The sequence below is a fragment of the Cupressus sempervirens genome, chromosome 4, assembly GCF_028749045.1.
Source record: "Cupressus sempervirens isolate cs-2001-9-10 chromosome 4, ASM2874904v1, whole genome shotgun sequence".
Lineage (NCBI taxonomy): Eukaryota > Viridiplantae > Streptophyta > Pinopsida > Cupressales > Cupressaceae > Cupressus > Cupressus sempervirens.
The window spans coordinates 424,854,484-424,998,662 of NC_143121.1; the positions used below are offsets into that span (position 1 = coordinate 424,854,484).

Here is a 144,179-nt window from a genome sequence, read left to right on the forward strand (position 1 = left end):
CTCGATGCTACGAGGTATTGGTAATCATAAGATCGTAGAAATTAGGGTTATGAACAAAAGGCAATTTAAATTGATTCTTGTATGATCATGAGTTTAGTGTTGATCAAAAAATATAAATAATTTCATCCACCAAGTTGGACGAAGGGGAGCTCCCAATTAATCAGGTAATAGGAATGGTACAGAGTGATAATTGAATACAGTTAACCTACACTTTCTACCTGATTTGGTAGATTAATAATAATAGGGGAAACAACTTTTTTATGATAGATTCAATCTTTTGGATCTCCTACAATCACTTTCATCATTCCCTAGGCCTAATAAATGTAACATAACACTCCATCATCACCAATTGATCCATATACTCAGTCAAATGGTTAATGGTCATCATTCCTGTCCTCTCAAAGATTGTTTGTTGGATAAGTGATCATCTCGCATTTAGATTTGTGTTGTAATAAGATCTTTTTCAGTTTTGTAGTAATTATTCTCTATAAAGTTGATTGTAGTAGTTGAATTCTATCTTAGGGTGGAAGCTATCTAAGTTATACTTACACTATAAAAGAAGATGTTGTACTCTTTCTTAGGGTGGGATCTTCTCTATTTCTCTGGTATTGCCTTGGCATGCCACTATAAATTTCCTCTTTGCCTCTTAATCATATGACATCCTATCTTATCTCCTTCAGTCACCAATGTATTGTGCAAGCTTTGTCTACCTCTCTTTGATGTACTGTGGATATCTATAATCTACATGTATGTATCTCTTTTGGCCTATGAATGATAAGAAGTGAAGCCCTTTCCTTATGTCACTCATTTGGTTGTCTAATCTCTATGTAGCTAATAGATTAAAGCAAGCCTGAATCCATATATCTTTGGATTGTCATTATAACTGTATTATGTATGTATGGGCAGAGATTGGTATGAACACCCTATTTTGGTGCATCACCTCTTTAGAATAGATTAGGTAGTTCCTTTCATGTATTCCTTCTCCCTTTTCTCTTCAAGAATAGTTTAAGTGCATCCTAATAGTAGAGGAAGCCGACCTTCTCTGGAGACTCAACCTCATAGTTCAAGTCCCATAGCTTGGAGGTTGTTTTCATGTTTCACAAGGTTTTCCTTAGGTAGAAATTTTGGACAAGGGTGCAAGCTTTTCTGACAATAGAGAATTCAAAAACCTTTCAATTTTTAGTGTTCAAAATTGTGAATCAAGGATAAAGAGCCTAAGCTCATTACATAATGACACATTCATAACATAACATAGGGCAGGAAGTTAAGGAGATGAGTCCTTTCGATCCCAATTCTAAAAAACTAGATCTAGAGAGATTAGTGACAACCAAACATGTAAGGAGAACTAATGCAAACTAGGTCTAGGAAGAATAAGGGAAAAGATATCCAAATCCTTGAAAACCCTAGATGATGTGAGAATATAGAGATAGAAATGAGTAGATATGCTAGAAAGAAAATGAAGTTAGAGAACACACCTTTAGAATCTAATTTTATGCTACTTGTACTTATCAGAATGAATGGAAATTGTCAAAATCTAAGAATGTAGGTGTGCAATGGACAAAACCCAAAATTCATTTGGTGATCTGTCAGGGATGAACTAGATGATCAGGTGTGGCCCATTCACTATTGATCAATTAGGTGCAACCTTGTCAACCATGATACAATGTGTATGATGTTGATTTTTTAGTTCTAAAGAAAGTCAGAAAGGGTGCTTAGGTCTGCAACTTGTTCATCAATTTGATATTTGTATCCTACAATAAAAGAAGGGTTTTTTTTATGGGGGGTTTCTCTTGGTCAAACTCTAGATTAGGATTTAACCTTGAATTGAAATAATCAAAATAGCATGAATGTAAAGTAAATGTATGGATCCACCTTATGATAGTCAAATCCCTTGAATCAAATGTAATATGATTGCTTGACCAATTGATTTAGATCAAGAAGATGAAGATGAATGGATGTAAAAGATGCAACAAAAGACCTTAAATGGATTGAAGAAGATCTTGAATATAAACTCCTTCAATTTCTTGAATGCTTGAATCATTGATCTATAATCGAGGAATGCTTGAATGAATGCTTGAAGATTTGATGGCTTGAAAACTTGAGTGCTTGAACTTGTGAATGCATGATGAAAAAATAAGGAAATGAAAGGGTTTATATAGAGCTTGAAATTGACTAACTCCTATAGGTTAACTTGCCTAAGAATTAATGCCCTAAAGGTATCTGATCACAAGACTTGAAGAAGGGACCCAGAATAGGTTCTAATCAAGGGCACATTGATAACCAAGTCCCAAAACCTCCAAGATCCCTTGAGGATCCCAAAATAGGTCTCAAATGCCTAGAATCAGGTACAGAGTCTAAGATATGGTTGTTATGATATGAAGAGAAGATTCCAAGTGGATGATGGGGGAGAGGGAGGACCTGGAAGAATAGATCTCACCTGAGCTTAATGCCATGGAAATATGAGGTTTAAAGATGATCTTTTAGGTTTTTCTTTAATGGGCATTTTACCTTCAAGTTTGGGCTCAACACTTACTAACATCAGTGCCTGCATCATCACTCATGATACCTCTTCTTGCTCTATTTGGACCTAGCGGTGGTTTTTTTCTCATATCTCAGGCATATAGACTCTATTTTTTGCAAGCAAGATATCATCATAAAGCTGGTTATGGGTATGTCATGATAATAAATATATTTTTTAGTTTTGATGATTTTTTGATACTTTTTTTGCTATCAAAGTTGAGATTTCTATTTTTCACTCTACAAGACATGTCTTGAGCATTTTATCTCTAACTTGGGAATTCTTTATATCATTGGAAAAATATGTCTATAGTTTTCCAATGATGCTGGTTGTTTTTCCAAATTCTTCTCTAGGTACATCCTATTTGATTTTTTTCTTTCACACATTCTGGTGGTTATCTTGGTTGTTTCAGGTTTGGAGATTGTTTTCATTTCTTCAGATGATTTATCTTAGGTTTTACTATCTATTATTTCAGCCTTATGTCTCTTATGATCTTTATAGACATCTATTGTATGTATTTTGTAATTGCACTAAGATAAGCTGCCACATATCTTCTATATTTTTATTTTAGTTGTTTTGCCTTGCTTTGCTTTTGCATTCAAGTAGTGTCATATAAGGATAGTCGTGCAAATTATTGTATTCTCAAGATTCACCATATCTTGTTCTTTATTGTACATGTACTTCTTTGATTAAGTGCCATGGGGTTGATGTTTTGCCTTTTTTTCTATCTACTTCTATCCATTAAGTTCTCCTTTGATGGAATAAGCCGCATGACATGTCCGAGATTGATCACCTCATTATATTATTATGTATTTATCTATGCATCATAATCGTGGTTCCTTGGTATGCAATTTTATTGGCCCACTTTTCCAGTTGCATTTGACCTCACCCTAATCTGCATTGGGGGGTTCTTTTGGTTCTTATGCTTCCTTGGTTTGATGGAGTGAGTTACGTATTCACTATTTATTCCTATGTACTAGGTAGATGTAGTGGTTGGGCAACTATGCATTTTGGTGAGATAGAACATTTACCATATAGACACTCTTATTTCCATTCCTACTTTGGATGCACACTTCTATGTTCAATTGATCAACTCTTCAGGCTTTGATGTTTCATGCCATATATATCTTTGAGTTTAGTTTTTTGCATTTGTGTGCCTCTTGATTTGAGTAGTGTTCTCTAAGGGCACTCATGTATATCATAGTATTCTCTGCCTAGTCAAGTTATATTTTAGTGGAAGCTCTTTGAATCAGGAGTTACTTTTCAATAGAGCTATGCAACTTCTACATGCTTCAGTGGTGTTCTTTGTGATCATATTTTTGAGCCTGTTTTTTTGAGACATTCTCTAGTTTGGAGGCCTTTTCAATCCTTTACTAGTTTAATCAGCTTTATTTTCCATCTCTTCTTGGACTATGCTTTTTCCCATTTGGTTTTATTTATTTCTTCTCTTTACAAAGATTTGGTTGTGCTTGGGTACCCTCATCATGTCTTTTTGTTGGAACCCAAATTTACTTTTGGTTGTAGCTTCTATTTTTTTAGCTACTCCCTAAGTTTATCATAAGGGGGAGTGTTAGAGTAATAAGGTTTTTTCTTATTTTATCTATTATATTAAGCTAAACTTTAGGCATATAATATTTAACTTTTATTAATTATTATCGTGTAACCTAGGTCAATTTTCTTTTAGAGTTTTGATCTCCTTTTATAAGAATTGATCTCTCTTTGTAATTAACATTTTTTAATTGAATACAAATTTATGTTTTTCACATCAAGAATGTCTCCTCTCTTATGGATCTATGAATTACAGCCCCCATAACATTTATCCTCTCTTTATGTGACAAGTGTTTGCATGCAACATTTTTTGGAGTTGTGCATTGAACTTTCCTCAATTTCAACAGAAACAATAACTTTATATTATAGGACATTCATTGTTTCATTTAGTTATCTTCTTTGAAGAAAAAGGTATGTTGGATTTATTGGAATCAAGTGATGGTTTTAGAAAAGAAAATGTAGCGGGGTGAATGTTTTGTAATAATTATTGTAAATATTGAAGTAGCATATGATTTTTGTACTACTTAATTGCATGCTTAGAAGATAAAAATGTGTTTTCTAAATCAAAATGGTTTATATGGTATTTGTATTTTGACTTTATGCAAAAACTAATAAATGAAGTAAAAGAATGTTTTGTTTTGTTTTATTTCTTTTAATTGAGTTACATTATTTCAATTTTTGTATCGAAATGAGATCTTACATTAAAAAGTTGCTGAAAATGTTGTAAGAAATTTAAGGATAGAGATATAAACATGAATCTTTTTTCTAAAAAAATTGAGTTAGTTGTTTATTTCTTTTTTTTATTCTTTATTAATCTAGGGAAATATTTTGTTAGATTATTTTATTTTAATATTGTTATCGGGATTCAATTGTGTAGTTTTTTGAGTCAAACACATTGACCCATATTCCATAAGTAGTAGTTCATAGAACCCATGTCTCATGAGAATGAATGGAACACTCAACACACATTGGGTGTAGGTGATGTTCATAGAGGTGAAACCCTAGAACTTCCTAGGAGGTCATCCATCCCATACAACTCCAATTTGAGTGCGCTTAATTATGGAGCTTCATCCATGGTTAAAACCACTCTCCTTGCAACTCCATTTGTAAAACCTTCACCAAGTGTTGTTCCTTATGAACCATTCATTAGAAACCCTTGTAAGCTCATCAATTGATAAGTAGAAGATATTTCCCACAACAAGTCAAATTTTGACATTGCTCTAAGGATTAACTATGCAATTTTTTTAGTCAAACTTATTGACCATTTTATCAGTAGTGGTTCACAAAATCCATCTCTTACGAGAATGAATGGAACATTGAACATACATTGGATCTAGGTGACGCATCGGGACTTCCTGGGAGATCATCCATCCCAATACTACTCTAGCTTGAGCACACTTAACTATTAAGTTCCATCCATGGTTAAACCCACTATGCTTGTAACCTCATTTGCAAAACCTTGACCAAGTGTTGTACCTTATGAACCATTCATTAGAAATCCCCTTAAGTTCGTCAATTGATAAGTAGGAAATATTTTCCATAGAAAGTCAAATTTTCATATTACTATCAGGATTCAACTCTATAGTTTTATCTTTTAACAATTCCATTTAATTTCAAGAGGCAAATATAATATATAAGACCAATTATTACTTGCAGTTTGATTTATAATTATTAGATTAGTCTTCTAAGATAAATTGAGATTTATATAATAATTTATTTAATTATATTATTCCCATATTTGTAGTAAGTTTAAATATTCTGAAATAAAAAAAGAGAATTAGCTAAAAATCCCTAGCATGCAACAACTTTCTAATGGGGGTAAATAATAAATTGGAAAGTAGTAACAAAAGAAAGAAGAAATACAATAAATAAAGGGAAACAAACAAATTCATGCCCCTCATAGGTTTCTCCCAATCTTGTGCAACATCATTTCATTTCATTATATTCATCAAGGTTTTCATCTTCATACATGCAAATAGTTAAATGAAGGTAATATTGTGAAGAAACCTTTTGATTTCTTAAGACAAAAAAACTTAAGGTCATTGTAGTAACCCCTAGGTTTAATGGGTTAGAATTAATCTCTCTAATATTGATGAATTGTTATGTTGTCTCAATTTAAACATTTGGGTTATTTAATCATGTATACAATTATTAACTAGGAATTTGACTTTATGGTGGGAATTCATCTTGATAGGTGCCCATCACTTAACTACATTAAAACTTGTGTAACGCCTCACTAAGCAACCCAAGAGGGTGATAAAAAAACAACTAAAGAATCATAACAATAACCTTTTTGTACAAATTCAAGTAGACTGAGAACTATATATACATTTACGAGAACATATTAGTTAATCCATTATGATTTCATTTACACAATATGAATTCAAAATTTAAATACAATAACATTTCATAGTTGTATTGATTGAAAACATAAAGAGTGTATAAATTGTATCCATAAACTATGTTAGGTTCTTAATACTGCTACTCGAGAAAAATATCTACAAAATGTCTATTAGATATAATGATAATGGAAAACATCTCATTAAACATAATAATTATTAGCATTATCATTATCTTAATTTTAAACACCAATTTCAAATGTTTATGTTTCTTTTTTGTTAAAGCATTAACATCATATATGTTGGAAAGAACAATTGGAACAATTTTTATGTTGTCATGGATGTCAAACCTATTGGTAAGACAGAGTGTCAAACCTACTGGAGAGACATTTTACTAGTAGTGTAGAAGCCATATCAGTTAATTGATGAAGAGGATTTGAAAAGAAGAGATCATGAGATGACCTAGTGAAAGGTTGAGCGGAGATGTGTTAAGTATCATAAAAAAAAGGGCACTTGATAAGTTAGTCCTTGACAAGATAATGTGTTGTTCAATTAATACATGAGGTAAAGAAGAAAGTTGGATGAAGCTACGATTTGAAACAAGCCCTAAGGATAAGCTTGACCAAGTATCAGTATTGCACAATCAATGAAGGAGCTAAAGCAAAAGATTAATGAACTTATGTGGAAGCCAAACAAATAGTTCAAGTTGGGTGCTCGTTATTGCCAAGAAAATATATGAGAAACCATAGTAATGATCAATCATAGTAATGGTCGAATGAGCATGTTGATGTTGAGTTAGAAAGTATAGTGATTTTTGAGCTACATAGTGATGACCAAGCTGGAGAACACAATGATTGTTGAGTGACAACAAAAGCTACAATTTGAGAAAGATTTGATTGTGAGGCTGATACATGGAATTTTGAATTAGTCAAAGCATTTGGAAGATAAGGATTGATGAGTTGGACTATTTAATGCATGAGGAGAGTTTATTATATGATCAAAGGTAAGGATTTGATCAAAAGTTTCTAGAAGAAGAAGGAGAACAAAAGGATGGAAAGATTGATGAATCTGACCTAAGATCAATGGTGATGTTTAAGCAACAAAAGTTTGAAATTACCTATTTAAGGAGGCATAAGGAATGAATTTCAAGATTGATTCATTGTTGATTGACGACCTTAAGGAGAAGTTGTGAAGACTAGAACAATAAAGGTGAAGAGTGAAGAGTTTATGAAGAGTGATTGCTTGAGGAGATATGATGCATATCGGTAATGGAGATGTCAATGGGGCCAAGTCAATGAACCAATAGATGAGCAAATGGAGATCTGAATTTGCAAAGTGATTTGTACTTTACAAATCAATTCTACTATTATATTCTAACCATTGTATCAATCTAAAATCCTTTAATCAAGGTTGACCTAATGGACATTTTGTAAACCCTTTAATCAAGGTGACATTCTAATGGAATATTCTTAAGTCCTCTAACAAAGCCACTCCTAACAAGGTGATTAAATCTTTTAATAGGGTCACATTTGACAATTTGTTGTATAATCTTTAACAAGGTTGGCTCTTAATTGAGCTCACTTCATAAGAGTGAAAAATTGGTAGCATGTTACTTGGTTGTTTTTTCTGAAATTGAGTTTTCACGTTAAATCCTAGTGTCAAAGTGTTATTTTCATGTGCTGATGTTATTGCTTTGCATGCTCTATTTAATAGTAGTTTATTTATTGGAAGTTGACACAATTAGAGACAAAGTTTAAGATAGTGCATAGAATATTAAATTGTTGATGATATGCTATAGAGACTGAGTGAGTATTTGTGATTGATTAATCTATTTTAAATGATTAAAAGTTGAATTGGAACATCTAGACATGAGGATAACTAATTCACCTCGCCCCCCTCTCACTTATTATAAATCATTATTGTAGACACTTAAAATTGTCCTAAACACTATATTATTTCATTTAATATTTCCATTGACATTATAATTAATTAATTATATTTGTCATATTCTTCTACTTATTTAATCAAATAGGTTCACTTCCCTAATGTATTCAAATTTAGTTTAAATGCATCTCCTCTAATGTGTTAAACTTATTTAACGCATAGTGCTCCATAAATCCCATTTTAAATAAATTTCAATTTATTTAATTCTCTCTACTTTACTAATCATATGATTAAGTTAAATCTTATTTAATTTAATCCTAAAACCTAGTCTACCACCCATCATTCTCATCCTTCTAAGTCTACCCACTAGTTAATCCCACTTAATTATCCTAAACAACTTTCTAAACACATCTTAGTCCCTAAGTATTTTCTCACACATGTGTGAGCAACCCAAGTTCCAAGAAAGCTTCCATTCTGACACGTGAGCAAATAAAATGGAAGCTTTTTTGGATTTGAGTTGCTCACACATGTGTGAGCAAATACTTAGGGACTAAGATGTGTTTAGGAATATTAAGTAGGATTAACCCGTGGGTAGACTTAGAAGGATGAGAGTGATGGATGGTAGAATGAGTTTTAGTATTTAACTTAATCATAGGATTAGTAAAGTGGAGGGAATTAAATAAATTGAAATTTATTTAAAAGGGGATTTATGGAGCACTATGCATTAAATAAATTTAACATATTAGAGGGGATGCATTTAAATTAAATTTGAATACATTAGGGAAGTGAACCTATTTAATTAAATAAATAGAAGAATATGATAAATATAATTAATTAATTATTAACAAATTATAATATTAAGGGAACTATTAAATAAATTAATATAGTGTTTAGAAAAAATTTAAGTGTCTACAATTATAACAATTTGTATCAGAGAATTGGTTATTGTTAGGAAAGTTTGTAGGACTCAAGCCAAAGATTAAGATGTACATGAGAGAGGTACCTATGCTGACCAAGGAGAACTTTCTAGTGTGGAAAAGACTGATAATATTGCACTTATCTAGTATTGGAGATTCCATATCCTATTACTTGGAAAATGAATACATTGAACTTCCTAGACCCATGATAGTTGAACAAATGAAAGATAATAGGAGCACAATCAAATGATGATTGAACTTTCAACAACCCTAAGTTATGTAGAATTTGATGATGTGAAGGAATGCACTACTATTAAGAAAATATGGGACAAGTTAAAAAACAATCATGGTAAAGATAAGAATGTGATTGGAGCTAAGTGGGTGTTCAGAAACAAGATGAATGAGAAAGGTGAAGCCACAAGAAAAAGGAAAGATTAGTGTGTAAAGGATGTGCACAAGAGGAAGGGGTTGGCTATGGTGAAACCTTTTTCCCTAATTGCAAGGTTGGAAGGAGTGAGGAATTATATTGCATATGTTGCTTACAAAGAATTCAAAGTGTACCAAAAGGATGTAAAATATGCATTTCTAACTAGAATTTCGGAGGAAGAAGTCTACATTGAACAACTTGAAGGATTTGTTGATCCAAACAAAAGGAATATGGTATGTAAGTTACACAAAGCTTTATATGGTTTGAAGTAAGACCCTAGAGCATGGTATGAAAGGTTACACAATTACTTGGTGAAATTTGGTTTCACAAGAACTAATGACAATAACAATTTGTATCTGAAAAGTGAAGCTAAACATAAGATACCGCTAGTTGAATTTTTTGTTGATGACATCATATTTGGAGGAAAATACTCATTGAGCAAGTCATTTTCTAATCAAATAAAAAAGGAATTTGAAATGTCAATGTTTAGATAGATTCGGTTCTTTTTTGGTTTGCAAGTTTATCAGATGAACAAATGTATTTTAATTACTCAATCAAAATATATTATTTAGAAATTTTGAAGACCTTTTAGTATAGAAGACTCAAGACTAGTTTGAACACCTATGGTGACTAACACAAATTATCAAAGAATGATAATTTTGTTGAGTGAATTAGACATTGTACTGGTCAATGATTGAGAAACTATAATATGGTGTACATAGAAGACCTAACATTGCATTAGTTGTTGGGATTGTCACTATATTCTCAACTAATCCTAGAGAGAATCATATGATGGTAGTAAAAAGGATATTGAGATACCTGAAAGGAACAAAAGACCATGGCCTATAGTACAAGAGTAGTGACAAATTTGAGTTGAAAGTTTACACAGATGTTGATTGGGCAGGAAATGTTGATGACAAAAAGAGCACAAGTGAAGGATCTCTCTTCTTGGGAAGAAGATTGATTTCACGGAGAGTCAAGAAGCATAATTGTATTTTAGAATCTACAACAGAGGTTGAATATGTTGTTGATGCAGTGAATTGTTCAAACATTGTATGGATCAAGAAAATATTGAAAGGCATGAAGGAAGAGATCATTGGGCCTGTTGTGATTATTGTGACAACATAAGTTCTATAAACATATAAATAATATTGTGATGTGTACAAAGGCTAAGAATATTGAGATCAAGTGTCATTACTTGAGAGAGCTAATACAAGACAAGGAAAATAGAATGGAATATGTAAACACAAAGGAAGAGTTAGCTAACATATTCACTAAGGCAATACCTAAGGATGCTTTTGAGTATCTAAGAGGTAAGGTAGGGGTCTTTCCCCTACCTGAAGAAACTAAGAAGATATTTTGCATTGCATCAATTGTTTGAATCAAAATATCATGAACATTGATGCAGGAGGTCACACTTTAGGAGTTTCCTAAAGTTGTGAAAAGGAAAAGAAAGGAACTGACCTATGAGTAGAAGCTACAAGGAGTTAATGTTGGGATGACATTATTATATCAGTTAGATTAGTGACATGACAATGTGTGTATGGTATGTCTTTAGCATGGTTGTCAAAGAGGAAGATGAGTATTATCAAGTTACCATAAAACATTGATCAGTTAATGAGGGAGATGAGCCTTATATACATAACGAGTGAGATTGCATGAGTTAGCATACAATATTGATAGATACAAGGAGGAAAAATATTTCTAGTAAGGTTAGAGACAATGGTTATTTTCAAGAGGTTTACAATTGTTATTTTGAGGTTGATACAGTGAAAGAATGTGTACTGAATTGATAAATAGAGTATCCTAAAAACTACGTGAATGAGAATCATAATGAAGCTAAGAAGAAGAACACAAACATAAAGGGAGTTAATAGTACATTATTGAATTTTTTGGATTGCATGGTCATTAGTGAAGTATGACATGTGTTGTCATCAATGCCAAAAAGGGAGATTGTTGGAAACTATAATTTGAACAATTATTATGTTGTGATTGATGTCAAACCTATTGGTAATACAAAGCGTCAAACCTACTAGAGAGACATTTTACTAACAGTGTAGAGTGCCATATCATTTGTCGATGAAGAGGATTTGAAAAGAAGAGATCATAAGATGACCTAGTGAAAGCTTGAGTTGAGATGTGTCAAGTATCATGGAAACACAATGGGCACTAGATCATGAAATATTGATCCTAAAACTCGGTGCAATGTTGATGCCATGTGAGAAAGTATAGTGATTTCTTAGCTACACAATAATGACTAGGCTGGAGAACATAGTGATTATTGAGTGACAAAAAAGTTTCAATTTGAGAAAGATTTGATTTTGAGGCTGACATAGATGGAATTTTGAATTTGGAAGATCAGGATTAATGAGTTGGCATATTTAATGCACAAAGAGAGTTTGTTATACGATCAAAGGGAAGGATTTGATCAGAATTTTCTAAAAGAAGAAGGATAACAAAAAGATGGAAGGATTTGATGAATATAACCTAATCCTAAGATCAACGGTGATGTTCAAGTGGCAAAGGATCAAAATTACCTATTTAAGGATGTATAAGAAATGAATTTCAAGGTTGGTTCATTGTTGATGGCAATCTTAAGGAGAAGCTATCAAGAGGATAACAATAGAAGGTGAAGTGTGAAGAGTTTGTTAAAAGTGATTGCTTAAGGAGATGCCAAACATATCAGGATTTGAGATGTCAATGGAGACCAGTCAATAAACTAGTAGATGTGCGAATGGAGATTCGAATTTGCAAAGTGAGTTCTACTTTATAGATCAAACCTAGTGTTACATTCTAACCATTGTATTAGTCCAAAATCTTTTAGTCAAGGTTGACCTAACAATCATTTTGTAAATCTTTTAATAAAGGTGACATTCTAATGGAATGCTCTAAAGTCCTCTAACAAGGCCTCTCCTTATAGGGTGATTAAATCTTTTAACAAGGTCACATTTAACAGTGTATTGTATAACCTTTAATGGGGTTGGCTCATAATCAAGCTCACTTCATAAGAGTGAAAAGTTGGTAGCATGTTACTTGGTGGGTTTTCCTAAAATTGGGTTTCTACATTAAATCCTAGTGTCAAAGTGTTATTTTCATATATGGATGTTATTATTTTGCATGCTATATTTTACACTAGTTTATTTATTAGCAATTAGCACATATAGAGACAAAGAGTTAAGATATTGCATAGAATGTTGAATTGTTGATGATATGCTATAGAGACCAAGTGGATATTTTGATTAACTAATCTATTTGAAGTGATTACATATTACACCTCATGGAGTAATCAATTACAACTTTAAATACAAGAGATCAATATTAAATTAAATGCTATAATGTACAAATGAATTTATCCATGCTACAAAAACTAATACATCTAGGTATCATGAACAATCCACTGAACCTCAATCAAGGAAGATCACAACCACTTGACCATGCAAAACCCTAAGGTGCACCCCACTGTGCTAAGGACATACACACAAGGCCACATAAATAAGAAAACTAAAACAAGGAAACAAGGATGTGACTAAACCTTAAAAGACAAAGGCAATATAAGAACTCACAAAAGAAGTGCAAGAACTACCAACTACCATAGGCAAAACACAAATTCCATGGAGGGGATTCTAGGATTCATGTAGAAAGAGTTGTTGAGATAATGGGTGTTGCACACATTGCATAATATTGTTATTTTATTATTTTATTTTATTATGTAATGTTGTACCTAGATGGACGTGCAACATGTAAAGATTCCCATGAAATATTCTTGATGAGTTGTATTGTAACATTGTGAAAATATTTCATGTAATTATTTAATATTGGGGAAAAGAATTAAATGCCCAATATTAAATGTGGGGTCAGTGGGTTAGGTAGCACATGGTTTTAGCACATAGTTTATGTAATACCACTTGGTGGTTTTGTGGGACTTGCTACTATATAAGCAGCCACAAGGGTAGTTGTTGTAGAGAGAGTGAGAGTGACAAGAAGAAGACAAAAGGCAAGAGTCGAGCAGGACAAGGCTTGACAGGTTAGCCAAGGGAGCATTTGTGAAGGTTGGAAGCATGGCATGGGATGTGTGGATTCATGCTTGTTCACATAGTTTGCTCGGTTGTGGCTATGGCCATGAAAGCTTCCATGGTTGTATGGCAATGGTTATTTTGCTAAATAATACATGGTGATGGATGCTTTTGGAGGCTGGATTTTTTCCCTCAATGAGGGTTTCCCAAGGTATATCTTATGTCACATTTTCTGGGTATGTCATCTATTCTCTTGCATGTGGATTTTAATTCCGTGTTTATTTCAGATTTATTATGGGTTATGTGGAAATGGTTATATTCTTTATTGCCAAGTTTCCTTACAAGTGGTATCAGAGCTATGGTTTTATTGTTTGTAACCCTAGATTGAGTCCATGGGAATGCATGAGAGGATAAAAGAAAGGGCAAGATATATGAATGATTTATTGCAGATCTAAGGGTTTTGGGTTTGTTGTTATGATGGGATGTTAAAAGATTTGGGCATGTGAAATTGTTGGACAAAAAGATTTTTTCAGATGTTTCATTTAAAATGAGGGTTTTGGGGGGTAGCTTGCAAAAATGACCTCCTGGGTCAAAACAGACCTCACCATTGGATCCGGGTCAACATTTTCATAAAATTTGATATATAATATGCCCTAGTTTGGCCATGTTCAGAGAAAATGAAAGAGCTTTTTGGTTTTAGCCCATGATGGCCGTCAAATTTAATCCCGTCGGAATTTTTGTCACTGAAAAAAATTAAAAATGGAAAATCGTACTGAAAATGGTAAAAAGACTGGCTTAGTAAAACGACCATAACTTTCTCTCAGAATATCGGATTTTAGAGTTCTTATAGGCGTTGGAAAGCTAATTCAGAGTACTACAACATGGTGTAGGTTTGGTTCTATGACTTTGAGATTTTGTTAGGTTTTAAGAGCCCTAAAGTCAGATGTTCTTTATTTTAAGCATGGATTAGGGCATAACTTGGGCATACGGAGTCGGATTTTGGACTTCGAGTAGTCAACGGAAAGCTCTTGGAGAGCTCTACACATTGGTTCAGATTTGGTGCAGGTTTGGCATGATTTATTTATTGATATATTGATCTGAACAGTTTATAGATATATTTTGGCTATGGTAACATTGTGAGTTTATGGCATTGGAGATTTAAGTTTTTTATGTCATTGTATACTCAGTTCATATTTCAGATTAGTCTCATGATGATATGGTTATTAGTGTTGGATTTGGATATGCATGATGACTTGTTGGGTCTACAAGTTGTGCAGTGTTGTAAGCAGGTTGCATTTATAGCTTGGTTATGGGTTGTCTTTGCCCATTGATCTTTCATTATTGATGCATATTCAGATTGGTGGCTTGGATTTGGGTTGTCTATGCCCTAAGTCACATGATTTACTATTTTCTTCATGTAGAAGGGATGAGATGTTGTTACCAGGTATATTCATGGTGGAGGATTGTGGTTGACTATTTTATGCTGACAAGTTGGACACTTTCAGAGCCAGATGTTCAGTTCATGGATGTGATCATGGTGCCATGGATTTTGGCATGACATGATTGGTTATACAGGTACATCCTTGATGTTCATTAGCTTGGATTTTCTGATTTGGTTATGGTGGTATATCTTCTTGGTTGAGGATCATGGTTATTTGGTTTCTTTTGAGGAGCTCATGATGTGCACTTTGAGTTCTTTGATGGTTGGATGCCTTGGTTGATTCTAATGGTTAGAGGATGGATTTTTTTTTTCATCATTATGTCATGGATAGCTTGGATACACGGTTTAGTGGGAGCTTGTGACAGTGATGGGGTGACAGTGCAGGATTAGTTCCTGGTTTGGTTTATATCTTCTTGGTTTGGAGAGGATGGATTTTATGATGCCATAGGTGACTTGGTACCACAGTTGAGTGGGAGTTGTTGGCATTGATATATTTATTGAGTGTTTGCAGATGTTGGAGGTTTGTCTTAGATCCTGTTGCTGCAGAAGCGTCTTTGAAATTTGCATGGTGCACTTGCTATCTTCATGGTGTGAAGATGGTTAGATCTTGAGGACTCATGGAGTTCTTGGTTATCTTCATGGTGTGTGGAGATGGTTGCATCTTGAGGACTCACAGGGTTCTTGGTAAAGGTGTGGTTTATGCTTTTATTTGGCACGTTATCCTTGGTGCGAGGATGGTTTCATTATTATGTCATGGTATACTCTTGATACACGTTTAGAGTTGTGACATGTTATGGTATGTTCATATGGAGCATGTTATCTCTTTAGTTGAGATGGTAAGATCATGTTGTCATGTTTATGTTCCTAAGGCCATGGTTGGAACTTTGACATTGATCTTGGTTTAGTTTCTTGGTATTGAGTACACTGATCATAAGCCGGATACTTCATGATATTGCTATGTTGCATTTGGAGTTGGCATGGATTGATTGGTTACAGGTGCTCATGGATACTTAGAGACGGTGGTGATGCTGTTAGAGAAGTATTTGTTGGGACAATTGATGGTTTCAGCAGGAAGTCCGAGGGGCAATCACCTGATATGGACTTGAGAGGAGATTGTTCTTAGATGAGTCTTGGTTGGAGACTTGGGTATCTTGATGAGCATTCTCATTCCCCACTCTTGATCTACTCGGCGGTTTGCTACTTGAGAGGTATAGCCCATTATTTTTCTCAGTTGCATTATACTTATGCTTGTCTTTCATGGATATGGATCTTGAGCTATGGTACATGAGTTAGTTCTGGAGGGTTCATTTGAGAGATGGTTTAGCATTGGTTATCTCCATGTGCATATGTTGTTATGCTGGTTGAGTTTGGGAGATGGTTTTATATTGGGCATTTTCCTTGGATTAGGAATGGTTATTCCTTGGTTTAGGAATGGTTTTATGAGTTTGATCTTCTTGTGAGAGGCTTACATCCATGATTAGTTATATGGTATGGTTTGGGTGTTGTTGAGGCTTCTTGTTGGGGTTTTATGGAGGAGATCATACTTGCACAGTTTACATCTTGAGGTGTGTGTAGAAGGACATGATACAGGTTATGATTTGCATGGTTTCTCTGGTCTTGGTTATCTTCTTCGATGTTCAGTTTTGCCTACATTGGATTTGAGATTGGTTAGAGATTGTGATCACTGGTTTGTGCTCATGTATGTCATGTGAGAGATGACATGGTTATTACTTTATCTCTTTACTCTGTTGGTTGTGGTGAACTTGGGAGAGCATTGGAGACTTGTTATGAGAGTTGTTCTTGCAGGATATCAATTTATGTATTGTGGATGTCCTTGATACTACATGGATTAACTTCTTTGAGATGTTGTGAGTGGATTGGTTATAGATTTGACAGTATCTTTTGCAGTGGGAGCTTCTTGGTATATATGTGGCACGTATTGCTCTTGAGGCTTGTGATTGCAGGTTGCAAATTGGATATGTCAGTGATATAAGATTCACTTGTTATACCTTTGAGGTATGGATAGTTGGATGGGTTTGGCACTTGCTGTGGGTGCTATTTTAGCTATGGATATTTTGACAACTACGGATACATGTGATTACCTTTGGATCAGGTTTTTTGTGCTTGGATTTCAGCTGGTATAGGATTTTATGATCTTCTAATGCGATAGGTTGGGTGGTTTTCTCTTTGGATGGCTTCTATGTATGTCCAGTGGTAGTGGCATAATAGGAGGTGAGATCATTCATGTTCGAGATGTTGGATACTTTGATTTTGTTGCGGGTACCAGGATGGAGCACTTAATGTATTTTGATCCATGATGGTGGATGTGCTGGGAGGGATTGTTCCCTTGTTCATTTATGTGGCTACGAATTGACCCTATGCAATATATACAACAAGTGGGAGATTGTTGAGATAATGGGTGTTGCACACATTGCATAATATTGTTATTTTATTATTTTATTTTATTATGTAATGTTGTACCTAGATGGACGTGCAACATGTAAAGATTCTCATGAAATATTCTTGATGAGTTGTATTGTAACATTGTGAAAATATTTCATGTAATTATTTAATATTGGGGAAAAGAATTAAATGCCCAATATTAAATGTGGGGTCAGTGGGTTAGGTAGCACATGGTTTTAGCACATAGTTTATGTAATACCACTTGGTGGTTTTGTGGGACTTGCTACTATATAAGCAGCCACAAGGGTAGTTGTTGTAGAGAGAGTGAGAGTGACAAGGAGAAGACAAAAGGCAAGAGTCGAGCAGGACAAGGCTTGACAGGTTAGCCAAGGGAGCATTTGTGAAGGTTGGAAGCATGGCATGGGATGTGTGGATTCATGCTTGTTCACATAGTTTGCTCGGTTGTGGCTATGGCCATGAAAGCTTCCATGGTTGTATGGCAATGGTTATTTTGCTGAATAATACATGGTGATGGATGCTTTTGGAGGCTGGATTTTTTCCCTCAATGAGGGTTTCCCAGGGTATATCTTGTGTCACATTTTCTGAGTATGTCATCTATTCTCTTGCATGTGGATTTTAATTCCGTGTTTATTTCAGATTTATTATGGGTTATGTGGAAATGGTTATATTCTTTATTGCCAAGTTTCCTTACAAGAGTGTCATCACATAACCCTCCCTCTTGAGTTACCTTGGACAATCTCTCCATATCTTGACCCCCAAGTGATAACTCATATAGAACCAAATAATCCCTTTTTGAGGATAAGGAAGTTTGATCATGTCAGCTCCAAACCTTGTGTACATGGACAAACATCATCTCATTCCCAACCTCATCCTATGCAAGCACTTAAGACATACGAGGCATCATTATTATCTTGTTTAATGTATCAAACCCAATATATTTATTAATTTATTACTTGATTACAACTCATCAATGGGTTACTTGGATGGTCACTTTAGGGCCCAAGTCCTTATTAAGACCTACTCTCCTCACAGTGTATCAAGATATCCCACCCTCTAGTGCTCAAAAAAATGTAACAAGAATATAAAAAAATCAAATAAACATGAAACAGATTATGTTTCCATAAAAAAAATTAGGATTAAATGAAACTCATTTATAGAAATATAAAAAAACCTCTCACATAAACAAGTCCTTAACCCTAATCAGGAAGCATATTTGAATGCAACTAACACAATAGGATCATAGTGCATATGAACCATAAAAACAATGCCATTTTGATCAAACATGCTCAATTGACTAATAAAATGAGGTGTATAGAACTCCCTAAGCCTCTAATAGGCTTCTAAGTACTAAAAATATCAAAAGCCTAATCTAGAAACAAAGCTAAATAACTATTTAGGAAAAGAATGCAATTGATTAAGCATTGAACACAATTGTTAAATACTGCAATGCAATTGATTGGCATAAATCAAAGAAAGCAACACAATTGATCATATGGAACTAAACCTCCAAATTGGGCATTAATTAGGCCCTAGAAGAAAAATGAGGCAAAAGCCAATTTGACTAGCCATCTAGGATTATAAAGGCATGATCAAACCGATGAAGCCACATGAAGTTGATGCCTACACAACTTAGCTGCATAAGGGAATAACATATATACAAAATATCCAACTAATACAATCATTAAAGATAAAATCATAGAATTTTATAAGTTTCATTAATGAGTAATACAACTTCATCTTTCTTCACATGAATACATGGAAAAGGTTGACTTAAATGTATAACATAAAGCATGTTAATATCCTAAACCAACATCACCAAAATTATGGATTAGTTCATGATAATATATCATAAGCATAAAACATAAACACCATGGAACATAGTCATTAAGAAATAATAAGTAATGATCCTTTAAAACATAAGTCTATCCATCACGTGCATAGATCATCAAATGACACATCATCATCCATTTGTGGAAAAACAAAGCATCATAAAGAGTCCATAACACACATCAAACCCCTAAAAGATACATGTACACGCAAAAATTTCACTTCTCTAAGTTCTTCTATCTAAGGGATCTCATGGATTGAGACCCTCAAACATTGACCAAGAGTTCCCTCATCCTGACATGCAAAATAATGCAAATAAAAGTAGAATAAGTATCAAATGAGCATAAGAAAGTAGCCCCTTGCAAGTACACCATGAAGTGGGAGATTTATAAGACAAGAGCAAGGATGTTAGTGTCCAAGAGCCAGTATGAGATGCTACAAAAAATGCAACTAAGCTACATGAAATGCAATAAATGTATGCTAACTAACAAGAAAATGAGAGTGAACTACAAGCCTTCTAACTAAACTAGATGTGTTATTCTAATGCATAAAATTAAACTATAATAATGCAACATGATATTAAGCTACTATGATATGCAAATATGAGAGTATTAGGCCACAAGATCTTCCAAAGCTCCAAGAGTCCCTACAAAAATTTGTAGCATAACAATAGTGCAAGAGGATTTGGGTCCAAGATTAGGAGAGGGCTCTCCCTTTTAAAGAAATTTGGATGGTGGAGATCATGAGACAAGAGAATCTAATCAAAGGTTGGGATTTGAATTTTGCATTATCCATGTGCACAATAATTTCCACCAATCACAAATAGTTGACTTTTGTGTCCCCGTGTGAGACAAAAAGATTTTTTCTTTTATTTTAAAGTAGGAAAATACTTTTATGTGTGCAACTTAGGATAAGAGATGAGTGGGGTCTTCTATTTAATTAAGGGGGGCATGTTCCTTTTAATTAAATAAGAATTTAGGATATGGTGGCCAAACTATAGGATAAAATTAAATAAATTGATTTTTGAAGATTTGATAAAAAAAAGAGTGATTTAATAATTTTAATACTGAGAAGGAGGCTAATAGTTTAGATGACCATTTTTAGGTGATTGCATTTTGCCCTCTTTCACTAATGTGTGATTGATCTTGGAACACCTTACATCAATTAATGAAGAAGCTAAGCAAGCGGCAAAGCAATCTGAATCTAAAGAACAAAGTGAAGAGAGAGATAGCAAATTTTGAATATACAATCTATTAGCGACAATACTGAATACTAGGAGAGTCAAAACCTGAGATGAGTGCTAATATGTCAAGAAAAGTAAGCAGATAGATAAGAGAAAATGGAAAGGTCAAGCATATGCTCCTGAGCAATAGATAGCTATAGCAGAAAAACAATTTGCAGTAATGATAGAATATTCATACCCTCATAGGATCAAAATCAAAATGAGGTAGAGGAGATACAAAAATGAGAAAAATATGATCAAATCAAGAAAAAGTAAAGTCCAAGATGATAGATAAGCGATTAAAACCATAGAGTGACCACAAAAAAGTGATGTGATGCCCCAGTTTGACTAGGTTTGACCAAGGAAGATAAACCATAAAAATTAGGTCAAAGCAAGAAGAAAGGTGAAATGAAATGAAATGGAATGAGCAATCAGTGTGGAAGAGAGTAGAGATGATGAAGGAATGAGGAAATTATGATGCCCCAATAAAGAGTAAGCTTCAAAAGGTCAATCAACTGGATAGAAGAAGGAATAAAAATTAAAATATGATTTTGACCTTTAAGATGAACTTGGATTTTGATTTCAATCCTGAAAATAGATATAAGACGTTGAAATTAGCTAGGGGTGCATTTTTGTGTAATTCCAAGGAGTTCAAAAAATAAATCAAATTAAAAGCAGCCCAAGGGGTCATTTTAAATTCATTTTGTCTTCTTGTGATTTTGATAGCTTTGACCATTTGTGAGAGAGAAGATGGTGCAAGGAGGTATTTTGATTGCATCTCATTGTTTTTTACATTGTCAATTACATAATCGACCTCCATAGTGGTGCCTCAGAAAGTTTTCAATTTTTGAGCATTTTGAGTCATGTTTTTTAGCATTTTAACAATTTTTTGTATGGTTTTATATCTTTATAGCAAAATTTTTTGCAATACTTTAGGAAGTATTGCACAGTAGTTCTAAGATTTATCATACTATTTTTATAAGATTTACAAAGTATTGCACAAGCACTAACCAAAGTATCGTACGAGACCTACCCAATAGTATGATACGATACCATGTAAAGTATCGCACGAAGAGATAGTATCACACACCTATCGAAGAAAGTATTGTATGATACATGGTGAGCTAATTTTGCATGTGTGAGCCAGATTTGTATTGTTCCTTTGTTTGAATGTTAGTTTTGTACTTGGATAGCAAAGTAGAGATGTGTATAGTTGTGTTTTGGTTTTCATCATGACATGGATTGACATATGGACTCATTTTTGTAGATGGTCTTTCTGATGTTGCATATCAAGGGCCCTGAGGTAGTGGGACTGAGATTGGCAGGCTAGCTAGATGAGGATCAATTGAGGATACTTAGGACCATGGGATTCAAATGGTTGTTACATTTGCCCCATATCCGAGAAAACCATGGCCTCTTGACTGTGCTAACAGAGAGGTGGCACGGTGAGCATCACGCATTTCTTTTTTCCACTAGAGAGATCACAATCACATTTGTGGATGTGTATCACATCTTGCGAGTACCTTGTCATGGGGATCCAATAATTGTAATAAATATGTCCATGTTTTCTCTGCATCATCTCTTGGTCATGAGTGTTGACATGAGCTTTATGTGTCACGGGTGTATTATGATTAGGCCCCTACAAATGGGAGTACAGTGTTACAAGCACATTTTAAGGATGTGACCATCCTTCATAAACACTTGACATAGGAGAGGTTGATATCTAAGTACGGACAACAATACCGAGTGATATGCATTGTATACTCCTTAGTTGCACAAATACTAGTCATAGACAAAAGCTAGAAGGGTTTCTCATGCAGATGGGAGAGGTTATTGATTGATCTGATAAGAAGGCCATGATAAATAGCATAAGGACCATCCATCCTAGCCGATATATGCTATGAGCTTCATGAGATTGTCTAATGGGAGGAAAACACATGGGCATGTGGGGAAGTATGGACATAGATTTGGGTGTGGGACCGCATAGTAGTGATTGATCCATAAGTATAGCCTTGAGAGAGGTCCTTCCCATTCATCTATAGATACTATGGCTTTATCTCTGAGCCACACAGCAAAGACATCACATATTATTGGTGGTTGTTCAATGAACTATCAGGTTTTGAGTGGCAACCCTACAAAGGATGTTAGGGCTGGTGGGAGGTAGGGGATGAGTTGGGATACATTTTCAAGAGTCAGCCATTGGTAGGCCACCTTGAAGGGATCATGGATTGGTTCGTCATCATGTGCGTGTGAAGGCAGTTTGAGTGATGACGAAGGGTCTCGAAAGAGACCACTACCTATGTCAGGTTCTATGGGAAGGAGGATTTGGGTTGGCCATCAATGTTGGACTGTGCCATGACTCTGTAGGAGAAACATGAGCTACATAGAGAGATGTGGGACTATCTCCTAGTAGTCCTAAATGGGAGAGTATCCCCTGACTATGCTCGAGTAATGAGGAGGCATAAGTTCCCTTAATTTATAATTCCTGATGCATAATCGAAGCATGCAGGGATAGGAGGTGATGATGGTGGTGACAAAGGAGGTGGAGGATTCAAATGGAGAGGAGGCAGAGGGAGAGAGTGGGCGAGTGGTTCAAGGGGTGTGTCCAGCAGTCAGATGCACTCATAGAGATGAGAAGAGATGGAGGTAGAGGAGGAGGAGAGACTAGTTTGATGGCCTCAAGTGGAGTGGCAGTTACCCAAGAAAGAGTAGAGATAGGCTCCACCTACCCTAATTGAAGGACGAGATGACACAACAGACCAATAGATCACGGAGTTGGAGGCAAAGCTTCAACAAGTGTGGTCCAAGATCAACAACTCATAAATGAGTGAGCACAGAGTGAGGAGATGAGGCAGGATCAAGACACAGCCAAATGAAAATTGGAGCATCATGGGGCAAGGGAAGCTTACCTCTAGCACAGGGATTACCCAAATACCCCAAGAGAGTAAGTTGGTCAAAGGGAGTAGTGCAACCCCTAGATAGGACAAAGGCACCATCACCACAGCCTACTCCCACACATGAGGGAGGCAGTCAGTCATAGGTCTAGGGGTAGATCTAGGTTTTAATGCTCTTGTGGCACATTTGATGTGTATTTTGAGATAATTATCCATATTTTGGATCCCATATTGTACATGTACTTGATTCATCATTATATATGAGATATTGGATTCAATTTATGGCATTGTGTACTTGTCTCCTTTCTGGGTCATGTTATGGATGTTTCATGTGTATTTCAACACTTGTCTTTATGTGATGTTGATATGAATGCTCATGTTTATGTATGTTCATCTTATATTTATACTAATGGATATATGTATATATCTCTTTCATATATGTTTTAGCTCTCATGTTATGATGTAGACTTGTGATTTGAAAATTTAGCAATTAGATAGAATAGATGTGATGATGAGATTAACTCCTTCTGATGACAAGAATCAAAGAAGCATTAAGTTGATATGACTGACAGAGTGCGAAAGACGTGATCAAGAGGAAGCGAGAAAAGGTGAATGCAGCTAGTTGATGTGTCCATGAAAGATAAATAGAGAGATATCTCAACATGCAATAGCAAAAGCTAAATTAGAGTGAGTCCTTAAATGCAAACTAGTATGAAAAGGTATGATTGCAAAGGACACATAAGTAGACTCTAATTTTCATCATCGAGCTTTATTAGGAACATTGGAAGATCATACAATCACCACTAGTATAACTATGAGGATATGAATATGATCTATATTAGATAGGTATGTCAGAACCCCACCTATGCATCAAAGACATTAGGTTAAAATGACTAGTGCAGTTAGGTTCCCTAAGTTTAGTATAGCAAGATTACACCTCTATCAAGGCATGAGCGTCAAGATAACCTCCAGTGCGATTTTGTGAAAACAAACAAGGATGATATGTTATAGATCCAAAATGTCAAGTATGACAAGCACGGATGCTTACGACACTTTAGGTCAACAAAGTATACCCAAAAGTAGAAAACAAGTAAAACATACCCCATGACCCCACTCCTCTAGTCCATGACATCTATGAGAGACTATTAGGGAGGGAATGCTCGACAAAGAAAACCATCATAGACAGCACACAAATAAAAATAAAGTCAACCAAATCTCAACAAGTTTAATGTTCAAGTGTGTGTATGTGTGTGTGTGTGTGTGTAGGTTACATGACTATTTCCTTAGGACTCAAATCTACCTATGAGAAATATCACATCATCCTAGATTGTATTTGAGGTCTCCAAAGAGTGTTGAGAAACACTCAATTTTGAGGGGAAGTGTTGAGAAAAAACTATTGAACAAGCTATCAAATAAACACCAATGCAATAAGAGACCATGATAAGCTATGCAATTTGTGCCCCCTAGACCTATACGAGGGTCAGTTTCAAGCTAGGCAAGGCAAAGTGAAGCGAATTAGCGTGAAGTAAGACCAATAGGCATAGGTGTGAGGGTCTCAAGTAGCATCTGTTTCTAGGTTTTAACCACTTGGCAGCATTTTTTTAGGACTTCTTTTTTTTTTTGGTATTTTTGAGATATTTTATTTTTTTGGTGATGCATCAAAGTGCCTATTGCTAGGTTTTCATTAAGATGATCATTTTTTCAGGAGATTTCCTACTTTTTAGGATTTTTTCAGAATCATATATATTTTTTTTTTTTTGGATTTTTTCAAAATCATAGAATATGTACAAATGGCTAAGCAATAGGAGCCTTAAGCATAGAACTTTTTTAGATGAAGAATATTGATAGACTTGGGGAGTTGTTCTCCCGCAGGTGTAGAATGTTGATAAGTGTCGGATCCAAATACAACAATGTTGATGTAGGGACCCAACCAATTAGGCTCAAACTTACCTTTTTGTTCTCTGTTTTACTGATTCTTTGAGTTTTCTCTAAGAACAAGGTCACCCACTTGAAATTCCCTTGGATGCACCTTCTTGTCGTAACTTGTAGACATCCTATTTTGGTAAGCTTGCACGTGATCAAAAGAAGCCTTTTGATGCTCATCTAAGATCTCAAGCTTGTGAATCCGCATAGCCCTATAGTCCTCATTGATGACAATTCGGGCAAAGAGACTCGTAAAGAGGTAATCTCAACTTCTAATGGGAGGACGACCTCAGAATCATAAACCAACACAAAGGGTGTATCCCCTGTGGGAGTGTGTATGGTGGTCCTATAGGCCTGTAGTGCAAGATTAATTTTTAGGTGCCAATCCCTTCCTAATTTGTGAACCATCATATCCAAAAATTTCAGCAATGTTTTATTTGAGGCCTTAGCTTGGCCATTCCCTTAGGGAGAGTAGATGGAGGGATTGTGTTTCTTGGTTTTGAACTTCTTGCAAAGTTTCTTAAATGGAGGAAGGAATGCCATAGCAAAAGATAATGTGATTCAGTATAAACAAGGCAACACGTTTACCTGTAGCAATACAAAGAAGAACAATTTCAACCTACTTAGTGGAATATTCAGTTGTTGTGATAATAAACTTGTGTCCACTAGATGAACTTGGATGAATTTTGGTGACCAAGTCAAAGTCCCATTGCTAGAAAGGACAGTTGTGTAATAGAGGGGATCAACTTACGCGTAGGAGTATGAATCAAGCTATTGTGCAATTGGCATTTCTTACAAGATTCAAAATATTGGACGACATCATCTTGCATAGTTGGCCAATAGTATCATGCCCTAAGTAATTTCTAAGCAAGTGTAATGTCATTAGAATCTGACCCACAAATGTCATCGTGAACTTTGGTTAATGCCTTTTCAAACTCGTCTATCTCTAGACACCTAAGAAGTGTTCCACCTAATCTCTTTCTATACAAATTACCAGTGACGAGGGTATAATGGGAAGCTTTACGAATGAGCTGACTCTTTTTCTTCCATGTAAGATTCTTGGGAATGATTTGGTCTCGTAGATAGGAGAAGATGGTGGAGTAACAGGAGGAATCATGACCAACAAAGGTACAAATGACTCTTTTGTTAGGGGAATCATAGGCAGGATGGCACAATTCTCCAACCAAGAACTCAAAGCAAGACTCATCCTCTTGTAATTGCAAGATAGATATCAAAGTTGCCATAACATATGCAGCCTTGTTTTTAGCTCTAGGGATTTGCTGGAATGTGACAAAGGTAAAGTAAGTCCTTAGAGAGTCTAACAATTTAATAGGATATCAATTTATTATCCTTTGTTTGATTCTCATTGTTAACTTAATTGATGATAAGTTAGGAATCTCCATTAATATGTAGCTCTGTTATTCTCTATTCAAGGGCTAGCTTAATCCCATTAGTGAGAGCTTCATATTCACTTATATTATTGGTACATGGGAATAGTATATCCATGAGCCATAACGAACAAAATTTCAGCACCAACTCCATTTTGAGTATACGACCCATGAAAAAACATCTTCTAGTTCCTTTCTACAACATCCATGATAGATGCATCAAGAAAATCAATCTAAATAGGAGCATTATCCAGGATTGGGAATTCAACAAGTTGATTAGTGATAGCTTTCCCTTTGTTAGCCTTATGTTCAATGTATTGAATGTCAATTTCTGAAAGAATCATCATCCATTGCGCTAGTCTTCCCATAAGTGCAGCCTTAAGAGATACTTCAAGAGATCAATTTTAGCAACAAGTTGCATGGTATGTGCAAGCATATAGTGGCAATTTTTTTGAGATGAAAACACCACGACAAGACAATCCTTCTCAATATTGTTTCAATTGATCTCATTAGCAACCAATGTACGACTAATGTAATATATAACTCTTTATTTCTCGTTCTCATCATGTTGTGCTAATAAAGATCCAAGATAATTCATAGTAATTGAGAGGTAAAGAATCAAAGGCTTCCCCTGAATTGGAGGCATGAGGATAGGTGGTTTTGCTAGATATTCTTTGATTTAGGTCAAGCTCTTTTCACACTCCTCATTCTGTACACATGCGGCCCCTTTATGCATATTTTTGTTAAATGGTTGGGATCTATTAGCTAATTGAGACATGAACCTCCTGATGGACTGAAGGCATCCATGCAGACTCCTTAGTTAACTAATATTTTAGGGAGGTGGCATTTCCATAATAGCTTGTACTTTTTCTAGATCGACCTTTATTGCTTTAGCTGATATTATATACCCAAGCAATTTTCCAGAAGTAACACCAAAAGAACACTTTTTGGATTTAGCCTAAGTTGAAACTGTTCCATATCGTCTAATATCATACCCCGGTTAGCTAGATGGGTGTTTCATTGTTTAGACTTTGCAAGGGTATCATCAACATAATCCTCCATGTTCTTATGCATCATATCATGAAAGATTGTAGTCATGGCTCTTTGAAATGTAGCACCTGCATTATTTAGACCAAAGGGCATGACATTCCAGCAAAATGCACCCCATGCACAAGTGAAAGGTGTTTTTCTCTTGGTCTTCAAGAGATATCCTAATATGATTGTATCCTAAGAAGGCATCCATTAGCGAATACATTTCATAGGTCGTAGTCATGTCTATTATCATATCAATGTTTGATAGCAAAAAATCATCCTTTGGGCATGCCTTGTTTAAATCCCTAAAATTTGTGCAAACACGAATGGACTTGTCATAATAGGCACTACATTACATATCCATTCTACATAGTCGATAGCTCTGATGAACTTAGCAATTTTTCTAGCTCAACTTTAACTAACAAGGCAACATGAGGGTGCATCTTTCTTAATTTTTGCTTGACAAGTTTAACCCCAAGAGTGATGGAAAGGTGATGCATAATGAGTTATGTATCGAAGCCAGCCATATAAGCATAGGTCCATGCAAAGTTGATCTTTTTTTTCCTTAAAGAATTGGGTGAATTGTCATCTTTATTCTGTTGATAAAGATTGAGTCAAATGTATAATCTTGGGAGATACCACAATACCCAAGTTAATAAGTTGTGTTGATTCTATCAAAACCAATGATCTATCTTGAAAATAGCTTGGAAGATTACCTAGAACCTAATTCTTGGGTGCCTCAAAGAGGTTTCCACCCTTGGATACGTCTTTATTTTTACTCATTTTTTGTTCAAACACTGCTACAAAGTGGTTTTCGCCATCTAAACTCTTATTTTTCATTTTTATTTTCATTTTATGTCTTTGGTACTTGATGTCTATCTTGGTCATGTTAATTATAGGTTCACTGGTGGAAGATACCATGGGTTCAATGGGATTCAGGTAGCATGTGATCTCCTAATCATTTTGAAATGAGGGTAGCTCAAGTCTTTGAGTTTGAATAGACTAATCTGTGAGATCAAGGTGCATAAGTGAAAGTGAAGGGGAGGCTTCAAGGTTATTGATGCGAGAGGAATCATCTCCAGTGACGAGAAAGGTCAAGCCTATAGCAAAGGCTCCAAAGGAATCCAGATCAAGATAAATCCTAGAGGAATCAATGTAATCCACCAAGACAAATTGTGAATTCAACTTGTCTAATTCTACAGGAGACTCACAAAATACATTAGGTTGAGTAACATAGGCATGTACCACATCTACACCCAATTCACAAGAGGTGTCAGAAAGGGATTCCCACTCGTATTCTTGAGAATCAATGCTTTGTTCTTAGGCCACAAGTTAGACAATATTTTTCCTAACTCTTTCTACATTAGGATTCTCAATGTTGGATTCATCCAATTTGGGTTGTCTGGAAGTACACACTTTAGCTGTGTAATTATTAGATAAAATATTCTCCCCAAAGAAGGGAAGTAGAAGGCGTAAAATGTTGAATATAGTCTTCAAACTCACTGGTCATAGCGATTTCTTTGTCAAAGTATGAAAAATCATCATCAATACCATACCCTAAGCCTGTAGTATCTCTTCTTTTCCATCCCTTGGTATGACTCATGGGTTCTATGAGAGAATTCTTGTTATCATTTAAAGGTCCTTGGCCATATTAACCCATTTTTCTAAGAAACTGGTAGCCTTTCCCATATTTATTGGGTAAAATAGGGGTAGCTAGTATGACTTCATCATCATTTCCTCTCTATAGATCATGTCTCTAACGACTTGATCTTCTTTTTCATCTTCTAAAGGAGTCAGAGATTGAACAAAGATGCCAAAGATAGTCATAGCCAACAAAGTAGGTTTCATTGTCTCTGATGGTTTTTTGTAGGAGCACAAAGAAATAGGTAATTTTGCAATGGATTCCAAAGTATACTCCCACATGCCAATAATCATCATTCTTAACTTCTTTTCACATTTTGTAAATGGTGGTCTAATGTCACTAGAAGGTCGGTTATGTGGCACTAGCGACTCTGCACTAGTAAGCAAATTGATAGGCATGGAATTGTCACATGGGATCACAATCTCTATACCACTGAATGGGAATTTTGTTACACTAATGGTATGTTGATGGTACCCTTTACATGTCATGAATTTATGCCCTATCCAACAAAATTTTATAATAGGCAAGTGGGATGTCTAATACTTGGAAAACCACATCTTTCTCTATGAGACCCACATAGATAGGAAGCACAGTTAGACCCTTGGAGGATCGTTCAACTTCATCATATGATTTTATGGTTCTTTTGTTTAGGATCGATTATAAATTTGAACATTCTCAATTGTTGGATTACAATAAAGGAAACAATATTTAACACTGCATCATTGTCTATTAGTAATCGTCAAAAGCAGGTGTGTTAGATTTGAACTTCAATGTGGGGAGCAATGTTGTGGGGATGACTCAATGATTTTTCATCCTCTTCAGAAAATGTGAGATAGGAAGGTGAGGAAATGTGGTTTTCCATAGCTTGGAATCTCTCAGTACCAATATTTGAAGGGACATTAGTTGTGCATAGAGCTATCTCTAGGATCTCTTTGTGTAAAGCAGACAACTCTAACAACTCAAAGATCTCTTTGACTCATGAGGTCATAACTAGATATAGCAGGTGAAGCCATTTGTTTGGAAGATGAGGCTTGCTTGGTCTCACTAGGTACCTTAAGAACAACCTTAGATTGCCCTTGAGTGACAGCATTCAAAGTCTCACCATGAGAGGAATCTGCCACCCTAAGAGAAATCGATGGTCTAGCAATATCAGAGCATTGAATGGAGTTGTGCATTCTTAAGACAACCATAGTTCGCTCATCAACAATGTCATAGTTGGGTTCTTCATCAAATTTAGATCCCATCGTATAAATGCTTTCACTTATCGGCTCGATCATGTTAATGACATTGTTTGTATTCACATAAGCATAGTTGATCTTGGCGTCATGATTTTTCTCCTTTCTCATACTTGGGGATAAGATCCTTAAAGGCCTTGTGATCCAAGTTCTTAGCTAAGCTATTTGTGAAAACCTTCCCTTCATCAATGAGGGCTTGTATGACATCTTTGAGTTTGAAACATTTCTCAGTATTGTGTCCCTTATTCTGATGGTAATTGCAAAATCGGTCATCTCTCCACCAATTGGGTTTCACGGGTGGGTCATAAGGTCAAGAGTTGTCAGGCAGTGTGATAAGCTTATCTACAAGCAAAGTTTTAAGACCACTTCATACGAGTCAACCACTGGGGTATAAGGGTGGTTAGGTTTAGAAGTTTTCTTAATCTGGTCAAAGGATTACATCGTTAAGGTATGTTGTTTCTTAGCAACATATATAGTGTTGAATAAGTGAAAGGTTGACTCCTTAGTCGTAGGAGTGTCTACAACTTCATCATTGACTATGTACATGATTTTTTTTCCATGGCTTATTCTTATCCTTCCCATTTTTGTTGCCATTTTTATCCTTGTTTAAGACAATGTCTCCCCTTTTTATAGCAACATCTTCAATACGATAGGCACTTTCAACCATGTCATTGGAGGTTATGAACAGTTGCTTCCTAAGATTGGAATACAATTCAGGCACGAGTGTATTGACGAAAATGTCAATCTTTTTGCTATAAGGAATTTTCCGTAGATACCTAGAATGTAGTGCTCTCCATCATTGTAAGTATGTGGGAAATGGTTTTCCTTATCTTTTTTTTATGTTGCAAAGATCCAACATAGTGACAAGATGTTATATGGTGTATGAATATTGTTGGATGAATTGTTGTGCAAGTTTGTCAAATGTTTTAATAGGAGGTGACAACTTGGTAAACTATTCCATGATTTGTCCCCTTAAACTCCTCGGAAAGAGCCTCATGAGGTACGTGTCCTCACACATGAAATCCATACTAAGGGCGTAGAAGTGTCATACATGATCATGTGGTTCACCATTTGCATCGTATTTGTCATACTTGGGAACCTCTATATCCTAAGGAAATGACACCATGTAAAGATTTATATCAAATGCGAGCACATATGATTTCCACAAAGGAGGTTTTGGGTGGCTCTCTCACCATTTACATTTGGGCAAGTTGACTTCATAGCTCTGACATTTCTTTTCTTAGGATATTAGCTTCGGGTGGCTCTCTTTTTTGGACAATCCTTTGGATGTCATAATCATGGGGGAGTTTTTGTCCCTAAGAAGTCATGTATTGAAAATATTGATCTCTGTTTTGTTCTAAGGCTTTAAGCATATGTTTTTGGAGAAGCTGATCTTGTTGGAATCATGAAGTCCTCACTAGTAACCTCATTATCTACCTAACTCTCATGGTGTGATTGTGAGGGTCTAGGTGGTAAGAAACATCTCGCTATGTGTGTTCTTGGAGATCTTGGTAGTGTTGTTTTCATTGTTGCCACAAGGCTGGTTGTTCATAAATGAATGACTATATTTTGTGTAAGCATGTTTGTTTTCAAAGTCGTGTGCGTGAGCACTAGTCTCAATGTGTGGGTGAGACATTTCCCTAGCAGCCATACGTCTAGCTTCTTCTAATAATTCTCTATCCATCCATACTTGCTCCTCTCTAAGCATAAAGAGGTTTTCTAGGCAATGGTTCCTCTCCTCGGGGTTCATGGTGACTGAAACACTATCTGTGAGTGTTTGTAAACCAACTACAAACACCCTTACTTCAACTAAAACACAATCTGGACTTAATTATGCAAGCAATAGAAACTAGGCGATATTTCACAACAAACTAGGCAAGAGTACATCAACATACTCTATTGTGCAATAGTTTTCACAATAAGTGGACGATACTTTGCAGATAGATGATACTTTCTAGTAGGTCGTACAATAGACTATAACATAGGAGGGCGAAAGACTTTAAGCAGTGCGATACTTTTGGCAATCTACAAGTATCGCACAATATTCTCTGAATAGTCATTTAATAAAAGTTCAACAGATTCTGTAATATGTGACTTGGTGCCTAAAATGTCTACGTTTCAATTCAACTGTCAATGTGTTTGGACAAAGTAACAATTAGATAAAGTGTTTTTTAGTCTGTAGAAACAAAATGTATGGTTTTGAAAGAAAGTATGTCACAAACACGCATCTCAAAATAATTGAACAAGGGACAAAGCAACCTAGTCAATACAAGCATATGTGAGGTTTTCAAAATAACAACCCTATGAGTGCTAATGTCATGTGTATGTTCAAAAAGTTTCCACGGATCTAGTACATTCGAAAACATGCCAAGCAGAACTACCTAAAGGTCACAAATCATTACTCAACAACTTGGCCCACACTTGATGCCCCCTCACCTCACACAAAGTGGTTTCCCACACTAGTTGTTGGCTTTGTCATGGAGGTGTCGTTGGCACAACCAAAGGGATACAAATGGTAACTGTAAAAATCTTGGGTTGATTCGAGTAGTCCACTAGGATTAATCCTTGCACCGAGATGTTGAGTGGATAATAAAGGTACCTTCTAATCCTAAAGTGTTTAGAAAGGGTCTTATTCACAACACTCCTCTTGTACCTGATAACAAAATACCCTATCTTGCAAGTGGTAATATACCTCGTGACCACCAGAGTACCTTAAGCATTCTCACTTAGTGTTTTTCTCATGGTCACAATCCTACAATTACTTCCACTAAACAAAGACAAGTGTTACACTCCCCAAGGCTTTGGCCTTTGTCAAAGGGTTTGTGATTATAGTCAGTCAAGTTAGCTGGGTTGTGCTCATTCCCACTGGTATCTTTCCACCAACAGCAGACCCTCTAAAGGTAAAATCTCACTAAGAGATTGACAAAATAAATCCACACCAAAGAAGTCAAGATTTCTAATTCACCAAAAGGATGAGGAGCATACTCTCCTATTCTCAGTGTTTCCCCTAAACACACCAAGAAAATTAATTAAGAGCACTAAAAAGTGGAATATACCACTCACTTTCGAGACTCAATATAGGGTCAAGATTTTTTATTCACCTCAAGAGTGAAGAACATACTCTCCTACCAACAATGAGCCCTACTCGCAAGTTTTATGTACCTAGGAAAGGAAACAACTAGTAGATGTCACACATATAAATGAAACAAAATACACAAATGATTTTGGTTTATTTTGCTTGCTTTTGGGCAGCCCTGCAACAAAGGTTAGTAGCTCCTTTTAGCAAGTTTAGGTCTTTCACGTGCGTTATTTTAATGAGAAAATAGGCAAGCAATTTAGGCAAAACCTACAAAACAAATGTGTTCGTGCATCAAAAACGGTAACAAATTTGAAATAAGCCATGCAAGCCCACTGATTAGACTATCAAGAAACCAAAATATTGTAAATAAGAAGCCTGAAACCAAAAAATACAAAATTGAGCTCGAATTAGCTAACCAAAACCATTTGGGTGATACTTTTGACTATAGAAGTATCATACCACACTTCACTATATAGCCAAGCAATACTTTCTACCTATGCAATACTATGTGCCACTACATGTTACAGACTATAGAATCGAAGTGTGACAGAATGTAAATATGTGCGCGATACTTTTAATTGGTAAAGTGTTGTACAGTAGTTGCAGGAAATATCGTACAATACTCGAAAAGTATCACAAGATAGTTTCATCTGCAAAATTAAGAAAATACGAAACAAGAAGCAAGAAAATGCAAGAAACAAAACAAAACAAAGTTGTTCTACCCCACAGTGGGTGCAGAAAATGCACACTCAAAAAGTGCACTTCTCTAAGTCCTTCTATACAAGGGATCTCATGGATTGAGAGCCTCAAATATCAACCTAGAGCTCTCTAATCATGACATGCAAATCAATGCAAATAGAAGTAGAATAGCTCTCAAATGAGCATAAGAATGCAGCCCCTTGCAAGTACACCATGAAATGAGAGATTCTAAGACAAGAAAAAGAATGCTAGTGTCCAAGAACCACTATGAGATGTTATGCAAAATACAACTAAGCTACATGAAATGCAAGAAATGTAAGCTAACTAACAAGAAAATGAGTGTGTTACAAGCCTTCCAATTAAACTAAATGTGTTATTCTAATGTATAAAAAGAAACTATACTAATGCAACGTGATGTTAAGCTACTATGATATGCAAATATGAGAGTATGAGGCCACAAGATCTTCCAAAGCTCCATGAGTGTCTAGAAAAACCTATAGCATAACAATAGTGCAAGAGGATTTGGTTCTAAGATGAGGAGAGAGCCCTCCCTTTTAAAGGAGTACAAATAGTGGAGATCACGAGACAAGAGTCTCTAATCAAGGGTGGGGAGTTGACTTTTGCATGATCCATATGCACAATCGTTTCCACCAATCACAAAGAGTTGACTTTTGTGTCTCCATAAGAGACAAAAACACTTTTTCTTATATTTTTAAAGTGGGAAAATGTTTTTATGTCTGCAACTTAGGATAAGAGATGAGTGGTCTTTTATTTAATTAAAGGGGGACATGTTCCTTTTACTTAAATAAGAACTTAGGATATATTGGTTAAACTATAGGATAAAATCAAATAAATTGATTTTTGAAGACTTGATTAAAAAAAAGTGATTTAATAAGTTTGGCAAAAATGCTAAAAATGGGACTAATAGTGTAGATGACCATTTTCGTGTGATTACAATCCTAACTACATAAGCTAAAATAGATGCATGTGGAAGGGTATCACAACTTGGCTTTAATTCTTTTTAATCCACATGTCATTTAATTTCTTTGGGCCTAATTTAAGTAAGCTCTTTAAAAATATTTGATGAGTCTTAGGATAAATAATTATAAGACTATTTTCTAGGGATTGTTAGAACAATAATGAAGTTGAGCATGCTTCAAAGGATCAACCAAGAAAGATGTCTTCTACAAGAGGATGTCTAAATATGAGCTTACATGAATATTGAGATAGACATAAGTTAACTAGATAATAATAGATGATACATGTCAAAATGTACAATGAGCCATGCTTATATGTAAAGTGATAAGGTGGGATGACGAATACACTTAATAGAAACATTAAATGATCAACATAGTTACAAATAGCTAAACTATAAAAGTATATAATAAGAAACAACCTCATTATAAGAAAAGTTTTGGAATGACACTTATGATAACTATCTTGACCCTATAATTGAATTAAATAAAAAGTTACATAAAGTATATGATATCTTTATGAAAACTAATTATCTAACTTTTAGCTAATTAAGCTAAAATCTCAAAATGGTAGCTAAGTGGAGATATATGATGAAATATTTCATAGTGACTTTCATATTTTTTGTCTATTTCTTTATCTTTGTTGGTAGCATACTTTCTCCATCAAAGATATTCTAGATAAAGTTAAAACTTAATAGAGATGAATAATATGTGCTTCATACGCTTTATGCATATTTTATCATTTTTTCAATCATAATGTGTTATTTATTATAAACTGAAATTAATATTAGTCAAATAAATTGTGTTCATATCTTGGTTTAAGTATTTTTTGTATTCCAAATTATGCAGATAGACTTTTTAACACCTTGGTATTGGTTATCTTACACAAATGTATGTAGATGCACTTGACTAATAATTAGTTGATGCCTATGGTATGGAATTCATCTATTAGACAATTGTGTCCACTTTGAGAAACTTTATTTAGCTACTTAGATGTTAATATTAGCTAACACAATTGAGACACTGCATTGTATTATGAACCACATTATTGATTAACTCGTATATAATTTCTTTTATTATTGAATACACTTGACCTAGACTTTGACCTAGAGTGTTGATAATTGAAAAATACTGCAGACTTATTGGCCATTAAAATTGGTCATTTTTGTGGTGGGATAGGTCGCATTTTGGGAGATTATTACTTGTGAGAGATTTTAAATTATTTTCTCATGTGCCTCTATGTACCCTTGGAGTCTTGGAACATTTATAACTCATTTCTAATTACCATAAGCGGCTCTTCACCAACTTCCAACGTATCTTATGTGATTGCCTCCTTCGGAAACTTGGCTACATTCTCAGTCAAGTAGCCTTTCTTCTTTTTGTGTGGTAACTTTCTTCCACGTTCCGTTGGAATTGCTTTTGGCATGGATTATATCGTGCTCGTAGAAGAGATAATGTAAGCTTTGCTGTCTTGGGGAGCAAAATTGTTCCATCTTTGCTATATAGAACAGTAGAGCCTACATATTAAGTATAAATGTGAATTTGCCTATTTTTGTTTGAAAGCGTCAAAAAGTTCTTTTGATATTATTGCAGGAACCGAGTTATTTAAAACAGTGTTACAATACAGTAAATGTAGTCTTTAAAACGTATGGTTCATAACTTTGGCTAAAGAGACCAAAATATCAGAAAACTGAAAAACAATTGCCAGGGATATTAGAGAGGAATTGGAAGTTTGTAAAGAAACTTTCATAAATTGTAACTAGATCAAAGATTATCACTATAAGTGACTGCGGTTGAACTCGTGTACTGCAAATTAGCAATGAAATCGGATAATGTCTCACAAGAAAAGAAAACGAAAATTATTCTTTGGCTTGTATTTCTTATGGTATATTTACAGCGTGGTGAAACTGCTCCTATAAGCCACCAATAGTAGTGGATCCCATGCCCTCCCATATTTCTGTGGAGCCAACTTCATCGCTATCAACTCCAACCATGTCTGTGTCCCACCAACCACCACCATCGGCATCTGGAATAAGCCAAATATTAAAAAATTATTTGCATACTATAGATCCTGCACTTTAGGAGATCAAATTCACTTCTTGAGATATGAGATAGCTGAGGAGCTGCATCATTAGAGGCAAAATGGAAAAACTACTCACAGTGATTGAAGATGGCACATGATCTTTCGTCCAATCTTCTTTGCACATGTAACCTCCTTTTTGGCTTGGGATCATCTCCAAGAACAAGCAAGCGACCAGAAGGAGACTGCTGAAAATCATCTGCAACAAAAGCATTGCGAAAATTAAGTTTGGGTGGTCACTGTTGATCAACTTTTCTTAAGTCATATCACAATATAAATGTAGCAGAAATTAAAAGCACAAACACTCTGTTGAGAACTCAAATGCTTGGCACTTCTACAGTTGATTCCTAATGGGATGGCCCAGAATGACCACTTAGTTGTCATACACAGAACTGACTAACATCCCCCAAAAATGCCAGCATTTCGGGGACAGGGATGTCCCCGTCCCGGGAACTTCAATGGGGACTTGCATCCGTCCCCACTTTTTTAACACAAAAAATAAAATTAAAAAACAAAAATGTCACTGTTGCCGTTCCCTCGCCCCCCCACTGTCCCCAAAATCGGCAAATAAAATTGCCGTCCCGGAAACCTGTCCCACTGTCCCCTGCCGTCCCCGTCCTGAAAACTCATGGGAACATAGGTTGTAATGGCTGGCTTTCAAAATTGAAATCAAGTTAGCCTTGTACTGAAATTTAACCTCTAGATTGGAAATACAGATCAGATAGTAAATGACTGTTGATTCCAGGTCCAACTGAAACCTAGCACATGCTAAACAACCTTGATCATTTTGGATGAGTTGAACTGGTTCAGACTTCAGAGTAAACCTGTTACAATGTTTTGATTAAAGAAAGTTTGAAATAAAACATAAGCAAACGTTACAAATGTCACAATGATACCATTCTACGATACTTCTTGCTCCCTCGTGTTCTTATGTCTTTGGAAGGAGTGGGTGACTTCATCCCATAATTATTTGTAATATCTACTCTTTAATGACTGACTTGCATCATGGCGCTATTTTATGGGATGCCCTTTAAAATGAAATCATGGTATGGTTGAATTTATTGATATGAGAAAAGATTGATGCTGCTGTGTTTGTATTTCACTCGATATTTATCAATAGAAGTCTAATAGACGATTTTAAAGGGCAGATATGTATCAAATTTTTTATATTTAAAACAGCTCCTTACGCATTTATCTTAATAAAAAATTTATATGGTTTTAAGAGTTACACATAGCCTTCAGTATCTTTTCTAGAAACATATGCTATAATATTGCCCTCATGGCTATCAAAAGCCTTATATTCTATTCTACTCTAGTCATATCGGATTTGATTTTGTGTTGCTCTCAAACATATGTTTAAGTTGTCTATTTCTAAGAGGTAAACTTAATGATCAATTAACATTCTACCCAGTCAGATGAAATGGGATTTAACTGAGCGTTAGAGTTGTAATTTGATGATTCAAAAGTTCAGAGGCTTGCATTAGACTCTTGTTCATTAAGCATCCATCAAATTAAATATTAGGATCTCTCATTTGTCTGGATGAAACAAACACTCATCCACGTGTGATGATTGCTAATCCTGTTCTGTTAACAAGTTACTCTTGAGCTAAGAGATATTCCTAACATTCTCAAAAACTAAATCTTTGCATGTCAATTTCTTGAATACCCAGACCTGCGAAACTGTAATCTGAAAATTATACTACTAAAAACTATCTTTGAATCGTAAAACCCTTTCTTTTCAACCTGCAAGAAAATATTGGCCTAAAGTTTATGTATTAGCTATCATTTGCTTCTTCTTTTCAATAGATTGACTCTATCAAACCAATGTGAGCGGAACCCCACAAAGGAATTTATCAAGATGGCAGCCTTTGGAAATGATCCTTGTAAAACAATTTTGATTGATACTTCGCCATTGGTCTCTCATTCCTGATCATGTATTCAAGGATCTAAAAATGAAGGATTCTTATTGGGGGCAGAGTGTTATCAAAAGGTTCTTGCTTTGAGAACCATCAAAGTGCGAAGGACAAGAGAGTGTTTATCCAACGAATGGTGCACCACTTCACCTCTAATAAGAGATGTCTGAGGCATGCAGCTTCATGTAGAGGCCAAAAATTGAATTAATGAGAAGTCATGTTTATCAAATCCACTAGGGTGCCAGCTGGATCTGAGCCTAGTTCAATCCAATTCTATTATCCTGCTGTAATGTCCCCTGTGGAGACATTCATTTATCCTAAATTTTCCCATAGGGTTGGGTTTTAATATTCCTTGAAAGCATTAGCTGTTCATCTTATTAGATTTAAGTTAGCTTTAGCACTCTTATCCAACCTTGTTATTAATTCAGCTTAAAGATGGGAGGAGTATATGTTATCCAAGTTGCTTAAACACCAAATTGCAATGTATTCCCTCAATGTTTACAGATCCAAACCCTAAAGCATTTCTTGGGTAGATGCTTGTTAGGCACTCAGGATCGCTGATTCCCAACCTATCTTTAGACAAAGATCCATTGCTTGGAATTCATACAAGCCCCTCATTGATAACATTACAGCTTCTCTTCTATAAGTCAAATAGTTATAGGTTCTGTATATATCTATTCTCATTTTTTGTTGCTATTAATTTTATCTATAAATATTCTATTAATAAGATCCATTCCTTCCTGATCTCTTCCTTGTGAAGAGTAAGAATCGATTTAGTTTCATTCTTCTAGATTCATATCATCAGCTGCAATAATGGATCTGTAACCTGTAGATTACCAGCATTCCAATAAATATATCCTTTTCCCTTTTCCTTTAGTTTCTCTGTTTTCAGGTGAATACCCGATATTATATATAAACCACTTCCTTCATTAAAAGGAATTCCAGATATTTATAGATACGTGATAAGAATTAATATGTTTATAATCAGATCTGTGCTCTTCCTTTAAGGGACTGTATACCATTGAATTTATAACCTGTAGTATTTGCAGTAATGCTTTGTGACTCGCAATTTATTTTCTGCTTTTATGTGTTTCGTACATCAGTCCCATCAATGAATCACTGTTCTATGGTTTTCCCAAGCACTCCAAACTCTATCTGTGAATGTCCCAGATAAGTTCTAACCATTCATATATCGCCTGCCAGTGGAATACAGGTGAAGGATGCCTCTTCATCATTGGTTGCGACCCACAAAGACTTACTGTGTGGGAGTGCCAATGTGGGTGCGCGACTGCTTGGTGGATTTGATTTAATTCACTTTATTAATGTTAATAATATTATGAATGTTGATTGATATTAGTATTATTGATTGATTGATTAATATTATTAATATTATTTGTGTACTGATCATTAATATTGATTAACTACTAGTTAATTATAGCTTGGTCAGTATTATTATGGACAATAATAATATTATATTGATCATATCTCGGTAGCTTTTAACTACTTCATATTATTAAATACATTGATTATTATTTAAGGATAGTTTATTTATAAATAACATTTATTAGTAAAACATTATACATTATTCATTAATATCAGGATTTGATTGTTTATTAGTAACATTGATTATTTCTTAATAATCTTATTTATTATTTATTTGATATTTAGTTTTATTATATTTAATATTTTATTTCTGGGAAGGGATATCACACCTGCAATTTCTGGTAGGGCAAGGTGAGGAAGAGTTGGGTTCGGTTGGGATGAATCCATGCAAACCTAGGAAGAACCAAACAAATTCTGGGGTTCACCCACCTGGTACCTATCAAAATTATTTATTTCTTTCTTTTTAATTTTTTCACCTTTGGCTTTGACATGGTTTCTCTAGAAGAGCCAAATAAAGTATTTCAAACACTCAAACAAACTCACTTTAGCTCATTTTGATTGCAAACAACAAATACCCCGAAAGGCTAAACTCTCATTCTTGCCTATCATTCAATAAAGAGTCGATTAATTATTGAAGGTTCCACAACAATTGCATTGCTAATCCCATGCATGTGCAAGTGCCCATGAGCTACCAAAATCATCTAAGATTTTTCAAAACGGGTAAAGAATATCCTACTTTTTTTGTACAAACATGAAAAATTCCTCTTAATTTGCTTTTATTTTGTGTTTTCTATGAATGTTCACTATGTTTCAAATATGTAAAAGCTTATGTTTGTATACCTATGTTTTTATTTATTTTGAATGTATTGTTTATAATATTTAATGCCATAAGGATTAAAATGGCAACTAGCCCTAGTTCTACGAGACGACCTAATTCAAAACAGATGCGAGTCCCACTTTAAAAGTATGCTAATCTAATATAATAGGTTCCAAGTGGTTGGGGTTATATTTGGATTTGTAAGAGATGTGATGCCAACATCCAAGTTGCTCTAGTTAAATGAAAGCCCATTTGTGTAGGATTTCTAAACTGAGCATCAAAGCTTGCCCTAGAAGAATTGTGTACCTATGCCACCAAAGCAAGTGATGACATATATGTATGAATAGAAGCAAGCAAATAAACTAGAAAGCCATAGAATAAATTAACTATAGCAAAGAGAAGATCAAAGCAAGCAAAGTCTCATATGCCCCCATCTAATCCTAATCTTGTAGTGGAGAGCCATATATTTGTTGCAACACTTGAAAAACAGCCTACTACAAATAATAGACTAAAGGGACCTTTGGAAATGGCATTTCAAAATAAAACTTAGGCATTCCCAATCTATGCATAACAAGATGTATTTACACAAATGGGTTGGTTTTAAATGTTGTACAACCACCATATTGGTAAGAAATGGTAAAAAATATTATTGAGGCTCCAAAATGGTATGAGAACCCATTATAAGAAAATATGTGCCACCTCATTGAAAAAGGAGTTTAAGCTCGTGGAAGATTCATGCACCGAGATGAGGGTGATGCCAAAATCAACCCTTTATTAAATCATAGAAATGTCCTCTAAAAGGACAATGTTTATGAGACTTTTGAATTGTTAAAGATAGCCCACTTATTGCTAAAATCCTCATCATAGTCATTGTGGTAGTGGGACCCTACAATTTTGTTTAAATCATAACAAACAACACAAAAAATTATAGAATTGTCAAGGAAACCGTTCACGCATTTTTTGGACACATTGTGTGGTCCACTCTCTCAATCCTGTGCTACAAAAGATGAGAACTAAATTGATTGGATCAAAAAGTTGTGTGGAAAGATTACTAAAATCAACCATTCACTAATATCATAATAATGTCCCCTAAAAGAGCGATATTTCTAAGAGTCATGGATTGCAAGGGAGAGGTGAAAGATGGTTAGCTTATTGCTAACATCCTCATCATTGCTAACAAAATTGATTGGATCAAAAAGTTGTATGGAAAAGCTGAAATAATTCGAGCGTTCATCACCAACCACCATATATTGCAAAGCATACTTAGTTCTATTTTTTAAGTAGAGCTATTAAAAGCAAGTGAAGCAATATAAATTTTATATTTTAATTACTTGAAAACTCATTTCTATTAAATTTGATTATGCATTCTACTTCTATAAAATTTGTTTTTAATTATTTTATTTTTATTTCTAAAAAGCAATTGAGACCCATTTCACCCCCAACACAAATGCCTTGCATCAACTTGTGAAGGTTCAAGAAGAGCTTTCTAGCACAGTAGTTTGGCAAACATGGTCCATATGAAAGCAAAACACTAGGAGAACGAACAATACGTTAAGCAAATGATCATAAATGACTCTTGGTGAGATTGCGCGGAGTATCTCCTTAGTTTCACCAAACTTGTTTTGAGATGCTACTCCTCTATAAACTTTTCATATTCCCATCCACTTCAAGGGCTCACCCCAACTTTCTCCTTCCCCCACCTTGGACGGTGCTCTTCCATTGGTTGTGGGCATTTGAACAGGCAATGATGCCTCTTAGAATCTATTATGAGAGTATAGAGTGGTGGCCTCCTCTTAAATAGTAGGGGCGGACTGCTTGGAGATAGGGCCTAATGTGACATAATATCATTGGATCAAATTAAAAATAAGCTATATTATACTCAAGAGATTGAGTACCAATGGTAAGGTGAGAAAGTAGTGATATTGCCTATATGTGACACCTTTGTGCAGGAAGGCTAGAATGGGGCGATGTTTGTTGTGAGATGTTGGTTGTTCTACTTGTCAAACTCTAGAGCCCTCCCTTGGTATTCCCCATTAAGGTAATCTAACCTGACATAAACAAGTCTTTCTTGGGAGAGAGATAGCTGGCATTGACTCCATGATTAAGAAGAAGACCATCAAACATGAGAAAGAGCAAGATCCCTAAGAAACATTCTTCAAACCAGTGCATAAAATTATTTTAAAAATATGGAACACAATATCCATCTTGTTTTTGCATTAAGTCCAAATTACTAGAGTGATGAGATTATTTTTATGTCTGCAAGGGCTGCCCCATATAGAGATATGGAGTTGCTGAATGGTACAAGGAAACGTTTCATAAACTCTATCTTTATCCTGATTTGCAAAATGTAGTCGTGAGTGTGTTGATTACTTTTGTATACTCCAATCAATGTATCAAGGCTCACTATAACAAGTTCAAGAAGGATGTTCATAGTTGGTAATGTTTCCATGGTGAACAATTCCAACACCTCACAATCAAAGTTTTATCACATAAGTATCATATTAATAATTTCTGTAATCTTCAAAAGTTTCATTTATATTGTTTTCAAATTCAATTTTTTATAATATATGACTCCATCTCTCTAATTTGTCTTCATAGGTTGCTAGTTCACTTGCATCTTAGATTCAAGTGCATACTCTTTTCATTCACTCAATAAAGCACAACAAATTGCACTCAAAAAGGCTAGAGAACTTAGTATATATGCATTCCAATATATACCTTGTTTGCACAAACATGGCTGCAAGGGAACACAAAGTTGTGGAATAAGGACCTAGGGCACAATGACTTAGATGCTTCCCCTTCCCAACATCTTGCACTTGAGGGGTTGGAAAGCAAGTCCTCTTTTAGTGCAAGTGGCAATAACACTCCTACTGATTCTTCAAATGTTCCTACATCATCTAATGCCAATGATGATATTGATTATTTATAAAATCCATACAGCTTTTAAATTGATAGTTGAAGTTGATATTATAATCTTAATATTGAACTTGAAGCTTCAACAATGAATAATTTATAATATTTATCATTTATGCTTTAAAACAAACTGAATTTATGGTGATTAGATATTGTCGTACAACATTAATTCCTGATTTGAGGCTATATAAATATAGTTTTTACATTTTTTTGTACAGATGACCTTAAACAAATTCAATCCCAAAATTTTGTTGAATCCACATTAGATCCACAATCTGAATCAAGATCCAAACCAAAATTGGCAACTTCAATGGGAAGCTAAAGATCAATTCTTAAAATCATAATATTTCATCTAGATTTTTCAAATGATGGCAAGAATAGATCCTCTATTATCATGTTCAAGTCCATCACTTAAAAAATTCCTAACACCCAAGAAAGCAAAGCTCAAGTCATTGATCTTCCTAAGAAACAAATTTTGTGGATGTGAAAAAAAGAAGTGTTTCATAAGAAAAGTCTTCCTAGTGACCCGAGACATGTTTCTTGTGTCTCGAAATGTGTCCCAAATGCCTTGAAAACATGGGAGACATCTTGAATATATCAAGGACATCAGCCCCACATAGAGGATGTTTAGATGTTCCCAATTAAAGAAAGTAAAAAATCAAAACAAAAAGCTAATTCCCTTTCTATCTAGCTTTAGGTCAGGACAATTATAAATTTTTAAGTTTTTTATAATTGCTGTAAAACTTTGAAATCTGATTTGTTGTGGAGTTATGAATTACATCTATTTGAGAATGAACTCTCATTTTTTAATCTCAAAGTTTTCTAAATGGTGATTAATTCCAGTAGCTAATGATTAGATTAGTAAATATTTTTTTCATTATGAATGACTAATTAGTGATATTTTGCATTTGTTTGTTTATAATGATTTTTTCCTACTTTAATGCCTACATGATTCATAAAATTATTTTGAAACTATAATTTTTGTTTATTATGTCTCACATATAATATTTGTTTATTATTATCACAACTACCATTGTGGGCATCAGCATATGCTTCAATTCCCCATGAAGCAAGGCACCCATATATGTTTTCTTAGTAGGGGATGCAGTGTAGACAAACTTGTGACGCACCAAGATGTTGCTTGTACTAAAACAATACACCTGAGTTTCTCTAGGCCATCCCACACAAGTTGTGTATGCTTCCTAGGCATTCACACATCATCAAACACAAGGGAACAAATACAAAAATACCTGCCTTTGAGAGCATGGTCATGTTCCACCAACCTTGATACACCAGCCCATGCTCTTCACAAAAAAGCCCACTGTATACAGTTATGTTATTCGTTGCAGGTTGCAAGGTTTTTAAAAGCTAACTTTTCTCCCAAATTTCAGGATGGAGGGCATTAGCATACATTTCTACAGATTTTTATTTTTTTTCTAGTTTTTGCTGAAATTCAGAAGTCGTTAAAAGAGTTGAAAGTTCCAAGTACCAACTAGAGTCCAAAGCTTTTGTGACCCATTATTTGTTATTTTTAAGTGATGCTTTTACCTAGTGAAGAATTCTTGTTGGATGTAAAAACCCCACTGATTCTGATTTGTTTTCCTCAACTTTGGATGTTTCACATTTTATCAAACACTTGGGCACACAACTCAGTGATATATGATTACACTTTTTATGTTTTGGGGGTTTATAACTATTACCAATTTAACACTTAAGATAGAATTGCATAGACAATGAATATTATGCTGTCCACAATCAACAACCTTCAATTTTCATGGAAACATTGCTGTCCTCACAATATATTAAGCAAAGACGTAAGCATAATGAAATAACAGTGATCACAGATATAACATACATGCAGATTAAATCAATAATGAGAATATATGACCTTATTTGCTGCATTAAACTCAGAATGGTGCTCTTATACATTTCAATCTTTCAAGTCTCATGAAGTGTGCCAAAAAGATGTTGATAAACATACCCTAACCGGGAGAACCCATCCCTCCAAACAAGAAAGACGTATTACAATCAAATGACATATAAATCTGTTGATTTACTCAATGTGTGTATCTCTAGTTACTTATCACTGTTCTTATGTATATAATATATATTAATGGTGCTCCTTTACCAAGGGTCACCATTCTTCACATATAGCCCTATTATAACATATTAATTATATTATATTATAATAATTACCTCATTAATTATATATTAATAATATATAATAATATCATCTGAATAAATGTAACAATAATAATGACATTAAAACTCCCTCTTAGCTAGGGAGGAACCCTACTTATCATTTAGGCCCCGTTTGGCTGCAAGAATTGTGAGGGAATAGGAAAATCTAAATACCCGCATTTGCCAATTTGATGTTTGTTTGCAAAATACAAAATTGGAATTAGAATTCACCTATCCTAATTTGACCACAAAATGAGCATAACGGAATTCCTAAAAAAAGAAGGAATAAAAATAGCTTATGCTTATTCCAATTTTTAATAAACCCAATTTGATGGGTTGTCAAATCCGTGACTTTTCCGTTTGATTGTATTTTGCCACTCAAATGCATTTTTGGACTATTTTCTCGATTCGCGATAAGATATAAACTAGGTCAACATTATTTAATGTTTGATATGTTTTTTTTAAATGACAAAAAAAAAGTAATATCATATTTGATATCTTTTCTAAACTTTCATAAAAATTTCTTTACAAATAAATCTTATGTTTAGTCTTATAATTAAAATTATGTTGAAAGATCATTTAAATATCATATTAATGATCTCAACTTATTTGTATTTTTTATTTTCTTTAATATATTTTAAAATAAAATGATTTTAGTTTTGATCTCATTAAAATAAATTGATTTAATTTAAAATTAAATTTATAATATACAATATAAAATTTCTTTTGAATTTGATGAATTTCAAAGGTTGTGGTATATCTTTCACTTATAAAGTGAAATTAAAAAATAAAATAAAGCATATTTAAAATAATTTGGCTTTTTAAAAAATTAATAAAAAATCAGTTTTTATTCCCTTTGTAAATTGACCACGCAGACAGATTGACAGGGAAAACTACACAAATGAGCAACACCATGCATGGAATAGTCTTAAGTCCGCAATCTTGTCCTCCCATGACCAAAAGAAGGGGGCCACTTTCCCAATGGATTTCCCAAAGAGAAAGAGGTCGGCAAGAAATTTTCGCTGAGTTTAGAGTGAAGGAGGGCAGCGATGAATTTTGATGCGGCTAATGAAAATCCCTTTGTGAAGGCTAACGGAGTGGGAGGGTAGGTTTTTTTGATGGCAAGGAGTGCATGAAGATAGCTAAACAATGTCGCCTTTTGTTTGAGCAGGAAAGCCGTTTTTTGACAAGCAGGAAGACCCGTAGGATTGGGAGGCAGCACAAAAAATGATGTTTGGCTCTACAAATGGAAGAATTCGATTTGAACAAGCAACTTCAGAATATGGATGTTTTTGGAGGATTGACATAGTGAAAGCTTTTTGGCAGCATTGAGGTCATAATGACCGCAAGTTTAGGTGTCGGGTTTTTCAAAAAAGAAAGAAATGCTTTTTAAGTAAATCAGCCTAATGAAGAGGCCTTTTGTGTTTTAGATGTAAAGGAGAAACATATCATATTGTAAATGATGGTCCTCTAGATAGAATTAAGGACCTTATAATCTTGATGTAAATATTATTATATTATTAATAAAAACAAACTTATTACCAACCAAAAAAAAAAATCAGTTTTTATAAATAAAAAATCTTGTTTATTTAAAATATTACCAAACTAAAAAAATTAATTTAATTATTAAAATTTTAACACAAACTTATTCCAATTCTTATTTCAATTGTTGCAACCAAACATAGAATATGCAAATTTCGACTCCTCTTCCAGGTCAACCAAACAAGTCCAAATGATATTCCAAAACTTATTTTAAGAATACACGAATACTAGAGGAGAGCTTATTCCAACATAGATGAATGCCGCATTTGGCAATTCTTGCAGCCAAACGAGCAAAGTTACATCAACTTATTGCGGTGATTGACCACATGACTACATTCATATGTAAAAAGATCACCTCTTGTGATATCAACCATTATATCACTTCATGTGATATCTACCATTATGGCTTTCCATAAATACCACTTTGCATGATATTCTCCATTATGGATTTGCATAAATATCACCTCACATAATGTCCACCATTATGGTTTTCCATAAATATCAATTTGTGTGATATCGACTATTATGGATTTGCATAAATATCACCTCACATAATATCCACTATTATGGTTTTCCATTGCTATCAATTTGTGTAATATCCATCATTATGGATTTGCATAAATATCACCTCACATAATATCCAACATTATAGCTTTCCATAAATATCACCTTATGTGATATCTACCATTATGGCTTATAGACATCTCCAAGCATAATATCCACCCCTATGGCTTTGCATAAATATCACCTCATATGATATCCACCATTATGGCTTTCCATAAAATCACCTCACATGATATCCACCATTATGACTTTCCAAAAATATTACTTCACAAGATGTCAAACATCATCATTGTGAGATAGTCACCTCACAATGATGATAAGATGCACAAGTGTCTATCATTGTGTGATCATCACCTTACTATAATATTCACCATGGCTCATCCAGAGGGTGCCCACACAAGTACAAGAAACTCGCCACAGATTCTCTCATATGGTATTGCCATGATGTCACACATGACACCACCCTGAACGATATCAGAGGGTGGTAATAAGGGCTTATACCTCAAGTCTCTCTTAAAGAGAAATGCATTATGAGGGTTAATACCTCAATTTTTCTGTCTTAGAGAAAAATCCATTAACAAATCCTCATGATGATGTGGCTCTCTCTGAAACAAATGGCAACCTTCTGACCTTCTTATCCAAGGTTACTTCTAATGAAATGTCAAAATCCCTTTGAATCTACTATCAACCTTTTGACCTCCTCATCCAAGGTTACCTCTAATGGAATGTCAAACTCCCTCTAAATTTGATATGACCAAGATCCTTGGAAATCAACTAAACTAGATTCTCTAGCTACTCCCTCTGCCACAAAAGCGTACCCTGGTCATATGATCCCCAATCAATTAAGATAATTTGTTTCAAGAACGCAATCAAGTCTGAATTGTCTTCAATGACTCTGATGAGGCTCTTTTGTTGTTGTAGAGAGTAATATGTTACATCCCAATCTTTGACCTAATTTAAAATATAGCCATTGAGGTTCACATGAAGTCAATTGACAGTTTAATTTGATATAACCTTGCGAAATGGTAAGATGGTTAGTTGTTATAATTTCATGTGAAGATAACGTGCTAGTTGATTGTTTATCACGAATTCATGGAATTGAAAGAGTAGCTAGCCTAGGATTAATATGATTTAATTGTGGAGAATTTCCTTGCAAGAAACACGTCGAAGGGGTGGAAGCATTGTTAGAAAAGAATTAGGCACAAGAACATCAACACCACTTGGCAGATGGGTTGAGGACCTAGCGACTTGAAACAGGATACATCTATGGAACCCGCTTGCACTATTTAAATAAAAAAATTGAGAAACATAAATAATTGAATTAAAATATAAAACGTACCTCAAAGGATTTTAATTGATCTTTCATCATATTATTATAATAATATTTATATACATGCATATAAATATAAAAATGAAATGGCACCATTATATTATAATAACTTAATATAATGATGTCACCTCATTGGTATACTTACATGAACAAATGCAAGTATATATTATAATAATAATATTCAAGATATAATAACATTTGAATTATAATAATATTCGAACTATAATCTTCCAACTTTATTTTTCCATTTTAATATTCTTTCCTTTTAACTGATTAACACTTGGCATGATAAATTGGCAACAATCAAATTATAATCTTTCCAACTCTTTCTTCCAACCTTTTTAATTTCTTTTCTTTTGCAATCGATTTAAAACACTTGGCGTTTTAAATGGGCAAGTAATCTTTTAACCTGCCAAAGCCAAGAAGTCACGGCTTGTATCTTTATATGGAGGCTATGAGAAGGAGCAGACAAGATTATTATTTTCCATATGTTTTTTACACAGTCCTGAAATCTTTCTGCTGTTTATTTCCAACTTTCTAAACACCCGAACTCCTGTATGTACCGACTTACACCTTAGCAGCATCTTCTTCTGCCTTTATCATTCCCGATTTCATATTTCTTTTAAGACGAATTCCCTGAAATATCCTTTTAAAAGCATTGTTCAAGCAATACATTTTCTGCACCTTGCCATACAAGTATTCTAGTTGAGAATCAGAGATCATATGCATTGAAGTGTCGTTTAAAGCAACTAGAGGAAAGCTGGTTCAAACCAATTTACCAACTTCAAACAAATCCAAAGTTTATATCAGGTCATGTGTAATCATTCCAATTTGTGATATTCCAATATTTTAAAAATCGATTTTCCCTAGCAGCCGGCTAGGCTTAGAGACTTCTTTCCTTTCCAAGAATAAGTTATAAGCTTGTTGAATATTCCATGACATTGTTATTGATTTTTCTTCTTAACTATCATAACATCCAAAATCATCATAGAAAAAGTTGAATAGTTTCTTAAGAGAGAGCTTTCTAAGTGCAATAAAACCTAGATGAATTATTCTGTTCGAAAATCAGAATTCAATAATATTTTCAATTGGTCTCAAGATCATATTTCTTTTAGTCACAGTTCGTTATAAGATATACTAATCAATGAATTTTTTTTAGAACTATGCAAAGAGTAGATTGCTCAGAATTTCCAAACACCTAGGATTCACCGACTGTATAGCCATGTAAGGTGAAAAGGTGGAATGAATCTGCAAGAACGCAGAAGAGAAATCAGATATGATTAAATTAATTAATTAAACAATAAATTCTGCAATCTTTAAGAATATCTTTTTCAAATCACAGATTGTAATAAGCTAGAACATATATGTTATTTATAAATTTGTTAGGAATCAACAGACAGAGACGATTGCTCTGAGATCTGAGCACCTAGGATTCACCGGCTATATAGCCATGGAAAAGGGTGAAGAGGTGAGATAGATTCTGCAATGAAATAGAAAATAAAAGTCAGCTATGACAAATTAAATCTAAAATAATATCATTTAATAGCTCATGCATGATCCTGTTATTGTAATCTCCTATTGTCAAGTCGAATGATGTGTTTAGATACCAGGATGCTTAGTAGATGATGGATGTTCCAAGTCCAATTCCAAGTAGGGAGGGCCTTTCTTGATAGAGATTGTGTGGGGATAAGTTATGGTCTGAGGTTGGGTGGTTAAGCCCCTGACAATGTTTCACCTCTGCCCAAGTTGTCGGATGTACAACAGACAAAGATAAGCTATACATTCAATTGTTCGTCAGAAATAGGTATTATCACTTTTATCATGTATATGCAAGAAGGTAAGATTAATTGAGTTATTTCATCATTACAGTTATTTTACACTTAGATGCGAGAGATAGATTTACGAATTGTTTTTCATTTATATGAATATTGAATATGAGCACATCTTCTAATCTTAAGTTATTGCCACAGTTAAGAAATCGAAAGGAAAAGAGAGATACAGTGGTATTTGAAGCCCTAAATGATCCAATGGTAATCAATGCCCTAATTGATATAGTGGTATGTGATGCCCCTAATTTTATATAGTGGTATTTTATGGTAATCTTCATTTGATTTTTGATATAGCAGTATTGGATGGAAGTTGTTATATGATATTGTTATACTAGTATTTGTGGACTAATCTGGGTGATTGCAGAAGCATCCCTACAATGATTTCTCGGTTCAAATTCCATGGTATGTGGATTTTAAATTCTATAATAAATTCCTTGATGGTGTTTTAAGTTCTTAGTTAGGAAATTTTGTTTAACTGATTTTAACCGTCAATCTCTTTCATATGAACAAAACTGATTTAACTGTCTCCCTATCAAAATGAAATCATAGCTATAATTCTTGGATATGTTGGTTGTTAAATTAGACCCTAGAAAAGTGGTTGTTACATAATAGATCTCCTCATCACAAGCACATGATTATTACAATAAGTTACAATTTAGTCTAAAGACCAACAAGGAGCTTTTGAAGCCATGTTGCTTCACGAGCTTTTTGATCCTCTGCAAAGGACTAAATCTCAAGCTCTCAACCCATGCCATGATTTCTTGGAATTTAACTCCCTGTGAATGTGATCTCTTATCATTCTTATGCTTTTTGATCTCTTGTAGTCAAAGGATAACAACCCCAGGTGATATTTGAACCCCTTGAGCGACAAAGCCTTCAAATGCAATTAAGCCAATCCTCCTAAGCAAATTGTCTTCCTTGACAACTTTAGCTTGACCAAGAAATCCTTGAGCAACATCTCCCCCAATGTTGTTTCTTGTGTACAAAGATGTCATACCTGACTGACACGAAGTCCTTGAATTCATTAAGCTATCATCTCAGGCGGGGAATCGCCTCCAGGTGCAATTCCTTGCCCCTCCACCAGAAGGCCATTGACAGAAATGGTATCATCCCATTCTCTCCTACCTTGAATTTGCTATACCTCATCACATCCTTAAAGGAGATTCCCCCAACTGCCTACCTATTCATCAAGTGGTTTATACAATACCTTTGCATTGTGTGATTGACACTTTGGTGGTTTCACGGATTATCCATAACCATCTCTAGAATCACCCCCCCCCCCATATTCTTGCATCGACTTATAAATGCCCTCTAGCCATAGTAATCTCTCTTTGTAGTTTGCAACAAGGCTACGTTTCCTACTATCCTCTAACCAATAACAACTAAGGAACTTTGGCTTACCTTTGGAACTGTACTCCCATTGATGGCTCCATCCCATCTCTTGATCTATCACCATATCGCCACTATCTCAATCCACTACCCCAAGTGAATGATGTGTGATGTACCTAATGATAGGTTTGTTCAAGGGGAACACAAACTAGACCCTAGACACACGAAAGGGTGAGAAGTGTATCAAGAATTCTTCCTTCTCGATGTCTACACGTTTAGGACAAGAGTGGGCTCTTTCGATCGCTGTGTGTTGAGTTGCCTATATCAGATGCAACAAATGCATTGTTGTATTTTTCCAGCCCATCCAAAGGGACCCGCTTAGCACCATTCCCTTGAATGAAAAGGCATCACTTGTCCAGAATCAAACACCTTTCCACTAATGCATGTCTAAGTACCACTTCATACGCAGACATTAATCTTCTTTCTCTCACTCCTCACCTCAAAGCATGAACATATAAGATCTATTTTATATAGGAGATCCTTCAAGGGCCTCTAACGATCAATATTTTTCCAACCGAACTCTATGATGGCCTCAATGTCCCTAATTTCCTTCCTATAATCTCCCCCATTGCGAGCTTGCTCAAATTGTATTTTTTGAAGCACCTAATTGGGTCAAAGTGATCTATCACTACTACACTGGAAAGGACATTATACAGGGGGAATTGCATTGCTTGTTCTAAGGCATCCATCATCATCACAACCCTCAACTAAAGCCCTCTAATATTACCTTCAACCTGTGCTTCTTCTTCACACCAAAACCACGAAAGAATGGACCAGTTGTAGCATCATCATTATAATTCTTCATGGTGTGAGTACCACGTCCATCAAGAACAACTAGATTATCTAGCAAATATTAGGAATAACAATCCTTGCAACACAACTGAGGGGGGTCGAGTGAATCAGTTGTGTGCTATATTTATAAATTTTACACTTCTCAACCAAATCACCAATAAAAGTTATAACAATGCATAACAAGATGAACACAATAAAAGCCAATACCATTAGATACAAGATTTTTGTTCTCGCAGAAAACCTTTTTAAGGGAAAAATTATGGTGGGGATGATACCCATAAGATAATGCAGTAATATGAATGTCCTTGTTAGGAGACCTAACCCTATTAGTAGTCCATACAAAACATTTAGTACATTAGTCTCGATTAAAGGACAAAACCTCTATTAAAAGGTCAACAACCCTATTAGGAGTTGATAGACAAAAAAAGGCTCACTACCTAAGCATACTACTTGAAGGGTAAAGGTTATAGCCACTTTCAAGAGGAATCGTTATCTGAAGAATGAAACGTTAAATCCACCTTTGCTAAACTTACTCAATGACAACCCAATTGCCTTTATAGTTCCAATGATGTGCTCAAGGAATAATCATAGGCTCCACTAATACCTCAATCAAAGCATCTGATCAACCTTCAACTCTGCTCTGATATCCAACATCAAGGCTTGCATCTATATTGTCCACATCCCATATTTTACAACAAAGGAATTAATTTCCTTTATAGAAGTTATAAACAAGCAATTAGGTTGGTCTATTAGGACTTCCCCAATGCACAAATAATTACACTATCCAATGTTAAGGTACACACAGTACCTATTACAAGTATATTACAATTACAATTATCAAAGCACACACCATGATCCATGATCAATGCTGGCCAATCCATAATAATACACATTACACCAACTAGTTGGCTCCTAGAAATAAATTATCCAAATGCTACACGCAAGTGACCAACACAGCATGAACCAAATGAACCACAAATTCTGACACATACATCAAACCAAATCTTCTACCATGCCTTATGCTAGCATACAATAATTCTTGCTTGCCAACAACTCGTACACGAAACACAGTAACCAACTCTTGCATAATTCCATGCCATTGGTCTGCAACTAGTCTTCAACAAAAAAATTGTAACTCTCTCAGATCAAGACATAAAGCTCTGCGACCATAGACATAATGTCTAGACTCACTCTGAAACATAAGTCCAAGCTTGCATACTCAAGAAATGTTGTACATTGTCTATACTATCATGTTCAACAGCATGTAACACAAAAAGTCATACTCTGTCTAACTCACTACTTTAAAATTTGAACATATGTTGACATCAATGACAAAACATATATGTTAACAATCATCTAACAACACTTCCAACTAGCAAACTCCCAAGATATCCAACAATCTCCCTCATCATCAAAAACAACTTCAAAATCTCCCTAGCAACTTTAAAACTAAACACATTTTGGAGGAAATCAAAAGGAACATGATGCTACCCCTCAAGAATATCTTTTCTGCATCAACAAGATCACCACTTCCATGGACTTTCTTGCTATTCACTGCCCACCTATTGAGTTCTGCGCCACCAATTATCTTTCGCACTCTAGCCTCATACACAAAACAGGTGGTAGGGATGAAATTACTTTTTTTTAATTGCTTGCCAACCTTAGAAGCTTGACACGTGGACTTTCCTACATAAATGAAAGGTTGCATGATTGGTTTTGTATCTCGTTGATCATGCTCCTACTTACTTGAGTCCCCCATTGCTTCCTCCTCTAATTGCCACTAAATTTGAGATGTGCACAAACGAAGTGTAAGATGGGGCTTTCTAGTGGAGGAGCACAAAGGATGTCCTAACCATATCTATTGGAATTTTGGTTTGTGAGTCAATTAGGAAATAGCATTTTATGTTTATAATGTGCAGAAGTCAATTTAGGGCATTTTGAAGTCATTTGTTTATGTATATGTCATAATAAGACTTTGTTTACCTATTGGTCAAACTGGGTCAATGCCAGTCAAAGGCCAAAGATGCATCAAATCTGGTCTTGGGATGAAATTTCATGTCTTGTTATGTTTCATGAACATTTTGGTCACTATTGGATGGGTCATAGTTTGTTTTTAGTTTGAAATGCTCAAATATTGCCATTTCGCAAAAGAAAAGTTGCAAAATGCAACTTTTTGTATTTCTGGTGAATACGAACAGTCAGTTGAGTTTGATCGTGGAGATCCCTTCAGGGAAGGTAAAAGGCCATCTGCCATGCTTGTATAAGGACCATGGATGACTCTTGAACTGGTTTATGAAGCTTTGTGGACTGAGTTTTGGTGATCTCTCTGTATAGTGGTAACCAGTAAGTTCATTATTGCCTGCATTTTTCCTTCATACATGACTGCTTAACATTGTGAATGGATTGAGGATGTTGTGCATCGCATCTTATTCACATTGAACAATTTGGTTGATAGTTGTGTTTAGCTTCAGATGTTTGAACAAACATTTGACTGCTCACTAGTTCTGTAAGTTTGCAACTAGAGTTTTGGCAAAGACTTGGCCACTTGCCTTGTTATAAGCTTACCTTGACTAATTGTGATCTTAACTTGCCTAGGTCAGTTCTACTTGCATCAAATTGATATCAGAGCCATACCTAGTGTGATTGAGTTCAAACCAGAACAGGGACATTCAATGTCCCACCTGAAGGAGTGAAGCACCATGAATTGGTAGAGTTGGAGAAGAGGATTGCTCAAAAGTGGGAAGAAAAGTTGAAGAAAATGATGGAGAAATTAAAACTTGAGGAGAATAATTCTGATTAGTGAAGAAGCAGACGAATGGGAAGAACAAGAAGAAGAGGTTCAAAACCAAGTGCCTGTAGACCCAAGGGCTAGAGCAGCAGAGGAAACAAGGCAGGAGCAGCAAGCCTTTCTTGAGGCCATTAGGGAATCTGAGGAGGAGGACTTCAAAGTTGAGGTGCCTACTTTCAATGGCAAAATCAATGGGGAGGAGCTAAAACATTGCATAGCTGCCTTAGATACCTATTTTGATTTGAACGATGTAGAATGGAGACAAAGGTCAAGTATGTAAGGACCAAGCTCAAAGGTTTTGCAATTATTTGGCGGAACTATACACAAAATGAGAGGGAAAGGAATGGTAAGAAGCCAATTACAAAATGGAACAGGATGATTGCCATGATGAAAAACAAATTCATGTCAGCTAACTTTGAAGTGCAGATAATAAGTAAGCTTCATAATCTCAAGCAGAAGAACCTAGATGTTGCCACCTATACTGAAGAGTTTCATAAACTCAATATGAGAGAAAATCATAATGAAGATCAAAAAACACTCATTGCCAGGTATGTAAATGGATTGAAGTACAACATCCAAGATGAAATCAGTATGCTTCTACCAAAAACAATTGATGAATGCTTCCAATTAGCCATTAGGGCTGAGGAAAAACTTAAAAGGATGGGTGATCAAAGCAGTAGGGGCAGAGGAGGTAGGAATAACAGTAGAGGCAGAGGCAACAATGGCAGAGGTCAGAGCAATAGGAATGAAGAAAATCAAAGTAATGAATTCAGAGGTGGAAGTAGTCACAGAGGTGGACAGAATTTCAGAGGTCAGAGAAGCCCTTATAACAGAGGTCGATATAGTGAAGGACCAAGTAGGGGGAATAGAGTCTTCACAAGTAAGTGTTACGCATGATCAGATTGGGGATACAAGGAATCAGTGTCCAAATAGACCTTCTAGTTCATCTGCAGGCAGAGATAGAAGGAATCAACTCATAAAGGATGAAGAATGTAGTAGCAGCAGTGTTAATGCACTAGTTGGGAGTGCAACACCTATCCTAGATGGGGGGAACATGATGATAAAGAGGATCTCTTAAAGGTCCCATTGAAGCATGAAGCTCCTCAAAGAAAGCTATTCTTTAGAACCCAAGGGAAATCTTATGAAAAATTGTGCAAAATCAGTGTTGACTCTGGTTCAACATGTTGTATCAATTGAGATGGTGGAGAAGTGCAAACTCAAAAGGTTACCCCATACCACACCTCACAAGATCTCTTGGCTTAACAAGAATCAAAGTTTTGTTGTGGAAGAGCATGGGTTGAGTTTGAGATTGAAGAGTATAAGGACAGAATTCTCTGTGAGATTATCCCTATGGATGCATGCAACTTGACACTTTGAAGACCATGGCAATTTGATGTCAGGGCCCAGCGTAATGGGGAACAAAACACCTACCTTCTCACCAAGAATCGCAAGAAGTTCAAGATGGACCCTTTACCTGAACAGTTTGGCGAGGAGGAGGATGAGTCATCTATAATGTTAGTAGGAGGCAAATAATTTTTGAGCATGACAAAGGAAGATGATTTTCAAGCTTTTGCAGTAGTTGTCAAGCCTAAGGATGACAAGGAACAAGAACCAGTACCCAAGGAGGTAGACAGTTTACTGAAACAATTTCCTACATTGTAGTAGGAGAAACCTAAATCTTTGCCACCAATAAGAAGTATAAGCCATCAAATAGATTTGATACCAGGAACCACACTACCTATTAGGGCTGCCTACAAAGTGACTCCCCAACAAAATGCAGAGATAAACAAGTGCAGGAGCTTTTGGACAAGGGACTGATAAGGAAAAGTTTGAGCCTGTGTGCAGTGCCCTCAATCCTAGCACCTAAAAAGGATGGCAAATGGAGGTTGTGTGTGGACTCTAGAGCCATCAATAAAATCATAATAAGGTATAGGTTCCCAATGCCAACAATAGAGGACCTATTAGACTATTTGGGTGGATCATGCTATTACTCCAAGATTGACCTCAAATCTGCTTATCATCAGATAAGGATACGACATGGGGATGAATGGAAGACAACTTTCAAAACTAATGAGGGGTTATAAGAATGGCTTGTTATGCCCTTTGGGTCGAGCAATGCTCTAAGCACCTTTATGAGATTGATGAATGAGGTCCTACTTCAGTTTATTGGCAAGTTACCTTGATGACATTTTGGTGTTTAGCAGATCAAAAGAGGAACATCTAGAGCATCTTAGGTTGGTGCTGCTGAAGCTTGAAGAGGAGCAGTTGAAGATCAACTTAGAAAAGTGTGAGCTTCTAAAAACAGAGCTTGTATATTAGGGTTTTGTCATATCACAGGGTAGTCTGAAAATAGACCCACCAAAAGTCGAAGCCATCTTGAATCAGCCAAAACCTAGATCAGTTGGTGAAGTGAGGAGTTTTCATGGCCTTGCAACCTTTTATAAGCAGTTTATTAGAAGTTTCAGTGGGATTTGTGCTCCTGTTCTCAACACCATCAAAGGTTGGGTAAAATGTAAATTTGAATGGACTAAGGAAGATGGGGGTGGTTTTCAGAACCTCAAGAAAACAGTAGTGAAGTTACCAACACTCGTATACCAAATTTTGACAAGGTGGTTGTGGTAGAGTGTAATCCTAGTAAGCATACAGTTGGGGCAGTGTTAAGCCAAGAAGCGCACCCTATAGCATTCTTTTCAGAGAAGTTGAATGAAGCCAAACAGAGGTGCAGTACCTATGACCTTGAGCTCTATGCTATGGTGCAAGCCTCGAGGAAATGGAGGCACTATCTAATGCCCAAGGAATTTGTAGTTTTCACTGATAACCATCCTTTAAGTTACCTAAAAAGGTAGGAGAAATTGAACCACAGACATGTTAATTGGATGGAGCAGTTACAATCATTTACCTTCACAATTAAGCACTAGAAGGGAGCAACTAATAAGGTAGTTGATGCCTTACGCAGAAGAGAGTTAGCCATACAAGAAATCCAACTTCAGAGTGTAGGTTGGATCAGATTAAGGACCTGTATCAGGAGGATGATGAATTCAAAGAGGTTTATAGTGTTTTCTCTAACTTTGCTACCCGTTTCCATGGAGAGTTTTCTGATTTTGTACTGAAAGAACTTCTATTCAAAGGAAGCAGACTATATGCTCATAAGTTTTCCATGAGAGAAAACACAATCAAAGAGAAGCATAATGGGGCACTTAGAGGTCATTTTAGAGCAGATAAGGCTCTTGAACAAGTTGCAAGATTTTGCAATTGGTCAAGATTGCAAAAGGATGTAAGAAGATATGTAGAGAGTTGTGTGATATGTCAGAGAGCTAAAGGAGTCTCATCAAACTCAGGTCTGTAACAACCCCTCCTAATACCAAGCAAACCATGGAATAGCATCAGTATGGCCTTTGTTTTGGGAATACCTAAAACTGCCAGGGGTGTGGACATGGTATTTGTTGTTGTGGACAAATTTAGTAAAATGGCCCGTTTTACTAAATTTCAGGAGTAATCATGATGCTTCACAGATAGAAGGTTTGTTTTTCAAGGAAATTGTCAGAATCCATGGGTTACCATTGTCCATAGTCACTAATAGGGATACCAAGTTTAGGTCACTTTGGAGGACCTTGTGGAAGAAATTGTGCACTCAACTCTCATTTTCATCAGCCTACCATCCTTAAATGGATGGCCAAAGAAAGACTGTTAACAGGTATCTTAGTAATTTGTTAAGATGTTTGACCAAACAACATGGAGTAGTTTGGGGCCAGATTTTAAGTCAGGCAGAGTATGCCTACAATTATTCAGTAAATAGGTCCACAGGAAGATCCCATTTGAAGTGGTTTATGGATTCCATCCTAGAGGCCCATTGGAGCTTAGGGACATTCACAATATGCAAGGAGGAGTGCAGTGGGTGAGACCTTTGTAGATGCCATGAAGTTTGTTCATAAGGAGGTTAAGTCTCAACTAGAGAGATTAGTATCCAAGTACAAGACGAAGGCAGATCAGAGAAAGAAGTGTGTGTGATTCAAGGTTGGATACCTAGTTGTGGCATATTTGACGAAAGAGAGGCTTCCTAAGGGTCAACACAGTAAGCTCTTGATGAAAAAGATTGGACCATGCAGGGTTCTTCACAAATATGGTGCCAATGCTTATGAGATTGAACTCCTACCTAATTTAGGAATATCGCCTATATTTAATATTGTAGACCTATCCTTGTTTAAAAGAGATAATATAGTTCATGATCAGAACAGAGCGGAAGACATAGGAGAAGATGTGGAGTGGGTCAAAGATTTGCCACCGAGCATACCTATGAAGTTGGGAGTGCATTCTTGACTCCAAGGTGGTTAGGAAGACAAGAAAGGGCACATACAAAGAGTACCTGATTAAATGGCAAGGTCTTCCAGAGGCAGAAGCAGTTTAGATGTCAGAAGCTGATATTCTCAAACATGGAGACACTTTGCAAGAGCTGGCAACTCAAGGGACTTTGAGTTTTCAAGTCATAGGGAGTATGGTGTGGGATCACAAAGGACGTCCTGACCATATCTCTTGGAATTTTGGTATGATCAATTAGGAAATAGCATTTTATGTTTATAACGTGTGGAACTCATTTTAGGTTGTTTTGAAGTTGTTTGTTTATGTATGTCACAATAAGACTTTGTTTGCCCATTGGTCAGACTGGGTCAACACCAGTCAAAGGTCAAAGATCCATCAAATTTGGTATTGAGATGAAATTTCATGTCTTGTTATGTTTCTTGAACCTTTTGGTCACAATTGGATACGTTATAGTTTGCCTTTAGTTGAAAATGCTCAAATGTTGCAATTTTGCAAAAGAAGTTACAAAATGCAACTTTTTGCATTTTTGGTGAATATGAACAGTCAGTTGAATTTGATCATGGAGATGCCTTCAGGGAAGGCAGAAGGCCATCTGCCACACTTGTACAAGGACCATGGATGACTTTTGAACTGGTTAATGAAGTTTTGTGGATTGAGATTTGGTGATCTATTCGTACTGTGGTAACCAGTAAGTTCATTATTGCCTGCATTTTTTCTTCATATTTGATTCCTTAACATTGTGAATGGATTGAGGATGGTGTGCATTGCATCTTATTCAGATTTAACACTTTGGTTGATAGTTATGTTTGCTTTTAAAGGTTTGAACACAAATTTTATTGCTCAGAGGTCCTGTAAGTCTGCAACTAAGGTTTTGGCAAAGAATGGGTTATCTCTCCTTATTTCACCATTGAAAAATGGGGAGCTTTTGCAAAAAAGAGAGTTAGTCTGATGTACCATAGGTTCCTGCAAGAAAAAGTCCCGCCACTCACCAAATCGAAGTCCTATTCAGCCTATTAGGTTAGGTATTCACATGTGACTAACCTGTTATTGAGTAACAATACATAGCAGCAAAGATTGAATGAGGCTTGGAAAAATATAAGATGTTTATTGGGGTGTGTACAAAGTAATCCTATCAAGCTTATGAAGATTTTCCAGTTGGGTAATAACCAAAACATTGAATTTATATAAACCTTGATTGTTTACGCTTTAAACCCATAATCCTAGGGTTTTGTGATTCTATGACTTAGCTATAACTTGGAGACCTCAAACTTTAGAATCCTAGATAACTCCCAAATGGGTATCAGAATGTCAATTTCATTTGAGGGTGTTTTGGAGAAATTTAAAGTTATTTGTCAGAAACTTGATAAGGTTGCCTAATTGAATTAGGTATGTTTTAGGCCTGATTGGTAGTTTCTCTTTTTGGGTGTTTGAAATGAAACTTGGAAATTCAAAGATGGTCAACTATATGCTAGTTGAATTGCTTATAGCCTCTGATACGTTCATGAGATGTCTTGGTGGTGTTGGTGTTGAAAGATCCTGGGGGGTGCTAGTGAGGATCGATAGGAAGGTGAAGAGTCATCTTGAAGTTTGGTGAAGCTTTATGTGTGTAAGTAGGAATGGGTGAGATTGAGGTGTTTGATGGATTTGTGAGTACCACTTCCCTTCTACCTAATGGCCTAGCCCATTGGGAGACTTGACCACTTGTCTTGTTATAAGCTTACCTTGACCAATTGTGATCTTACCTTGCCTAGGTCAGTTCTACTTTCATCACTTTCCCTACTGTTAGCACAAAGTGCAGTCCTGTTGCCATACAAAAAACAGTTGCATTGTGTTTGTAGAAATTAGGAAAATATAAATACAAAGCACTCGCAGGCTTTAGGCAGAACCACAAACAGCCTCTCTATCTTCCTTGCCATATATACCCTTGGGCTTAGTAATTTAGTTATGATGGAGATTATTTCCACTCTGCCTTTTCTTAGATTCCAAACTTTGGATGCTTGGAACCTAAGTTTAGTTACAATCCTTTACAGGTTTCTTGCTACAAATCATCTAATTTTCTTTGCTAAGTTTAGACCTTTGTACTCCAATTATTCCCACCAAACAACATGCTCTGATACCATGTTGATCTACACAATGTGTGTATCTTTAATTACTTTTTAATGTTCGTATGTATATATTAGTGGTGCCCCTTTACAAAGGATCACCACTCTTCATAGATGGCCCTATTATAATATAATAATTATACTATATTATTATATAATAATTATCTCATTAGTTATATAATTATATCATTTCAATAAATATAACAATAAATAATTATTATCAATATAATAATAATTATATTTACACAACTCTTATGTTAACTATGTTGACCTGAAGGATCCGGCCATAGCTACATTAATATTAACACTTCCTCTTAGCTAGGGAGGAATCCTTTTTTGCTTCATCCTCTTGATGCTATCTTCGACAAAATTGACTCCAAAAATACCTCATAATGGAAAATTTAGCATTTGTTGAAGTGAGATATGCAAGACTGTCCCAAAGAGGGACGAAAACATTGTTCCAAATGTAGGATTGTTCCAAAGGTCTTCTCTAAAACTCAAAATGCCAGCCAAACCCTAACAACCAGCATATGCATAAATACCCTTCTTTGATCAAGTCACTCCATTCCTCAAATGCAGCCAAGGTCAGGATTTAAAACCCCAACTCACAATGCCACCAATGAATGCCTCCAAACTGATCCGAAAACTTGTGACGCAATCTATGTTACCTCCAGATTTTGGGACAAGGGGATGAGGAAATGGGTTTTCAGGACTTTTTTTCGCAAGAATAGGGAATGACTACACACACACATACATATAAGTATGTTATGTGTGTGTGTGTGTGTTTGTGGAAATCTATGTTTTCAAATAAATTCGTCAATTTTAGAATTACAGAACATTATAACTTTCATCGTAGCAACATAATTACCAATGTCATTCATCAAATCATAATACAACATAGTATCAAATCAAATCATCATAAACTTGGAACATAGGATGACATGAAATGAATTAAGTGAGACTTCAAATTTCATTTTCATCATTCACATGTAATTTCATACATTCATAGATGTGATTTAAACTAACACAATGATCAAAACAAAAAACTATGATCGTAAAACCATTGATTAATGATTCAGTGGTTTTCTTAACTATTGATTATCACTGACAAGTTGATGGGCAATGGTTAATAAAACTATTGAATCATTAATCAATGGAAATTTTTTAAAAACTACCTCTGAGAATAATTGTTAATGCCTCAATGTGAAAACAAGCTAAGAAATTTTTTATTTCTCTGCAAGTGCAAATCTGCTCATGCAAACTATGCAAACACAACTTCTCTTTCCTTCCAACACAATAACAAAGAGGGAAAAGCAGCTTCAAACTCTTACAATTCCTCTGCAAATGCAACTTCAAACTCCTATTTCTTTCCAATGATTTCTCAATTGCAAACCCAATGTGCAACAACACATGTAGATAGCAACAAATTTCAATGTTTAAAAGTTAAAACATAAATTTATGCCTTATGAACTTTTAATATATTATTATTAGGGTCATATTATGTGGGGTTTGGGCAGTCAAGGGATGGCTTTGCACCAATCGTCCAGGGGACGATCCACACCACCAAGAAATGGTCAACAACATTTTCAAGTTTCGAAAACAATTTCTAATTATTTCGACCAATCAATGATGGTTTGGAAATGTCCCTAGTCATCCCCCTATCCCCAAAACTATTTCCATTTTTTGAAACTTGGTCATTAAGGATGGAAATTCATTTTCAAGTTGCATAGGATCCAAGTTCCAAAACTATTCTAAAATGCAATAGAGCTCCAATGGAGTCCTGTGATGAATTCCTCCCAAAGTGACTTTGGGTTTCCATCCAAGTCACAAAATCTCCAAGGGATTTTGTCCTAGAAGATGATCCAAGAGAACACTCTCCAAAACAAGTGAAAACAAATAAACTCTCCATATCAAAGTTGCATGAATACGGATACAGATACAAATACAAATACGATATTGGGTATGGATACGACCATTTTTTAAGACCCCCAATTTGGATACGTCTAGACACGACATTAATAAATAATACATATACATATATTTAACACAGTTTTCTAAGTTATTATAGGAGATTTTCATTACATCAAAAGCAATATTGACACATAAATGCTCCATAAATATTTATAAGTTGATTTAACACTTTATAATTTGTGAACATAGTAGAGTTGCATTAGAAGATAACCCAAAAAATAGGTTGCTAAAATAGAAAATCATTTTATTTGTCTTTCTCATTTGGTGCAGGTTTTGTTTATACTATTTAATAAAATTTTGCTTTAATAAAGTTTTTAAAAAATTAAATTTGAGAAGATTTATGTCACATCTTTAAATAAATCAAATCCCATGGTAGTTGGCACAGTTGAAAAATCAAGTCTTCCTAGGCAAACAAGGGTACAATATTCGACATGTATCCAGGCAGTATCGGATAAGTTTCCAAATTGGATACGGGGATATGTGCACCCAAGGAGGGACATAGGAGTTTCCGACAACTCTACTCCATATAACATATCCTTGGTTAAGGATGAGGCTACTTTATAAAGACTTCCCAAACAATTGTTGAGCCTTCACTCTCAATATGGGATTAAGACTCACTTTTACTTTATTTTCTTTGAAAAGCATCTTTATGCTATAATTCAAAGTTGACATTATAATAAAGTTTCTTTATTAATTTAAACTTTCCCATTGCTCCAAAAATGACCTTTATATTAATATAATGATAATTTGACACACAAGGTCCCTATTTTATGCACTCAACATTTAAAGCTTCTCATCTTGATTTCGACAACCTCTAACACTAAGGTTCTCATTAGACAAACTTCATTAAAATAGCAACCTTGATAAATTTAATTAAAGTATAGTCAATGGTACACCAAACTTGTCGAATGATAGAAAAGCATTGGAATTGAATCTAACAGCACAAGATGATCCCAAAGATGAAAGATGGTAAATGAGTCCGACTACATGACTTACCAAAATTAGACGCTCCCTCCAAGAATCTTGGAGCTAACACCAAAAGATGAAAAATAACATCTCCAAGTGTCATTTAATCCTCTAAGTCATTTGAGCTCTATTTGTTCTATCCAACCACATAATGACACTAATATATTGTTGGTAAATCCTCGCCAAAACCTTAAAACTTGTAATGTAATATGTTTATACTTTACAGGGGAAAATGTAAAGCTTTTTTAAAATCAAAACTGAATCAACAGAACATTGCATCATTGATGTATCAGAGGAATCATGAGTGTCATTATAGCATTTGAAGGCCAAGAAACAAGGTGGTTATTATTACAACTATTTTATATGCATAGAAAGGAAGTGGCACATTAGACTGTTGTTGAAAAAATAAATCTGGGATAAGGATAAAACTATAGCTCTTATCTTCACAACATAGACCATATTTCAAGGGCACTAATTCCAAATTGTACAAAATCTACTCATTATAAGCATAGATGAAAAAAATTGTCAAATCCCAATTAAATAAATGATGAAAGCTTGTGGCCGCCTTTGGGAACCCTAGTTGTGAAGGGAATAGCCCTAGTCGTGGGCTTGTCGCAGCTTTAAACAAACAAAAAACTCATGTCTTTTTTTATATTTACCATTGGAAAACCTTATTTTAATTGAAAAAATGGCACAATTTCCAACAATAACTTGCAATGCAAGTCATTATTTTTCTAGCATGTTGTGATTTCCCATTACAATTTTGCTTTCCAACGACTTTTGACAGTAAGAATAAACTTGCAATTTCAACTGATTAAAAACCACAATTTCTCTTTGAATTTCGCACTTAATTTGCAAGTGAAAAAAAGGTGTGATTTCTGGGAACTGTACTAATTTTGACAAATGCATAGTGTAATTGTATGATAAGACTTAGCAATGAGAACCACTACAATTTTCTTGAATGACAAACCCTCGAACTCCAAGTAAAACTTACGTGATCCATTTAAAAAAATCTGTCCACACAAAATAAGCCAACTTGTTTACACAGTACTCCCATTTTTCCTATCGTTCACTGCAAAGCTTGAGTGCATACATACCGTCTTCCTTCCCTTAGCCTGGGCAGCAAATTGATCAGATTTCAAGGCCGATTGTCTAACTAATATGGTTGTTGTTCATTCTGTTACCTAATTTTATTTAGGTTACTGCTGCGAGTGATGTTGATCCAATTTTGTTCTCTTGCATTCAGACATAGTCTTTTTGGTATGTTCTATTAATCATTTAAAGAGACAAGCTAAATATGATACAAGCTAAATATGATACCACTTGTTTTTTTCAGATGCAACTTTGAAAAAAGTATCTGTTAATTTTATGCTTACAATTTTGGAGTACTTACTCTTGTGCATATGATGTTAGTGTGGAGATACTCTTTAGAAAATGAATTGCATCACAATAGCTACTATTCATTCACATGCTATAGTTTTGTGCGAGCTATGTATTGACTGGTATAGAGCTTTACAGAGTATTGTAAAGTTGGGAATTAATGAGAGAATCTATATTGGAAATTCTATTTAAGCACTTATGAATTCAGCACTGATGTATAAATATCTATCTTTCTATTTCTATTTCTATGGCATGATTTCTTAAGTGATATTTTTAAAATATTCATGTATGGCTGAATTAAAGTGAACCATAGTGTTAAAGCAATTTATGTTCAAGTTCATGGTACTATAGTGTACAACATATGTGTTTATCTTTATGAGATGAGATATTGTTTTAAACCCAAGGATGCGTATCTAGAGTCGCTAAAGGAGAGTAGCTCTCAATGGGGCTCGGGGCCCTAAAGTGTATGCTAGTGTAACCCATTGGTGAGCTCTTAAATATGTGATATCCTAATTAATGAAGTAGGGGGAAAGGATGGTTTGCATTAAATAAGATAATGTTGTGAATTGCCCATGGCCTTGAGCTCTCGTACAGACTAAGGATGTAAGGATGGGATTATGAAGGCTTGGTCGTCTGGCAGACATTGATCTAGCAAATCAAACTTCGTGGTCGTGAAAGTTTTGTTCAATTCCACATGAGTTGTCAAATACAGGCCGAGGTTGAGAAACTGCTAGGGCATCTCATGTTGTGTAATATCCCTAACCAAATATTTTCTCAAAACCCTTAATAGATCTCAAAAAATTTAAACCAATAAATTCATGCAATGATTTTCACATTTCACCAGCAAAACCCTATTAAATAAAATAGAAAGAAGTCTCAAATATTATTGCAACAAATCTCCAGCTGAAATATTTTTTCAAAAATAATGTTTTGTTGAAGTTCTTCAACAAAATGACTAAAAAATCCAATCCTAGATATAATAACTGCAGCAAGATTGGATAATAGAAAAGATGAACCTAGAATACAATGTAAAACACCTGCACAATGTCTCCAACCGACAATGGGTTCTCGTCTACTACCCAGCTTGAGAGTTTACGTCCTCTCACTTGTTAAAAGCTAAAGCTTTTGAAAATAACTCTCCAAGAGAAAAAGCGAAATCCAAATCACAAAACCAAGTATGTTGAAAATAAGCTCTCTCTTCCCTTTTAAGCACAAACATGTGACTCTTCACATCATCTTACTATTTCTTTATTTCCTTCATAAAATAATATTTTTCCCCCACTTAAGGAAATAAAGTGCCCATAGATAATAAAGCGATATTAATAATAGGAACAAAGTCACTTTATAATTACTCAATTATAATTTCAGGCATTAAAATCTCTAATCAGATGGACTCGAATATGCATGTGTGATAGCTCGCCAAAAAGGTCTCGATAAGATGCTCCCAGTCCAACCCTGAAATGCCAAGAATGTTGAGCCAGTTTACTTACTAAAAATAGTGTCTGGAAACCCGACTAAAACAACAATGATTAGCCTGCAACTGAAGTTGCCTAGGCTAAAAACTGCTTTGATCGTATAGAAAACCTATTTTGCCCACAGGACCGAGGCAAAATATCTTAATAGCACAACAAAACTCACTAGCTAGAAAAGGGGTCATGATAGTCCTTTCTTCCCAAAGATTGCTTTCCCCGAGCAATCCGCATCTGTAAGCTGGAACCAAATGCCCATATCCCAAATCTGCCTCAAAACTGATACTTTGTCCAACCATTGTGCTACGCTGGTATAAATATCTCTAACCGCAAATTCGAAACAACTCAACATGAACCCAAACACCAATCGAATAGATAACATACATACAAAACATCTCATGCGTATACTCAACTACGTGCATCCAAAACATCTGTAACCATCCATGTGTGTGCTCCACCTAAATCCAAAGTGCAAACCTCTGTGATGTCCCTATTATCACAATCTAGCTCATGTAATACTTGCGCCAATGGAGATGATAGTTCTTGTCCAATTGACACAATCACAAGGCTACCATGTTGGAAATGGTGGGGCAATCTAACAATATGCATTACGAGAGTGAACTTCTCAATAGAGAGCAACTCAAAAAGCCAACCTATCATACCTCCATCAACTATGCAAGTATATATAGCATACCTATTATCCAAATCTTGCATACACGAGCAATGCATAGAAATCGAAATAGGCCCAAGGTGATCATTGGACAATCTTGCACACACGAGGAAACCATAAAAATCAAAATAGGCCCAAGGTGATCATTGTACTCTTGTCACTTAAGTATGACCTCCTCTTCACCATGCCAAAAGTGGTGAAGCCTATCAATGGAACCCACCAAAGCTATACTACTAACTCTATTGATACTAGGGCCCCAAAACAAACGGCTATCAAATCCATTGGCCATAGTGTGATACAAGCCGTTGAAGGAATATGTGATCTCAAAATAACATCCAACTTTTGCAAGATGCCTACAAATGTGTTGACTCTATGAGTAATCCAATATGTAGCAATTGACACCATAATCATCTTGTAACCCTGCGTTCACATGAGATCTCTATGATATAGAAGTAACCAACCCTCTTGGATAGGTATCACTATGGTAGAGAATTATTTGGTGTCCATGTCAGTAATCTACCATTGTCATCTGAGTTGGATGCTCACAACCTCTGACCCTATCTCCTGAAGCTGGTAGACCTTCATCCCATTATGGATGATACAATCTCTGAGTCAAGTCCTATATGTGTAGATCAAAAAAAAAATGATGAACATTCCTCACTATATAGTCACAATAAACAACTTCAATCTCTATCAATAGCTCATCATAATGTACACTATGCCCACTGGAAGTGGATGAATCCTACTCTGATTAACCATCGTGCTATCATCACTGACAATGTCCTCAACAATCATATCTAAAAGTTGGGTTGGATTAGAGCATACCAATTCTAATTTCTGATTTAGCTCAACAATCTGATTTTTTGTGTCATGGAATGCCACTGAAGTAGCCTCTAAGGTGTTCTTGACATTCATAAGCTCATATGTATACGCATCTACTTTTGTTTCCTTATTCCTCATACTTCTAAGTAAATCTATGCAAAGTCAAAAAGATGATCACGATCTGAAAAAAAGTGCATGTAATCCAATTTCATAGTTTTCAGCCCTTCTTGGATTATTGACAACTGTGGAAATTCCTCTTTAAGTCCCCTTTATTTTTTATCTAACTGTTCCTTTCACAAATGTTTTTCAACCATCTCATATTTTATCAAAATGTAATAGAGCTACAACAATTTTATTTTCAGTCACTTTTATTTGCCTCTACAAATAAGGTGAACTTAGGTGTATGAGATAAGTCAAATGAACATGTAATGGGAGAAAGTGTTTCGTCAAACATATCCACATCATCAATGTCATCTTTCATACCCAGCTGTAAAAAAGAATTAGGGGCGGCACTGTGTTCAAAAATAAATTCATCACAAGAAGAATCCATACCACGTGAGAGACCATTAAATCTAGATCAAAATTAGCATCAACACTCACAAAAGACATGGAGTCATCATCATTGGTTCATTGAACAGACCTCTCCAATGTATTATCAACATGCCTATCAAGAGCACTAGTATAGACAGCCCAGCAAGAAACCTCTACCTCCATACTACCAATCAATAGACATGTACCATATTTAACATCTTCTACATGATCATGGGAGGGCTGCAAATCAGTGGTAGTTAGTTGTTCTTCTTTTTCAAGACCACCTGTAAGCTGACTTTTGTCTACCAAAAACTCCCCATACAAATTTTTGCACCTATCCCTTGCAAGAAGATCTTGGGACAATTCATGGTACCACCCTAATAATACGCCACTAGAATTACATCGAGCCCATTAAGTAATACTAAACGCCAAAATATAATGTTAATTCTCCATCATCACCCCTTCATATGGTTCCTTCTTGTGTGACAGCTTCAGCAAGAGACCGTAGAATTTTGAACACCAATGGACCCAAGCTCGGCTTGTACACAAATCTCTTCAGAATAATCTATGTAACTTTATTGTGCGTTAAAATATTTCAATGGCCTAACTCAATATTTATTCACAAAGAATAATCGAAACTTTCAAAAGATATTGATTTTCTTTCACATGACAACACAGTGGTGAGGGTGTTTGTCTTGTCATTTACTAAGCCCATGTTCTGCAAATAAATTGAATGAGTATGGTGCCAAGAATCGCAACTACTATTAATCTCCAAAGACAAGCCAAGCTTAATGGAATATTCAGCCACAATGTTGAATATGGCAAAATTAGAAATTGTTTATGCTACATACATTTACAGCAATTATAAATTGACTGCCAAGAATATTTTGTTGACGTATTTCCAAATAGCCCACAAATATATTCAACATACTTTGATAAAATATTTCTCTATTCCCTCATATAAACTTTTCAGCAAGCACTGCAAATACCTTATTACTGTTACTTTGAAAACTTATAGGCTGGCTGCAGATTTGTCCCTAAAAAGACTTTTATAAAAAAATTGGTAAATCCCTTCTGGAAATTTGCTTCTAAATGAACTTCACAAGATGGTAGGATTTTTAGCTCTGATATCAATGTAATATCCTGAATGGATATTATCACGAATCTCAAAAAACAATTTCAAAATACAGCAGATGATTTATGCAATTTAAAACCAGCAAATAACAAGTAAAATATTTATATAAAATACCTCAAAAATGATTATTGCATTATAAAACAGAAAAATATAATAACATGGATAGAAATTCAATCTTACAAACAACAATAACAGTCAGATCGGAAACACATAGAAAGAAACCTGTAACTCCAATGTGAATTCACCACCAATGCTAAACCGTGTTAACATCCAATCCGGTGAGAAGACGCTGAAGGTTTCTGTCCTCAGATTCTAGAAACTGAAAGTCAATGCTTCCCATTTTCCTAAAGTGAAATCTGAAACAGACTCTAAAACTCCAAACATACCAAAATGAATTAAGCTCCCCTTCTTTTATTGCTCAAAATTGTGACCCTTCAATTCCCTTCTATGTTTTCATCTTATTCCTCCTTTTTCACTTTTAGCCCACTTTACAATATTAAATTGACCATTTATAATTTTACATTATGCTCCCATTAGTCAATATTCAAATTACATGAATCTGTCTTTAAATTTCCTAATATCCTGAAAAGGGGACATTACAATCCTCCCCCCTTGAGATTGATTGCCCTTGAGCAATCATGAGTCCATAGACCAATTCTAGGATCCCATATTTATCTACTAGCATCTTTGTGGCCCATACTGGTAACTCTGAAGTCAGGACTTGCCATGTTGTGGTACCAAATGAAATATGCAACCCATCAATCACTATGATCCTTGGATCCCATGTCATCTTGAGAGATACAATTGTTTTTGCCTATTGCACTACTCTGAGCACAACTGTGTTAAGTCTCAAATAGTGAAGCAACTCGTCATGGTCCATATAATGCAAAACATCCATCTTGTTAACTCCTGGATCCCAAATTAACCTATTAAATCAATCTTGGGCATAGTAATGGATGTCTAACAATTTACTATCCTCCTGAATCGACCAACTAGACAAGTAGATGCCAATCGTGTCTTATGTATGCGAATCAACACATCATATCTACAAATGCCACTACCATAAAATATATTACCATGGAGAATAATGTCAAAGCTGACATTGTTCCCAAGTGTAGTGAAGAAATTTAACTCAGGTGCAATATCTAATCTGGAATCATACCCATGCAACTCAATATCACATGTAGTCTTGGCCAAATTTGAAAATACAATGTGCAACCAAGTCGGACAACCGCTAATGGTTCAAGTATGGATGAGGGAAAAATCATCAACCAATAAGTTGTAGAAACCTCCATCTTTTGACTCACTATGAACACCATCAACCAAATCATCATCTCAATTAATGAGAAGATCATCGCAAATGAAATCTCCAAATTATTTTCACTTGGTTCATCTCTAAACACGTGGCATTGTGAAAATATATATTTTCTGTCATAAAAATTAGGGTTATCATGGCTGTCTTCATGCAGGTCCTTGTAGTCTTCTTTAGCACAATCTGCCTCATATGGATAAGGTGATATAGAAATTCTAATTTCACCCTCATTCGCACCAAGGGTATGAATTCCTTCTGATCATATCCACGGCATATCACAAAGACTCAATTCAGCATATAAAATGATGAAATGTATGTCAACTCATCATGAGTTTCCAATACATTTCAAACAAAAGAAACGATGCCATCAAAAGTTTCCATGCAGTAACAAAGACAAAATATTGTTTTAGAGAACTTCAGTCAACATCTGCCAATGGTGTATTTGTCTAGTATGAAGTGCACAAATGCAAAGACACATAAGCAGCTCAATATCATAGTTAGATAAGGAACACAAGAATCCTAATAAAGGATTAATCGGTGCAAACTAAAGAGTTTTGTTAATAAAGAATATAAATGGAAAGGTCATCTCTCTTGCCAAAAGACATGTAAGTCTTCAATTTGAAATGTCACATCCTCAAAAAAAATGGTGATATAAATAACGAAAGCAAAAGGAATGAAGGATAAGATAAGATGTTTTAAAAAGGTGTATAAGACCAGAGATGTGTAGAGATGTAAGTGGAAGAAAGATAAGTCAGAAGTAAGTGGAAAATGAAAAAAAAAATAGAGAAGTGATCGTGTGAGAAAGAAAAAATAAAAAGAAGAATTTCAGAAGATATACACAAATATAAAATAAATTGAAACCATTACAATAAGAAGTGTGTGGAGTGAATAATGTGAAGTAAGAAGAAGAGAGAGTAAGTGGTGCCTTAGAAGTCAGATGTGAGAAGAAGGGACAAGATAAAAAGAAGCATAAAAGAAAATATATTTAGATTTTAAATCTGATATATATATAGAAAGAAAGAGAGGATAGAGGTTGAATAGATGATATTAAATAATTAGAGTTTCATTTGATATAATATATATAAATATTTATAAGGATATAAGGAAGAGCAAGAAGAAAAGTGAAAGATGATTGTCTCACTTCGAAGTTAAAGCTAGATAGTATCTATCATCGGTTGAAGATAGCAACATCGCAAAGGTGGAAAGAAGTTTGTGTCCAGTGTGTTGGTGGTTTTCGGACTACCAGGTTGCTCTAAACCCAATACCAAGGTGTGTAAGTCAAAAACAAGCCTAAGGATTAGCTAGATCCAATTCTCAACAGGATTGACTTCAGCTCTGGACCAACTTCAACAGAGTACACTAGACTCTCTACACTTTACGCTCTACAAGGCCAAGGCAGGTGCACCTCAGGGATTTGAATATGATTGGTTACTTTGATATATTCTTCAGATACTTGTTCACTAGTACTTTTTCTTTCAAAACTTATCCCCTAAAGCAGATAATGGTCAATATTTTTCTTAGATTTACAATAAACTCCTTGATTACAATAGCTAGTTATAACCAGAAGGAAAACTACTACAAATAAGTGTTGACCAGCAATTTTAGTTCTTTGTTACATAAATGGAAAATTAATTTTTGACTGATATATGCATTGTGCAACCATATGAACATATCATCTTGCAACTGAATTAATTGATCAGTGCCTTATCCATTGTTACACAGAGTCAAAACCAGTAACTCTAGACCTATTTAATTGACTTGCAATTAAATTTGTCAATAGTTAACTCTGAACTTCATTCTTATAATATCCCTCTCATATGCCTAAAACCCTATCAATTATTGAATGCACTTACTTGATTCTTTGAATTAAAAGCAATCAATAAGAGATATACAATTCATCCAAAATGCATTAAAATGATAGAACTTTGTTCATTTCACTCCCAAGATCACAGAGATACAAGACGAGACAAAAACTCAAAGACACAGATATGCAAAACCGCCTTTTGTATTAATTCCCTTTGAAAACAAATACAGTACTGATATAACTCCAAATATAACTCAGAACTTAACAATCTTCATCACTCAACATTCACTGTATTCTCAAATTTACAAAACTGAATAAATTCATACAATTGACAAAAACTGGATTGACTGTGAATAACATGAAACACTGAAAATTCTACAAACTTTCGACCTCTACTCCACATCTTGGAAATCCTTATATAGAAGGATTGCAACAAGCTTCAGATGGGAGAACACATGTCAAAATCCTATTGGAAAGAAAAAGGTGGCAAGACATGTCCAAAAAGTTACAATAAAAACATTCTTCACAGTTTGAACCAAAAAAGGAAGGTAGTTGCAAAATCAGCAAGTGACATTAATTGTAGGAGCTTCACTTTAATCTCTTTTCTCTTCTACTATCTTCAACTTCCTCAAAAAGCTTCAAAAAGTAAATATATTCTTTTATGAGAGATTTTACTTTCTTGATGAGCCGCTCAATACATCTTATCTTATCTAAATTTCTGATTGCCTGTAATCTCATAAATCTTCAGCTACTCCCTGTTGGTAGAGCTTTAATCTCTCCAACCACTTCTAAGTCTTTGGTAGCTTTAACCCACCTGGCATCTGTTATTGCTTTTGATTCTAGTGAAAACTTATTTAAGTCAATTTCAACCGTAAATAAAGAATCAATCAAGTTATTAAATGGAATATCACTATCATCTTCAAAACTTGATGTTGTGGCTTCCTGAGTCAGCACTGCACTGAAAGAATCAGACCACTCCTGTCAGTCTCTCAACTTGTTGTTAGCATCCAAAATTGGTGGGATGCAGGGCTCAATTGCCTATGATAAAACCTTCATCTTCCCTTGTATTATTTGCACCTTTCCAGTGAAGAAGCCAATTAATTCTTTGACTATCTCCAGGCTCTCCTTTACTGTAACAATTTTATCAAGCAAATTTGACTTTTTAGCCGTTAACATAATTAGCCTCTCTAAAAACTCAATCTATGGCCCCCAAAGATTAAAAGTGTGCAATAGCCACATAAGTTCCTCATTGCAAATATGCTCAACATCTTGTAAAGAAATATATAAAGTATAGGCCTATTGGGATATATTTTTTAGAGTCTCAACTCTATGGCCTATCATACTTTTAGGGACAATTCTCCTTACCTCACCACCCTGTTGTGTAGGTGGAGCATCTATGCTCATTCTTCTTGGCTCTGTATCCTCTTCCTCCAGCTCTTCTATCTGAGTAGTTTTTTTTGTTGTGATCCTCGTAGGCTGTTCCTGGATACTTTGTTCTCTACTTTGTTCTACAGTAGCAAGTTGCTCTGTATTAGACAATTGTTCTCTTAGAGATGCAACTTTTGTCTCTAGCCCTTGAACTTTGGCCTCCAATTCTTTAATTCTCTACTTGTACACATGGCTCTTCCTGAGCTCATCCTCATACAACTTCCTGACATCAATTTAGTCATGGAAGGCCTTGGCTAATCTTGTTTCTATCTCCTCCACTTTAGCCTCATTCATGAATAAGAAGTGTTTCATGGCTTTGGAGATCTTTGTATCTGAGGTACCTTGTAAAATCGACACAATCATGTTCCTCTGATCTGTGCTCTGCACATCCATCAACTTGGGCTTGTTTGATGCAAGAGCCATGCTCCATACTGCCAAAGGTTTGGTGTCAATGTTGAAACTGGATCCCCTTTGCAGTCCACCAGCACCATATGCCTCATAAGATATGGCATTTTCTTGTCTCCTGATTTGGTCAAGCATAAATGCTTACTCCAAATCCTAGCCAGACACTAGAAGCATTCCACTCCTCTGCACTAAATCTCTTGCCTCCTCAAGAGTCATCACTTCACTCTCTAGATCATAGGCATGCAGTTTATCAATCAATTCTTGCTTCTCTTCATCTGACTCCCCTAGTTTCATCTTCAGTACCAGTTCACTTTGCTTAATCTTATAGAAGAAGCTCTTGAATTCAATAGACTTTATGAATTCATCATCTTCAATGATATTGCTGAGCTTGCATGATTCTATCATCCAGTCTTGCTGCTGCTAGCTCCAAGTCAGTCAGAGTATTCTCTACTGCATTTATTCTGTCATGTATGTAATTTTACCTTAGACTAGCAAAACATTGATTCTTAGTAGGCACGAGTAAAAGTGTCCTCTACTTTACTTTTTCTAGTATGTAGACAACTTTTTGTCTCTTATTTCCCTTTGTGACACATGATGCCTCAACAGGCTCATCCTCTTCAATTTCTAGGGTTAATTAGGCTTTGGGCTGTTAGGGTTTACCCTTTCTTCATCTCCAATCAGCTCTTCTGGCATTTGTGCCATAATCTCAGCATGGTTGACCACCATCTTCCTTATCCTCTACGAGTAAGGGACATCCATGTAAAAACCTTTGAAGTTAGGATTTGTTCTCTTCAATTCCCTCTCTACCCTCAAAACATCATCAAATTTGGCCAGTTTATCAGTTGCCTCCCCCTCAACAACAATGTTTAGAATCAGGTCCTCGTGAGGCAATTCCTTGGCGTTTGGTAATACATAGTTTCTAATTTCTTTGGGGGTATTCCTCATCCAATTATCAAATCATACATTCTATAGGGATCAATTGATAAATTGAAATGGAGGAAAGAAGGCTTAGCTGTGAGTATTGCAAATCTTTTCATGTTGAGCAATTCCATGAATATGACTCATTGTTACAAGCTTTCATGTTGAGTGATTCCATGATATGATTGATTGTTACACAGTTTCATGTTGAGTGATTCCATAAATATGATTGATTGTTACAAAGTTTCATGTTTATGATTCATTGTTACAGGTGTTCATGTTGAGTAACTCCACGAATTATGTTTTGAATACATATCATCAGAATTTATCATTGATATTTTTTATTGCAGCTTCATGTGACTGTTCAGCTAAAGATCTCTCTCTTGCTAAGAGGGAATGTTAAAGTTTGTAGCTACAATAAAGATCTTTATCTCTCGAGATCTGGACGTTATTATCGTTATTGTCATCTTCAGCTGAAAAGGACACTTAAGTTTAATTTGTAATAATAAATGTAAATGACATGTGTCATTCACATGCATTGAAGCATGAATATTCGAAGAGTCATATTTAATTATAGGAGTTATGAGAAACTCAAGAGATCTTCGGGTATAATATGAAGAGTCTCTTCTATTGTTATATATTCGCATCAAGCGATAAACATTGTACACTTGAACATTTTATTATCAATAAAGATCTAGTTTTTGTGTGGTTGGGTTTTCCCCTTCATTCTCGAAGGGCTTTCCCAAGATGTTTCTGGTGTTCTTTATTCAAGGTCTTTGTCTCTTTCTTATTGCTGCGTATTTTCATGGATTTTTGGGCTCTAGTTTTAACACATACTCCCCACCATGGTAGGAGTCTTTTACATCTCTAGCAATAATGAATTGTGCCCCATAGACAATGTCAATCCCATCTATGCCAACCACCTTGTGGACACCATATACTATTTTCACAAAATAGTTCTTAAATTTTTCCAGAGGCATCTTCTTATCCCCCTTCTTAGGGTAATCACCCACCTGCTTGAGGTCTATGGGAATGTGTTGCAACATAGACTTCTCTATGTAAACCTTGGTATTCCTTTCAAATTTCTCTTGAAGATCAACCAAATCTACTAGTTCGCTCATTGCACCCTCCAATCCAAAAGGTTCTATGAGTGAGGCATGATCCAATGTGCATAGAACGGTGTCGTTGTGTCTATGGAATGATTTGGTAGCCGCATTATATGACTTAATCAAGGCCTTTACCAAATCTACATCCATGAATACTTTTGGAAGGATGAGGTTTGCCAAAATTTTCTTCCATGGGTTGCAAATAGGGATCTTGTATGTTAGGTTGTGATAGAAATATCTGAATAATTTATAACTGTTGACACTAGGGCATGTAGCATCTTTGCAGAATGCATAAGGGTCTTTGAAATCATTGTCATTTGCAGAGATAGTGTTGGAGGATTTCAAAAACAACTTAATCCATTCTTCAGCAAACCTATTCGGCCTTTTCTACCTAGTTTTTCTTCCTTTGGAAGTCGAAGTCTCTGCAACTTCCATGTCTGAGGCTTGAATCTCCTCAACTTCTTTGTCAAACATCTTGACTGTATATTGAAAACACTAGAAAATTCTATAATTAGCACTGAAAACAACAATCCTTTGCACTAAAAACTTTGCAACTACTGGAAATCTCTTCTCTCTACAAACGGTAACCTATTATTGGCTTAGAGAATGGTTTTATGTTGTATGTACTTCATCAACCTTCTCTGTCCATTGATATCATGCATGCTCGAGCTTTAATTTAGCATTCTATGTCACCTCAGATGGAGAGTCCACTAACTATCTAGCTCAGACTTCCTGTACTTTACTCAAATTTCATTGGCCAAGGGCTTTCTATCGTTTTCCAGCTCAGAGGAAAAGCAAAAAGTGCTTTATGTCTTACCTAGGGTTTGCGATCTTACAATTGACCTTGAAATGTAAGCACTTTGTTTCATCTTAGGCAGGGAAAATCAGCTCTACGATCTTACGATCACTTAGAATTCAACCCTTATCGCATTCTCGTAAGCCTGGAAAATGGTCTTTACGATCCTACGTTATACCACTTATCGTGTTTTCAGAACTCACCATTATGTCTCTCACGATCTTACAAGACACAATTTGTCTTAAGATCGGATCACTGGAAACATAATCACCATCCATAGTCACGAACTTATGATAAACAGCTACTAAACCTTTTTGTAGCATCATATCACGCCTTTATTTGCCTTACGATCTTGCGATCGCAATTAACTGTGCCCTTTCGTAACTTCAAAAGTTACTTTATAAACCCTTACGATCTCACAAACACAACTTGTCGTAACATTGTGCCTCAACTTTTCTTACCCTACGATCTTTCAATTGTAGTCACTTGGCTGACTTCATAAATTCTAGAGTTACATTCAACTATTGCCTCTAACTTACGAGCACACGCTGGAGGCTATCCTTTCTTCATCGTAGCCTCGGAAGCTTCAACATCTATCTTTATGATCATACGATCACAGCCTTTCGTATCTTCATAGGTCTCCTTGAAAGTCTTTACGATGTCCCGATCTCCATTTATCGTAAGATCAAAACTCTCCACAATCTTTGCACTTTACATTCTTGTGATCTTACGATCCCTTTGTTCTTGTATGGTCGTGGGTCTTCCTTTTTGCCTTTACGATCCCACAATTGCCTGCTTGTCATAACATCTTATAACTTAACTTCAAGCTTTCCTCATGAGACACTTAAGATGACATGACAAAAAGGTGACTGTAAGATTGGAAAATCCATTTTAACACTCGCGATGCTATGATCATATAGGATATCTTAAGATTGGGAGACTCAACACTTTACCCTTACAATCCTCCACTAACCCTCACATTGTAACATCGGGAGATGGAAAATCTAAGCTCACGACTTAACGCCTAAAACTTTGATCGTAAGATCGTATTACATGATGAATTTTTTTGCAAATGACCTACAATCTCTTGCTTGAAACAAAACCTAGGGTAAAGGTGATAATTGATTGTGGATTTTAAGAAATTCTTTCCATGACAAGGTAAAGACACAACCTTAGGGTATGATTTTCAACATTGGGCTAGGGAAAAATAATCAGGTTAGGGTTGTTTTCTAGAAAACTAAAACAACTTAAGAACAAACCCTAACAAAACAACATATTTCAAAACACATTCACAATAAATTTTCAAGGTTTTGGCACAGTGAAAATAAGGGATATCACAATGGGGGTTGGTGCTTCCAGTAGGTCGAAGCTTGCAAAGTGTGGGAATTGGAGCTTCTAATTAATCGTGCTCATAAACATAGAGGTGGTAGCCTCTTGTAGGTTGGAGCCTACAAACCAATTTGTAAAAGATCAAATTTATATATAAAAATAAATTATTTGTTGTGGTTTTTCTCTCACATTGGGTTTCCACATAAAAATTGTGTTATTGTGTTCATGTGCATAATGGTTCATTTCAGCATTTGAAGTTAATTGTTTGTATAGAAGTTTAAATTGGCATATTTGTTAATATATTGATTCACCCCCTTCTCAATATATTCATGTGCTCTTCAGGCTATATTTCTATCTAGGAGCAGCTTCAAGTAATCTGATTTCATCCTCTCAAATGCCCTTTTCAGAGAGTGAAGATATGCACTATTAACCCCACTCATTATCCCCTTCCTTTTTTCAACACTCTGAACCTCTCACAAAGCTTTTTCAATGTTTTATGGGTGTTATCAAAATACACTAATGCTGCAATGACAATATCATCTGATACTTTCAGCTTGTCCTCCAAATTATATGCAACATCATCATTTTGACATATAGTTTTCGAGGCCCTTTGAATCTGCCCCTTAAGTAACTTTATCTTGCTCTACCTTTAGAATTCTAGATTGGACATCACCTTGGTTGGAAGGTTTTTCATTTGCAGCTATATCATTTTAAAAATTATTTTATGTCTCAAAATGTATTGTCTTGTCAACTATGACATTATGGTTTTCAAATAGTTCATCCTTATGGAAAGGTTCATTTTCTTTTTTGGAGATATTTTGTAGATTAATATTCTTATAATAAGCCTTCTCAATAACTACTTTTAATTCACCAAATGAGATGCTAGTATAGTCCTTACCATCATCCATAGCCGGTTCTCTCTCATGGGCTTCATCATGTTGAAGTTGGACTACGGAGTTCTCAACTTCCTCAATGCTGATCTGCACTACTAGGGCTAATCCTTCCTCCTTGTTCTCCTCACAATGACCAAGTAACCAAACTTGCTTACAATTAAAACAAAGTTGCTCTTTCCTTATTTGATTCCTACTCAAATTCGAAGATCCTATAATTAGTATGCCTATTGATCTTAGCTCATGTTCAGTCATAAATTCCTTGAAAATGTCCAACTTATGTTCATTTAATTCCTCAAGAACCTTGTAAGCCATGGGTGAGATTATCTTCTCCCTTCTCCTTATAGCCAACAAAATTGACTATAACTACTTACATATGTCATCATCCTTGTCTAGGATTAATGAAATGATGGTTTTTATGCAAGCTCTCACATTGTCTGGTTGATGTTCTTTGTATTCTCTTCAAGAAGCATTGTGTCAACTATGGATCATTTCGTCACAACCGAGATCCGGCATGAGAGTAAAAAATCGGATCTTTGTCATGAGTTCTAAAATCTTTACCTTCTTACAAGTAGGGTCCTTGTCATCATTAGCCCACATATGTTGTCCACAATCAGTTGTAATACCCTTCTTAATATGTTGTCATTGTAAGGTGTAACCGATGTTATTCTAATAATCTCACTAACACAAGAGTCAATTCTCAGTCTCACAACTTCTCTTAGATGTTCTAGCAACTTGTGTTGCACTAAAGCAACCATTGAAGGTTGCAAGGCCCAATTTACGAGCCTCCAATCACACTGGTCCATTTTGGATAAATATGAATCCACTTCTCCTAACTTAGCCAAAAGACCATCGAGTGATTTCACAAACTCCAATTGCAATCCACTAATATACAACTCATTCCCTGTTTCCTTTTCCTTTTGATCTCCGAACTGTTCATTATTGAAAGTGTTACATCTCATATTTTATGTTAATTTTAAAACATTTTGAGTATAAATTATAGTCATTGAGATTTCATGTGAATTGGAAATGGTTGGTTGAATTGGTCATTCGTTATGATTTCATGTGAATCGGAAATGGTTGGTTAAATTGGTTATTTGTTATAGTTAAATTATTTGCATTGGAGTTTTTATTGCAAATATACTTTCACCACGTTATTTTCTTTCCAAGTGCGCAACAAAGGAGGGGAAGCATTGACAGAGAGGGATTCGGACATGAACACCAACTTGACACCAAGCTTGTCAAGAATTCGTCTAAACCACCTTGGCCAGGGAAAAGCAGACTAGGGCAAACCAAGTAATACCAAATTTCTAATCTAAGTTGACTAGGTCATCTAATCTAAAAGATATAAATACATTTTTATAATAATACTTGAAATAAAATTGTTACCTTTAAATTGGAATTTGGATGGTTTGCATTATCTGATGTGAGATATATTATTATATAAGTAAATACCCATAGTATTTTATATATATATATATATATATATATATATATATATATATATATATATATATATATATATATATATATATATTTTATGTATATATGTATTTATTTATATATATACATATATATATATATATACATACATATATACATATATATATATATATATGTATATATGTATTTATTTATTTATATTTTTAATATAACATATATAGAGAGAGACAAAATAATACGTACAAGTATACGTGAAATAGTACAAGTATTGATTATATAATTATGTGGGTAAAAATTTAATTCCCTTATCAAATTTAAACTAATTCATGATAAGCTATCGGCCTCTTACAATTCCTTTTTTTATTTCGATCTTTTTTATATTTTCTTCTTATATCATTGTTCCATCAGCCAAGACAGTAACACATGGATGCATGTCTCCGCCACCTTGTTCTTCATGCAAACATAACTCCATCCTTTTTCTTTCCTATGTTGACCAATCATTTTTCTATATGTTGATCAAGGCTCTCTGCGATAGCTCATTATTATTGTTGGATCTGCAAATGAATGATTTATTCAAAATATATTATCATACTCAAATAGTAAATGTGGAACTGTGATACCAGCTGAAAATTTCATTGGAGTTCATTGATCAGCGATCAAGCAAGTGATCTACAATCTGAAGCCCTTTTTTCAGGTCACTTTTTTTTTGAGTTTGTTTATTTTATTTCCACAAAAATGAACGACGGATTATTATTCATAGCTTACATAAGACAGCCAAGTCGGACCTTGATTTGCATTATGAAAAGCTCGTACAAACTGAAATGAGACTATTATACCAGTCATGCCAAGAGCACCATAGGTTGGTAAAGGCCTCTTTTATATAATGTTGTTATCTCAGAAAACTTACTGTTATACCAGTCATGCCAAGAGCACCATAGGTTGGTGAAGGCCTCTTTTATGTAATATTGTTATCTCGGAAAACTTACTTATCTATGCCAAGAAGAATACAATAACATTAGATGCATACATCCCTGAGATTTATGGAAGCTTGTCCATGGTGGAAAGTACATCTGGCCATACGGTAATCATAGACATCCTTTTTTTCCCAAATTATGGATACGGTAAGATATTCTTTTATATAACTGAATAAATATAATACAAGCTGGAAAAACACATGTAATGTCCCCATTTTAGCAGTTGACCAAGTGTGTGTGCGTTAGTCTTGTTCTACATGGTCCCGAGGGCTAACGAAGGGTTTAATGGGATCTTGGAGTGTTTTGGCCTAGTCATTTCCAGTTTGGGCCAAAACGAAGTTGATTTACTCAGTTTCAGGCATACTTACTATTTTTAGTAAGTCGGCAAGACACAGTGCAGGTCAATTTTGGTGATTGGATTCGATACTCCTCGGTGAGAGCTTTCCGATGAACTATCACTCGCATTATTCGGAGTCCGATTGCTAATACATTTTAATGCCTGAAGTTTTATTAAAGTAACGTCTAATTTAATTGTAAAATATTAAAGTGTTACTTTAATATTTATTTTATGGTGATGTGTACCCAAGGGAGACATAAGGAGTATTTTAATATATGTTTTATATTACACATCTTTATCCCACATTGCCCATATGAGTTGAACGGACCCGTGGGAATAGAATAAAAGGAAGCATTTGTAGCTTCATTAGACAGGTTGAATATGAGAAGAAATTGGTGTGTGAGTTGCAGCTTTGTTCTTGGCATTTGAGGACGTCTATCCTCTCTTGTAACATTCTAGACGTCATTCCCTTGGGGTTTGGCCTTTGGAATTCTTTCTTATTGGCTTCATTATCAGGCAGTTTAGTTGCATTTCCGGCTACAGGCAGATTTGATATTTTGCTCATATCTTCTTCACTACTTGTCCGACACTTATGCCGCTTGGAGGGAATGGTATTATGAAGGTAGTGGACTGATTGGAGGACAAAGTATTGTAGCAACAAGTTCGTAAGCATGGGCTGGAGTATTATGACAATATTGCTGAAGTAATTAGTGAGTTGATAAATCTGCCATGTATTTGGTTTTATGAATTCTGAAAATAACATTTTATTAGCAGCAGTTCATTTCCACTTTGCATATTGTTGTAGTTTCTTTCTTGTTTATGTTGTATGATACCAATTCCATGCACGAAACACAACAAACAAATAAACGTTTGATTTCCAGAGTTATAAGGGGTTTTAAGAAGTTGAATGCAAACTGTTTGACATAATTCCTTTCAGCAATTTGGTTTAGTTTTTGGGACATTCAGGGGTGCCCATTCAGTGGTATCAGAGCTATAAGTCCTGCCATCCTGTGGAGGTCTTATAGGGAATTTGGAACAGCCGCATAGAGGGAAAAAGTAAGTAAAAAACACAGGCTAAGCATTTATGTTTGAGCATGCGACAGGGGTTTTATAATTTCCGCGATACCAGAGCAAGACAAAATAGGATTTCAGACTTGCAAAGCAAACAGTCTAGTACATCCTTGCAGGGGGACATTGAAATCAACCATACAGACACAGAGGAGATATTCTGTGATCAGGACAATAATATGGGTGATCGAGATGACAGGAATAGAGGATTAGGCGGAGGCAGAAATGCTGGTCCAGACCAGGGGGAGGTACTGTTCTGACAGTTACTGGATACATTAGAGCAGGGGCAGCGTATGCAGCAGGAGCAGAATAGGCGAATGGACATGATGTTGCAGCTCATGGCTAGACAGATGGGTGTCAATATTAATACAGATGATGCCAACAACAGAAACAATAACAACGAGAGAAACAATAACAACGGAGGAAACAATAACCATGAAGGCCAAGGCAACAACAATGGTCCTGAGAATAACATTAATGGTAATAATGGACACGGCAACAATGGGAATGAGGCTGATAACTTTAGACACGTTGCACGCCCAGCACGGACTACGAGCTCAAGACCTCTTCTACCCACGTTTCCGCCCAGAGATCCGGTTCAACCAGTAAACGAATCGCAGATTACCGAGTTACAGGATCAGTTCAGGAGGGACTGGGAGGCTAGTGGACCAGAGTTTCAGGCGGATATTTCTCTTAGAGATTATATGGACTTGAGGATGAGACACATGCCTAAAGCAAGAGGGAGGAATCAAAACTTTGAGCTGAGGAAGAAAGTTGGAAAACTTTCTTTACCTTATTATGATGCTTCAGGGAAGATGACTGCACGAGCTTGGGTGCAGAAGGTAGATACATACTTGCAGCTAAATCCTATGCCTGAGGAGGAGGCTATCAAGTATGCGGCTATGCACTTGGATGGCGTTGCACATGAATGGTGGCATCATGGCATGGTGACTTTGGGGCATAATCAGATTACATCCTATGAGGAATTCACCGAAACATTGATTGGGAGATTTGACACTAAGGATCCCGAGTTACATTTCAAGGAGCTAGCACAATTAAAACAGTCAAGTTTTGTGGATGCTTACATTGCCAAGTTTCAGCGCTTGTCTGTACTTGTTACTGATATCTCTCCTAGGAGATTGGTGGTGTTATTTTGTGATGGTCTTGCTGATCCATTACGAGGTTGGGTGAAGGGACATGATCCACTCACGTTAGCTGAAGCAACTAAAAAGTCACGAGATTTAGCCCCTTCGATATACAAAGGAAAAAACCATTCAACAGATTCTTCCTACCGCAAGGACAAAGACAAGAAATCATTTTAGAAAGAGTATAGCAAACCCAAAGAACGATCAAAAGGACTAGACAATGAAACCTTGAATGAACTTCGAAAGAAGAAGCTGTGCTTCCATTGTAGAGAGCCTTGGGACTTATCTCATAAATGTTCTCTCAAGGCTAAGGCAAATCAAATGGAGTATTTTTCAGCAGAAGAGTCAGAGTCAGAAGGGGAAGATCAGCACTCCGATTCAGATGAGGGTTAACACTATAGAGGAGAGCAACATTCCAAAAGATGATAGATCGTTGGCACGCTTGACAGGGGCCCAAAAGGCAATCACATTTAAGGTCAGGGGTACTATCCAAGGGCAGAAAGTGATATCTCTTATTGACACTGGGGCTACACATAACTTCATAGATGCACAGTTGGTAGCCAAGAGAGGGTTACAGACAGAGGAGCATGATGGGTTTAGAGTCATGGTGGCTAACGGTGATAAGTTATTATGCACTCGGAAGATATCTAATCTTCGCATCAGGTTTGGAGATGGCTACGAGTTGGAGGATGAGTTCTATGTTGTGGACATGGGAGATTATGATGTCATCCTCGGCATGACATGGATGGCTTCACTAGTTGAGTTCACACTCAATCTAGCGAAATTGGAGATGAGATTCCAGCATGAGGGCAGAACTGTGGTACTTAGAGGGCTTTCAGATGGAGGTTGCAGAGTAGTGTCCTTGAGGAGAATGCAGAGACTTTTTCGTCATGATGACATAGAGTGGGCGGCAGAGTGCCACATTATGCCAACTTCACCAGAGCCACAAGAAAAGAGTCATCCACTAGATGTCCAGAAGATACTTGATAGACACGCTAAAGTATTTAGCGATATTCCTCATGGGGTTCCTCCTGACAGAGGGATGGAACATGTTATTGAGCTCGAGGAGGGAGCCAATCCAGTTATGATTACTCCCTATCGTCATCCTAAGCAACACAAGGATGAGATAGAGAAGGCGATTAAGGATTTGTTGGAGATGGGCATATCAGGCCCAGTAAGAGCCCTTTTGCTTCAGCAGTAGTATTGGTAAAGAAGAAGGATGGGACGATGCGCATGTGCATCGATTACAGGGCACTGAATAAGAAAACAATTAAAAACAGGTATCCCATTCCTAGGATTGATGAGCTGATTGATGAGTTGCATGGGGCATGCTTCTTCACCAAAATTGATTTGCGATCCGGATACCATCAAATCAGGATGAGAGCAAAGGACATTGAGAAAACAGCCGTCCGATGTCACTATGGCCACTTTGAGTTCATGGTTATGCCATTTGGTCTAACCAATGCACCTGCTACATTTCAAAGTTGTATGAACCAGGTATTCAGGAAGCAACTGAGGAGATTTGTCTTGATCTTCTTTGATGACATCTTGGTCTTCAGTAAGACCTAGGAGGAGCACTTACATCATCTAGAGGAGGTGTTATCTATTCTGGAGAGAGAGTCATTGTATGCCAAGGAATCTAAATGTGAGTTTGGCATGACTGAGCTCCTTTACCTGGGGCATATCATTAGTGCAGATGGCGTTCGGGTTGATCCCGAAAAGATTAGAGCTATTGTAGAATGGCCTACTCCCACAGACCTTACACAGCTTAAGGGATTCTTTGGTTTATGTGGTTTTTATAGGAGGTTTGTTAAGGGATTCTCACAGATTGCTACACCCTTGACAGATCTTACCAAGAAAGGAGCCTTCGTGTGGACAGGGGCAGCACAGAGGTGTTTTGAGCATTTCAAGCAGGTAATGTCTTCATGTCCAGTTCTAGCTCTACCGGATTTCACGAAGCCTTTTGAGCTTCATTGTGATGCATCAGGTGATGGGATTGGAGCAGTATCATCCCATTGCATTCAAGAGTAAGAAGCTCCGAGGAGTTGAGAAAAGTTATTCTGTCTATGATCGGGAGATGTTGGCCATAATGCATGCATTGGCCAAATTTCGATCATATTTGGTAGGTGGATGTTTTGTGATCAAGACTGATCACAACAGTATTAAATACTTCATGAGCCAGCGTGATCTTAATGACCGGCAACAAAAATGGGTGACTAAATTGCAGGCTTATGACTTTGACATAGAGTTTGTCAAAGGTAAGAAAAATGTGGTGGTTGATGCCTTATCTCGGAGACCTCACTTATGTGCTCTGGCAGAGATTTCAGGAGATTGGAGAGATCGGATTATAGAAGAGTATGTTGGAGATGCTTGGGCTTCTGGATTGATTTCAGGTACCATACAGGATGATCGCTATGAGGTGATAGATGGATTGATCAGAGTTCAGGACAGGGTTTATTTGATTCCGTCATCACATTTGAGAGAGGCGATACTGAAGGCATTTCATGATGCACCCACAGCTGGACATCCGAGGGTCTTCAAGACCTACAGGCAGATCCGAGAGCGGTTTTCATGGAAAGGGCTCAAGGATGATGTTCAGAGGTATGTCAAGGAGTGTGTGGTTTGTCAACAAAATAAGGGAGAACACACATTTCCTGCAGGTTTATTACAGCCCTTGCCCATTCCTAATAGGAAATGGGAAAGTATTTCGATGGACTTCATCACTGGTTTACCACGAGTGCAAGGAAGGGATTGCATCTATGTGGTGGTGGACCGCTTGACGAAGTTTGCTCACTTCATTGCTATTCCGTCCACTTACACAGCAGCACAGGTGGCAGATCTTTTCTTTAAAGAGGTATTCAGGTTACATGGGTTGCCCAGATTCATTGTCAGCGACCGGGATAGTAAGTTTATGAGTGTTTTTTGGCAAGAGTTGTTTAGGTTGTGTGGTACAGATCTTACACCTAGCACTAGTTATCATCCGCAAACAGATGGGCAAACAGAGATTGTGAATAAATGGGTGGAAGGATATTTGAGGAACTATGTAACTACACAACAAAAGGCTTGGATCAGATGGCTGCATATGGGAGAGTATTGTTATAACACCACTTATCATATGTCCATCAAGATGACTCCTTTCATGGCACTCTATGGTTATGAAGCACCTAGCTTCATGGATTTAGTTTTGGGGGACAGTAGAGTGCCCAAAGCCAAAAACTTATTGCAGGATAGTCAGGACATCTTGAAAGTGCTCAAAGAGAATATACAACAGGCCCAGAATCAACAGAAATTGTATGTTGATCAGCACCGAATAGAGCGCAGTTTCGAGGTAGGGGATATGGTTTACTTGAGGCTACAACCATATAGACAGTCATCGCTCAAGAAGAGCGGAGCTGAAAAGTTGAAACCTAGATTTAATGGTCCCTACAGGGTGATTCGCAAAGTGGGCAAAGTCGCCTATGAGCTTGAGCTTCCAGAAGGCAATCGAATGCACAATGTGTTTCATGTGTCTAGGCTTAAGAAAGCCATTGGTCAGAGTGTAGTGCCTTTTGCAATTTTACCCCCTTTGGATGAGGAGGGGAAGCTTGTGTTAGTACCTGAGGCTATTCTGGATACGAGAGAGAGGAAGCTTAGAAATAGGATAGTGAAGGAGTATTTGGTCAGATGGAAAGATCTGCCGGAGGAAGATTCTACATGGGAGAGTGAGCAGGTTATTCAGCAGGCTGGACTGAGATTGCTTGAAGACAAGCAATTTCAAGGGGGGCGGACTGTAATGTCCCCATTTTAGCAGTTGACCAAGTGTGTGTGCGTTAGCCTTGTTCTACATGGTCTCGAGGGCTAACGAAGGGTTTAATGGGATCTTGGAGTGTTTTGGCCTAGTCATTTCCAGTTTGGGCCAAAACGAAGTTGATTTACTCAGTTTCAGGCATACTTACTATTTTTAGTAAATCGGCAGGACACAGTGCAGGTCAATTTTGGTGATTGGATTCAATACTCCTCGGTGAGAGCTTTCCAATGAGCTATCACTCGCATTATTCGGAGTCCGATTGCTAATACATTTTAATGCCTGAAGTTTTATTAAAGTAACGTCTAATTTAATTGTAAAATATTAAAGTGTTACTTTAATATTTATTTTATGGTGATGTGTACCCAAGGGAGACATAAGGGGTATTTTAATATATGTTTTATATTACACATCTTTATCCCACATTGCCCATATGAGTTGAACGGACCCGTGGGAATAGAATAAAAGGAAGCATTTGTAGCTTCATTAGACAGGTTGAATATGAGAAGAAATTGGTGTGTGAGTTGCAGCTTTGTTCTTGGCATTTGAGGACGTCTATCCTCTCTTGTAACATTCTAGACGTCATTCCCTTGGGGTTTGGCCTTTGGAATTCTTTCTTATTGGCTTCATTATCAGGCAGTTTAGTTGCATTTCCGGCTACAGGCAGATTTGATATTTTGCTCATATCTTCTTCACTACTTGTCCGACGCTTATGCCGCTTGGAGGGAATGGTATTATGAAGGTAGTGGACTGATTGGAGGACAAAGTATTGTAGCAGCAAGTTCGTAAACATGGGCTGGAGTATTATGACAATATTGCTGAAGTAATTAGTGAGTTGATAAATCTGCCATGTATTTGGTTTTATGAATTCTGAAAATAACATTTTATTAGCAGCAGTTCATTTCCACTTTGCATATTGTTGTAGTTTCTTTCTTGTTTATGTTGTATGATACCAATTCCATGCACGAAACACAACAAACAAATAAACGTTTGATTTCCAAAGTTATAAGGGGTTTTAAGAAGTTGAATGCAAATTGTTTGACATAATTCCTTTCAGCAATTTGGTTTAGTTTTTGGGACATTCAGGGGTGCCCATTACAACACACTAGAGATCATCAAGGACAGCCAAGAATGGCTGAGATGAGTGGTGTAGTCCATATGATATGGACAATTTGATAAACCTGCAAAGATAGAAAGATGTATCAAAACTATGAAGAATTTATGCATAATTGAAATTAGAAAATCTAGTCAACTCATAATAGGAATCCGGCATTAGTTAGGTCTGTCAAGTCAAGCGGTGGGTCAATTCAAGCGGTGGGAAATTGGGCACATACTGTCCTTTGGAAATCCCTGGTCGGGGTAGGTTTAGTGGTGAATGATGTTGTTGTTATCACCATAGGTCAAGATAGCTCGTAATCGAATAGATAGACTGTTGGGAGGCACCCACAAACTAGCCAACTGTGTAGTTGACAACTTTAACACAAGGTTGCTCAAGTGGCAAGACGAGATGGTGTACATGTTCCTTATCTCATGCAGGGTAGGATCATTCTCAGTAGAGAATGAGTGGGGATTACACTAGTTCTCTGGTTGGGAGGTTAAGCCTCTACCAATGCTTTTCCTCTCCTCCAAATGCCTAGAATTGCTTAGTGCAAACCAATTTCTACTTCTCTTGATGTGGTGTGATCTAAACCTTGTTAGTAATCCTTTATTTTCTTTTACTTACTTCTTATCTCAGTTCCAGCATTATATTTTATGCAATTACATTCCTGTTAGTTTTAGTATTTCTACATATCATGAGCAATATAGTGAGTTAATCTAAACTGATCATTCTTATTAGTTCGTCAAAAAAGTAGTTTAACTCTTTCAATTGATAGTTCAGATTTTTTTCATGAGAATGCAATTACTATTTAGCAATTAGTTATTTCCGTTGATGCCTTTCTATGTGAATGGGTAGCTAGTTTTACTTTTATTCAATAAAAAAAGAGTATCCCAATGGTTTTTTAGTCCTTAGAAATTTTAGTTGTTACACTTTGTAGGTCTTCTTCTCGGCACATTTCTGCTTGATTAGCTTTTACTCTTTCTACCACGTGAGACTTGAGCAAGGGTTCTTTCTTTTAAGCAGCTTATGAGAATGTTTGAGAACAGCACTCTTTTGGTGCTTTTTCTAAATGATAAGGCACCTAATCATCTCAATCATAGATGGAAAACTCACCAAGCCCAAGAAAAAACTTGGAAAAAATTCGGCTATTTTTTAAAAAACTTGAGGAAAACTTGGGGAACCTAAAAAACAACTTAAGTCTAATAAAAAATACATTTTTTTTGCAAAATTCTATGAGAAGATGCATCCAATGAGTTGATTAATGAGAACACAAAAGAAACAAGCAGAGTTTATATACAAAAACGCAAAGTGGGTACAAAGTCGATTCTCATGCAAAATGCAGATGGTGAGAAGCAAAAAAGTAAATACTATCTATTAAACTAGAAGTAAATACATCATTGTAGTTAGTTTCTATTAAACTAGAAGTAAATACATCATAGTAAATAGTTTCTATGAAACTAGAAGTAATTACATCATAGCAAAATAGTCCCAGAGTGAGTTTGAGCAATTTCAACCTACTAGAAAGTAATGTTTGTCTTGGGTGTGAGCAAGTGGTTGAGCTAAGTCTATCACGACTCAAAAATATAGAATTGAAACCAAGTGATTTCTAAGAAAATGAGTTTGAATCATTAGAAAATCCTTGTTCCAGCTTCAAATTAACCTCAAATAGCCAAGAGAGGTCATGGGAGATAACACTATTGAAGGCATGCTAAATCCTGAAATTTGGTTAAGTTTGGAATTTTTCGAAAACCCCCAAAATCTAGAATGTGTATTTTAACTCATATGAAGCTGAAACCTATCTCAAATATCTTGACAATATTTATGCATATATAACTTAAAGTATAAATTATATTTAAATTTTATAGTTGTATAAATCCTCTTCCCAGCTCTAGTAAAAACTAAAGGAGAAGTAGAACTAGATAGTCTAGTCCTAGAAGTCTGTAATGGGCATGACTGTGTGCCCTCGCTCAATATGTCTAACTCTGTTTGCGGCTTGTCCTCCATTCGAGATGTAGCCCTACCTCTAGCTTCTCCTAGCACTAGCAATGGCTACTAATTCAACTCATTGTTATGTAATGTGAACTAAATCCACCGCCCTCCTCCATAGCCTACATCTCCAAATCATTGATGTCATCTTCTATAAAAGATCACCTCAAATTTGTGTTTGAGCAAAATAAATTTGTTTGCAAGATTTGGACTACAAGGGTTTGGAGGATGATTTGATGGAAATTTGTTTAGCGCTCCCCTCGAGATTCGTGACAAGGGTTTAATCGCCTCATGTGTACGATAAGTTGAGTGGTTGTATCAGGCACTAACAGATCATTGTTTTGGTGCAACAGCAACCCCACTCTAACAAGTGGTATCAGAGCTTGGTCACAGGTTCAAATCCTTAGGCCCTCGGGTAACACTGAGGGGGAGATTGTTGGAAATTTGTTTAGCACTCCCATCGGGATTCGTACAAGGGTTTAACACCTCCTGTGTACTATAAGTTTAAGTGGTTGTATCGAGCATTAACAAATCCATCTTTTGGTGCAATGGCAACCCCACTCCAACACGATTTCCCCCACTCAATAAAATGTAAGTGAAGAAATGAGAAATTAAATTAATTTGGACTATGTTTTGGCTTTAAGTGATGTTATAAAACTACGACCAAGTTTTTAACAAAAACTCGTCAAATTTTTGGCAAAAACTCGATGACTACTCTGCCAGTTTTTACCAAAAAACCAGAGAGTTTTTGGTGCCAATAAAAGTCTCAAAAACTAGCTAGGCCAATTTTTGCAATTTGTCCATTACTCTACAAGTGGTACATTTATGATCTTGATTCCCATAGATCTATCATTTTCATTCATACTTAATAGCGGCTACAATATGACACCTCTTTGTGGAATCTCCACAAGGATATTCCCTTTATACTCATATTCGTTGATTGTCTGCAACTTCCTACTGATCTCATGAGCTGGTCAGGATTTGCACTTCCTTAGGGACTTTCTTGGTTAGGCTTTGGTTGCTCCGAAGTGCTTTTCCTAACTCGGCTTGAACTTAAAAGATCTTGAAAATAAAAATTGCTCACTAAACGGGTTTTAACCTACCTAAGGGCCTAGGTTGAAATTGCAGTCATTTTAGAATTAGCATTGAATTGCAGCCAACTAGACTCAAAAGGAAAAAGGACACCAGATGGGCAACTTATGGCTGGGTTTTCAACCATGCTCACTATGTGGCAAGGAACCTAGAAACCCGATAAGTGGCGAGACTAACTAAAGACCGACATAGACTTCATTTCAGTAAAGATAGAGAAATATAGAAATCGATAAGGGGGTCATGATCATGACAAAAACTACTCTTACCATACGGGATACAAACTAGGGTAACATATTAGAAGTTGTGCATCTTCAAATGGTTATCACCTATATAAAGAAGGGCATTTCAATTCATTTTATCACCAATTTGAAACAATTTTATCTCTGCAATAAGGGCAGCGAGCTATAGGCACCAAGATATTCTCTAGTGGGCAATGAATTGGCCTCTAATTTCAAGCAATCTACACCTTTGGTTGCTAGAAAATAATGCAAGCAAAAGTGAAAACTTTGAGAAAGCATAAGTTTAGGCAAAGTCATTCTTAAAATTAGAGACAGGGAGGATAGGAAAGGTAAAATTTGTGCACATCATACCTCAAAGAAACTAGTTATTTCCTAGATTTTTAACAGGGACTTGTTTCAAATTACAAAATAAAAATCATTCAACCAATAACGGTCAAAAACTTGAAAAAGAATTTGTAAGATAACAATGAAATCTGGTTTTAAATTCAAGTGAATCCATCATCAAATCTTTTCTTGTTATTTTGATTTTATGAAAATTTAGATTTCCTATTCTTGTTTTACAAAGTTTAATGCATCTCTTTTCTCCTGTTTGTGAGAAAAATCGTTGGAACCATAGAGATACTTGAGACTTCGAGTGGCTCCAAGAAAGCGAGCTCAAGCTCGAGGATCGCAACTAGGAAGGAAGATTCAAATAAGACTATCACATGCCAATTCAATGATCAAGACGGAACTAAAAAATAATCAAAAGACAAATCCAACCACATGTAAGACATCATCAAAAAATTCAAGTACAACCAAGTTCAAGTCAAAACAACGAGGAAAACTTCCAAAATATGAAAGAAAAAGATGAAGCAATTTGGGAATATATCATCATGAGAGAGAGGAGCTAGACAATGTGAAGTATCATGAGATATTTTCTCTTCACCAAAAGGATTGATCAAGTCTACAAGATAAGGATGTTGAGGTGGCACCTAGTTATCTTCTCTAATCAGAAAATTCCAATTCCAAACACAATCAATCACCAGAAGCCAAGTGTCCAATTTCCTCATTGGCTAGCTAAGCATTTTAATTTTCTTACTACCCCACATGATGGGACCTCCATGTAATTGGTCAATATCATGGCAACCCTAATTTGGGTTTGCAGGGATTAATCTTGGCCCTTGATCTTGAATTGAACAACTATAAAAGGCCAAGGCCTTCTTTGTAATTCATTAAATTTAGACTAGAGTACGCTACCTAAGGGAGAGACTTGATCAAATGTTGCTATAATGCTATCTAAGTGATTGATAATTTATTGTTGGTTTCTCATCGTGGATTATTTAATGTTGTTTTTAAGTGTTGCATGGTTTCCTCAATATTTTACTTCGAGTAGATTTATTTCATGTTTAAAATAGTTTAGATGAATGAAAGTAATTGAAAAAGTTTACTTGCTTTAGCTGAACAAAATCAAGCCACTAACCTCTTGTTGATTGTGTGTGCAAAGAACTTAGCTTCGATATCCAGTCTTGAGTTTGCATACATTTAATGGGATTAACGAGGAGATATTAATGTGAAAATCGTTTGAGCATTCCTTAGAAGCTTGCACTAGCTAGGTGGAGTCGCTAACAAGATCGCATCTAGTAGAGTCGAAGTCCATTCATGATTTCTTGCATTCATAGTTAGGAGTAGAAGTAAATGAAGTTGACTAGTTTAAGTTCAAGTTAAAATGAGAAAGTAGGAAAATCATAATGTCATGTCCCCTATTTTCCTCCAATAAAAGTTATTAAATATATAATGATAGTAAAAATAAAATTAATTATAATGTTGAATTAATACATTATAATTAAAATATAAACAAATATATTAGATCTATTACTTTTATATTACAATATATCATTAATGTAATGAAAATTAATATAATAATATATATAGAGTAATATATTTAAATTACCACATATTTTATTTCCTTCATGACTTTGTATTATCTCTACTTTTCAGATGACTTAAATAAGAGACTTGTTCGTAATCTAATTAAGCAATCTGTCGTTTCAATGTATTATAGCGACTGCAGATCTCTTTAAGTTTGAAATTCAGTCGTATTTTATGATAAGGTTTGATGCATTTCATTCTGTTTCTTATGGGTATCGCTCTAGTAGTAGTTGACTGAGTTCAATTGTTGGCTTTTAGTGTGTTTTGTCAATCATGGAGCATTAGCTTGAGATAAGTATCTCAGTTGGGCTGTTTTCTGTGGATCTATTACTTTCATCCATTTTGAATGCTCTGGTTTGGAGCATGTAAAGGTTTTGGCCCTGACAAAGTATGCCTCTGTTTCTATATGATTTATCATATCTTAATTCTATTCGTAATTTTGAAACCAGATTATGGTTAGATAGTTAGCATGGTATTAATTTAAAGGATGGTACTATATGATGGAGTTCGGTGTCTTCTCTTAGCTCTCAATCTTATCCTGTTGTAGATAATGTGATTAAATTCCAGAGGAAACAGAGGTTTTTTGCTAACTCGTTTTTGTAGGAGTTATTTTAGGGTTTCTTTTTATTTATTTTTATTCATCAAGTTAAGTATAGTTTTATGGATTTTATAATATATGTAAATAAGTATTATCTAGGACTGGAAGCCAATTCCTTGTGGAAACCCTGGACGGCAGACTAATTCTATTTTTTGTTTAGTTTGTTTTCTAACTTTGTTGATTGATGAAGCTTAATTAGAGGAACGATTGTTTGGTGCGGGAGGTATGCTTGCTCAAAGGCGGTGTTCGTTTCTAGATCAGATGGAGTTTGACAAATTTATTGACAAAATGTAATCTAATATAATGTTAACTATTAGGGGCTTGCCCCCGCAAATATTGTAATTTTAAAAAAATGTATATATAGGTTGTGATTTGACTAGGGTATGCCCCTTTTAAGATGTAATAATATAGGACGTTCGTCTCAGGCTAGATTGGAAGTTTTCTTCTCTATTCTTTCCTACCAGTGCCCATTTGAACAAAGTAAAGCTATTGTAATTTATTTATTAATTTTAATAAAATTAATCAAGGCCTTGGATGTTTACCGATCAAAATATATATATATATATATATATATATATTACCTATTTAAATATTTTATATATATTATAACTTTAAAAATAAATATATATTAATCAAATCTTTTTATTAAAATAGAACCAACTAAATGAAGGGTCACAACCTTTTAGCCACATCCATATATAAGAAGAAATATGGAATGAGCAAAAAAGGGGAAAAGGGGAGATAGGGAGGACTAGAAAACGATAATATATATATATAGGGGATACAGAGGGCAGATATTGAACAGGAAAATCAATAGTTTATTGGAAACATCAAGTCAGTGATATTGAATACTTGCGCAAGAAGTTTGTCAAAGATAATTATTATTCATTCCTTCTGCATCTGCTTCATACCATAGCCAGTTAGTTGGGAGAAGACAACTATAAAAATTCAGCAATACTTAAGAAACCGCAGTTCAAGCGACAATAACAATAAGTTTTCAGACATATAAGTCATGTAATAAAATAAAGAGGCATGCCCGTATTTTGATTATGGTATCCAGAAAGTTCAGCATGCAATATGAAGAGAGTGTGACGAATAGAGCATAGATGAGAAGGTTTCTGAACTTTAGAGCACAGATTTGTGGCAGTCAATTAGAGAGATATATTCTGAATCCTTAGAAATATAACAGTGAGCATGAGAGAAAGGGAAGATAACAATGAATAAGGGAGTGAATCTCGCAGTTTTAGAGAACAATGGCAACAGATAAACATTGATTAAAAGGATTCATCAGTAAGAACAGGAATGAAACCAGACAGCAATCTAAGAAGTCCAATCTGCAGTTTTTACAGTCAGTCGGGCTGCATGAACTTCAACTGAGGGAAGAATTACATATCAAACACTTTATTTCTTAATTTCTGCTTAACACCTGGACAACACTTTGAAAGGGAAAAAAACAACGCATAATTGACAGCGAACAAATACAGGATAATAATCATATACATTCCTTTCATTACTCATGCAAGGTAGGGAAGACAAGAATCAGAGGGAAGAAGATAATCAGTAATACTGCATAGACAGATACATTAGCACTTTGGGAAACCACAGACAGCATTGAAGAAGATCCTATGGGTCTCTTCAATATAAATCTGATTCTAAGCACTTAATCTGAGTATTTGGTTTATCGATTAGAAGATTTAGTGGAGTGAACATTGTTTCCACTCACCTTTGATTGACGGCATGATTTTTTCCAAGACACCCCCTTTGAAAACGGATTGGTTTCAAATATCCATTAGGTAATGTTGGTTAAGAAAAGGACAATATATATAACTTGCAGATACATTTTTCAGATAGCACTGAGTAGCCGTATTTATTACGGAAGTAATTGGTAAATACTTGCTTGTTATTAACAGCGATCGAGAGGTCTATATATACAAAAGAATAAAGCGATGTTTCCTTAAGAAACTATTAAAAAGAATAGAAATATTCTATTCTAATAGATAAAGCTAAAAAACTGAAAGCTAACTAAAGCTAACTAGATATTTACAATAGATTACCATCAACTAATAATAGACAATTATCTATTATTGTAATGCCCTCCCTTAATGGTTAATCTATCTAGAACACCAAGCTGTCCTCTGAATTTGACAAACTTATCAAGACCAAGAGGCTTGGTGAGAATGTCTGCTGTCTAATTTGTGGTAGGAACATACTACAAATCTATAGTCCTGTCTTCAACCAATTGTTGTATGTAATGACAGTGAACATCCATATGCTTGGTTCGTTCATGGAAGACTGGATTTCGTGCTAACTTGATAACGCCTTCATTATCAACAAACAAAGTAGTCGGTCCTTCTGATGACATCTGCAATATCCCCAAGCATTTGGCAAAGCCAAACAGCTTCACATCGTGCCTCAACAGTCCCTCTGTATTCGGCCTTTGTAGAGGAGAGAGAAATTGCCTGTTGTGTCTTACTGGTCCATGTGACTGCACTAGATCCCAAACTGAACACATATCCAAAAGTTGAATTTTAATCATCAACAGAGCCTACCCAATCTAAATCTGTGAACCCATTGAGTTTAGGATTAGAACTTCAAGAGTATATAAGTCCATAATCTGAAGTGCCCTTCACATAACGAAGCACATGATTTGCTGTCATCCAATGATCAAACTTAGAAGTTGTCATAAAGCATAAAATATAGCTGACTACGAAGCTGATATCAGGCCTAATAGCAGACAGGTAGATCAAGTTGCCTACTAGTTACCTGTATGTGATATCATCAACGGAAGGAGAATCAAATTTTGCTGATAACTTGAGACCTTTCTCCATAGTTGTAGATACAGGCTTGCAAACTTGCATACGGAATTTGTCTAATAGGGCCCTAACATATTTGGACAAAGAGATGAATATACCAAAAGACTGTTGCCAAACCTCAACACCTAGGCAATAATGCATGAGCCCAAGGTCAGTCATATCAAAACATCGACATAAATTTTGTTTGATTCCTTGAATCAAAGATGTCGAACTACCAATGATGATCAGATTATCCACATAAATAACCAGAAGGATGATGTCACTGTCAATAGTCTTGATGTACAGATTTGAGCCTAAAGAACTCTTAAAGCCTTGATCACTAAGGTACTTATCAATTTTTATGTACCATGCCCAAGGGGCCTGCTTCAAGCCATAGAGGACTTTTACCAACCTGAGAACCTGATGGTCTTTACCAACAACCTTGAAACCAAAAGGTTGCGTCATGTAGACCTCTTCATGGAGATCACCATTCAAGAAAGCACTCTTGACGTCCATCTGATGAACCTTCCAACCAAACTGTGCTACCATGGCTAGGACTAATCTAATGGTGCTCATCTTTGCAATAGAAGCAAAGGTCTCCTTGTAATCAATGCCTTGACGCTAAGAAAAGCCCTTCACCACTCAACGAGCTTTGTACTTGTTCAAAGTACCATCTGATTTGTATTTGATTTTGTAAACCCATTTGCAACCAATGGGTTTCTTCCCTGGTGGAAGATCAGAAAGGACCCAGGTATTGTTCTTCAGCAAGCTCTGGTGTTCAAATTGCATGGCCTATTCCCAATCTGGAATTCCTTTAGCCTCGAAATATGTTTGAGGTTCAAACACACTGTGAATGTTGGCCATGAAAGCAAAGTTAACAAAATTTTAGTTGTGCTCTTTTTTTGAGCAATTCTCCCATCAATGAGCACATTATCACGAAGATCAACAAGTGTCTTAGCCCACCACTTAGGTTCAATAGGAGAATGACCAACATGAGTATCAAGAGATGCATGATGATCAAGTTCCTCATCAAAAGAATCTGGATCAAACTCAGGTGAAACATCTACAAAGTGAGGTGATCCTGCAGGAGAAGCCGGAGGTTGTATAAGTATCATTGGTATAACTGGAGCTGCACGAGCTACTGGAGCCCTCCCATCAAGTGGACCTAATGAAAGCCGAACTCCTAAATCATGAGCCTGCATAGTTTGGTTTGCTGGATTAGGAACAAGAGAAATAGGCATGAAAGGTCCTCATTGCTCATCAAAGACTACATCACGATTGTAGATGAGACGAGACATCTCAATATTGATCAGGCAGTAGGCTTTGTGAAGACTACTATATCCAACAAGCATGAGTTTCTAACTCTTGGCATCCAACTTGGTGTATGACACATCAAGGATTCAAACAAAAGCAAGGGAACCAAAAACCTTCAGGTGATTGATTTTAGGCTTGTGACCTGACCAAGCCTCTTCCAAAGTTTTACCTTTGACCGCCACTGTGGGTGACCAGTTCAACAGATAAACTGCAATGTTAACTGCTTCTGCCCAAAACAGCTTCAGAACATGTCTGTGTTCGAGCATGGATCAAGCCATCTCGGTGATTGTTCTGTTCCAACATTCAACTACATTGTTTGTTGTGGCATGTGGGGTGTGGTTAATTGGTGTTTGATGCCATGTGTATCCAAGAAGCTGGAGAAAACATTCGAACAAAATTCCCCCCCATTGTCTAATCTAAGAGTAATAATAGATTTCCCAGACTCTTTTTCAACTAAAGGTTTAAACTTCTGAAATACAAGAAATGCATCTATTTTCTTTTTTAAGGAATACACCCACATTTTTCTACTGATCATCAACAAACAACAAAAAATACCTTAACTCGAGAACAGAAGGAGTGGCTATAGGGCTGCAAATATCGGCATGTACAAGCTAAAGTACCTGAGAAGCTCGCTATGAGTTGCCACTGGTGAAAGGTGTGTGATGTTGCTTCCGAGCCTAGCATGCGTCACAAACTCCAAGCTGTTGAGTTTGAATCTCTGGCAATCCAAAAACAAGCTCATCTCGAGCAAGCTATGAGAGATAATGCACATTTAAGTGCAAATATCGCTAATACCAAAGTGTGTTGATAGAAGACCACCAAGCAGCCATAGCTAAGTCCTGAGAATCACCATAACCAATAAGTCTGAAAAAACCATGATCCTCAAGACCCACTGCAACAATAGACTTAGTCACCTGATCAGTGATGGTGCACTGATGTGAACTGAAGTTGACTGCCAAGTGTGGAGAATGTCGCAGCAACTGACTGACTAAGAGTAGATTTAGTTCCATCCCTGGAACGTAGTACACATCAAGGAATATGAGATTCTTCTCAGCTGACTGAATCTGAATGTTGCCTTTACCAACAAACGTGTACTCTTCTCTGCCACCAAAAATAACAGAGTCTGAATAAGGTTGGTAGTCAATAAACCAATCTCTGCGGTCAGTGAAATGACGAGAGGCCCCTGAATCAATATACCAGGTAGACCACATCACACGATTTGCAAGTCTTTTAGCCATGAAGGCATAAAAGGCAAATTTCGTCTCCTCAGTGTACTCTGCACTGTTCTCGCTTTGGATTGCGAACCTAATTGTTTAGACTGTGCAACTAAGCGTTTCCAACATTCAACCTTCATGTGTCCAAACTTGTGGCAGTAGATGCATTGAATGTTCTTCTTTTGAGAACCATCTAATGCTAGAGCAGAAGATTTCTGCTGAGATGGCTGCTGAAACTTGCTTTTAACCTTCTAAAAGGATTTCCCAACAAAGGCTTGCTCTATGGAGGTGGAACTGGAGCTGCTACCGAACCGTTGTTTCCACCGATCTTGCCCAAGCAACAAGGTGCAAAAATCAATGAACTTCAAATCAAAACCAGAAGATGTGATGTTGAGACTCTCGATCAATGCTCATAGGATTTTGGTAAACTTCGAAGAGCGATAACCACAATATCCTCTTCCTCCATCTTGCAACTGATGACAAGTAATTGGTCACAAATTTCCTAAATCTGATTCAGGTATGCCGGGAGTGAGGTGCGTTCATCCATGACAATAGAAAACAAAGTGTTTTTTAGAAAAAAAGCTCTCCTTTTGTCTGAAATCTCATGAAGACCTTGAGATGTGTCCAGATCTCGATAGCTGTCTTGCCGGATGGAATCTGAGAAAGCTGATCATCAGCCATAAATAATTTGAGAAGCGTCACTACCTCTTGATTATTCAAATCCCTTGTATCTTGAGCAAGACTAGGAATAGTGGGACGCTTCATAACACCCAGAACAAGTTGATTGGTGTTCTGATATTCAAAAATTGCGATAATCCACTACTTCCAAGTCCCCATAATTTCAACCATTGAATTTGGAGTTGTGCTCGAGAAGAATGTTTGCCAAAGATGCCACAGCACATTTTTCAATGAAAAATTGTGCAAATCTATGAAGGCACGTTCTTCGAGACAAAAAAAAGGAAGACTCAAAAAATTCAAAGTGACCCAGAAGAGAGCTTGAAAAACCCAAAAAGAATATATTGTCGATTTTTGGATCTGATGGCTCAAAAATCGAGGTATGAAAAAATGAGGCACACAAAAAAATCAAGCAACCTAGTTGAGCTCTTGAAAAACCCACCAAGAATCTGTGATCAAAATTTTTTTCAAGCCCAAAAATTAGAGTTTTGAAGAAAACCCTAGCTAGCAGCCATTAATAATCGAAATTGTAGAAAAAAGGTGTTTTGCAGGCAGAAAAATGGCTGATTTTATTCAGAACAAAGGTGTTTTGGCTGAGACAGCAGAGAGGATGAGGAAATAGCACCAAAAACGCCCCAAGAAATCATCGGTTTGCAGATTTTCGATTTTTAGAAAAAACGATCAAGAAAAATACACCTCTTTTTTAGACGAATTCACAAAGCTTTGTCTCTAAAACCCTACCCGTGACTAAGGATTATGAAGCACATAAAAGACTTCAGAAACAATTTCGAAATTTTATCTTTTTTACCAGATAATTTCGAAAGAAATTATAAGAAATTCGAAAAAATTTGAAGTCTAGGCTCTGATACCATATTACAGAAGTAATTGGTAAATACTTACTTGTTATTAATACAGACCGAGAGGTCTATATATACAAAAGAATAAAGCGATGTTTCCTTAGGAAACTATCAAAAAGAATAAAAATATTCTATTCTAACAAATAAAGCTAAAAAAGTGTCATGCCCAAAAAAAACACAGGGCAGAAACACACCAACAAATTTTTTTTTAAATTTTATTATTATTATTATTATTTTGAGATGATAGTAGGATTAAATATAACACATAAGTATTCGAACATAATTACTTAACTTCCTCAACTCATGTAAACTTACGAAATTTAAGTATAATTCAAATGCAAATCTTCTTAACAATTTTTAAACCTAAATTGCATAACTTTATATCTATCACAATGTTATCTAATTAACCTCATTCAAAAGCATATAATATCAAATCAAAAGAATGTCACAAGAAGATGAAACATCATTCTGTCCATTTAATATAAATCAAGTAAACATATGCAAAAACTGAAATACATAAGATACAATACAAGAAAGTTACTCAATCCTTTCTCTTCTATTAATCAACCTGATTCAAGGCTACGTCGGGAAAGAACCAGTAAGAAAACCCGACATCGTTGCCACTGCAATAATAGTTTAAAATACATTTTTTACACAGGATTTTAATCCTGAACATAAATGGTTTTCAACAATAAAATTAAATTGCCATCATGGCCTTTAACAAGGAATCCATTTCATTTTCTGCAATGCATCGCTGAGACTGTGGAGGAAACGAAAACTGACCAGGTGACAAACAAACATAACAAGGAACAAAATTAGACATTCATTTCCATACTGGGTTTTCACAACCGGATTCAACATTGAATCAAAACTAGGGAAAGGTGGATTTTTCCAACAGGAGACGTCAGACACAACACCAAACCAGGTGCCCAATCGGGGCTATAAATCAAGAACTTCCGTTCTTCCATTCTTACATGCCAAAACTCATACATGGTTTGTGCTGACAGGTAGAGGCCCATAAAACCCTACCCTCTCTCCTTCTTCTCGTCCTGAGAAGAGACTCTATACTGTTGGAGTCCAACTAAAAGGACCTTTCCCGAAATTGGCCACTTCTGCCCTCTCCAAGGGTGAGTAATGCCAAAACACCCATACAAGAAAGCTTCGAAATTTCAAACATAAACATGAAAGGAAAATATTCAAAATAACATGGTTTTCAAATCTTCCCAACATACCCACAAACATACAAGCATTCAAACAACAACTAGGTAGCATAAGCAGGAAATAAGAATGAAATCTGAATAAGGGAGATGAGAATTTCTACCTGCACAAAGAGGTAATGGCAAATGAACAAGTTTGAGTAGAGCTTTTCCCTTCCTTGCTTCAATCTTCCAAGACTCCTCTCTAAATGTAGCGATTGGGTAACAACCTCAACTAGTCCAAGAAGGGCCTCTAAATAAGCCTCAAACTCAACCACCAACCAAAAACAATAACTTCTCCCACCCACCTACAAATCTAGAAGCTCCTAACTCAACCCACACTATGGTTAAAGACTAAGTGGAGGTGAGGTAAGGCAACTCATGGTAACCACTTGCAATTTTCGCACAAAGGTAAATTGAGACTTTTTGAGTGATCTCAAAAGTCAACAAAAGGGGCTTAGGGGTTGGAAAAGACCCCCAACCCATACCCATACCCATACCCCTTGGCCATAATTATTTCATGTTTTAAAGCCTTAGGAATAGGTTTGGAACCAAACAAAAGCTAGGAAATAATTAGGACCAACTAACAACTCTAAAATGCAGATTAAGCACTAATCCGGATTAAGGGTGACTAAGCTCGATTAAGAATCCAATTAGCAAAAAGACACTAACTGAATCTGACTTAGGTCCAAAGGTTACACAGCTAACCCTAACTAGCACGCTGAAGAACATAAGCAAATTCACGAGTGTCAAGTGACACTATAAGAACACAGTTACGAACATTAACATTTACCAAATCACGGAAAGATACATTCATACATCTTCACAAATACAATTAAGATACGAATAACATGGTTTCCACGAATGGCACATAGGGATCAAATCCGTTCCTCCGTCGGGTTTCTCGGCTAAAATATTCTGCACATTTATTGCACACATCGATAGCCCCATAAAATCACATGCACATATTCAAAGCTTATTTGGATCGTTACATAAATCAAAACATGAATGTATTAGGATCTCAATTCTTATTAGGACATCTAAACCATAAAAAAATATTATTTCATATCCATTCTCATCTCCTACAACAGTTTTAATAGAGAGATACATATTTAATAAGTGCATGCGAGGAGGGACCTTACATCCTCCCCCACTAGCCTTTGACTTCCTCTTGGAAGTCACACAACCAAAATGTTCATGCTATGCTAGACCTTGTCTAGACTTATTCCAAGATTTACTCTTATTAAAAGAACAAATCATAATTCACATACATACACAGGGATGATAACCTATTTGCCTGATTACCATTGTTAAAAGAGAAGTTCAATCCAAAACTCTGATGTGGTTACATTTTCCAGGGTCAATTATTCCTTAAAACATGTCCGTCATATATAAACAACATTCTAATCTCTTATAAAATACTTATAAAGTCTCTAATAATAATCAACAAAGTAAGGTCATTCGAGATCCACGTACCCACTCATAGAGTAATAGTTGTACGAGACTCCCTCAAATGAGGTTTCATATTAAGCAATTTTCCATGACATACAGATTCTCAATAGGATACTCAACAAGTCCATCACTACACATGCACCTTTCCATCGAGCAGTCCTTTTGGTTAACCCGTAATCTTAAACAAAGTTGTGTTGGGGTACAATTTTCATTACTCATAACATCTAACGGATATTATTAGTCCTAATCTCAAAGTCTTGGGAGAGGGTGGGGCACGAATGCTCTCACTAATAACCCCATACCCTAAAGTTGTGAATCCACGTGATTGTCAAAAATCCCTTTGGTAGGCCCATCATCTGACACTTTGCCAACAAAATTTAAAAGAAAGTGCCTCACAATTTAAATTCAACATCAAGGATGAAACATCCAATGCAAAACTCCAAAATCAAAGAAATAAAGAGTGGCCATAATAGTAAAATTTTAATCAAGAAATAAAGAGATAACCAAGAGGCAAAATAGAATCAACAATAATGCAGTTAGCTAAACAGCCCCACATTACACTGATGGCAACAAGGAAGAACATTAAGAGTACCAAAATTTGAAATCAGGCAAATAAGGAAATAAATCCAAGTGCTTACAAAATTTACATTACTAACATAATGCGGCCGTACCAAGGTCTTTGAGGAAAATGAGGAATCTTAGGTCTTCCCAATACATTGCAGGGATCAAAATTGCAATAAGATGGAGGTCTAACAACCATGTCACTCAAACTCAAATTGATCCCACATACTAACTACATACTTATCTTCATCGACATCACCCTACGATTAGGGTTTACTGTACAAAGGGGTTTGCCTTGATCAGAACTCACTCAAAAGTGCAAATGCGAGGGTACAAAAATGAGTCTCATCAGTCCTCTTGTTGTTACATTGGTTTCTCTTCGAAGTATCTTAACATGTGAGGACATCAATGTCAATGTTTACTTACTCATACAACCATCTCCTTGCTATCGATATAGGTCATCATCACTATTCTTTAACATACCTCGTGGCTTATAATCCTCTTATAACTTACTTCTAATACCTGAACCCTTTAGCTCATATTAAGTTGGTGATCTCATCAAGACTTTATGATGTCCTGCCATTTTCATTATTATTAATTTAATTTTAAGGTAATATACTATAATTAAACTAAATGAATCAAATTATTCTAGCCTCGCACTAATAGGCAACTACCTAGATATATCCTCAACACTTAAAATTTTCTTTAATAAACTAACTTAGTTTTACAACCTTTACTAATCCAAAACAATTTAAGATAAATTAACATTGGCCTTTGATTTAAGAACGATATCACCACTTAACATAAAAATCTAAATTATTTTTATGATGGATAAAATATATCAACTAACTTATTTTAGACAACCTAATAACCAATAATGATAATAGCTTCCTTAACACATAAAGCTTTGCTAAATACTAAAACATCTAATGTTTCAACAAATTAACTTTAATAACTTTTAATATATGAAGCATCTTACAGCTCAAGGCTAATATTCATTAATAAATATATTTAATTAAAACACAAACAATCATTCTATATTATTCTACATCATTTCATCCTCTTTATACTTACTCCATAATTAAAACAATATAGGACAATACTCATATAATTCTTAAGTTAAACTAAATAATAGAACAATTAGCTTAGCTAATTAATTTCCAAATAAAAACTAACACAAAATAATTTCTAATACTATCATATAGTAAGTATCACTTTATTGAAACTAACACTAGCTTATAACTAAATTAATTAAAAAAATCAACATTCTAAATAAAGAAAATAACATTAACTTAATCTCCATTAACACTAACTATAATAAATAAATAAAGATGATTATAAATAGAAATATACTAATGCTTACAATGAATTTATTAAATTACCAATAAATTAAGAATAATAAAAACAAATACTAACATCAAACAAACTAACCTTCCAAAATAATAAAGAAATCACTAACATCTATACTTAACTTACTATTACTAACCCATACTTTAATGCAATCAAATAGTAAAAACATATGCATTAAAATACATAAACCTAAATCTTAAACTTAATTCAAACCTAAACAACAACTACAAATTACTCTAGTGCCCCACTAACATCCAAACCTAACCCTACTAACCATCCTAACCTAACCCCACTCACCATCCACCCAAAAATCGTCTCCCTACCTCACACTACCCAAGGGAGATGCACACGGTTTGAGTCAAAGGACATGCCTTCTGAGTCAGGAAAAAGAAAACGCAAGTCAAAAGAATTGATTTGCTTTTTTTCTTTTTTTCTTCCTCAACATGATGAAATGCGATTCTCACATGGATGAAATAAATGACGAGATATTGCAGGAACTTTTGGATGTCAATTGGTAGTACCTCTGTCTCTTTTCAATTAATTATTGTGTTTACCAACTCCAGTTTCTTATCAGATTAAATTGCAACAACAGGCGTAATTGTCTTGGCAGAATAAGGTTCCAGCTATTAAAAGCGAGAGTTCATTCAATTTCAAAATACATGAGCAAGACAATAGCAAAGACGTGGCCAAACTTGTTTTATTTGTTAACTTTATTCAAACACCCACCCAACACAATCAAGACTCTGCCCTTTCCACTCAAATCAACCTGCCAATCACATTAACTACGAGTCGGGGGTGTCAGAGGATTCGGTGCCGAGATCAGGAGGAGACAAAAGTTTTAAACACCCTGCACCAACGTCTCCACTCCACTCAACTTGGCGCTAATCATGGTACTATGACAGCATGTAGCCGCCCACGTTATCTAGTACTGTGACAACCTACATTTTCCGTTATTTGGTACTGTGACAGCATGTAGCCACCCACGTTATCTCGTATAAATTATGTTTTGCTCATTCATGATCTTACAAACTTGCAGTCAAGACAATGAATCTAAAATCGCCGTCTGTAATACACACTACACAGCATTAAAGAAACTTTACGAATACTCTCTCTTGCTAACCAAGGATTTTAAAGTTTCCAACTGGACTTGAACAATCAATTTGCACTTAAAATTCATGTCGTCACTATTTACACCACAATTTTGTGCACATTTGATGATGATCTTTTAACTTGAATACTTTTTTCGTAGTACGTAAACTCTCAAAATGGATTTCTGGGGCCAATGAAAGGAGAGTGATGTGAGGTCAGCGACATGGTAGGTTGCATTAAGTAAGGTTTGCACCATTTTATTTTTTTAAACAGTTATGAAAAAGTTTAGTTGTTGGGTCTCTTTAGGATGGAATAAGATATTTAGAAATAGATATTTCTATATATACATATATATATATATATATATATATATATATATATATATATATATATATATATATATATTTTTCTGTTCTTTAATTTTGAAATATCTATTATGTTTAAAGGGATATTTAAAGAATCTTAAAAGATTCTCTGTTGAAACGAGGGGATTAATCCATTCCCCATACAAAAGACAGAACTATTTTTCTTAAAAGATGAACAAATTTTCTCAAGCCCTTATTTTTGTAAGTGTTAATAATTTTTTTTTTTCAATGCAAATATATTTTCATGGCAAGGGGAGTATATATATATATATATATATATATATATATATATATATATATATATATATATATATATTTTTTTTTTTTTTTTTTTTTTTTTTGTTCTAATTTGGTTTATAACAAAGAGGGGTTTAATGTAATGCTTGAGTATTCAAATAGAAATATTTTGCTTCCTGATAACTACGAGAATGCAAAATGGAATATTGTTCATAACTCATATTTTCTTAACTTATTTTAATTTTCGGTGTCACAATTTAGAAGGAATACATTCGCTCATTAAATTTTTGCAACAGAAAATCCCTGCTTCATATAGTAAATTTTTAAATGTCTACAATTAACACAGACCCATTATTGCCCTAGTGTCATGAAACCTGGCGCTCTGATACCAAAATGTCATGCCCAAAAAAAATGCAGGGCAGAAACACACCAACAAATTTTTTTTTAAATTTTTTTATTATTATTATTATTTTGAGATGATAGTAGGATTAAATATAACACATAAGTATTCGAACATAATTACTTAACTTCCTCAACTCATGTAAACTTACGAAATTTAAGTATAATTCAAATGCAAATCTTCTTAACATATTTTAAAACTAAATTGCATAACTTTATATCTATCACAATGTTATCTAATTAACCTCATTCAAAAGCATATAATTTCGAATCAAAAGAATGTCGCAGGAAGATGAAACATCATTTTGTCCATTTAACATAAATCAAGTAAACATATGCAAAAACTGAAATACATAAGATACAATACAAGAAAGTTACTCAATCCTTTCTCTTCTATTAATCAACCTGGTTCAAGGCTCCGTCGAGAAAGAACCAGTAAGAAAACCCGACATCGTTGCCACTGCAATAATAGTTTAAAATACATTTTTTACACAGGATTTTAATCCTGAACATAATTGGTTTTCAACAATAAAATTAAATTGCCATCATGGCCTTTAACAAGGAATCCATTTCATTTTCTGCAATGCATCGCTGAGACTGTGGAGGAAACGAAAACTGACCAGGTGACAAACAAACATAACAAGGAACAAAATCAGACATTCATTTCCATACTGGGTTTTTACAACCGGATTCAACATTGAATCAAAACTAGGGAAAGGTGGATTTTTGCAACAGGAGACGTCAAACACAACACCAAACCAGGTGCCCAATCGGGGCTATAAATCAAGAACTTTCGTTCTTCCATTCTTACATGCCAAAACTCATACGTGGTTTGTGCTGACAGGTAGGGGCCCATAACACCCTACCCTCTCTCCCTCTTCTCGTCCTGAGAAGAGACTCTACACTGTTGGAGTCCAACTAAAAGGACCTTTCCCGAAATTGGCCACTTCTGCCCTCTCCAAGGGTGAGTAATGCCAAAACACCCATACAAGAAAGCTTCGAAATTTCAAACATAAACATGAAAGGAAAATATTCAAAATAACATGGTTTTCAAATCTTCCCAACATACCCACAAACATACAAGCATTCAAACAACAACTAGGTAGCATAAGCAGGAAACAAGAATGAAATCTGAACAAGAGAGATGAGAATTTCTACCTACACAAAGAGGTAATGGCAAATGAACAAATTTGAGTAGAGCTTTTCCCTTCCTTGCTTCAATCTTCCAAGACTCCTCTCTAAATGTAGAGATTGTAACAACCTCAACTAGTCCAAGAAGGGTCTCTAAATAAGCCTCAAACTCAACCACCAACCAAAAGCAATAACTTCTCCCACCCACCTACAAATCTAGAAGCTCCTAACTCAACCCACACTATGGTTAAAGACTAAGTGGAGGTGAGGTAAGGCAACTCATGGTAACCAATTGCAATTTTCGCACAAAGGTAAAATGAGACTTTTTGAGTGATCTCAAAAGTCAACAAAAGGGGCTTAGGGGTTGGAAAAGACCCCCAACCCATACCCATACCCCTTGGCCATAATTATTTCATGTTTTAAAGCCTTAGGAATAGGTTTGGAACCAAACAAAAGCTAGGAAATAATTAGGAACAACTAACAACTCTAAAATGCAGATTAAGCACTAATCTGGATTAAGGGTGACTAAACTCGATTAAGAACCCAATTAGCAAAAAGACACTAACTGAATCTGACTTAGGTCCAAAGGTTACACAGCTAACCCTAACTAGCACGCTAAAGAACATAAGCAAATTCACGAGTGTCAAGTGACACTATAAGAACACAGTTACGAACATTAACATTTACCAAATCACGAAAAGATACATTCATACATCTTCACAATACAATTAAGATACGAATAACATGGTTTCCACGAATGGCACATAGGGATCAGTTTCGTTCCTCCGTCGGGTTTCTCGGCTAAAATATCCTGCATACTTGTTGCACACATCAGTAGCCCCATAAAATCACATGCACATATATTCAAAGCTTATTTGGATCGTTACATAAATCAAAACATGAATGTATTGGGATCTCAATTCTTATTAAGACATCTAAACCATAAAAAAATATTATTTCATATCCATTCTCATCTCTTACAACAGTTTTAATAGAGAGATACATATTTAATAAGTACATGCGAGGAGGGACCTTACAAAAAGCAAAAGCTAACTAAAGCTAACTAGATATTTACAATACATTACCATTAACTAATAATAGACAATTATCTATTATTGTAATAGTATTGGCTATTCTTTCATCCCACTGTTATTGTATAAGCAAGAGAGTAATATCTTACTATAGATCGACAATCCAAGTGTACACTATCAAGTCACTAACTAATTAATATAAACTATTAAGTTTGATAATACTTATCCAAAGAGATCAATATCAAATTGAGTCAATAGTGGGAATAGAAGTTCGACCCTTTATAATAACAATAATTACTAGACCTCTTCTTATAATCGAAGGGAAATACCAATAGATCATTAAGCGTTCCTGAAAATTTCGGAGATTTTTCGAATGGTTTCGAAGATGCTCATGAACGGTTTTTGCTCTAATACCATTGTAATGTTCCAAACAATTTCGGTAATGTTCCCGAAAGTTTTGAAGATTTTCCAAACGGTTTTGGAGATGCTCCAAACAGTTTCTGCCTTGATACCACTATAATGTTTCATTCTAGAGTTTCCTTATGAAATCCCGTAATATGCTTCATGTAGTCTTGTCGTGTGCTTCAAATAGTCTAATTGTGTGCTCCAAGTAGTATCCCTTAGTGCTTCGGGTGACTAGTGCTTCAAGTAGTTCTCCCTTAATGCTTCGGGTCAATGCTTCAAGTGGCCTATGTGTAATTTTCCCAAGTACAGAGGACTAGATAATTGACAGAGATGAACTCAGAAAACCCGTATGGTGTGGAAGGTCCAATCGTACACTGCAATGAAGGGATCCATACAATGCCGAAGCAATGCACAGGAAAGGTCGTACGGTGTCACTAGGAAGGTCTTACTATGAAGGGCAATACAAAAGAAGCTATACAATGGGTGTGTAAGGTGTCTTTCGTACGGTGGAGACAAATGGAAGGTGATGATACGGTAGGCCATATAGCAAGATATGTTTCCAGACCATACGATGGAGTTAGCAGGCCGTACAGCACAAGGAAGTGCAGTACAGTATGTTTGAAGAGGAGAATCCTCAATAAGCACTTGATTCGGAAGTGATACAACCAAAAACTATGAAGGCAATCGTACAATAAATTTAGATAAACTCCAGACACAATAATAGAGACTTAATACGAATAATCCTTCAATTAACATATGTCAATATGATAGTGCTCCGACTTACCAGATTCGAACGAAATATTATATGCAACAACGGAATAGGGTGAGGGTTGAATCCCACTGAAACCGCACGAGCCAAATAGGGAAGATCTTTCATTTCCAAAATGGCAAACAATCCAGAACTCCAACAGGAATTCGCAATACATAGAAATAATCCAAAAAGCATACCTACAACTACATACAAGCCGTGTTTAAATACCCGTTAGGGGAAACCTTTTCGAGGGTGTATAAAGATAGCCAACGGCAAAACTTACCAACAAAAACTAAAATAAAAATAGGTCTGAGATATATCAAATCAATCGGAACCACAAATACAAATAATAACTTGGGCCCATATTAATTAATTAAAGTAACTAATTAAAAGTCCTTATATTATTTAAATTCTAAGACCAGTTAATTAATTAATTTAATTAAAAATTACATTAAAATTTGGGGACATGACAAAATAGTGTAAGTACTCTTAGTGATTACAACAAATCTCATTATTTCAATGAACAACTATCTATAACTAAAGCGAACCTTAAGGTCATTTCATAATCTTACTTTGCAAGCTTAGCATGAGAAGTGACCTTATTCAAAAGAATTTTGAGTATTTAGTGTTTCACTTTGAAACATTAAGTGTTTGATTTTGTATGTTGTAGTGGAACCAAGCTCACATCAACATCATGTACTTTAATATTGTGTCTTGAAGACTTGAAACACAAAATTAAATAAATTAAGTAAACACGAGTAACAAAAGTTAATATTCCTCATCCACACAAACACCAATCTTTGTCTATCATGTGAAAAGGATCCAAAAGAGAACTCAAAATAGTTAACATACCTTGTTCACACCAACATTGATCTCAACAAAATATGGTTGAAATAAATTTTATATCATTGTGATGATTTTCAATAACAATATAATTGATCTTTACTCTTATTAAGAACTATTTTCAATATTTTAGTTAAAAAATCAAGCATTTTGGTTTTATTCTTTCTTTAAAGTCAACTTATATATTGTATGGCTATTATTTTCTAAATTCAAACTATCAAGTTGTTTTTTCCCTTTTCAAGTATGCATCTCCAACCTTTTTTTAAATGGTGTACCAATAATCATTTGTCTCCTATACCAATACCACTCCTCGTTCCCTTGTAGCTACATTTAAAAGAATTGTTCACGACCTAAACCCACAAACTATTCTCATTCAGGTGGGGCAAATGCTTTCTCCTAGTACATAGAGGGGAGGCTATCAGGCCTTTCTTGAACTGACCCAACCTCTTTTTCAATGAGAAGTTGCCCCAAGTCATAAGGATTGCTTTGAAGTAACAAGTACACATCCAAACTAAGCACATGGGTGTTTGATGAAATTATTTGTTAAGTAATTGGTTATGCAAAAAGTGTTACATTTTAGTACAAAAGTTAAACATTGCTAAGTTAAGTTGGTTCTTGGTGAGCTTTGTGTTTCAGGTGGATACGCCACATGAGTGCCTTGGATAACTTGTTTGAAGAAATCTTACAGATTAGTTGATCAAGCTAAACAGTAAAAGATCCAAGGTACAGAAGGGGCTGTGTAGCAAGCTATTCTATCTTGGGCTATCATGCTTGGCTATCCGTAGGTCCCATATGTTGTTTGGCCTACTAAACATTATTAAAATCATTCATCCATTCATCCTTGGTGGACAAAATATTCCGATGGAAAGGTACTCACCCGCTGTCCAAGTAAGGAGAATGCGGCATGTGTTTCTGAACAGCTCCAAGATTTATTAGGGTAAAAAAGCTACAGATTATCCAAATGTTAATCTATCCTTGATGGTGCATTTTTAACCAGTGTGTCGGATATTTTTAAGCAAAAGTAATTATAAGCTAAACAATGCACTCCTTGAGTGGATTCTGAATGTCCGATTTCGGAAGCAAAGAAAAAATAAAATACCTGGTGTAAAAACATTCTTCCTCTTTAATAAAGCTCGCTTGCCAATTGGATCATTCGTGGCCGTTATGGTTTCATTCAGGGGCTGAGGGTATCTAGGGTTCTCCTTCATAAGTTGAAACACAGACGCAATGGCAGGAGAACTTCTGGACTGTGCATCAGGTGGCCTTCCGCCCAAAACTCTTGGAAGAGCATTAGCACTATCAGCACCACACGACTGTTTCTGCATCAGTTTTAATGATCTCCCTCAGCGCTCTATTCAGTACTAGACAATATAGGAAAAAGCATTTGTTAATACCTCGAGAGATTTTTCAGACCGTTTATCTAACTTCTTATCCAGGAACTCAATCAACGATAATGAAGCTCTGCTCGTTTTCTTCGCACTGCATTCCAGAATTAAAGGACATGGTTATTTGAGGGAAAAGTTTTGGCCACAAAGAATAGAAAATGAAAACACATTCAACTCACTCGAGTTGAGGATACAAATTTGATGTAATGGATCGTTGCCCAAATTGTCTGATTGAGGAGCAATCAGAAGAGGATTTGCCCTTCGTCATGCTATTCCTCGCCTCTTTCCACCCTAAAACCGAAGTTTACAATGGAGGGAAAATACAAAAAAATCGGATAATCTGGGATGGAGGGAAAATACAGACACAGATTACAGTTCCGTGGAGAGCATAGGGAAAAATTCAAAAAACAGTAGCCTATCAGTTATTTAATGGCCGCGTGGGGTCATAGCCGAGAGTCATCCACGTGAAGTGCACTTTACAGGACCAATTCGGTTGCAAGCAAAGTGGGTCACTTAATAGAACCGATTTGGTTGCAAGTGAAGTGGACACCGCCATAGAATAGTAGAGCACCATTCCGAAGTGTTACCCCCCGCGCTCTTGTGCATTTATAAAAAGAGTCATTTTAAGGGTATTTAAATTCCCTATACAATAGTTGGGTTCACGAATGCTGACTATTATGGTTTCCAAAAGACTGGACAATCAGTCTTGCAATACCACTTTTTAAGAGTGGTGATGTTAACAACCCTTTCAACTACAGGTCTATAATGATCAATCCCTTATTTGCTAAATTTTTTGACAGCATGATAGAAACTAGGATCAGCAAATGGGCAGAAGAAAACCATAAACGTGCTAAAGGGCAAGCTGGTTTTAGGCCAAAGCACTCGACAGTGGATCACTGTGTCACTTTATGGCACATTATTGAAAAAGAGTGGGAGAAAAAGAAAGAGGTTTTTTGTTGCTTTGTTGACTTTTAAAAGGCTTTTGACACTGTCCCTAGAGACAAGCTTTGGCTCAGGATGGAAGAATTGGGGATTCCAATGCATCTCAGAGCTGTTGTTCATAGGATGTACGAAGAGGTGAAAGTCAAAATTAGAACTTCAGAGGGCATTTTCAAAATGTTTTAGAGCGATATCGGGGTCAAGCAAGGTTGCCCTTTATCTCTTACTTTGTTTGGTTTATATATTGACAAGCTGGAAAAGTGGTTAAACATGCAAAAGGGTGAAGGCATTTAGCTAGGTGAATTTGTTATAAAGTTGCTCCTATATGCGGACGATCTCGTTTTGATTGCCAAATCTGCCTATGGTTTGCAAGATCATCTATCTTCTCTTGAGAGCTTTTGTAGTATGGTGGGGATGCAGGTCAATATCAGCAAGACTAAGGTTATGGTTTTCTCTAATAATAAAAAATAGCATCAACATGAGTTTTATTACAACGGAAGTGTTGTTGAAGAAGTTGTAGAGTATAAATACTTTGGCATTGATTTCAACAAAAAACTAAGTTGGTCTAGTTGCAGGCATAAAAGGACATTACGTGGGTGGAAAGTTTTTTATGCTCTTCAGAATAGGTGCCGTGAAGCGGAGTTGTGGGATTCGAAAACTATCCAAACCTTGTTTGGTCTTCTTGTGCTGCTAGTTGTTCTTTACGAGTGTGAATTATGGGCCAGCAACACTACTATAGCACAATGGAAACAAATCGAAAGAATCCAAAATTAGTTGATCACAAGCAAGTTTAAAATCAAAAACATTGTTCCATGTGATATCATGCTAAGTGAAATGGGGGCTGCTCCTATCGAGGTACTTGATATGGTTCGCCTGTTAAGTTATTTAAAAAGAATTAAAAAAATGGAAGAGGATAAATGTCTTTAGTGATACACTATGTAAGCGAAAAAGGACATGGATGCAACAAAACATCAAATGGATGAGTAAATGGAATATTCAATTCAATATGTGCCCCACAAATAACAAAGAAATAAAGGTCTTTGTTATGGAGAAATTCTACAAGAGAAATTGGGGAAGTGAGATCGGGAGGAAGAAAATATATTATATAAATGAGTTCAACCCCACTTATGATCAACTCCAAAAAGGGTACATAGGAGCCAACATTTCTTGGAGGGCTAAAATTCTTATTAATCAGCTGAGAACCAACTCTCACCAACTTCGTTGTGAGACCGGGCGATGGAAGAGGCCAAAGGAGGCTTGGGAAGAGAGAATTTGCAGATTCTACAATTTTAGGAAAGTCGAAACTAAACAACACTTTATTTTAGAATGCGAGGCCTACAAGGACAGCAGAGATAAATTCACGGATACTATATGTGACAGTTCTTGGCATGACCTATTCAACGAAGAGTACATTGAGCAATTGGGTGGGCTCATCATCATCCTACACAAGAAACGAACAGAGCTACTTAATTTTGCTTAAGTTGTCTTGTTGTCCCATAGGCTATTTTTAGCCTCATGGACATTAAAATTTTATCTATCTATCTGTTTTGACTATTGTACAGGAAAGACCATTGTTTTGACTATTGTACAAGAATGACCATTGTTTTTACTATTGTACAAGAAAGAGAAGCTACCACTGTTTTGTATCTTGTACAGGAAAGGGTAGCTAGCACAATAGTTGTTTTGTCTCTTATAGGGCCAACATAGTAGATGAGAGTACCATAGGGTCCCGTGAGAGGATATCAGTAGTGGTGGTCCCAACCTAAAAAGGATGAGGTTGCCGACAGTGGCCTCACCATAGCTACTGATTGGCCTTAAGGCATATTGGCACTGCAACCTACCATGATTAACATAATCAAGCAATAGTGTACTACTATGAACACATGAAGGGCCTATGGGATGAGATTAGGTGCCAATCAAGCCATAGTGGGCTGCTACAGGGCCGCTAGGCCTTGTAAAGTTGCTACACATTGGAGTCGTCATATCTCAACATTTGAGGATGCCATTGAGTGGATTAAAGAAGGGTAGTGATTTTTGGGCAGGAAATCAAGAGTTTGGCATCACCGATGGGGAAAACATAACATGCCCCTGATGAACCCCTACTATCTATAGGCATAATTGCCACCAACCCCTACCTTTATAATGCCCCAACCCCTTATAATAGTAGGGTAGGGTGCCCTCCCCCTGGCCTATAAAATAATGGCCTATCAAAATAATGGGGGTATATAATGAATGGTGGGCCCTATAGAATTGTGGTGCACTCCTATCGGCCCTATCGACCCCATTATTTTGATAGGCCCATTCATAATTAGAGGCCCCCCATTCATTATTGGGGGGGCACAATTCTATAGGGCCCACTGGGGGAATCTAAAATCTAGTCTAGCAAATTATGGTTATTGGGGGGCCCACCCACCCTGTATGTGCATTCATAGGCATGTTATGTATAGAATTGCCCTTCCACTATTCTCTTCATAACGAAACTATTGGTTGTGTGGGTGGGTGCCCCTACTAGTTTGCTAAGGCAGAAGTGTCGTTTCAACAGAGGGTGAGTCGCTTAAGGTAGCCACTAGGGGTGAGAAAGAATAGATTCTTTATGTAACATGCCCCCTTGCCCTCCCTGTAGAATGATAGGGCATTATCCTTCAGATGAGCCCTATGGCTATGGCCCTACTATTTGGACTTAGATTGTCATTCACGGACCACATCTCGAAGCTTGGGGACGTGGAGGTCCTCAAGTCCCCTAATGCCCTCCCTCCTCAGACCTATTAAGCTTAAGACTTAGTTTGCCTTATATCAACCCAACCCACCATTGTTGTTTCAAGAGGCTTATTAGTGGAGATGCAAAATAAACTAAATTGAGCCACAACCTAGACAGTTATGTGCATCGCTTAGTGCGGAAGTTGGCCCCAACCAACATTCCCGCCCATGAGAACTCATAGAGCTGAACCATTAGTATGTCACATGCTTAACTTAAATCATGCACCCAAACTGTTAGATTTATCCCATACCGTCGATTCAAACCTTGAATAGTTTTATGGGCCTATAGTTTAGCCTATAGAATGGTGGGCTTTCCCCTATTGTGACCCATTGTAGGGTAGGGGTAACATTCAGAATCCCTTGGCCCTTACCTTATAATAGGTCAGGGCCCCCACTCTTCATTGGCAAAGCCGATTCTTGGGTGAGCCTCTTGTGCTTAGAATAGTAGGGGCCTCATGGGTTCAAAATAATAGTTACTACAATAAGATGCAACTTAAATGGTTCTTGGGGGCTTTCATCTACACCAGGTGGGAGGAAGGTAGGGGGGCCTTCACGTGCAGTGGTTCATGCAAATGCCTAATAATATGAAAGATTCTTGGGCGTTCTTACAGTTAATTGGTTTTTATAAAACTAGAAGTACTACTTTATAAAACTACAACTACAAGTATTATATTTAATAGGTCCTAATTGAATTTTTTTAATTTCATAAATTATTAAATTTTATTAGTGTTAATTTCTTCAATTTCAAATAAAATATAATAATAATAATTTATTAAGAAAAATAATTTGAAAAGTTCAAATTATTGTTTTATTGTGATAAAACCTTGTTTATGTTTTATTTGAAAAAATCATTCAAAAATATTCTATAAACTTAAGGTTATAATAATATAATTGGTTGTGTCAATGTTAAATTTTGGTAAAATAATGAATTTAATATGTTTCTTATCCAATGATTTTAATTACATTATCTCTTTGTACATCATATTTTTAGCTTTATTACATACAAGATGATGATTTATTTTCCTCTTATTATTTGTTAGGGTTTATGATTAAAAAATAGAAAATCACTAAATTCAATTGGAAACAGAACATTTCAAATTTTATTTTATTTTTCTATTTGCAAATTTATTTTTTCCACGGATTTGTAACTAAGCTCTCTTCCCTTTTTGTTCTCAAAATTCTAAGTTGGTTTATCTTTTTATGTCAAAGAATAGTTGAAAAAGTGTTCACTTTCAATCATTGTTCTTCAAGTTTAACTTTGAATGAATTTTGTAACTCTGTTTTCATATTCACATTTAGAGTTTGGCGAGGAAAAGGGCATAGGTTTGTACCAATTATTTATTTATTTTTGTTCATGTAATAAAATTTTCAGGTTTGCCAAGAACTGTCTGAAAAAATAATTTTTAACTCTATTTGATCTATTAAAATCTTTTGGATAAAAATCACATGCAAATTGTTGGAGCTTTAGCTTAGTGTTTGGTGTTATGGAATGTTACAACACATTCTTGAGTTTTAGTGTTGTTACCTTTATGATGGATCACAGAGTGAAAGATTGATTAAAAATATTTTACACAATCAATATCAAAAAACATTCTTATTTACTTTATAAAACTGATATTCTTAATTTTATTGTAATTTTTAATTTTAAAAATTTTATATTTTAAATGATACGAATTTTTCAAATTGATCTTTGTTTATGCAATCAAGATTCTTGAAGCTCGGGTTGTTATGTTTGATCCATATTACATCTTTCTAACATCTGTCTCTACAGTTTCATTTCCAGTATTATACAATTTAGTATGTTCTTTACCATGTTGGTAATTCATTCTTCTTTATATCTTAGTTTGCACTTGTCACAATCTACTGAATGCATTATATTTTCATACTCCATTCAATTTGTAAAATAAAAACCTTATATAAAAACTATATTGAAGATTTTAACAGTCATTGACATCAAGGTAAGAAAATGACAAGGGAAAAGACAAAATTTTAAAAGAGTGGTGGCATGGGTGGGTTTAATGGCTTCTAAATTTAGAGATGCTCATAATTATTATTTGATCGCTCTACAAGCATTACTTTATGATAAATTGTTATTCCAAAGGTACCAAAGTATAAATTATTTGATGATATCTTCATAGAATAATATACTATGAACTTGAAATAAAATGTAGGTCGTTTCAGGGAGAACAAGGAGCATGGAGGGTGAGTAACAAAAATTGCAGAAACTTACTTCAATTTTATTTCTTTGTTATTCTATGGAAGTGCATACTAACAAGACTAACTGAATAATTTTCAAATTTTTGGATTCTGGATTTTGTACAGCAAATTGGTTTAGTTCACAATTTTTTCTTTCGTGATTTTAGCTTTTGCTTAAACGGGTGCATTCTAAAACTAATTTTTCTTTGGCCTATTGGATGCAGTTCTAGATTTAGAAGATGGTTGATTGAGTTAAATTATTTTCTTAAAATACATATTATTGCATTTTAGAAACTCCCCTAATGAAAGAGTTCCACTTTGCTTTCACTTTTCTAATGTTATTTTTCTAAAAATTGAAGATTAAGCATAAGTTGGTTGGTCCATCATTATGTTTTGGGTAGGGATAACTTTAAGAAACCCCTCCCAAGAAAAATATGTAAAATGTTGGCGAATTGAACATTAAATATGCAGGAAAAATTTCTAATCGAAGGCGATTTTTTCATTTGAGACAAGGGAGAAATTCCTTCTCGTATCAAAATTTAATATTAAATATGATGAATTAAATTTATTTATTTTGGTATGCAAATAAATGTAGTCGATTTATTTTGTCATTCATAAACATTTCCATAATGTAAGTGGTGAATTAATTATTTCATATAACACAAAATATTAATATAGTTAGATAATATGTCATTTTCGAAAGAGAGATTTTTTTTTTTTTGGTGAATTTATAGTCGCAAGTGGTCCATGGCCCACATGCCAAGTGTACATTGTACGATATACTTGTAGTATGCCAATCGATTAAGATTCAATTAAAAATGTGCCCTTTTTATTGCCAACTTGGTTGTCATCTCGTTTAATGTTGTCATTTTTATGGTGAAAGGAATTAATTTGGACTGTTGATGTAATATAGATCAATGGCTTTAGCTCTATTTCAGGTCTAATTTTAAACGACATACCATAAAGTCTAAATCTTCTCAGAATTAGGACATGTGTTCCAAAGACCAAAACATAAAGTAGTTGGCTAAACGGGGATAGCTGGAGACATGTCAGTAAAATAGTAGGCGATGCTCAACCCGAGGGAGAATATTATTTTATTTTAAGGGAAAAATAACATTGTCCAATAAGAAAACATTAGGGAAACACTGGCGAAAATTTTAAAATAATTGTGTTATAAATGTGGATTACATTGGCAATTGGATTGGGATTTGGACCAATTATGTGTAAACTAATGAGCAATTAGCCTTGGATTTTGACCCAAATTATTTAATATCTTGGTGACATGGTTGACCCCATATGTAGGTTTTATTAGCCAAATTATGATTTCCCAAAGAGACGAAATAGCCAATTGGCAAAGATTCGCCACTAAAAAAATCACTAGTTTTGGGAGCATTTTTAGGCAATAGTACAAAATTAAAAAGTTGGAAGTGGAAGATTAATGCCTAAAATTTATGTCATTTGTTCTTCCATGTAAAAAGTTAAGAGTATTTATTCATTATTTTTTACTAGTTAGAATAACTATAACTAAAAGGGGCCAAGAAAAACAAACAATAATATAGATGTTTTGTGTGATAAATGAGGTTAGAAAATAAAATATTAAATTAATGTATGTTCTAAAGATGTATATACAAAATGTAAGAGTAGAATGTGAACTTGCATTTTTCTTATTAAGAAAAAATGATATTTAGTCATATTACACTTTAAAATGTCTATACTTTGTGGGATTATATTTAAAAATATATTAGAGCTAATATCAAGAGTCGTACTTATTTATCCATCTTTTTTACATCTTATTAGAAGATCATAAGTATTATTAGAGATAATGATATTCTTAGATATTTGTGAAAATAGTTTAAATAATTAAATTTATTTTTTTATCAAAAACAAAACTAATAACTAAGTTAACCATTTTAATACATTACATGTCTACTCATATGATATGGAGTTGAAAAAAAAAAGTGTTATTGTAATAATCCAAAAAAATTGACAAATTTGATACATCTCTGCGACCATCTTGGCAGGAACTTTGTTGCTTTGCTAGCTTTTTTTAAGGTTGAGGGGGTATGAAATGACTGACCAAAATTAAATTAACTTAAAATAAATAACCACAGTGATACCCAAAAAAAAGGGGTGGAAATATTACATCCAAGAGGGCCATATGGGCAATGTCCCTCCAACAAAAAAGGATCCCAACGTTGAAACTTAAACATATAAACATAATGGGCCTAGCCCAAAAAAGACTAAATGTCATTGTTGAAGAAGGCAATTGGTCCTCCTCCCCTATCCTAGCATAGGGTCTAGCTTTGGATCCACTCATGTCCACTCATTCACACATTCTCCTCCTTTGTATCTTTTCCTTCCCATTGTAATGAATTTGCCAAGGTCAAACAGGGAAATCCTTTGGAAGAGGAATGTTAATCAATGGTGTTTGAAGCATTTGACCACCTAGATGGTGGTGAAGCTCAAGCGTGGTTCATTGCAGAGGACCAACTAGGTGGTAAACCATAATGGTGAGGTGGTACAATAGAACCTTGAGGTGATTGGCATTGCTAGGGAGAGTGGCAGCAAGGAGTTGAGAACAACAAGTGTTTGAATGACATTGGGAAGAACTTTGACCCCAACTATGACCTCAAGATGAAAATTGACCACCAGAAATAGAGGTATTTGGTTGAACTCTATCCATCACACACTAAAAATTCCCCCAATGTTGTAACAATTCATGCAAGTGGGCCACCTTATATGCTTGAAATTGTATTTGTAACATCAAGTTATTGCATATGCAAGCTTTAGCATAGACGAATACAACCATCAATTAAGATGTGTTAAATAATTGTGGCATTTCAATTTTTCCAAATAGAAAAAAGCATTTGCAATCTAAAACTATCCCACAACTACAGAAACATAAAAGGAAAAGTAGGGTTATCTCACAGAAGAGTCATATGCGAAGAAATAAAGTGTAAGTGAAAAGGGGTAAAAAAACATGAATCCAAAACCAATAATGGTGCACCCTATGATAGAGCCAAAAAAAATGGAAAAGGGACTTACACTGGACACAAAAAGGGCAACAAAGATCTAGAAGACCCAAGTGGTGTAGCCGAGTTCCTAAAGGAAAGCCCTAGAAAAGAATACACTAGCTAAAATGGGCAATTTTGGGTTCATTCCTAGTTGGCCAATTTGTAATAAATGACAATCTCCAAGAGGAATGGGAGAGTTGCAAATGCCATCTTTGGTTTAGGATTTCAACCATAGGTAAGTGTCATGAAAGTCATAGATAACCATATAACCATGTTTGGTTTGTATATTTGATATGAATTTTTTTAATCCCATCATCAATCCTTCCACATGGAAGTGAGTGTTGCGATGTCAATTTTATGTGGCGATTCTAGTAGCAAAAGAGAAACACGCAGTTAAAAAGTATCTCAGTTATGTCTGGTGAGCCAAAGTTGAACTTAGGCATCCTCTGAGTTGTGAATAAACATATTAGATCTACATAAATGATCATTTAAGGTTTGAATGCCATGCTTGTGAAAATGCAATGCATAAACTTTTGGAATGCATGTCAAAGGTAGGTCTTGCATTTGAGTTAACAATGACCACTACATGTAGTTATAATGTCCCATTTTTATAGTAATCAAGACACTGTAGGAATTACTAGATATGTGTGCAAATTCAATATGAAATGATACTTGATTGGTAGTTCCAAGCACTATGCTAATGCAACTCTATATGAATAGTAATTTCAAATTCATTAATGAATTATAATACAATATGCAATGTAAAATGAAATAAATTAATGCATGTAAGAAATGCAATGTATTACAATGCAATAAAATTTTCCATAAATGGAGATAGACAATATGTATATACATTTACAATAATAATTCTAATGTTACAATGAAATTAAAGCTTACAAGGTCATTACAATATTTTGAATCTTAATGTGATTCTATGGTTGTCTCTAATATGATAGTATAAATCACACACATTCCCTACTAGTTTTCTCTACTGAGTAGTGAATTATATGTTGTTGTTATGTGGCTAATCATAGGAAGTATGTTGTCTCTAATAATAGTTGTAGTGTTTATACAATCTACTTATTTCCTTGAGATGTCCCCAATACAAAGATACAAATATACTCTATATGGTATTGTCCCTTATATGATTTCTATGATGCTTGGACTTGAATATAACAAGGTCATGTTATCAATTGATAATGCTTAATGAGAGTCATAAGTCCACAAGGGAACAAGTATAATATTTATTCTTTAGTTGACCTCCTTCATAGCGATCAACATGAAATATATATATTATATGAATGGGTTTAGTGAATTGTTGCATTTCATTGTTATGTTTAATTTGATCAGTTGGCATCACATTAAGTGGACTAGTTATCAAAAATTTATAACACAATATAATTTAATATTAATCATATAAAATAGTAAAATGATTAAGTGTCAATTAGTATTCATTACTATAGATAATTTAATTAATCATTATCAATGTGATTGATATAAAGCAACTTGTCTCCTTCCTAGTCAATAGGTATGACTATTTATTGCTCTATTATATACATACATGCATGCACACACACATATAGGTCTCTTATTGTTGATGGTTCTAGTGACTAGGCTCTTACCAATCACCATTGGTGTCTTTATAGGAGTCTTCAATAAGTGATATTTCATATAAAATCATCTACTTGCACAATAAATAAATATGGCATGTTATAGTAGTCTTTCCATTGTAGTATACATTGGTTGTCAAAAGACAACTATATGTCACTAGCCATATGGCATGGTTTATTAATGTGGTAATCTTATTAATAATTGGTTTCCAGTAATCAACTATTTCCCTGTAATAAACTTCTAGTGTCTCACTGTGTTCTATGTTGACAATAATCTCAATACCATATGATTCTATAATTATTTTATCCTTATTACAGTATAACTGGTCTTTAACATTATATCATATTGTATATCAGTTTATGTATGCTTGTTAAAAACTAGTAAGAATAAGTTTGAACCTATAATTTAAAGCTAATGTATCATTAATTGATTTGCAATATCTAGGTATATTATGGGGATATTATGGTTTTGTTGGTTGAAATATAAGCCACCTTTGAATCCTCCTCCATTCCAATACAACCATAGATTGGTTACTTCTCAAGCACGCCAAATGCTCTTTGTGACAAAGAGCCCTAAATTTGATCAAGCCTTCTAACTACCAATAAAGTGTGGAAGCCAATACCTTTCCACACTAATTAGTGCAAAGGGTATCTAAAGGAGATGCAATGTTGAAGAAGAACTTTCCAAGCCTAATTACCTAAGACACTTCACACAACCCATTGAACATAAAGGGCTCATCCCTATCTATGAGTGGGAATGAGACCAAATCTATCTAAGTACTTTAAAAAACAACAATATTCTTAGGTGACCTAGTGAAAACCATGTCTCTTTGTGTCATAATCCCGCAATAAATATCATAAAAACATCTCAAGTTTGATGTAGGTTGCTTTGGAGGAAGACCAACAAGAAGAGAAATAAACATGTGTGGTTATAAGAACTTTAGAGAAATTTTGAAACTTCCCAACTAGAGACAATGGCTTGGTTACCCAATAGGCCAATGTTATTTATATTTTAGAGAGTATTACATTCCATTGTTATAGGTTAGCAATTGATAATGCTTAATAAGAGTGATAAGTCCACAAGGGAACAATTATAATCTTTATTCTTCAATTGACCTCCTTCACAGCCAATCAACATGGAATATATAGTTTATATGAATGAGCATAGTAAACTATTGTGCTTCATTGTTATGTTTGTGAACTTGATTAATCAACATCACATTAAGTGGATTGGTTATCAAAAATCAATAATGAAATATGATTTAATATTGATCATATGAAATGGTAAAGCTATTAAGTGTTGATCAATATTTGTTTCTATAGAAAATTTAATTAATCATTATGGATATAATCGATACATAGCAAGTTGTCTCCTTCATGGTCAATAGGTATGACTCTATTTATTGATCTCTCTCTCTCTCTCTCTCTCTCTCTCTCTCTCTCTCTCTCTCTCTCTCTCTCTCTCTCTCTCTCTCTCTCTCTCTCTCTCTCTCTCTCTCTCTCTCTCTCTCTCTCTCTCACACACACACACACACACACACACACACACACACACACACACGCACACGCACACGCACATGCACGTGTGTGTGTGTGGGTGTGCGTGTGCGCGCGCGCGTGTGTGTAAGTTTCTTATTGTTGATGGTTCTAGTGACTAAGCTCTTACCAATTACCATTGTTGTCTTTGTATGAGTTTGCAAGAAGTGATATTTCACATGAAATCATGTACTTGTCTAGTTAGTAAATGTGGTGTATTGTAGTAGTCTTTCCATTGGTAGTATATATTATTGTCAAATGATCAATATATGTCACTATCCATATGATGTGGTTTATTAATGCACCAACATTATTATTAATTCATTTCTAATAGTCAACTATTTCCTTGTGATAAACTTATAGTGTCTCATTGCACTTCATATTGACAATAACCTCAATACCGTACCCTTCTATAATTATTTAATCATTTTTACAAACACCATTAGTCTTTAACATTTTTGATTAAAATGCAAGAAGAAGGTGCTGACCCGCGGTACAAACAACATACACAAATTAATGTTAAACAACATATTAACAACATCTAGTGCCAAACATCCAGAAAAAATAACAACTAATGTCTACCTCTGAAAAAAATAAAAGTATCAATGCAACAAAACTACCAACCATGGTTTGCATTGCTTAAAATCGACATGGGATGAAAAATCATCATACTAGTTGCCTTCTTAAACCAAAAACAAGAACAAAGGTCCTAGGTGAGCCCTTTAAAACTAACAACAACCACTCAGTCACCAAAAGAAAAGAAACAAAGAGGGGGAGACAAACTCATCCTCAAAAGTTCCACAAGCCAACCTTGGGCAATAGGTAGCCAATTCTTCATTCATCCTCATAGCTATAGGTCCACAACCAGCAAAACCATTTGTACAGGTCAACATTCCCAAAAATCTTCCTCCGATTTGCATTCTTCCTTCTCACCTCAATAGCGAAGGGATCCACCTTAATAGAGGAAGGGGGAGGAAAGAGAAAATACATAATCCCAAACCAACAAAAACTATGGGGGAGAACAATCTTCTCCCCACCAGCCTTGCCCACAACACTCCCTTCCACCTCAATAAGGAAGATGGTATGGCAAAAAATCTCAAAACAAGTCATCTACTAAGGGCATCCCACTCTCCACCCAAAGACATAAGGAGAGGGAAAGTTGTTTCCACCACCAGCAAGCCACCACCATAAGAGGTGATAACACAACCTCCGTATGGGCTAAGAACACAAGGGGCAATAACAAAAACAACCCCCAAACCAAAAGGCCTCTAAAGAGATCTAGGGGAGGCAAATATTCATCACCATAGAGAAACTCCAATAGAGGGGAAATCCCCACAAGAGAGATTTTCCATTAACCCAAAACCCCAAAGAGCCAAGGAGGGCCCTTGAAAACTTCCAGTATCTTCCTAACAAAGAAGACCATAAAACAACAAAATTGCTTTGAGAAACTAAGGAGAATGTAACTATAGTCTCCCCATAATAAAAAAAAAATGACAAATGAGGGATATCATTTCCTCAAGAGCAACATCCCAACTGTGTTGCTAGAGAAAAGCCCTCCAAAGTGAGGGAGTCCCACAATCAAAATTATCTTTAACGTTATATCAAATTGTATATTACTTTATATATGATCATTACAAATAATAATAATAAGTTTAAATCTTTAACTTAAACTTAATATATCATTAATCATTTTCCAATATCTAAGTATATTATGGGGATCTTATAGTTATGTTGGTTGAAAGATAAACCATCTCTAAATCCTCCTTCATTCCAACATATCCATAGATTAGTTGCTTCTCAAGCACACCAAATATTATTTGTAACAAAGAGCCCTAGACTTTAACAAGCTTTCTAATGACCAATAAAGTGTGGAAGCCAATACCTTTCCACATTGGTCAGTGTAAGGGGTATCCAGAGGAGATGCAATGCTGAAGAAGAACTTTCTGAGCCTCATTGCCCAAGAAACTTCGCACAATCCATTTAACATAAAGGGCTTGGCCTTGCCTATGAGTGGCAATGAGACTATGTCCACTTGAGTACTTTGACAAGCAACAATAGTCCTAGTCCACCTAGTGAAAACCATATCTCTCCTTGACAGAAGCCCATAAGAAATCTCATAGCAACTTGTGATATTGCTATCAAGATTTAACTGTGTAGTTTTTTAGTCAAACTCATTGACCCGTATTTCATGAGTAGCTATTCAACATGAATCCATCTCTTATGATGATAAATGGAACACTATCACTCATTGGATCTAGGTGAGGCTCATAGAGGTGAAGCATCGAGACTTCCAGGAGGTCACCCATCCTAGTACTACTCCAACTTGAGTGTGCATAGCTATGGAGTTTCCTCCATGGTTAAACCCACTATTCTTGCAATCCCATTTGAAAAACCTTCACCAAGTGATGTGCCTTATGAACCATTTTTATTAGAAATCCCCTTAAGCTTGTCAATTGATAAGTAGGAGATAATTTCTATAGCAAGTCAAATTGCGTTATTGTACTATCATAATTGAACTGTATAGTTTTTTAGTCAAACTCATTGAGCCATATTTCATGAGTAGTGATTCAACATGAATCCATCTTTCAGGATAATAAATGGAACACTTACTAAAAATGTTTCATAAGGCACAACATTTGCTGAAGGTTTTGCAGATGGGGTTGCAAGAAGAGTGGATTTAACTATGGAGGAAACTCTGTAGTTAAGCAGCATCACCTAGATCCAATGAGTGTTAAATGTTCCACTTATTATCATGAGAGACAGATTCATGTTGAATAACTACTAATGAAACATGGGTCAATGAGTCTGACTCAAAAACTACACAGTTAAATCCTAATAGAAATATCATAATTTGACTTGTTGTGGAAATTATGTCCTACTTATCAATTAATGAGCTTAAGGGGCTTTCTAATAAAAATGGTTCATAAGGAATAACACTTGGTGAAGGTTTTGCAAATGGGGTTGCAAGTAGAGTGGGTTCAACCATGGAGGGAAATCCATAGTTAAGTGCACTCAAGCTGTAGTAATACTAGGATGGGTGACCTCCCAAGAAGTCTTGATGCTTCACCTCTATGAGCATCACCTAGATCCAATGAGTGCTAAGTGTTCCATTTATTATCATGAGAGGTGGATTCATGTTGAATCACTACTCATGAAATATAGGTCAATAAGTTTTACTCAAAAACTACATAGCTGAATCATGATAGCAATATCACAATTTGACTTGTTGCAAAAATTATCTCCTACTCTTAGCAACCTCTCAAGTTTGACATAGGTTGGTTTGGAGGAAAACCAATAAGAAGAGAAATAGACATGTGTGGTTGTAAGAACTTTAGAAAAAATTTAAAGCTTCCTAGCTAGAGACAATGATTTGGTTAAACAATAGGCCACCTTTGTTTATATTCTAGAGATAATTGCATTCCACAGTTATGTGGTTGACCCATGAAAGGAAAAAGGGATGCCCCAAAGATGAAAAACTTAGCCATAGTGAATCTATTTCTAGTCATAGTGGAGAATCCATTATGGTGTTGGGAGAAAGGATTGATGGTAATAAAGGGTCTTATATGGTGAGTTGCAAAACTTGAGGCCAAGAAAAAGATTCCAATGGATTGAACAACATCTTGAGAATTCTCTATATCCTCAACAAGGATTATAAATGTTTATTGACAAAATTACCATTAACAAGTTGAACATCTTAGTCTAGGAGTGAAATTCCATGAAACTAACCTGTGGAAATTATAGAGGCTAGCAAACAACCAAATCTATCAACAAGAAGCACATACAAGGATGGTGCAAGAGGGAAGGCTTAACAAGTTGACCTATGCAACCCAAATGTAGAGGAACAATCATCATTAATTGTGATACATGCATTGGCATCTACAGTTAGCATTTTCATAGAGTGAACAAAGTGAGGACCAAAGTAAATGGATTTCAACATAGCTAGAATAATGGATCATTCAATTCAATCATAGGCTTTATCAAAATCAATTTTAAGAAAGATGACATGTCAATTTCTTTGGTAAGCCCATTTCATGCCCTCCATGAAAACAATGATGTTGTCCAGAATAATTCTATATTCTATTGAATCAATCTAATCAGGATGAATAATTTAAGGAAGGATATGACAAATTTTCATAGCAAAAGCCTTGGAAATAATTTTGCAAGACATTGAGAAAGGTAAGTGAATTCTAGTTGTGAATGTCCACATGCTCACCATACTTAGGTATGAATTTGATATTCCCTTCTTTTATGTGTGCTCCTAATGAACCATTTTGTAGAGCTTCAATATATACATGATGAAGGTTGAAACCTTTACAATCCCAAAGGACCTTGTAAAATTTACAAGGGAAGCCATCAAATCCAAGGAATTTTTCATCATCCACGGAGAAATTTATCTCCTTAAGGTTTTGAATAAATAGTAATTGATTGTGAAATATCCTCTAGGAGTTTGACAAGCAATTGGGAATGACTAAGAGGGAGTCTTTTGAGGCTTGTAGACTGGCAGGAGTAGGAGTTTGAATAGTCAAAACTTGCTGGTAGTAATAGAGAAAATCTTAGAGAATATCAGCTAATTCTGTTAAAATTGAGTCACCCTCTCTCTTTCTTTTTATACCTAGAGAGGAATGTCTATGACTTCAATAAAATTAGAACTCTTTACTAGCTCAATCTCCCATTTTAAGCCAGTGAAGACATGCCTTAATGTGATGACCCTTGGTTACATAGTTGTCAACAATTTTTTTCTAATGATGAAGAGTGACAACTTTTTAATGTAAGTCTATTGAAAAGGATGAGTTTCTAAGCTCTTAACTACTACACACAAATCTTTGATGATTTGATCAAGACCAACGATGGAATTGAGATAGTTGTCTCCCATTAAAATATAGTAATTTGATGGTTCAAAGAATAATGCCATTCCACTAAAATATCCAACCATAACATTAAGTGGGAAGAGACTATAAATTCCAAATTCTTTGAATGTGGGGCAAGATAGGTGGATGACCTAGAAGTGAGGTGTTAAAAAAAATCTTTGAATGAGGGGAACATGTCAAGGCAACAAACCACTCAATGAAAAAATTAATGGGAAATTGGTGTATAACAACATGATATTAGAACAAGGTAAAATTATAAAAGGTTTCTCTATCCCAAATGAAAAATAAATGAATAGAGAGCATAAAATAGTCCAGACACTTAAAAACCATGTCAGAGCCAACCCAAAAATTACTCTAGACATGTCAAACTGCATGCAAAAGGAAATGATTGGTATCGAGATTAAAAGGTCTAATTTATGGTACATGTAAAACTGCACCTCACACTCACTAGTTGTTCAACAAAATAGTGAAATGTCATCCTTATCAAAAGCCACCTCTATTGTATTAGAGTTGTCATAGATCACCCATGTGGAAAAAGGAAGTGAATCAATAAGCCACCGCTATGGGTATGCTCTTTCCAATGCATCTTTTGGGGCATATAAATTACTATACCAGAAGAATATTTATCTATTTTTAAAAAGAACCCACCCAACTTTGTGCAAGGGGTCCTCACCAAATGAAATAACTAAATATTACCAGCATGGTGCTAACATTGTAATCACTTCTCCTTTGCTATCTTCATGAGTTGAGGATAACACTAGACTATGAGTCCATATGATGGAGAAAGCCAGAGTAAGCAAAAAACTATCTATCTTAATCTCTTGAATGCAAAAATCCTTAGTTCTAGGAAACCTCAAAAGAACTTTTTGAACTGAGTATTTTCAAGAGAGGTCAATTAGATCATGCTATGAGAGAATGTTTATTGAAAACCATCCTTCATGTCATCCATGTCCCCAGGAGAAGATAAATTTTTATGGAGAAACTATGGACAATGGTGGAAGATTAGATAGAGATCTCCTAACATAACCTATATTTTTCCTAGTCTTACATCTACCATATTGTCTTTCCTAGGAGAGTTGCAAAACTAGTAACACAAGGAGGCCATAGAATCAAATCTGACTAAATCCAATTAAGGGATAAAGTTTTGCAAAACCGGCCCATATAAATGGTGGAAGAGTTCATAGTTGATTACAAATTCCCATAAGAAGCAAGGTTTGAAATGCTCTTTAAGGTGGAGCTACCTTTGGATGCCTCAGAAGGTGAGTTATCCTTGGACGACTAAGTTTAGGTTGACAATTTTTGTTTAGACAAAGGAAATGGATGTTTCTTTCACTTAAATGCTACAAATTTTGAAGAACTTTTGTGGGTTTTGGATGATGAGATGCAACTAACTCCTTTGAGGGTATTTTTCTCCTAGGAGTAGCCAAATGATAGTCCTTAATTTGTTGGTTTAGTAGAATGGTAGAGGAAGCGTGTATTGGGAAATTTCAAATACATGACATGCTAAGAGAAGCATTTCCCACCAATTTAAATGTCAATTGTATCCCTGAGTTCTTTGGAAATATCAATCTTGACACAAAACCTCTTTTGAGGGTGGACACTATAGAAATGCTCTAGATCCAAATAAACTGGTCAACCAAAAGTTTGGGAAATATTTTATAGAAAATGCCAACATAGCAAAGGAAATCAAAGAAAAATGACTCTAGGTGGGACTTAAGCATCTTTTCATCAAAGACCATAAGTCTCAAGACCAAGGTTGTAAAACATGAAAGGAGGTGTGAACAAGCCAAGGGCCATTTTTTAGAACACCCTCTACATGAGAGGGGTTTCCAAAGTGGAAGAGAGAAAAAACTTTGGTCAAATTTTGGACCCCATCTAGGTGGGTCCCATGAAGGATCCATGCTTTGGTGACTCAATCCCACAACACACTTTTAGAAAGAACTCAACCAACAAAATAGGCAATTAAAGTAAATTATTTAATCAATTCAAAAGATTTGTCAAAATCAACCAACAACAAAACAATATTAGGTGTAGCAGAAACCTTACCTTTTGAAATACCTTTAGAACTTTTTTTTTGGTTTTTTTCTCAAAGGTTAGCACTCTAGCTCCAAAAGAAATTGTAGAGATAATAATGGATATAACCATTAAAATTGTCTACTTTTTTTTTTTTTGTAATAAATGCAAAATGAAATTACTAGATAACAAATTATAAGGAAACCCTAAAGGATGCCTAGAAAGATGGGAACGACACACTCTTGTAAATCTCTTTTAGTTTAGATTTCACCTTGAATTTAATATGTGGTGAATGTAGTTTTGTAAATGAGATTGCAAGCAAAGTAGAGTTCTCATACCAAGACAATGACCTCTAAAAATGAGCATTGCCTAAATCATATAATGAGCACTAAGTGTCTCATTCATTCTCATGGGAGAGCTTCTTGTGACCCACTACTCATGAAACATAGGTCAACAAGTTTCACTAAAAATTTAAATACTTACATGTTGATAGCAATATCACAATTTAACTTGCTATGAGAAATATCTCCTACTTATCAAATAATTGATGTGAGATTTTTATTTATTTTTAACACGATATTTTAATACAAGGTTTTTTAAATTTATATTTTTTTTCATGGTAATTTTTTTTTACTAATAAAGAAAAAAGTAAGTACAAGATATAGTCCTCAAATTTCAAAAATATCATGATGATCTATGACAAAAAGAACAACAATTCCTAAACCAAAACCAAAAAAAAATTACAGTTGCAATGCCAACATTTCTTCACGTCACGATTGCAGGTTGTAAGTCTACCTACTAACCCATTACAATTACAATTCAATACAAACAATGGTGTTGAAAGGATTTCAAAATAAGCTAACCTAACTACATCTATGTAGAGTCTTGTGCATTAATGTCCTTGTGTGTTTCTCTAATTTTATATTCCTAAATTCAAAACTTCAATTTTCATAACCATAAAAAAAGGTTTCCCCCTGCTTCCACCCAAAAATCTATGAGAAAATTGGTTGTAGGGAATACTACCAAGTGAGATGTACTCCATGAACATAAAGACCATTTTTGCCAAAACCATGTCACCCAAACCACTAAGAAATGGTTACCTCCATACCAAAATCCTAATTGCAACCACAAATTGTCAAAAAGACGAGACAAGAAAGGAACTTATAAATAAGTTTACCTTTTGAGAAGTTTCTCCAATGATAAAATCTAAACTCATACTTCTAAGGTTTCCCTTGTTATAGTTACATTCCAACAATCCCACCAAAAAGTTCACATTTCCATAGTTGCATTCAAAACATATTAACATTTGAACAAGAAATAAAATACAAGATCACAACAACCAATCCAAAGCCTCATCCACATACATCTAAAGCTAAAGGGATAAAAGGAAGCAATAAAACCCTGCCTCATTGTAAGGCCCTCTTAATGAAGCCCTTGATCCTTGCTTGTGTTATAACATTCACTCTAGCTTATAGTCATTTTTTATCACCTTGGTTTGAAATCTCTTGAGCTCTTAAGTTCTTCACTAAAAAAACTTCATCTTCCTTGGTCCACCCAACCCTATCTTTCATTTGTTTGATGTATTGATCAATAATGTGTTCCATTACCAAAAGCTTCAAGGTGAACCATCCTTTCTTTTCTTCCTCAAACTTTTTATGTCTCTAAGTCTCCATAAATATCCATACAAATGAGGAGTTTTGTACCAAGGATTCTCTCAATGATTGTGGCCCTTTCCCCAAATTAATCTCCTATCTAGGAACTAAAATTGCTAGAATTTCCTCTAGTCCACTTTAGGCTTTTTCTAGAATTAGTTAGTGCATCATAAGTCTCATAATGTTCTTCTTTACCCCCACTTTAGATTTCATGCAAGGATCATGGAATAATTTCTATATTTTTGTCGTAGAAGTTATCCAATTGATGAAAAAATGTCACCTAGTACTAGGATGGGTAACCTTCCAGGAAGCCCTGATGCTTCACCTTTGTGAGCATCACCTAGATCCAATGAGTGTTAAGTATTCCATTTATTCTCATGAGAGATGGATTTATTTTTGAATCACTACTCATGATACATGGTCAATGGATTTGACTCAAAAACCACATGGTTAAATCTTGATAGCAATATCATTACATCAATATTATCAACCCTTTTAATGTGCATGATTCTAAACTCCTCTAGAGTGGCTAGTTCATGATTAATGTTGTGGATGTAGTTTTTTAAATTCCATGTCTCCATTTCACCCTTTATTATGGCATTGATAATAATGAGAGAGTCACCTTCCACATGTAACATAGGTATAACTACCATGTTCTTTAAAGCTCTAATTACCAGCAAGGTTGCTTCAACTTCTGCAACATTGTTAGTGCCATATTGATGTCTTTTCCCCTTAGTGAAAATATATCACCGTTAGTATCTCTAATAATGAAACATGCCCCTGATGACTCCTAGATTCCTTTTGAGACCCCATCAAAGTTGTATTTCCACCATCTTACCCGTGGTTTCTCCCATTGTCCTAAAATTGATGGAGAAGAGGGGATGAGATTAACCCCACCAAACCCATTCACATGTCTTTTTAATTTATATTTACAATAATAAAATTTGTATAATGATATCTTTTTATATTTTATGGAAATTTTTAAATATCTATATATTGATAAATGATGTAACTTTAGGTAAACTTTAATGTGTTTATATACATACATACATATATACAAACATAGTTTCATATATTTTGATACATTTATTTTAATCACTCATATATATTATAATTTCTCAATATCACTCTTATCCACTTAGATATAAGTTTTTATCTACAAAGGTTTATTTTTGTGGTCAAGGACTTTGTGCTTGATTTTTTTGGAAAGAATCAAATTCAAATGTTTGGCTAGTTGTGGCTTTTTTATTTCTCAACCCTAAGCCTAAAAACTACACATTTCTAAAATTTGATGCTAATGCTATCATTTAAATACATTCATTTATCCTCTCTAAACATAGAGTATTAGAGGAGCACTTAAGAGTGAAAATTTGGATTTGGAATGCCCAAAGGGTTATCCATTTTATATGCATCATTCTAAGGCATGTACCTATTTTTTAATCTTCAACCAATTTTCAATAATATGCATTCCACAAGATTAGATCTTGATATGAAGGATAAGAACACGTGACTACATACTAATTATGAACTAATTGAGTTGATCCTAGATAAGCATGAATTTAGGACAAGGTTTGAGGCATTCCATTAACACATCAAAATTTGCAACACAAAAATAGTCAAATTTTATGATCTTTATCACAATTATACATTATTTAGTCAATGAGCTAGCTGACTTCCTCACATTTATTTTTCTAAGATGACAATTATAGTTGTTTGATTTACAACTCTCAATTATCATTAGTTATTCTAGGGTCGTTTATTATTAGCTATTTGTATTTATTTAGTTAACCTAAGTTAATTCAAGCGTATTTTATTTTATATTTTGGTTAACCCATTTACCTTTATTACATTATTTCCCCTTAGGTTTCTCATTCCCAAGATATTTTCTAGATCCACATTCTTTATCTCACATCTTATTTTACATATTATCTTCATATGTCATCTTTTAACCTCATTAAAATATTCTCATTTTAGAATTTACTGTTAGATAACTAAGAGGTGAGAGGTGAATCAGTTATCATTAGGTCCTTAATACCAATTTCAACAACTTGACTACTTAAAATTTCAATATACCAATAAACTATTAGCTTATATCCAAATTAACTTTACCAGTAAACTATTAGCTTATATCAAAAATTAGAGTAATTGATTGTTCACAATATATTTCATATATCGAATTGCAACAATAAACATCATATTAACATGAAATATCATGCAACACAATCATCCACACATTTTTCCACTGATATTTTTGATGTAGAAACCTTGTTAAGGGAAAAAACACCTAGATTTGTTAATCCAAAATTTTCACTCTTCTGAAGTGAGCTTAGTTAGGAGCCAACATTGTTAAAGGTTACATGCACATTGTTAGATGTGATATGGTTAAGGGATTTACACCAAAGATCATGTAGACCTTATCACTCCTCAATGGAGTGGCATAATCTAAAGGGCTTGCAAACATTCAATGGAATATCACCTTAAAAAGGATTTGCAAAATCCACTCAATTAAGAGATTTTATGTTGTAATTATTAGAGAGTAATAATTAAATAATCTAATAAATACTGCAATTACCTTTATTGTTTTAGATCTCTATTTTTTCTCATCCTTTTTCCTTTATTCCTCTTTGGCTAATCCAATCACACACATCAACCTCACACTTCTTCTATTGGATTCACAATGTTGTTATGCTCAGTGACCTTTGGCTATCAACTTCAATAATAATTTGATCATCATCTATGACCATCTCACTCATCTCTTAAATATATATATTATTGCTACTTAACCAAATTCTCCAATGTTTTATCACAATCATAACCATTTGATCATCTTCCAACTTGGATTCATTAAATCTAGGCAATCAGTCAACGCAATTTATCCTCAAACTTTGAACTCCTCTTTTTGATCATTAAATCTCCTCCATCACATTATAAATAACTTGAAATATTAATAAATTCTCTCATTTACTTCATCCTTATCTTAGAAACTTCTTGATCAATCCATATTTTCATCAAATGTTGGCCTCAAATTGATTCTTTAGGAAACTATTCATCTCTTCCCTACTCGATGAATACCACACTTGCTCTATCAATACTACACTCGACCAATACTAAGCTTAGTTAATACTATACTTACTCAATTAGCATTGTTCATTATTTGTTCACTTAACATATGCTAGGTTAATATTGTGATATCTCAATAACTATTACTACTTCATTTCCCAACCTCAATCTAGCTCAGTGCAACTCCCTATTTCTTTATCTTTACACTCCATAACTTTTTCTTCATTAATAACCAAAGTAACTTGCATGTGCATCATCTCAACACTTAATCAAATCATTATTATCTTGTCAAAGTATAACTCATTAAGTACCCATTGAAATTTACATATTCATCAATACTTTCTTCTATTGCATTTTCTCCTTCATCATTCAATCATCATTATCTCAATAAATCTCTTCCTTAACTAAAGCTACATCCTTAACATGATATGGCATCTTACTTATTAGCATAATATCTTATCTTATCAGGCTGAACATCAATAAAAATATAACAATTAATCTAACTTTTCCACATACGATTTTCTTTTTCTTCAATATAATCAATCAATGCTAATAATCTTCCCCTTTGGCATTGATGAAAATAGATTATGAAACAAATTGTGCAATACCAGACAAAAGCATCTGCATGGCAACATATTAGTTCTTTTTAACTGGATCTTCATTAGGTTCTTTGCTTAGTTGTGCAACTTTTAACTCCATTCATATTATTCTATTTTACTTATTCCCCCCCTTGATTCATCATATATACATCATGTTCCCAAATACATACACTCCTAGACAATCTCTCCCCTTGTGTAACATATTTCATGTACATATCTCCTCTTTGTGTTCTCAGACATGTATACATACGCTCCCCCTATAATCATCATCTCTTCTCAGTAATCTCTCCCCCTTTAACAACAATGCTAAAGGTAACTCTATAAAACATTCAGCTAGAAGCTTATAAAACATTATAGTTATACCTTGTACCTTACACGTAATGGTCATTTCTTTTCATTACATCCTTTTCACAACTTTGGGACAATTCATATAGAGTGAACTCTTACTACATCAACTCAATAAAGATATTATGATAAACCATGAATTGATGTAACATCCATCTTCACTTAGTGAACATAGGATATGGGAATGATCCCTAATTTACCTCTTAGATATTCAAATGCATTCTTAGGCAACGTCTTGGTGAATATATCCACAATCTATTCTTTAGACCTCACATATTCCAATCTTACTCATTTTTCTTGAACTTGTTTTCTCAAATAGTGATACTTAATAGATCAATGCTTTGTCTTTGCATGTATCACCATATTCTTTGATATTTTAGTAGCACTAATGTTGTCACAATAGATTGTTATAGGATTTGTGACCTCCTCTTGCATACCTTCCAACATTTTTTTTATCCATACAATATTTGAGCAATTGATTGTAACGACAACATATTCAGCTTCAGTAGTGGACCATGAGATACAAGTCTGCTTCTTGCTTATCCATGTCACATGCCTTTCTTCTAAAAAGAAATATCCTCTACTAGTACTCTTCTATCATCAACTTTTCCTTCCCAATCAACATCAATGTAGACTCTCAACTCAAAATATCCATTTTTCTTGTACCATAACCCATAATCTTTATTTCCTTTCAGATTCTAAAGGTTCTTTTCATTGTAGTTATGTGTGTATCCTTAAATTTACTTGAAAACATTTCTACTATTCTAACTACAAGTGAAATTTCATAATTTCTATGAACTACATATTGCAACTTCCCAATCATAGATCTATACAATGTTCATTCACTTCTACCAAGTTACTCTTGTTGGAAATGCAATTAATAACTGAGAGGGGAGAGGTGAATCAGTTACCACAAAAAAAATTCCAAGTTCCTTAGATATCAATACAAACTTCTCACTTAGTAAAATAAATTATTGCCTTTCTTGGTTAGAACTAGTATTCACTAAAACTTGGTTAACAAAGCAGTCTTAACATATTAATGTGTATTAACTTTTGGTACCTTAGTTGCAAAAACATAAAACATAAAGAAAATAAGATGAACACATGAGACACCAATATTTAACATGGAAATCTAATTTGGGAAAGCCACCAGTACAACAAGTTACAACTTTTCACTCTTCTGAAGTGAGTCCTATTAGGAGCCAAACCTGTTAAAGGTTACAAAGCACACGGTTAAGTGTGACCTTGTTAGAAGGTTTGAATCACTCTATTAGGAGTGGCCTTGTTAGAATTCTTCAGACACTTCAATTTGAAATACCACCTTGTTAGAGGGCTTACAAAATAATTGCTAAGCCAACTCTGTTAAGAGACTTCTTCGTTGCTACAATTGTTAGAGAATAACAATGATTGACTTGATATTGAAGCAACTAACTTTGCAAATTCAGATCATTGTTCTGGTTTATCCTCTTGATCCTTCCTAATTAGAATAATCTTTGTAGCTCCTCAGATGTTTTGTCCTTAATCATATATTTTGCTTATTTCGCTTCTTTCACATTGTTCCCAATTGCTTAATTCAATCCACAACTTGACCTTTCATATATATGAAACTCAATGTCCAGTCGACTTGAATACCCTTCCATACAAGAATTTAACATCCATTTAGTCATCTTGTATTAACAAATTAATTAACAAAAGTAATCTGCTAATAGTTGGCTAACACTAAAATGAGTCAGTTAATACTAAATTCCTTTGATAACCAACTAAACTCAGTTAATACTAACTCTCTTCATTGAGTGACTGGGCTTAGTTGGCACTAACTTCCTTCATTGACCAACCAAGCTTAGTTAACACTGACTTCTCCTCGACTGATACTAGAATCTCCTTTGGTGCTCAATTGAGCTACACTTATACTATGCTCAGTTAAAGCTTGACATTTGTGTAACATCAATGACAATATACAATTAAATAATTGTTTTCAACAATCTCCCTCTTTGGCATTGATGACAACACAACATGTCATTATGCAAAGAAAATTTTTAGAGAGACATAATGATTTATAAAATTTTATAATATCCTTAGTTTCATTCCAATTCTTCATCCATGAGAACTCCCTCTAAGATTCTCCTTCTATCACCTTATCTTCAAACTTTGTCAAACTCTCCCTCTTGCTCTTATACAAATCTCTCCCTTTGATTATTTTCTTTGACATGACATCAATCTCTCCCTCTTTGAAATAAAATGCCAAAGACTTTATACAAGGAATTTTTAATGTACTTGATGTATTGATTCATATGCAATGTGCTCTGTCAATCTTGCATTAACTTGATAGTTCTTTAGTGAAGCTTAGTTGATGCATCATTACTTTGTACTCTAGTGAGTATTAGATAGGGGAATGAACCCTAGCTTACCTCTTAGATACAAAAATTCATCCTTAGGTAATGGCTTGGTGAATATGTATGTAGCCTGCTCCTTGGTGTTCATATATTCCAATCTCGCCTATTTGTCTTGAACTAATTCCCTCAAAAAATGACACTTGATTGCAATGTGTTTTGTCTTAGTATGAATCATAGGG

General features: G+C 35.3%; 1 protein-coding gene across 1 annotated transcript; it reads right to left on the reverse strand.

The window, feature by feature from the left end:
- Positions 1-36,975: 36,975 nt before the first annotated feature.
- Positions 36,976-117,551, reverse strand: LOC149561848 (RNA-binding protein). Its single transcript, XM_089825385.1, has 5 exons — positions 117,198-117,551; positions 117,028-117,112; positions 116,733-116,952; positions 37,586-37,705; positions 36,976-37,452 (listed from the first exon to the last, which is right to left on the reverse strand). Exons 1-5 carry the CDS (start codon positions 117,284-117,286, stop codon positions 37,340-37,342), a joined length of 627 nt encoding a protein of 208 aa, XP_089681511.1. The 5' UTR covers positions 117,287-117,551; the 3' UTR covers positions 36,976-37,339.
- Between the last annotated feature and the right edge of the window lie 26,628 nt (positions 117,552-144,179).

What these genes read in the sequence shown, in the direction of transcription:
- LOC149561848 (XM_089825385.1), bottom strand. Translation starts at nt 117,286, where the DNA reads ATGACGAAGGGCAAATCCTCTTCTGATTGCTCCTCAATCAGACAATTT. An exon ending in AATTTGTATCCTCAACTCGA is followed by an intron (nt 117,113 to 117,197) that starts GTGAGTTGAATG and finishes TCTGGAATGCAG; the next exon opens with TGCGAAGAAAACGAGCAGAG. An exon ending in GAAGAATGTTTTTACACCAG is followed by an intron (nt 37,706 to 116,732) that starts GTATTTTATTTT and finishes CTTTTGTTGCAG; the next exon opens with ATGATTTTCAGCAGTCTCCT.